This window comes from Channa argus, chromosome 6 (genome assembly GCF_033026475.1).
Source record: "Channa argus isolate prfri chromosome 6, Channa argus male v1.0, whole genome shotgun sequence".
Lineage (NCBI taxonomy): Eukaryota > Metazoa > Chordata > Actinopteri > Anabantiformes > Channidae > Channa > Channa argus.
The window spans coordinates 15,140,704-15,284,882 of record NC_090202.1 but is presented as its reverse complement, the minus strand read 5'-3'; the positions used below and the strand labels follow the sequence as shown (position 1 = coordinate 15,284,882).

General features: G+C 38.4%; 2 protein-coding genes across 5 annotated transcripts; both read right to left on the bottom strand.

The window, feature by feature from the left end:
- Nucleotides 1-37,442: 37,442 nt before the first annotated feature.
- On the bottom strand, nt 37,443-103,320 carry LOC137128993 (sucrase-isomaltase, intestinal-like). Of its 2 annotated transcripts, none has more exons than XM_067507742.1 (48): nt 103,169-103,320; nt 97,945-98,071; nt 96,975-97,060; nt 96,672-96,792; nt 94,466-94,575; nt 94,032-94,183; nt 91,844-92,015; nt 91,307-91,406; nt 90,485-90,597; nt 90,159-90,284; nt 88,057-88,188; nt 87,452-87,571; nt 84,756-84,869; nt 84,152-84,236; nt 82,607-82,724; nt 79,706-79,877; nt 78,044-78,160; nt 75,393-75,547; nt 74,979-75,063; nt 71,349-71,405; nt 68,925-69,049; nt 68,545-68,633; nt 68,217-68,266; nt 67,652-67,828; nt 65,374-65,523; nt 65,078-65,284; nt 64,793-64,947; nt 64,018-64,186; nt 61,209-61,305; nt 60,095-60,207; nt 59,665-59,790; nt 58,383-58,511; nt 56,059-56,175; nt 55,867-55,929; nt 55,593-55,709; nt 55,409-55,499; nt 55,132-55,270; nt 54,340-54,473; nt 54,172-54,206; nt 53,442-53,558; nt 47,466-47,614; nt 46,629-46,713; nt 46,407-46,463; nt 45,478-45,602; nt 44,958-45,046; nt 43,244-43,293; nt 40,710-40,880; nt 37,443-37,666 (listed from the first exon to the last, which is right to left on the bottom strand). In XM_067507742.1, exons 2-48 carry the CDS (start codon nt 98,069-98,071, stop codon nt 37,589-37,591), a joined length of 5,466 nt encoding a protein of 1,821 aa, XP_067363843.1. In that variant the 5' UTR covers nt 103,169-103,320; the 3' UTR covers nt 37,443-37,588. The 2 variants fall into 2 exon arrangements, with proteins under 2 accessions (XP_067363843.1, XP_067363842.1); XM_067507741.1 differs by lacking the exon at nt 103,169-103,320 and adding an exon at nt 99,502-99,656.
- A 19,999-nt stretch (nt 103,321-123,319) lies between these two features.
- Nucleotides 123,320-132,242, bottom strand: slitrk3a (SLIT and NTRK-like family, member 3a). Of its 3 annotated transcripts, none has more exons than XM_067507931.1 (3): nt 131,306-132,241; nt 130,491-130,578; nt 123,320-129,057 (listed from the first exon to the last, which is right to left on the bottom strand). In XM_067507931.1, exon 3 carries the CDS (start codon nt 128,997-128,999, stop codon nt 126,285-126,287), a length of 2,715 nt encoding a protein of 904 aa, XP_067364032.1. In that variant the 5' UTR covers nt 129,000-129,057; nt 130,491-130,578; nt 131,306-132,241; the 3' UTR covers nt 123,320-126,284. The 3 variants fall into 3 exon arrangements, with proteins under 3 accessions (XP_067364032.1, XP_067364033.1, XP_067364031.1); XM_067507932.1 differs by lacking the exon at nt 131,306-132,241 and adding an exon at nt 130,788-131,288; XM_067507930.1 differs by lacking the exon at nt 130,491-130,578 and having other exon boundaries at nt 131,306-132,242.
- Between the last annotated feature and the right edge of the window lie 11,937 nt (nt 132,243-144,179).

Sequence of the window (144,179 nt, the reverse complement as noted above, 5' to 3'; positions counted from 1 at the left end):
TATCACTTATTTCACTCAACAGATCAAATACCAGCGTTATTTTGCATAATGTGTTCTATCACACATTATCAGTGATAACACATGTGCCTAGTTAAAGAGAACTTTGTCTTAGAATTGTCTTAGAAAGCAAAGTGTTAAAAATTATAAAAAGCAATGAAACCCATTGCATTTTCTCTTAATTTACATGGATTCCTAACTTTTCTGGAAGTAGGGTTTGTACACAGTTGTTGTTATATGTTGAGGCTGATTTCACAGTTTTGCCATAAATAAATCCATACATTTGCAGTCTTGGTTACCCCGTTTGGCTTTACTTTGTCACATTTCTGAACCTTTAACGATCAAATTAAGAATAAAAGCAACTTCAAAGGAATTATGCAACTGGTAAGTAATCTGTAAATCTCCAAGGGAATCATTACATTTTGCAAGTATTCATCAGTCTATCTATCTTAATTTTTTTTTTTTTTTGTCCTTCCAAAATGATGAAAGTGAGGAAATTAAAAAAAAAACAAAAAGTAGTAGGACAAATTTGCATTTCTCTCTCAAGTTTACTGCACAGTAGCACAGTGTGTACCTAGGACTTTACCACCCTACCCTACTATCCCCTCTGACAACTCTATTACAGCACAATCAGGGGTGGGGGATACATGAATGGAAGGAATCCCACTAAGCTGAGATGGCAAATAGTAATTCTACAGAGCAAATTGAACTTAGAATCCAATTCCATAGACAGATTTGATGTGTTTCTCAAAAGTGCTGCAGAAATTAACTACTAGAGAACAGGATTTCATATGAGGAAAGAGAAAGTATTGTATGTGCAAATAATCAATTGTTTTCATACAAATAAGCTATAAAGTATGTAACATTGTATGTGTACCTTGTTTACTTGATATTTGCAAGAAATTCTTGCCAGGCAACAGCAGTTTCTGTATTTCTGTATAATGCATACAAACACATAAAGGTGGAATAATTTTGTTTTCAGGAACATTCCTCTTTTTTGCAATTAATTGTTGTTAAATTTTCACTGCTTGGAAGAGATTGATCAATAAAGTTTTGAGAAGATATTCACTTTATCAAGAATAAATCACATTTTCACAATAGTTTCATGAGAAAAGGTAAAAAAACATTTTATTTCAACTTAATGAATATATATATATGTATATATATATATATATATATATATATATATACATATATATGCACATCCAGTTTTGCCCTTTGGCCTGGCCTGTTGTGCACAGAGATTCCTCCTGATTTTGATGGTGGGATCTTCAAAGTCACAGATTGGTGAACCTCTGCCCATCTTTTCATTCGAGAGGCTCTTCCTCTTTGAAATGCTCCTTTTATATCCAGTCATGTTTGTGACCTGTTGCCAATTAACCTAATTAGTTGTCAAATGCTCCTCCATTTGTTTTTGATTTGCAGTAATTACTTAGATGTGTTGCTGCCTTCATATTCATATCCATGAAATGGTAAAGTGTCTCAGTTTCAACATCTTGTATCTTTTTTTTATATATATATATACCTGTGTGTGTGTGTGTGTGTGTGTGTGTGTGTGTGTGTATTTCATTTTCCTGTTGAAATGTTGGCTTGTATGTCACAGTAGCAGTCAATTATTCTCTACATAATACACATTTTTTAATCACATTTTCATTGCATCACAAGAAGATGCCTGAGAAATTATTATAATTATTATTCTATACCATTTTAGTCATGTTAACCAGTGGAACTATGCATATTTATCAATATAGGGATTGTCTGCTTTTTGACAACTGCTACTCTTTATACTCTGTGTCTGTGGTCAGTTCAGGCACCACACTCTCCACCACACATCACTCTCTCCCTCCACTGCAAAGCCAGTTAGGTGAGCGCGTTTTTAAAAACAAAGGAAAAAAATGATTATTTTCATATGCCCACTAAGAAAATAACACTTTGTGTCTTTGTATTATCTATTTATTGTCTGTACTGGGAGGAAACTGAAGACCTGGTTGAAAATCAGCTGGGGATTCAAAACTGGGGGACTGGTTGGGACGTTCCCAGACCTTCAGTTATCTGTCTTGTTTTGTCTTGGCTGTAGGACTTTAAGAGCCCTTTACAGTGTTTGGTTGCATTCATCCTGAGTGATCCCGACACCACTGCTGAAAAGTCCCCATTGGAAGAATAAGCTAAGTGACATTAGCAGATGTGAAGTATTTGAGAGAGTATGTGAATACAAACAGAAACAGGAATGGAGGGTTGTAGCCTTGTGCTTATTAAATGTAAACTGACCACTCATTGAACTGTGAAATCAATAATAGGCTACCACTGTTACACATTTGTTAAGAGTTTTTTTTATTTGGCCGCATTACCTCAGTGAGACATCAGCTGCACCAGTGCAATCTCCACTCTCCTCTGCTTCCTCTGAACTGTATTCTCCACTTGTACAGTCGATTGACCCTCTTGCTGATTGAATTTAATAAAAAAAATGTTGAATAAATGTCATCTATACTTTCTAGCTCTTGTGTTGTGTTATACTATGGATATAGTTTTTTTTTTTTTTTTTTCCCTTAGCTGTGTTTAATTGCTAATTGGCTGGCTCTTGATAAACTGCATCATTAGACTCCACCCTCTTTTACTGTGAATGCAGCCACTTACTATTTTGCAGTGTGTGTATTGTATGTGCATTTGCGGATGTGTGCATGCATGAGTGGCTTAGTATGAACAATTATTGCTTTTTCCCTTATTTGCATTTGGAGCTTACATTCAATTATTTGTCCATTGTTTTTGACTAATGAATTGGTTAAAAGCAAAGTGCCCTCTTCACAAGTCAATTAAATTATTTCAAAGGCACAGTAATTATTAATACTACCTCAGGTGAGTATGTCATACAAAATACAGTCACTGTTACTTGTGTGCGTTTGTGTGTGTATGGTCAGAATAATGGCCATTGCAGCTTCCGGGCATGCTAATAAGTAAATTCAATTTCCTTTAATCTAAAAGTGCTCAAGCTGCAAGTTTGGTCACAAGTTAAGGTCACAGGAAAGTTGTTTGTGTATTTCTTAAGTCTCCCAAATGCTAGTTGTGCACCGAGAAGAACAGATGCTGTGGGAAAGCAGGGCTCACTGTTGGTGACAATGATGTTTAAGTAACTGTTTGGCTGTCACGTATATGCTTTCAAACACATGCACATGTAGTGTATGCGCATGCACATATGCACTACCTCTATACAAAGCCACTTTGCATACATTTTTCTTACCCTTGCTGGTGGAGCAAGAGCAGGGCATTTGTGTGTTTGTATGTAGAATATGTAGAGTAGAATTACTTTTTCCCTTGGTGAGTACATACTTTTTGCCCTTGCGAGCGTGGCAGAGAAATGTGGCTGAAAATGGCTCGATTGAATCAGGGAGAAGGTAGTTGAAGTTTTGCACTGTGGTGCCATATGAAGCTAATGGTACAGGATGCCAAGGTTTGAACTTGCCATTCTGGAGTCACAACCTAAGAGCCTAATTCCAACTTCTTCCAAGTCCTCCTGATAGAAGAGGTAAATGCAACTTTGACAGGCTGTTCTGTAACTATTTCTTCCTTTCTTTCATCCTGGTAATGCTGACAGCCATTTCAACACAATTTTATACCACTGGTGCCTCTGAGGAAACTGCTTTGTTAATTGCAAGATTTTTTAGAAATAATATTCATCCATCCATTTATTCATGGTATTTCAAATGTAACCTTTAAATGAAAGCTAGTCACGGGTATGTAATATTGAACTGTAATATGTTTCGTATTCGACGACCTGATTATTCATAACCGTGTACCTGTGCAAGTGTGTCTGATACTATCTCTGTCACCTCCATTCAAATTTCCCTCATGCTTCCTTGCAAAAGTGCTCATGCTCTGAAAGCCTAAACTTATGGTCAAAAAGCTCAAATTCACTCTCGTATAGTACCTTCTACCAGTTGACTTCAGATTGTCCCACATACCTATTGGCCGATGCTAGCTGACCTTGAATGTAATTGTTGTTTGACTAGTGAAAAGACTGAGCAACATTTGTTGTCTCTCCCTTCTTAGCTACTGAAGCTTGTAATTATTTCAGAGTTTTCAGAGTGACCTCTCTAACTAGTCTCCTTCTTGCACTGTAATTCAGTTTTTTGAGGATGGACTGCTCTATGAAGATTTAAGCCTCTACTGTATATCCCTTCCATGTCCTTCAGATAAAATATCCTGCACTTCAAGACATATTCAGTGACTAGGAAATCCCATTGTCTTCATTCACTGATACATATCTGCTTGTTCACCAGTGACTGGACATTCCAAATCCAGCTATGTTTATCAGTCCCTTCCAGAAATGTGTGGTGTCATAATCGCAACAATAAAGGACAGTCTGTGTGATGTTGCAATTTAAAAACAACAAAAAGATCATAACATGCAAAAAACATGCGTGCAGGGAAACAATTATTTTGGAAAAGCTGTTGCAAAATCAATTTTAGGCCATAACTATCACACAAAGTAGTGCTGGAGGGAGCGGAACCTGAAATACATTCACTTCTTAAACCATCTAGCTGCACCAGTAATGATTTAGATAACTTGCATGAAAACAAGCAAATACTTAAAAATCGTTTTTGAATAAATTCACACTACACATTGAAATAAAACAGCTTTGCTACAGTTGCTACGTTTCAAGGATGCCACATTAAATCAAACTTCATACAATTGGGTAAACAAGTAAAGGAGCGATTGCTTTTCATAGTGACTATAGGAAAGAGTATATGTTCTAATTCCTTGCATTAAATATTTTACAGTGCAGGCCTTCAGTGAAATTAAGAAATAAATGTTTCCGTTTTACAGTTGAATAATTTTAAGAATTATTAAAATATAAAATGCTTTCTTCCTATATAATTTTCTACAACATACACAGAGAAACAATCTCAATGTGAATCTGATTACAATTTTGACAAACACTCATTAACCTTTAAATGAGTATTTCACCAGCAAAATGTCACAGAAACAGAAACAAATTGATGCTCTGTCACCATTTTAATGCTGCTGCTGTTATAGAATTGAAACTAAAAGTACCCATCATGTTCATATATTTTGTGGCACAGCAGCTCACTTGCTCACAAGGCCCTCAGTATTTCAACTGAGCTTAGAGAGGCAATTTTGACAGCTGTAATTGCAGGAGCAGAACAACTGGATCTGGAGTCTTGGTGGTGTTTTAGTAAGAGTGATGACTACACAACAACAATTTTTACAAAACTCTTTCAATTAAGTAATCCTTATTTGACCATGCCATTTTTAGTGGATTGGCTGTGAAAATGGCAATGCGGTTTACTTGGTTGAATTGTGCACCACATTTGGATCACAAGTTTTGTATCAACAATGACTTTGGTGATTCTTTAATCGGCTAGTCATACAGCTTTTCTCTCTTTTTCACCTGGGGATAAAAATGGCCTGGACAATAGTCATTGCTCCATAGACCCATCTCATTTTGTTTTAACTCGTGACTATAGGCCCTTTATTTCTTATTCCCTTTATTTCATCACCAAATGTTATAGACCCCAGTGCAGATCTTTTGTAGGATGTTCCTCTGACCACATTTAAATAGTGTGTTGTTGTGCTAGATTTCACTTATACCCCCTAAACATCTATTCTTGGACACGCATGCTGCAGGAGTTGACATTAACACCCACCAACCTGCCAAATGTAGGTGGATTTCATCGGTTGCGTGTAACACAGTCACTCCCACTAGCCACTCAAGTGGGAGGAATTTAATTAATTAAAAATCATTTTTCAATTGTAGTATTAGAAGCCATCTGAAATAATTGCAGTGTGACGCCATGACACAACTCCCATGAGCATGAGTGTGTGTTCTATCAGTGTATGCGTACTTTAAGGAGTGGGCACTCCCTATTTTCTTCTTGTAACTGGAATGTGCACCTGCAGGTCTGCAGGTGAGGTACATTCACTTCAAAGTGTGGGTCAATTATGTTTCATCAGAAAGTGGCTATATGCGAGGTGTCCCCTTCAACCACACACACACTCTACCTTACCAATTACGGGATGTGTGACAGCGAACAACCGAAGGGGGTCTCTTTTCTAAGTGGCTATTAACCACTAGCCACAGTTGCTGGTGAGCAAAAGAATGATTGTCAACCCTTGAATGCATGTACTGTGCTTTTGAAAAAGAAAGAGCCAAGAGACACGGCTTCTTTCCTTAGCAGTTACAAATACATATTCAGTAAATAATGGGGCATAGTAGTGCTGCTTGGTACGAGAAATGACTGATAGATGTTTTATATAATTAATATACTGCTTGGGGCAAAGAGCTAGAAAGACCAAAAGCAGCCCCATCCCAGTGGCCAAGACCCTGATGAACTCTGCCAACAACAAGTCTTCCACATGAAACAATAATAATTAGGGATGGGTACCAGATTGTTGTTACCTTCTTTGTACATATTTGAGTTGTGGTGTTTGCCTGTTGGTGTTTGTGTGTATGTGCGTGTGTGTGGTTGCATTTTGTCGTGGGTGTGTTTGCCTCTGAGGATATAAATCAATGTGTCACATAATTGCTTGAGTGACCTTTGCTGATAAGAAACGGTAGCCTTTTGAAATCTCTATCTGTCTATGTCACTTTGACCATCTTCACCTCTCAGCCACTGCTCTCCCTCTGTCACATGCTCTCACATAATTATACTCACATGCACTGAAATTCTTGCCTTGCATTGATTTGCTTATTGTTAAACCATGCACAAATTAATTCAGATTCTACACCCTAATCCAATCACTTATTCAAAATGTGTGTTTTTATTAAATGACAGGGCTGACAGATAGGCCAACTGAAGAGATTATCCATTGATCTACCTACACATACTGTATCATAAATCGAATTAAACTCAAACGAGGGTTGAATTGTATTTCTCATAAGGTTTGTTTCTTTGTTTTGTTTTGTTTTTTGATTTGATCATTTGAACAAACAGCAATTTCGATTGGTCAGGCATATCTCATAATTATAGTTTGAGTTCTGTGATAGAGCAGAAGCTGCATTTTCTCTGTAAAGCTACAGTTGAACTCGTTTTACTCATTAGGGTATATTGTTATTTAAATAACTATCTTTCTCCTGGAACAATTTACATAAGTCTGTTATATCTTACAGATCTATTTATTTTTTCTAAGGTTTTAAACAGGATGTGTAATTTATTTAAAAAGCTAAAAAAAACACACAGACAGGCAGCACAGGGACAGACGAGGTAATCCCTGATACTAAAATTGTTCTGTGTCGTTTGATCACTGCTAGCACCTTCTTTGATGTCAGTAAGTTCATATGGAGATGCCCCTTTAATTTATTATTTTTTTTAAACTTCTGTTTAGACAAATGGGCTTCACTCTCCTCATTTTGAAGGCCCTTTAATCATTCAAACACTTTCACTGTTGCAGACCCCAAAATAAACTGGTTGTAATCAAAAAGACAGAACTCAAAATATCAAAATGTCTACTTAGACTCAGTTAGAGCCCCTTGCTTCTTTTTTCATAAACCTTTTTTAAAATGTTTTTTTCCTCATTGGTTGATCATCTTGATGCTTCCCTTGATTCAAGTTTTATACCCTCTGTACATATCGTTGGGTGGAAGTCTCACTCTAACTCATTCTCCCATCTGCCAACATATCTAAATCCTTCTCTATAGCTCCCTCTCTCCTGACGGTCGTCTTCAAGTTTTTTCTTCTTTTCTTCTTGTGTTTGACGGCTTTGTCATTTACAGCAGTGTGCTGTGTTAAATCTCTCCCCTGCTGTGGCAGGAGCCTGTGGAGAAGGAAGGGAAAGGGGTGGGGTGTGGGGGTGTGGGGGGTGGGGGGGTGGTGAAATGAACAGTGGAGTGATTTGTCATTCCAGGTAGTTGCTCCTTGGGAAAGTGTAATAGCCAATGGCTCTTTAAAGTGTCTCCCATCTGTCATGAATGTTCACTGCAGATGGACACATACAACAGCTCAGTGCCTGACTGGGGTGCAGCTGAGTGTCAAAGATCGAGGCAGCGTTCGAGCATGTGAAGGATGATGCAAGTCAGCTGTTGTTTGTGCACATGTGCAGTTTATGTGTGTTTGTCTATGTGTGACAGTGGGTATGTTTAGTTGCACGATAACAATGTTGGATGTATATTTATGGTTTCACAGTGTTGTGTGCCTGTGTGTGTGTGTGTGTGTGTGTGTGTGTGTGTGTGTGTTCTTACATCTATTTAATGTAATGGCTAAATGTTGGAGGCTGGTCACAGTAAGCTATATTACAGTAAATAGAAACAAGGGTTGCTTAATAATATTGTCACCTTGCTCTGCACTCAAGCTGAGAACATTGTTCCACGGCTCTGCTGTCACTCACACTGCTCGCTCTGCTTTTCTGTCTTACATGTAATGATTTCCTCCCTCTCTACCCTTTCCTCATATTGTTACTTTCCCTGGCTTGCTCTTTCACTTTCTTTAACTCATTCTCTTGTATGTCACTTCATGTGATTTCCCTCTTCATTGCAGACCTTATCTGTCTGTCTTTTTGTGCCTACAGCCTAGTTTTCATTGCAGCTTAAAAAGACACCACTGCTGTAGTTGTCGAATAATGTGTATCATTTTGCTAGAAGGAGCGCATAAAATTCCGTGACTTTTTGGAAAAGAGCAGTGGGAAATTATTGGAAAATGCTGAAAATGGCTTGAGTGGTGTTCCTCAATCTAACTGCAAAATGAGAGCCAAAGAAAATCATGCTATTGCCTGTTTTTCTCTGTTTCTGTAATACCAGAACACTTTACCTCTGGCTAGAGATTTGCTACAATTCAACATACTCATTCATACTAATTTATGTGTGGACCACTTTAAAAGTCCACTTATTCCAATGACTATTGTAGAAAGCCGGAACGTAGAATACATGGGCTGAGAGGCGAGGTGAACAGGGCTAACACACATAGAGAAAGTAACAGCTAACGGGAAATTAGTTTTCAATTTTTCCTTTTCACACTTTAATGCAAGCTGATCCTGGATAGCTAACAGATTCTTGCTCAAGGGCACTCCAGTAGAGAGGCTCCTTGCAGTCACAATTGCCTGAAGTTTAGACCCTTTAGTTAGAGAAAGTAATTGCATGGCAATAGCCTTGGATTCATTTTGTGCAGATCTAAATAAGATATTCAGCTGCAAGACAAATAGCATCTAGGGGGCGCTTTCTCAACATATTCAGCATTGAAATCATTCTTAGGTCTGTGTTCTACATCATTCCAGGTCTTTTTTACATGATATACAAGTTACTGAATTATCGGTTGTCTGCAAAAGATGATTTAATATTCCTATACTTCATTTAACACCACAAGTTACAGTACTCTGGGTTGTGTACAGGTTTGCTGCAAATAATTCATAAGGTCTCATTGTAATAGGTGTAAATATTTTATGTGCATAAAAGATGCGGGAAAAAAAAGGAAAGATGCAGGAAAACAGTAATTGATAGCCAGTAACACGACCTGCTTTCTGCAGGTCTTGCTTTCTCACTAATAACATCAATACCTTACACCTGTGTAGAGATATTTACTCCAAGAATGTTCTCTAAATGTAGTCTTTTAGCTACTTCAGGACAGTTTTGTATTTTGCTGGTAGTGTGTCATAGTAGTTGAGTGGTGCTGCTAAGAAGGGGGTTTAAGAGGTGAATATTGAGACCAAACATCGTATTTCAGCAGTCATGCCTTCTTTATTTAAATTTTAAATTTTCATCGCTGTCTTTATGAAATGAAATGATTTCTTAATGATTTTTGAACCAGGCTTTCTCCATTAATATGAGGCCCCGGAACAGTCTAACAACACAATATGATCCTTATATATCATAAGGTATATAAAGAATACAAAGTATTTACAAAAATATGTCTTATCAGTCTCTTTTAAGTTGTCAGACAAAACTTCAAATCCTCCTAAAGCATAAAAATGAAAAGTACATTAACAAGTAACTTTGGATCCCAGGGTTTTTTACAAAGAAAGCCTAGATGTCCATTGATTTCTTCCTAGTGAGTTTCAAATGCCAATCAATGAAGCGTAAGTGATTTGACGTACAATTTCTTTTGTTGATTCTTTTTTTTTTGTTTCTGATGGCTCCTGTTTGCTGATAGTGAACATATTGAAATTTGCATCTAAGACATTAACCATAATCATGTGTCTTACAGTATTTATGACTGTGTATATGTGTTGGTGTATCTATTTATCAATCCATCCTCCACTTTAGTGCTAGGAAAACCATGTGATGTACTATATTAAACTTTCTTGAATAAAAGAAAAACAAATAAAAGATAGAGGGAAATTTCAGTTGTCAATTACATATGAAGACTGACATATGTAATATGTGATCCAGTGATGTGTGAGCTAGTTGTTGTAGATTAAATTCTGCCATATAACAACTACTGCCTTCTCTAAAATAGTGTGGGTTTGTCCTTTCCTCAAGCTTTACATAAGTAGTAGAATGGCTCAGATGCCCTTCCTTTACTATCACACTGCCACTACAATACAACAGCCAATTTTTAGCTTCTGCTCCTGCAAGCCCCTGAAGTAAATCCAAAAGAAAGGACACTATTTATCTTGTCCCGGCATCTCTGCACTGGCTCCCCTTAAGCTATAGAATTTAATCTAAAAGTTTAGCATTTATACTGAGTTAACAGTTAATTAGTATACATTTACAGTCTAATTCAATCAAGTGCAGCAGCTTTGCACTAAATCTACCCTGGTGGAGTTTATCGTACTCACTGTTGTTGAAACTCTCGGGGTGGTGTCACTTTAAATCCTTGATCATTTTTGAAGCCATATAAGTATTTTACAGCCTTATCCTAACTTTCTCCTTACTGTATAACTTTCTCCAACACAGAATATACCCTATATTTCTTGCAAAAATGTAAGCATGAAATTTCCAGCTTTTTTTAATTAAATTTATTCTAACAATTATTACTTTGGAGAACCTTTAGAGTTGTCTACCTTTATTAGATGTAAATAGAAAACAAATTGGCATTTAAAAAAATTAAATCTGCTGAGTAGTTATAAAAACACAAGTTTGTAGATTGTAAATTCCGTAATAATACTATTAATTTTAATTCTACATACAATGTATCATTAATTTATATTTAAATAACAATTATTTTGAGCATTAAAAGTAAAAAGGCTTCTTTCTTATAGCAAGCTCAAACACTGATTAAAAACTCACTTGTTGGCTTGGCTTTATTTTCAGTGTTGTTACCATGAACTTAAAAATAATGTACAAGTATACAGCATTAAAATTTAACTATGAAAGAGATTGGTACATAATACAATTTCATTAAGTCCTAAACATGAAAAGCAATATAGAAAGTTTAAATAGAAGTTCAAGTAGAAAGCATGAAGTTATGAAAGTAATTCCTGTGCACTGGTCTCAATGGTCTCAATGCAAACGCTCAATGGTCACATTTTATAATTGTGTGACATTAGTAGTCCTTTTATAGACTGCGAACCTGTCCAGGGTGTACCCCAGCCTCTTCCTCAATGACAACTGGAATAGGCTCCAAAACCCCTTCGACCCTCAACAAGACAAGTGGTTTGAATATTGGATGAATGAATGGATGGATGGATGAATAGAATTGGACCTCAGGGTGCAAAGTGGGACAGTGGTTAGCATTTTTGCCACATAGGAAGAAACTTCTGGGTTTGAAATCATTGCCATTTCTGTGTGAACTTTGTATGTTCTCCTTGTGCCTTACATAGGTTTCCTCCAAGAACTCCAGCTTCCCCTCACAGTAATTGCTACTCGTGTATGAGTTGTTCTCTGTGAGCTAAAAATTTTAATTTTAATGAGTGTCATACCAAAAACAGTATATACAGCCTACTTATTTACACAGTTTAATAAAAAAAAAAAAAAAAAAAAAAAAAACTTAATATAAATAAATATAGCCTAAGTGCTAGAGTCTAATGTGAGTTGCAGGTGACAACGGACATCAACAACTACTTTTACACAGGCTACATGTGTTTGCAGCTGCCTCTCTTTCTCTTCCTTCTGATATTTATGCTGTGCACATAAAGCTCTTTTTATTTATGGAGCAACATAATAAAAATCCCCTGATCACAGGGGGTCTTAGTATTAGACAAATAAAACTTCAAAGAACAGCAAAACTTAGTTTCACCGTGCCATTACTTATTTGATAAAAATGAGGCCAAAAAGAAAAATAACCATCTGGCCAATATTAATTCCCTCCTACTGCTTCCATAGGATTTAAGTGGGGAAATTGCAGCCAGGTGTGCGCCATGTTTTTCGCAGTTTGCTGGTCTGGAGCATCCAGTTGTGTGTTAACATAATGTCAAGATGGAAAAACACAAGCAGTAGTTGCTGCACAACAACCTGGAAAGGGCTATAAAAATATTTCCAACAATTTGAGTTCAACATTCTACAGTGAGAAAGATTATTCAAAATACAAAACTGTCCTAAAAACTGGAAAGCATTCAAGACAGTTGCCAGTCTTCCGAGGATTGGATGTTGCAGCAGTTTCACCCTAAGGTCAGATCATCCAATGTTAAGAGATATACAAAATAACCCCAGAGCTGCATCTCAGACCCTACAGGCTGAGAAGACTGAACATGCATGTTTGTTTGCAAGGGTTGCCAGGAGAAAGGCTTCATCTACAGTACAATTGCTGAACAATTATTGAATAAATGTTTACTGTTGGTATGGCCAAAGTCCAGACCTCTCCACCAGTGACAGCTGGGGTAGGCCCCAGCCGAACCTGCGACCCTACACAGGATACGCGGTTACAGATAATGAATGACTAAAGTCTGTGCATTAGAAAATGAAAAAAAAAAACAACCTTAATGAACTGAAACAATGTTGTAAATAAGAATGAGGCAAAATTCCTCCACTTAACCAGATTGATAAAGTCATACAGGAAAGTATCAGACCTTAAGTTATTGCTGCTAAAGAAAAACCTACAAAAAAGTATTTGGATGTGAATGTGAGTATTTATTACTTAATAATATTTTTTAAGAGAGGGCAGCTTTCAGCAGGTATTGTCACTTCATGAGTCAATGTATAAAAGTATGATTTGTTGTTTTCCTTTTAGGCTACAGTTCTTTTCTAAGTCAAGTGTATTGATCCCTGGCAGATGTAGTAGCTGTGACTCAGAAAATTATATTTTAACTTTTTCCTTTATTGGGGTTAAGACTCTGGTGGTCTTTCCCCAGTCAAACATATTGATTTGTTCTTAAATGCAGCTTTAACCTTCATTTCACATTTTACTAACCTATTTTTCCAATCTATTGTTTTTGGGTTATGTTGGTTTTTCTCAGCTATATTTTCCCAAATTGCTTTTCCTTAGGTATCAGTGTCCATTTATATGTTCCCCTTAATTTGCTTGACTCCCTTATTAATATTTTATACAGTATCCATGCTTGTTCCGCTTTCCTCACATAGCTTCAAATGAGCAGTAGTATCCTCTGCATATCACCACCTTCAAAACTGCAATTAAACTGAATTAAAGTATCTGGGGCCGGCCTGACATTTTTACTCAAAATTAATCTTTAACATGCTTCCTCAGGAAAATAGAAAGGTTTGTGAAAATTACTTGTGATGACACACCTCCATTTTGTTCTCAAATTAGGAGTTGCACAACTTGAGTAAGATCAAAAGAGGCCTTAAAGCAGAGAGGAAAGAAGAAATGCGATAGAAGAAATGAAAGAAGAAAATGAGCAAGAAGGGGGAGAGGGAAATTGAGCGATGAGGGAGCAAAAGCAAAGAAATGAAAGGGTGCCACCTGCCACTAAATCTTAGAAACATACATGGAGCCACACTACCTACATACACCCACATAGGAACACATTATTCAAACACACACAACCACAGACACATACACGCCACCTGTCTGGGCATTTGGGGAACTATTTAGGCAAGTTGAGCAACGGTCTGTCACACTCATCTCCAGCGTAAACAAGAGCAGTTCCTGATGGTTACAGGTCTGTTGGCATAGAGCTCTGAAGAGTTTGTGGGTGTGATCATTTGTTTTGGAAGCATTTGTACTTGCGTGTGACTGTGTGTGATTGAATCATGCAAAGAGATGCAAACAGAGAACAGGAGAAGGAGAGAGTGAGAGAAAAAAGGGGAACATGAATAAACGAGCGGCATGAGTCTGCCCATGACAGGTGGCTAATGAGACTGAGGGACACTCAGGCCTCTGCCCTATTTCACACACACTCAGACACGCATGTGCCTGAAACACATGACTACACATCCACCAGCTATTAAGTATGGACTCTCTGGATCTCTGACATGGATTTGATATGGATTTGCAGTCGCTCTTCACACAGAGGCATTTTAAACACAGACACACAAATCAATCCCCAGCATTCATACAAAAATCAATTGGCTAAGTTGGTTTTCCACCATTTCGGCTTCACCCTCTTTCTGACTCTCTGTCACACTCACAAAGAATGACAAGCACATGCACATACACATCTGTCCAAAGTCCCAATAGAGATTGTAAAGGAAACCAGGAAGCCAAACTGCAGCCAAGCGTAAACAGTCAATATGGAGAAAGGTTTTCCAAACAAAACTTGCTTCCTCATATGCACTAATGCAAGGGTTTGTTCTATTTTTACTCTTCTTTTACTTGATAAGAGCACTGGTAATACACAATTTGTTTAACAAAAGCTACAGTTCACCTTGGGTGAAAACTAACAGTGAGGGCAATAAGAAGCACATTTTAACCTGATGAGCAGGGTGCAACCCCCCCAATTAAATATCTCTCTAGCAGAAATAATGTTTCAGTTTATCTCCAACTCACCTTTACCCTACAATAACTTCCCATTCTTACTTTTTCTGAAAGTCACCTAGAGTTTTTTTTTTAAACAAATTAAACCTAATAAAGTCAGGCCACAAATTCTTTCTTGCACTTGCGTTTATCTAATACATGTAATGTATCAAAGAGAAAAAAGGTACAAAGAGCTTAAAAGATACACAGAACCTGAAGGAAAACTAATGAAGATAAATACAACAGAAAGACGAATGGATTATTGTTATTGTTTACATTGATCTGTGAGCCTCAGGTTGCTAAAAGCAATGACTAACTCTCTGATTTATTCCTAAACAGACATGCACCTCCCTTTATCCCTCTTGTCATCTCCTTCGACCTAACCCCATAGTCATCTACAACCCATTTCTACCTGTTCTCCTCTCCTTCCACCCAAAGCGCCATTAGTGTGATCCTGGCATCAGTTACACCGAAATACAGTTGAGGGGCAGATGGGAGGTGAGAGGGAGGAGGGAGTGAGTGAGAGATGTTAGCAAAGTTGCGGAGATTTATATGTACAAAAGTTTCTATCTGCAGTGATTTGTCTTGTTGTATACTGAGCTTCAAGGAGAAGCAGAATAACCGCCTGACTTGCAGTGAGCTATTGTGTTGAATGTGTGTAGCTGTCTCCTAAAGAAAAAGTTTTGGGGAGTGTCTGCTTCTATCAGTTTGTGGGATCATGTGATGTGTTGCTTGGGAGGGAGTGTGCATTGGTATGTGAGTCAATTGCTATAGTACGCTTGTGTGTGTGTTTTAGATAAAGAAGAATTGAAGCAGTGTTTGTGTGTGCTCCTGTGCATGTTAGTGAAACTATCGAGGTGGTAGATGGCAAGTGACCTGCGAGGTCAGTACAGCATCCACAGCTCTCATAACCCATTACACCTCCACCAAAACTACAAAATCAATAACTGTGTCTTATGTGTCCCTCCCTATGTGTATAGTGTATGTGTGCGTGTGTGCAGAGATGTGGGTGGGAGTCTGTGTGTGTTCACCCAATTCAACCTATCCATGTTTGTTACTCGTGAGTAAAAGCTTTGTTACCCTGCTCAGGTACAGGAATGTGACAGTGTACAGGGAGAACCAGACGTACAATCTAATAACTAATAATCATTAATAAATAATTCAGTGCTCAGTGTGATTGTATTAGAGTTGTTTTTCCCAATTTGAAGTGACGGTGGTCTTTCAGTCAAGAAATCCAAAACTCAGTGGCAGGTGGCAGTGTTCAGGCCAAGAAGAAGGAGTTTCTCTATTAGCCTCTGGGGGATGATTGTGTTGAACACTGAGCTAAAATCAATGCACAGGATTCTGGCAAATGTGTAATAGAACTCAAGTGTACATAAAGTCAGTATAATTTAGCCTTTTTGTTCCAGTGACATTAGAAACTGTTGGTCATGTGTGTGTATAGATGTGTGTTGGGCTTGGGTATTCAAAGCTGGTTGTTGAACCTTTTTGAATATATATCACTTACATTTTCCTGTATTCGTTTTGATACGTCGCTATTTATGTATTTGTTTGTTTGTCTTTCTTTTGTCTCTTTTGTAAAGCCCTTTGAAATTTTTGATCTAGAAATGTGCCGTGATGTAGATATGAACTTTACGTACTACACACAAAAACACAACATTGGCTCATGCAGGGACAGAAACCCCTACAGCAGCCCCTAGGCATGGATGCCTACACAAACACACACTCAGACACACACATTCACACACACATGCATCTACAAAAAAACAAAACCTCAACAAACACACACACACACACACACACACACACATTATTTCTGCTGTTCTGTTCTGTTAAAATACTCAAGAGGTTGTTGGGACAATGGAGAACTGTGCTTTGCTGAAACAGCTTGTTGTCTGGCTCTTTCCTTGTGGAGTTTCCTTGTTCTTTGTCTGTTTTCTACTTTGCTTAAACATCTCATATTCTCTGTCCAACCAGTGTCAAACAGAAGCCAACCTACTTTTTTTCTACTTTGTTTGACAGTGCATATAGTTTAGCAACAATTCAGCGCTGCCATACCACAGAAAAACAAGCTTGTAGGTTGTGACTGACTCCACATTTTCTCTGAATATTTTGGCTTTTTAATGATGTTCACATAGATTTGCATTGCATTTGCTAAAAGAGGAATATGTCCTTATTGTTCTAGACATCATTCCTCTCTTGCTGTCTGTTCTCTTTTTCCCAGTAGTGCTAGCCTAAATGATTTCCTGGCCACGCTAAACACCAAACATGCAACAGTTGTTTTCCATACTAGATGAAGAAAGGAAAAAAGGTAGTAGATTTGCAGCTATCATCCAGTTACTGACAAAGCAACAGTAACTTGCATTCAAAATAGATTTAATGTTAATCTGGAAACCTTGAGTACAAACAAACACTTACAGATCTTGTTTCTATGAATGAACCTGTCACAAGATGACTTATTTTGCACACAGACCATTTTATGAGTTTATTTAAGTTTTAATTGTTTTTGGATTATCCAGCAAGTGGTCTTTCTTTGTCTCTGACTTGTTTCCTGTGCAGACTCTTTGACATTCTGAGTGTTTCTTGTTTTCTATACTTTTCATACTGTATTCTCTAGTGCTTTTCTTCTCTTCACCCAGAGCAAATTTTATTCTCTTTTACTTACTTCCTCTTCTAGTTCAACTTTGGACTTCCCCTCACATGGAGAATTTGCAACCACAATGCAGAAAACTTGGATATCTATTCAAACATCACGGCCAACAAAATACACACGCATACACACACACTCACAAAGAGGTATTGGATTCCATTTTAACAAGTGGAATCAACAAGGTTATTTTCAGTCACTGCTCCTCTGAAGATGTGTTAACAACGGGGCAGATTCTAAGTTAACAAGGAGGTGTTATCTGCCTTGAGCTCTGCCAACATAATCTCGTTCATGATTCACAGTCAAACAAACACAGAGCCCCCATCAGTCACTATGGCGGCCAAAAAGTGTGTAACTGAAGCAGAGTTCCATGGCTGCTGCTTTACCACCTAAATGTTTCATCTTGAGAAAACATGTTTACCAATCAAGAAAAGAACAAAACTCTGCTTGAGTTTCAGAGTTAATTTGGAAAGTACATCACACTGCCTAGATCACTAAATGTCCCCATGTAAATTTAATAAGACACACACAAGACAGTATTTTCATACATGGCTTTTGAAGTAGCCACCGTGGACCACAGTAACGAACCACACAACAGGGGCTCAAAATCCTATATACACACACAACCATACACAAATAAGTACAGCACCCCTGCCAACCTCAATAGAGCCAACAATACACACAAAGTCTGCATTTAACAAACCACACCCTGGTGGCTTTGTTCTGAGCGACTGCTTTAATCTTTAATGTACTTTGGTTGCTGGTGGCTGCTGATGTTTGGGCCTTTAGATTGCCTCAGACTGTACTGTTGTCACACTACAGAGGTCAGTCCAATAACTTACCTCCCCTGGGCTGAAATACACAAACCACATCCGGCCAATTACACACACTGACACACAAACACACAGGCATGGACACATACTTTGACGCGCATACAGTTGTGCACCCGTGCGCTCACCCAGAAAAAAACCCAACTCCCACTGACACACACACATACACATTCAGTTTTATTCTTGCATTATCTCTATTCATTTTAGTGTCTAATGTACTCTCTTTTTAGTTCACATCAATTAGCGATGCTTTGTTTAAGTGTTGAACCTGACCTTTTACAGTGAAATTGGACATTATGAAGAAAACTCTAGAAGGCTTGTCTGTGATCTGTCTCTACGGCCAGGCTGTGACCGGTCTCACAGCTTTAGTGAGACATAATGCATTTGTTAATTTTTACAGTCATGCATCTTTTTCTTGAATCCATGAAGAATAAAACACATCTATACATTCACACAGCAGAATGCCATGCAGTTATTATATTAACACCCTAATCTATAAAGGTAACAAGACAGCAATCAGGAGACACCGTACACGTAAGGTCAGAAGATACACAAAAGATAAAAGTTCTCTTTAATAATGATAGAAAAGAAAACTTACAGCTCAGATGTTGTTGGATGACTATTGAAGGTATAGTAGCAAACTCATGTACTCATAGCAGGCTTTCACCATTAATGGCCATGTCTCCTTACACAGAGAACTAAACTTAATACCAATGGATTACTAGACTTTGTTTGTACCGTAGATAAAGACAAGCACAAAATCATAGGCCCAGTTTAATGCCATTGGGTTGGAGTCTGCATCTCAGGTTGTGTAGGGCTTTATCAGCCAGGTCATGCTTATTCCAAAGGTGACACTCAGTGGCAACATGAAAGTAAATGTAGAGGAACAGCTTGGCATTTCAGCAGAAGTTGTGTGAGTCATATAAGGGATATCTCATGAAGCCCAATATTTACCTCCATCTTCATGATCTGCAATATCCTGGGATAATGCTGTGGTTCTAGCTGTTTACCGGGGGACAAACTGTTAGGTAACACGTGTTTTATTTATGATGTATCGAAGATACAGTAAATGGATAATAATGGATTGATTAAACTGTAGCATATGATAAAGAACCCATGATACACATGACTTAAAAACAACATTGATGTTTAATCTAGACACAGAATAACACAGTTTACTGGAACTTTGTGCTGTGTTGCGGCGCTAGAAGCAACCTAGAGTTAACCTCAACTTCAGCAATGGGTTGTAAGCACATGCATGTTTGGTGATATTAAATGTTGTCAGCAAAGCTAATGTACTAGCTCAAACTAACCGTGACTTTGGGGAAACAGTGAGGTAGGAATTTTAATGTGACAATCGGCCTTTAAAATCCAAAGGAATAAGTGGTGGTTCCAATGCAGTGGCCCACACACTGCAATTTGAGGAGATTGCTGGAGAAAAGCCCACCACTGCCACAAATAAAGTCTGGCCAGTCCTAAGAAGCAATACAGTGTTGCTAAGCGAGGCACACAAAAGAGCAGCTTCATACACATCAGACAAAGCCATTTTAAGTTTTATTGTCATCTGCTGTTAGTGAATGAAAGTGTACAAAGAATGGGTTTGGCAGTTTTATGGGCAGCTCCCGCAGGATTGAATAGGCTCTGATTGGCTGCTCACATACATAGATATTTTCACAGCTTCAGTCCACAGAAGTCAAGCTTAAAAAAGACTGTTAGTCGCACTAGCCCGTGTGAAACAGAGCAGGGTCCCACAGTATATTATATATATAATATATACTCCTGTTGTATGGATATTGCCACTGTTGTGACTCTTTATCTTGTATTGTTTTTGCTTCGTACACCTTTTGCAACTCAATCATTTGTATAGGCTTACTCGATAAATGTAGTTTAACAAGTGCATAATTGCAATAGAAAGGCAATACAGTGGTGGAGTGGTTAGTATTTCGACTCACAACTACAAGGTCCCTGGTTCGATTTCCCGGACGTCTGTGTGGAGTTTGCATGTTCTCTCATGCTCGTGTGGGTTTCCTCCAGGTATTCCAGTTTCCTCCCACGGTCCCAAAAAATGCATGTTAGGTATGTTAGGTGTGAAGGGTTGTAAGTGTATGGCTCTCTGCATTGGCCCTGAGATAGACTGGTGAACTGTCCAGGGTGTGCCTGCCTCCTGCTCAATGACAGCTAGGATCGGCTCCAGCCCCCCAGCGACTCTAAACATGATAAGGGGTTACAGATAATGGATGAATGGATGATGGCAATAAAATGTTGAGAGGATGACACAGTTCCCTCAACAAAAAGCAAATGGGGTTGTTCCATAATCTCTCACTTTGGCCACTTTGTTAGCAACCATTAGAGACACAAGCTGGGTATTGATATGTACGGATAGATTGTATGACATAGAATAAAATGTGAACCCAAAGACTTAATTTCAATGATTTAACCCCCCACTTCCACTCCAAAAAAAATAATTCTGCTCCCGTCAGCACAACTGCTACTGATAATTCAGCCCATTATTATTCCCAAGGCTTCACTGCTGATCTTGATCAATATTCTTTAGTTCTTGTTGAATTTGACTGTCTACTTTCTTTACCATTGATTTCTAAATTAGACAAACCTGCATGGAATTAACTGGGCATGCACCCAGTCTGCCAAAATATACACACTACGGTGGATCGGTGCAACCCAGTGTACATTTGCCATCTAGTGCAGGAAAAAGGGAGCCAGCGCAGACATGTACGCACAGTGGAAAGAAAAGAAAAAACACTAATAAATTACAAACTTTATCATAATCTTTATGTTTTGAAAGAAAATGTATAAACATTTAATTTGGAAAAAAATCATTGAGACACTAAACTACATCCACAGGTTTCTCTGTTAAATCACCAAATCGAATGTGTAACAACTGAGGTTCTTGTGATGAAAATGGTTATGCAGGCCTGTCTCCTAGACGTTCTTTCATCTACACCAGAATATTAGCATATTAGCATATATTAGCATATATATATATATATATATATATATATATATATATATATTTATGAAATGCTTTTTCTAGTTTAAAAACGTGTTCAGCTATTGTCACGTTGAAAAACAAAACTATAACCAATGGCTGCTAGTTTCACATTAGTCTTTTGCTCTATTTGCACAAATACTGATGGTTTAAAATGTGTAAGCATATCGGTTTTGTCAGGCTTAAGCACTACAGATGTTGGGGTTTGTTAAAAAAAAGTACGTCTTTAATGTCTTTAATGTGTCAGTAGCAGTTTCAAAACATACAAATTGAAGTTACTTGTGCTCCTCCTGTCTGATTTCATTCATTGTCAGCTACTTTTAAAATTAGCCAAAACCAAAATATTGAATTCTGTATTGTGTTACACCTGGCCTTTTTTTACTAACAGACATTTTACCTGTAATGTGCAGTATCTCACATTTTAGTCAAATACATGTTGCCTGCCATTAGATTTGTTAGCTGATTTGAAAGCCTATGGCAGCAGATGCAGGTTGCACCAAACAACGTGAGCTGACACATGGAGCATACAGACTGACTAAGCAGTGAAATTCAACTGATGCATGGTGAATTGCAAATGGCATCAACCAATGCATTTTACAGAGTAGTGAACATTTACTTGGCACAGGCTCTATCTGTCCCCCTTGATTTTTCTCAGAGATAGTTCCACGCAGCTACAGCTTGGTAATTCATTACATCAAATGTCAGATTTGATCTGTTGAATATTTTTGCTAAAATTTAGCAGTAGTATGTCCTATTTTTTTGAAATGATTGGCATAATTTATCATTTAAGAGCATCCCACAGCAGCACATGTATAATAGTAGGCTATTTTACCCATAGTTGCTAACAGGTTGGGACTATTATGTAAGGAGCTGACTTACTTATTATTTTTATTTGTATTCGTATTACTATTATTTTATTATTATTATTATTATTATTATTATTATTATTATTATTATTATTATTATTATTATTATTATTATTATTATTATTATTTAGGTAATGTTGAATTTACGTCCATAACATCTTTGACAAAATTGAAAAGGAAAAAAAAAATGTCTGGTCGCTGTCCATGGTAGAAATACCTCAAACTCCACTTGCTGATAATGTCAATGCTTATCATGAATTGTGAAACTTTGTTGAGTTATAAATTCCTACTTTTATTCACTGAGGTGGAGTTGTTCCATATGTATTAAGATTGAATGTGTTTGTTATCTCTTCCTTTCAAAACTTTATTCAGCTTTTTTCCGTATGAAATCACCCTAAACAAGGAATTTCCATCTGTTTGATGTGTACGCTTCTCCCTGTCTCCCTCCCACTTCTTGCATCTCCTTTCCATATTAACAGAGATTCTCTTCTCCAGTCTACCTATCTGTGTAGTGATCTATTCCCATGGGAAAGCATGGTGCCTCAACACCTTGCATTTTCAAAGTTAAATATAGTGCTCTTCAGCAAACGAAAGGTTATCCAATTAAAAGTAATTGCCTGCAAAGAGGAGTAGATACACTTTCCTTCTAGCAAAATAAATAAATAAATAATGACAACAAGTAGCCGATGGTGTCTATTATTGCATTTTTCAGCATGATGTCCCCTCAATCTAAATTCCCCCTAGTCCTTCCCCACCGCTCTTTTGTCATATTTTAGCATAAAAATCCACACATCAAATGATTTTAACTTTTAATTTGGAGAAATTCATGATAATATGAAACAGGACAAGATGAGAAAGGAGACTGTCAGACACTTGGAAAGTGTTCTCTGGAAAATACTGAATATAAAACAAAACACACAAAAGAAATAGGCTGAGTATTTAACATTTGGCCCAGAGTGGTTCAAAACATTTCGGCACGGTGGTCAACTGTGCATAGACAACAGTCACCACAATATCATAATCTGCCGTTTACTAAGTGTGCACTAATTACACCTAAACTGGAAATTTACATTAGTATATACAACCAATTCACATGTCCACTGAGCTAATACAGGTAACTCACCTGTGCAAAACATATTTATTACAAGGATGCAGTGTTCATACCATGCTATAGCTCACATGCTCTTGACCTTTTTCTTCGTATTAGCACAGAAACACATCCTTTAAACAGCCTCTGCTGCTTTCACTGGCACAAACAATACACAAAACCAAATGTAAAATGGCTATTAATTTTGACATGGCCACTTCTGATATGCAATAAATGCTGTGAAATTGTTGTAACACCTCGCGTGCCACAGTAGTAATGACTGTGCAATTGCTTTATTATGTAGTTCACCTTGCTTGGTGCTTGTTGCACTTGCTTTCAGTGTATATTTAACATGTCATTGCTTTTCATTTTTCAGTGGACAACTTTGTATGATTTTATATCTTTAATCTAACCCTGACTTTGCTTTGTTATATTGTCATGGCCTTGTAAATGTGGCACATGAATCAACAGAAACAATAGAAGATGAGGGCACTCTAGCACACACATGCACGTTCTCAGTCATAGTTACTCAGTTTTTTTTTTCTTTCCCTCTGTGACACACAGAGTTAATCGAAACAGCACTTGAGTGGTCTTTAGACACACTAAATCAATAGAAATCTAAAATTTTTGTCATCACTATACAGCTGCCACACAGAAAAAGTGCATGTCAGGAGTAGGAATACACTACAGGATGGAGACAGAGAAGACGCATCGAGACACAGCTCATAAACGAGAAGTCAGCAAGAGCCATAGACACCTCACAGGATAAAGTATGCAAAAGGAAAACACGGTTTGAAATGTTTGTGTCTGAAGAGCTGCAAACAATTGAAAGAAACACAAAAATGACAGACCCATCCACAATGACAACAAGCTACAATAAGAAAACAACATGGCAACAGAATAAAAGAATAGCAATGCTGTCTGCTGTCTTGTTGCCAAAAGTGGGGCAGTTATTGCCTCTACTTTGCCTCCACCTTTCTGTTTCTCTCTCTTGCCTCCTCCCTCTTGCCCATATTCCCTCTCTTTGTCTTGCTTCTTTACATACGTTTCAACTGTGATTCTGTCTTTCTTCTATTTTCCACATCTTCTTCTCATTCATTCATTCTCTTCTTTTTCCGTTTGTCTAACCCACTTTTGAACCCTGTTTTAAACTCTTTCACTTTGTTTCCATCTTTCCTCGCCGTCAATCATCTCTCCTTTTCCTCCCCACTGTTTCTTCCCCAATCCCTCACGCCTTTTGCATTATTCAGATGTGGATTTTTTTCTTCCTTATTCCCTTCCATCACCAACATGAGCTTTCTATAGGAGACCATAAAAAGTAAATTGACAGTCCAAGTTTGCCATTTATCTTGATTTGCTGTCAAACATCTGAGTAATGGCTATTCAGAATGAGGGAGTGGCATTGATGGGACTGGGGAGGGCAGATGAAAGGGAAGAGATTCATAGGGTTAAAGAGTCAGAAGACATCCCATCTTTATCTCTCTCCACCAGATGCCTGTCTTTTGGCTCGTGAGCCTTTTAACTAGGTGAATTGCAGTGTCACCATAGCATTGGAAAGAAGTGTGTGTGTATATACATGAGGTATGAGCATGAGTTTTACATTGGGCATATGAGTGTTTCCCCCCTCATGAAGTGGCATTGTGAAAAGGTTGGAAAAGTCATCATCTCTCAGAGATTATTCCCTTTTTACTCAGACTATCTTTGAGGGAGAAACTGTTTCAAACAAGCTTGGATTGGCAGAGCTCGAAGGGGACTGTCTTGACCTGAAATAACCGCCTCACTGAAATAGCGCATACCGGTTACAAAAGCTGCAATGTACACGCCACACACAGACACATGTACAGAAACTGGTGCACACCTTGCCACTTCAGCACCACAGCCAGTGACAGCCTCGGTGATACAGTCAATGCCAAGAGAAGAGCTTAACTCCCAGCACCTTGGACAGTGCTCACTCAAAAGCTTACAGGGCAAGTGCACGTTTGTGTGTATGTGTGAGAACAAGCCCTTTTCCTATAAGCTGCTGTGACAGGCATGTTTCAGAAAAAAAGTGCTTTATCCAACTATACATGGTGTACTGCCAGTACATTGTGGCTCGCTCCATAGGGCTGATAAGGCTACTGGCTGATGTGAAATTGTGGCATGTGACATTGTGGGTGATGACATTTTAGCTCAGGGCCCTTTTTTGGAACAGCAAGATATTTACCAGTTGGCCTTCGGTTTTCTTTCTTACAAAATAACTGCTCAAGGAGTGTTTGCTGTAGTGGTAATCCACACTTACCGTTACCACGGGAACTGTGGTGGTTGCCAGATCAACCCGGACTGCAACTTTAAGAAATTACAATTTTAATGTTGTTCTCACTATCAGTCCAGGTAGGCTCATTATTTCTCCTATTTGTACTGTATAATGTATGCTGGCTCCTGCTTTGGCTACTTTACATCCACTCCCACGTGCAATTAGGGACATGCACCAGCTTTCCTCTCATATAAACCACATCCACAAGCATAGCCACATTTTAAATGAGACCACATGGGCAACTTGCATTGTGACCCCTCATAATTAATACACACAATCAGTATGTCATCTTGTTGCTAATATGTGGTCCCTGGCAGTACAGCTTTTGGTTCAGTCTAAACAACAAACACAGACAAATGCAGTACGCACACACCAGCCTATCTCACTTAGATTAGAAGTGCAGCAACATATGCTCATACTTCTTGTCACATAAACACTAATAGACAATCGTTTGCCACCAGTTTTTCACCCTGCAGCTAATTAATGCCTCATATAGCAACACACTATCCATTGACTCTAAAACATTTGAACTGAGTTTGCCCGATTCCCATGCTCCATTTGCACTAACAAACATCAAGAACGTTGAGCAGATGGTAAAATCATGGTGAGTAATATTAACACCAGACATGTGAACAAAGCAAAATAGGCTTTGATGTCATAAATATGACAGATATGCCAAATCTTGAGTCAAAGACATAAAATAGTCATTATATTTCCATTATAACACTGATCCGTGGTGCTTCAAGCACAAGGACACAGGAAGGAGAAAGAAGAAAGTTTCCAAATTGCTTATCAATGGCTGCGTGGCATTCGTGGTTAAACCAATTTAAATACAGTATTTTATTTAATTCTATGTGTACGTCTATTTTTATCTACTGTACACAGGCCTTAAGTCATTTTTCATTTTTCTAAAACTTTTTTTTTTCAATTAAGTATGAAGCTTCTTATTATCAGGCACCATTAGAAACAAAGTGAATGTTATTCTAAAAGGGGAAGACAACAAGTTATATGAGAAGGATTAAAGTGACCATGTAATTCTTTTTTAATCATAAAGTCATAAAATAATTATAGGATAAGGTTTTATGGTTTAGACGAGGCCTATGAATATAGTTCACACAATCCTCCAAATTGCTTCCAATTATAACCTTATAGTACAATATTGTCTGATATATATATATATATATATATATATATATATATATATATATATATACACTGTATCTACTATACACTTATATGAATACATCTAGTGGAGTTTTCTTCATCTGACAGTTTTTCCTTCAGTGTAATTTTGTTGCCCCTTGTCATTGTCCATCCCCTTTTACAGAAACAGCCTCATGCACTCTTTGTCCCATTCTCTCTGTTTTGTTCTTTCTGTTTCATCTTCTTTCGCCTCCCTCCTCTCTCCCCAGCTGTCTGCAGCATTATGCTAACACATTTAAAGGCAGGCTCCTGCTGTGCAGAGTAATCCTTCAGTGAAGCTGCACTCGCTTAATGTGTCTGCGGGTTCTGAGCTTCCTCCCAAACCGATCTATCTCTCGGATGACACAAGCCCCAAGGTTAAACCAGGGTCACACACAGTCCGCGCACACACACACACACACACACACACACACACACACACTTACATTTACATGCAAAAGCAGTAGTTTACAGACACCAGCACACACATATTAAGAACGTTATTATTACATGTTATCATTATTTTCATTAACTGGGGATTTGTCTCTCATGATGCTAAAAACCTGTTTAACTGCCATTGCTGTTTGTTATAAAAGTGAGAAAATCACCAATGACCGATGCATGTACAAACAGCCATAAATAGAAACATAGCCATGTGCCAAATGCATGACAAACCATGCATGAAATCATGTGCACAGGCCTAATCATACAGCCCTCCATCAGTCAAATCCATGGACAGTGGGTTCAGAAAAGAATCACCCATGTTGAAACTTTTCATCTTTCTATACATATGTAGCATTTAGCCTATGTTTAGCTGCTGAAGCTTGAAACTGTTTCAGTGATTCTTTTGTCTTTATGATGTAGAATTTGGCCAGGATACTGACTCACCAGTAACTGGACCTTTCAAATACAGGTTTATTTACACTGCAGTCCTTCTAACAAATTTAATTCACTGAGATGATCTTTTCTCAACTAATTCTTGAATTCTTGTCAAAAAAGCCACATTTAATCAATCACGATACAATGATAGAAATACAGGTGAAAACTTTCAAGAGGGTATGATTATTGTCTAAACCCAGTTAGACAACACTAAGCAGTCAAACCTCTAACATCGTCTGACATCGCCACTGGTTCAGCATTGTCTAGAATAACTCAATGGCATTACGTTCTCTCTTATTAAGATTAGATTTTATGTTTTATTTTAAAGAGTATTTCATTTAATTTACAATTAGCAACTAAATATATTGAATGAATGATTGTTAATGTTAAAAATTATAAACAGAAAACATTTAATTCATTGAACATGTGAGCTCTTTACCGAAGTTCACAAAGTCTGTGCTCCAAACTCTACAACAAACATGTATTCCACTTTGCTGATCTGTGGCATACCAGTCACTATTTGGGAAGGATTTGGTTGTCATCCCCATCCAAGTCATCAGGGCTATTTTTTTCATCAGATTCTGAGACAGAGGGGGTTTATGTGGTGAGGATGTTATTGGACTGACTGTTGGAGGGAATGGAGGTGTAGGACAGCAGATCCAGCAGGGGTTCAGTTCCAAGAATAGCAGTAATGGCAAAGCTGAACACAAAGAGAAAAGAAGGCCCCTTACAAGCTTTGTAGAATTGATAATTGGCAGAGTGTGAAAGTTCTCTTGTCATTACTAACTTTGCTGTAAACAGAATATTTCCATCAGTCTTTGTTGAATGTAAAGTTACATCATGGTATGTTAACTGTTGGGGGACATGTTCTCCACTTTGTGAGGGATGTGACAGGCTCCTATCATGGTTACAGTTCGTTTTCTGCATACATTTACAGCAGGTTTGTTCGGTCAAAAAGTTGTTTAAACTGTTCAACTTTGATGGAGAAGGGAAGAGATGATCCTTTAGTTTTGTGTGCTGTGTCCCTGCTGAGTCACGGCAGAAAGTCAACACACAGCCCCCACTTAAACATCTAAAAGTCATGGGGGTCCTCACAACATGGCACTTCACATTCTCTGCTGACCAAATTGGATACTCTTCTGTGCTTTTAAGGTGCATAGAACATTAAAAATGAACTAATTTTGGCATGATCACATCAGCCAAGGAAAAATACGTCTCAGAAAAGAACGTCTCTCTGCATCTTTTGAAGTTGGGCGAAGACTATTAGGTTTCAAGTTACTTCATGAGTTCTTGGAACCATGAAGCCTGAATTTGTGTTTCAGAGCTTAGAACATTATGTCTTTGCTTGAAGCTTGTTCTTCTTTCACAAGTCTTTTCCTACACATCCTTAAGTGCATCTGATTAAACTTTGGTGGTCTATTTTTGCATACTGTACCTACACACAATTTTGTGTGTGTGAACTCGTCTGTTTCTGGCTTTTTGTGTCGACTTATGTGAGAATAAGCATATGTGTCCACAGTGCAGCTGCTGTCTTTGCTTACAGTGTGTTCCTCCTGTTATAACTCAGTGTGGAATTTTGAATCAGAGCTAAGCAGGTGTCACTCTTGGTACAGACAGATGGGAGACCTCATGCTGAAACCAAAATCCTATTCTCTCATCTATTTCCCTCTCCCTTTCTCTGATCCCCTCTCTCTTTGCATTTTTGTCATTTTTATCCTTGCATCAGTATCGTCTGGCGTTTTACCATTTTGTATAAACTAGGAGGGGTTTCCCTAAAATTAAAACACCTAACAATGCAATATATTGGTATGGATTTTTAAAGTGATCAGAAAGTTGTCCAGTTGACACAGTATGAGATTAGCTACAGTTACACTACAGTCCCATTTATGTGGATTATGAATGACATATGTATGCAATATAAGTAGGGAAAGACACAATGCTTCAGTATTTAATATGAGAGAATAATATGAGAATGTCATGATGTAGTTGTTTTGCCCCAGTCGCTTATACATTACATCCATCTGACTGATGCACAGTAGTAAAATATGTTTTCAGATCCTTTAAAGAAGGTATGAAGATAACGAGGTTTACAACTTGTACTATAGATTTTCGATCACTTGAGGGTGACACACATGCTGGAATTTTATCTACTACTTTGAAATATTGATACGTTAGCATACATTGACCTCTTTGCACTTCAGATGAAATAGAAATCAATAATGTAAAAAAAAAAGCATTTGTAATTATTTGGAGTCTTTCTGGCCACTTGAAGAATGTAGGTCCAATAATTACTGATTTTTCACTCTTTTTCACTCTCCAGACATTTCTTGCTGGTTGGAAAACAGAGTACAGTGGATTTGTCGGATTTGTTTTACTGAATACAGCTGTCTTGTGTAGCTAGAAACAAGGGTGATCAGTAGTTCATTTTGCATGAATGAATGACAATAGCTGTAAGACAAATGCAGCTGAGTGAAACTTTTTCTTCCTTTCTACCTCTTTCAGACACAGATATTGGCTTGTTATTTTATATTGTCTTCTATTTCAATTTTTTCTTTAATTTAATTTGATCCCTACAAGTATTCATAATGTTACAGTGTACTTGATTTCTAAAAAAAAAAAACTTTTTTTTTTCTTCTCTTTCTAAGCTCTGTCTCCTCTCCACCTGATGAGGCCAGCCCCTCTATGGCGATGAGACCGACAGAGGGTGATTAAAGTAAGTCTCATCTGGTGGGAAAACTGACCTCAATCAGAACTATTCTACCACGGGGATGCTCACCTCCTCTCTTTTTCCCTTCATCCGTGCTACTCAGTATATTCCTGAGTCTCATCCACCATCTTTAAATCTCAGTGACCTGCTCCCTCCCCATGTCAGTGCTTCCCCGCTCTCATCTTCTCTCTCTCCCTTTATACTTTCATTTCTCTTCTTCCCCTATCCAGCCTCAGTGATCACTCTCAATTTGTCATCACTGACTGCATTGTTCTGTGATGGTAATCTGTTCCTCTGAGGAAGTTTGCTGTCATCAGCTTTGTGCAAGAAACCTTGCATTTAAAGTAAAAAATTTTTTCGTCAAAGTTCTCCGATTATCTTGGGTCAGGATTGTCTAAATTTTGTGTGAAGATTAAGCATTTTACACAATAATTACACAAATAATTGCTGACTCTGTATATGTCAGAAATTCTACTGCAGTTTCTTTCCTATAATACTGTTGAAGGAGTTAAAGCCTCACTGTAGCCTCACTCTGTATGGACAGAAAATGGGTTGAGATGCAAACGACCCCTGGTATTACTGTATATGGTTGAAGGAAAGAAAGATTTCAGGGCAGAGTACTACTCCATCTAATTTGCAGTACCTGATGCCTGAACATTATTCCCTGTGTAGCCTGTACCTACTGGGTATGTTTCTTTTAGTGTTGTGATGAAGTTTGTTTTTATGTACATTTTTATTTAAATTGCAGAACAAAGAAAATCCCCTTTAGGTGCTATTGTTAACAGTCAAATGTATGTTATGTTTATTCCATAATGTTGGTCACTATATTATTCAATGTGCTTCATTTTCAATAATGTGTAAAAGGACCTAAACAGTAGTTTTAAAAATAAACAATTTATGTTTATTTTATTTAGTTATTTTTTTGGTCTGGTTCTAAGGACAAATAACAGGTCACTATGAAAATAAGGACACAAGTGACGTTTTAGGGAACCTTTTGGGGATTTTGCTGTAATTTGTATCTTGTGCACTTGTGTTCTTAAGTGTCAAAGAGATGAGCTTAGGGATAATATCACTTCCTCTATCAGAGTGACAAGCTGAATACGGGCTGGTAAGTGTTCACACTTACAGAATGTACATGTGCCATAAACACACAATTGATATTTAGCATCGTATATGCATTTGTTCATTGTATCCGTGGATAGAAAACTGAGGAGAGCAATCCCAGTAAGTCCTTTATAAATGTCAGATAGGCAAAGTGTGTTGTCATAGCAACATTTATCCACAAACTAAATAAAACACATTCCTGTTTTAGCTTTCCAATTACTACCATGCATCATGACGGCAACGCTTGTGCTACATTCTTCACTTGGTGCTGAAAATGTAACTTGTCATTCCAACAAAGATTCGTTAGCCCATGTCCACACAAGCATGTGATGCGCGTGAGTAGATCATATAGGTGTTATTTTCTGGGTGTGATATTAGTTTAAAGGGAGGATAGAAGTGGTTGCTTCAATTCCCTTGTTTCTATTGTGGTGTGAGAGCTCAAAAGACGAAAAAAAAAGAAAAGTAAGCAAATAGAAAATAAACAGTGAGTTTAAAAAACGCCGTCTCTGTGCAAATAACAAGCAGGGATTATTCTTTCTTCCGTTGGTCTTTTTTCTTGTCCCCATTTTATCAGCTGACAGCTACAGGGAGCACCTGTCACATGTATGTTTTTATATTTATATGCGCCTCAAAATTGTAATTTAGGATTTTAGGGCTGCAATATTGATCCTTCTATATATTCCAATCTATAATTGGGCTGATCTTAGTTACAGTCTGGGGCAGTATGTATTTAGTATAAATGCACATACAGCACCATTGATGATGTTACTGACATTGATTTGAATCCTCAGTTTGCTGGTGATCACACATGGATTTGATTTGTGGCATTATGCGTACGATGTGGAGTATTGAATTACATGGCCACCAGAGGCATTTGACTAGCTCTATTGAACCGGAAGTGATGCAATCACACTGGCCCCATTTCCAGTGATATTTAAATCTTTTTCTGCATGGCTGCTCTGACCAATTGGCAAATCGCTCTTCCTCCATGCATGCGCTGCTTTTGATTTGATTTGTAAGGAACGTTTGTCTGAATTTGTAAGTGTGTGGGTGTACTGTTGTGCCATTTGATGTGATTTGCAAAGATGTGTGCGTGTGGCCATCCTTTGGTGCTTAATCCACAATCTGCTGTCCGACAGGAAGAAATGTCTTTTGTGTCAAATGCTCAATCCAGGAAATACATATAATTTATTTCTCAATTTTCATTCTCTTTTTCAGCAAAGACAACAACATCAAAACATCAAAACATTTGATCCAATGGTCTCTTGTCTGCCCATCATTAACCATTAGGCCTGTCCCTGCAATTACATTTCAATCTTAAATATTTCTCTTTTAACAAGTGAAGTAGTTAAAAAGAAACAAAGTGCTTATATTTACTTAATACGAAATTATTGGGTCACTTTTTGATCTAATTGCAATTAAAGGCCAGTGCTAAAAGACATTTTGCATAGCTTATTTGAAAATGTTTCTTTTCTTTGTTCGCTTCTTGTTTTTTTTCTAAGGAAGGTCATATTTCTGTCTATTACACTTCCTCACGACAGTCATTGTCATATTATGACTGCCGAGGATTATTAAACGCTAGAGCCACTATCCAGGATAAAACAACATCCATGAAATCATCAAGAAGATGGGCCCCAAGTGCTGACGTGCTTTGTGAATATCTCAGGCAGCAGAAATCAGATGGCAAGAGAAAAGAGACCAGGAACGCTGATGGAAGGACGAACCCCTACACTGAATGTACCACCGGCAGATAAAAGAAGTGGCTGATATCAAAAATTGCCTTTACAAGTTAAACTGAAAGACAGCACAGCAGGCACCGCAGGATGATGCTGTAAGTATAACATCAGTAAAAGCCAGGTTCTACCGTACTAAGCAGGACTCCAGGTGCAGGCTGTGCAAAGATGTCCCTGAGACAATCCAGCACGTAACAGTGGGGTGCAAGATGCTAGCAGAGAGGGCATACATGGACAGGGCATACATGGAACACCATAACCAAGTGGCTGGATCCCACAGGATCGTAGCTTGGTCATTGTCTTTGTTTTGCTCTTTTTCCCATTTATAAATCAGGGGACGCACTTGGCAAATTAAGTTGAGTGATAAGAAAGAAGGAAAAACAATGGAGGTGTTAATATGCTATCAGCTTTTCTGTACAAGGAGGGAGAAGTAGCAAATCAATCTGACGATATTAATTTATAATGCTTGAGGAAGAGGCAAAATACACTACAGTATGTCTTCTTCAAGGGGATGCTGACAAAAAGGATTAAATAAACTAATTAGATGGCATCAATACAAAAATGGCAGACAAATTCACCAAGTAATGTAAATAAAATATCAAATATTTCTCAGATTTTTTTCCTTTCTGCAGCCTTAGTGACTTAACTTTGATCTGCCTCTTCTGAATTCTCTAGTGATTTATTTTTCCATTGTCTCAGGTTTTTTGTCAAGATTATTAATACGTTCTTGGTCTGGGTCATAAACCAATGGTGTATAATGGAGGATAGAATCTTAATTAGCACAATAGGATCTCCGTTGACAGATTAGTGTGACTTCCTGGTGTCTACCATGGTCTTAAATGCAAATTTTATAACTGGAGCAAGGTGTCCAACACTAAAATGCCTCATGTATCACGGTTTATATCAAGACGGACCCGAGTGAAGAGGGAGGTGAGAGGGAGTAAATTAAGAAACAAATTTATTGTAAAGAAAAACTCTGGGATTAACAAAACTCACTCCTAAGAGGTGGATATGGAAACACATGGCAGGTAGCAAACGCTGAACAAGAATGCTAAACACAGACTATAAACCCAACTGAACACAAGGGAAACTAACTAAGAAAACAGGACGCAAAAACAGACCAAACAATGACGACAGAAGCGATACACCGTAAACCTAAATTAACGCTAGAGAAATAACTAGGGAACAAAATAAGACATGGACCAAATCTTGATTACTAACAGAGAAACAAAATTAACTCCCGATAGAAGACCGGGGAGACAAAATGGAAAGAAACACCAAACCTCAGACCAAATTTGCAGGGAAACCAGATCATAGGAGACAGGATTACACAGGTCAAGTGAATAACAAGTTCAGCATGTAGACCAGGAGTGAACCGAGGATCTAGCAGCAAACTGCAGGAAAAGCTGGACCTAAATAGTGAGGGGAACAGGTGTAAACAATAATGACTTATAACCAAAGGTAAAGCTTATGAAAAGGGCTGGGACAGGAAGGTGGAGAAAAGGCTACAAAAAATCCAACACAGGAAGTGGAACTGAGGGCCAGATTGTGACATCATGACAAACAGGTAAAAGTTTGAAATGGTTCACATGTGAGAGCATGTGCAGTCTAGTCAGGCAGGGGACTACTAGTCTGTTGACACAGTTGCTGTGCTAAAGAAATTACATTCTAACATTAAAAAGGGGTTTTCTGTTTGTGAGTCAATGGCTGTGTGCTAAAATCACATTTAACTGACATTTTGGACCCTGACCAACTGTTGTCACATTGCGTCATCACTTACAGCTGTTTTAGCTGTGCTGAGGTATTTTCCTTATCTCTAAAAAGGGGAGGATTTCAGAAACAGCCCAACGACCCTTTTCACAGCATTTTTATTTACAATATTTAAAGTAAGACTGCGAAAGAGAGTTGTTAGTGATGAGATATGACGGGAGAGCAATTACTTATTTAGAATTTTTTTATCTCTAATGACTCATTTGAAGTGTTTTCAAAACAAAATAAATATTGAATGGTAAAAGTATGCGTGTGGTATCACGCACACCGTTGTTTTTACTACTTGCACAGAACCAATTATCACCAAGTACATGCGTCAGTCAATATCTGTAACTATTAAAAAGTGACTTTAATTTTGCAAAGTCCATAAAAGTAATACTCACAAAAGTATATCAACAGCATATTAGGCGCACATGCTCATGCACGCACATACACACATCAGTCAAGTCTGACAGTCTTTGAAGTCGTCAAAGTGTTTTCTGTCTGTCTCTCATGTTGTTTTATCTTTATTTTATCTGTGACACACTTGTATCTGCCAGTCACCCCAGTAACAAAGACACTTTGTTACTGCAACTCATTTAAAAGCATGCTGTCTGGCAAGATGGCTTCTTTTTTAGAAAGTCAAATAAAGAGCACATTGATCTATGGACAATAACAAATAAGTTAGACTTTCTGCGACAACATTATTTCAATATGTGTGGAAAAGATGCACAGACTGAGAAAAAGAAGAAGAAGAAGAGCTCTGAAATCACGTGAAAATAGGATTGTACCATTTAATAAAAACTGGACATTGTGCATATACTAGTACATTTTCTTCAGATACATAGAAATAATGTTTTCCCCATCGGTGTGACCATTGCTGCATGAACTCAAACTGGAGCAGTTCAGTGCCACTAACCTGTACCAACTGGTTACTGTTGACAAGCTCCTATACAGAGTCACTGTTTGACACTACACCACAATATATTAAAGAAACCACTCAGAAGTTTGGGGGTTCAAAAGATTTGTTCATGTAGAAAAATAAAGCTTTAGTGCTTGGTGCTTGTGCATTCATTTAATAGAATTTTGTTGTTGGGTGAATTAATACTAATGTTTTATACATGCTTTACACATGCACACACATATAGGACAATGCACTGCATGGAACCAGTCCTAGCACCTAGATAATTCAATGCTTTATTCATGAATACAGAATTCAAATAAATCAAATTTCAAAAGTTTTTTTTATTTTTTTTTTTGGAAAAGCTTGATAAACACATCTAAGCACAAATAAATGTGTGATCCCATTGATTCCTAAGAAGAAAGACAGATTTGCCCACCCTGTAGTGTTCTCTGATGATTATAATGTCAGGGGGCATTTGTGATAAAGTTTTTTCTTCCAGCAAGTTTAGACATGTAATATTAGTTTTATAATAAAGCAAAAAAAAAAAAAAACACCTATGTGGAAGAGATGATAAAAGCCCTGTCTTTCTCTTCTCTTCCACTGCCAGCATTATGAGTTCAGCAAGAATCCAGGAGGACTGTCTAGTCAGATCACCAACTCAATTAGTCCCACTGGCACTCGTGGGTGGCTGGGTTTGTTTTGGAAATCAAAACAGAACTTTTCTTTTCAAAATCACATATTACCTGAGGACAGGGGCCAGATTGAATCATCACATATCAAAACTTTTTTGGACACTATTACAGAACCTCACACACCCCCTATTCTGCAATAACCCTCCCTGTACATTCCTTTCAGTAGGGGTCCGATTAGAGTGGAAATCAATTTAAGGTGCCCATGGCTAAAATGATGTTGTTATGTTTACTGCAGGATGCATAATGGATGACTGTATCATCGTAAATGGGGAAGTAATGCACAGGTAGAGATTGCTGAAGGTGAGAGCTGTAATTAGAGTTTTGTTCCTGGCATGCCCATATATGTGATGCATGCCCATGTGCAGCAGCAGAATCACAAACAGCAGTTGCATTAACAGTAGCTAATATTCTAACATTCATTTAGGAATAAAATTAATATATCCACCGTCTCCATTCTCACTAAATTGGTGACTGCTACGGTGTTGTAAAATTATAATAATTCACAGCAACACGGATCAATTAAAGTATTTTTAATAATTAAAAACAGAAATGTTAGGACCTGGGTTTCTTTCCTCTATTCATTTGTTCTTTTATTTTACTATAAACAACTCTTTGCACATTGTGCACAACTGTTGGTTGCCTACCCATGCTTTTGTGTGGTGAGGTGCAAAGAAATTTCATAAAGTCACTCAGTCTGCAGGTAATCTACTGTGGATACAAATTAATCTAAAATCTATTTCGTCCAATATTAAACTGATTATTTGTCAGTTAAACTGAAAACAATATATTTACCTGTTCAATTTACCTGTTCAAAACAAAGTAAAACAGTAACAAAGACAAAAAAACAAAGACAATAATAAAATATAAATAGTAGGCAAATTGATTTTTTTGGTTGATGAGATCTAGTTCAAAATTTTAGATGATAACACGCAAAAATCAGAAGAGCTGTACTGTTACTGTAACATTTGGGTTTTTCCCCAAAAAGCTGTGAACTGTAAACAGTTTGAAATAAATAAATCAGGACAACAAATGATGTGTAGCTTAATTTTTAATCTGTAGTCTTATACTGTGGGTATTCAAAAACAGAACAGTTAGAGTTCACTGAGCTGATTTACCATTCAAAAAACATTTTGTACAGGTCAATTAATACATTTTCAGTAAAACACACAAAAGCGCTCAAAAACCAGTCGTCCATGTTATGGTAAAAGGCTGATCCACAAACACAGACCTTGGCGTAGCATCAATGATGAGCTCCTACAGATAGAAGAAGAGACGGGACTTGTTAGGAACTTGTTTTTGTTTAAACGATTTACACAGATTCTTTATTTTCAGTTGTGTAATGACCCTCAGACCGCAGTGCTGAATGTGTAAAAGTTTCCATTTTCTCCTTTGGTTTGTCTTATTAGAACCTAATGTTTACAGTAGAAGAGTTTTGAAAAGTTGCTAGAAGTAGGCTACAGAGGGGTGCAACTCCCTTGTGACCTTGTATGACCAAACTGTTCAAATAACAGAAATCCAAATACACTTCTTTTGGACCTTGGAGAGAGCAGTGCTCCATTGTCATTCTTGGACGTGAGGTAAATTGAAGAAACTACATTTCAGGTATATAACATTTCTAACACAATTTAAAATCTTGTGAGTGAATCCAGTTTTGCATAAGCAAGTATAGATATTACAGTAGGAACAGACTTGTATATATGCTGAATAAAATGTCTTGTCCCATACGAGATAGAAACCGCTCTCCCTCCTCAGTCTATTTAAATGACACAGTGCCAGCTGCTTACCGCTTCTTTCAACTTGTTACCCTAGCAGACAATACTTAAGGAGATGAATGGAGTGTCTCGCACTGAAAAACTACTTATTACAATGCACATAGTGTGTCATCCTTATTCCCTCTCTCCTTCCTCTCTGCCCCCCCACTCATCTTTCATTCTCTCTGTTTATCTCTTTCAACTCTCTCCATCTGTTTTCTGTGATGCATTCTTCCTCTCTCCACCTCAGTCTGTCTGTCCTTCCCTACTTCCCGAAGATGGACTGTCTTTTCATTACTCTCAACCCATCCTTGCACTTCAAGCGTGCACGCACATGCACACACACACACACACACACACACACACACACACACACACAACTCTTTCATTTTGACTTTCTTAATTTTTTTTCCTTCACTTCTTGTGTCTTGTCCATCTTCTCCAAGAACAGTATAAATCTAAGGCTTTGTTGGACTGTGTGTGTGTGTGTGTGTGTGTGTGTGTGTTTGTGTGTGAGAGAGAGATTATTTGTGGAGCTGCTGTAGCTATCATTTTCATTCTGTGATAAGCACACTGTGTACTACTGTACACAACCTCAGCAGGAATATTTTTTCACAGGCCAAATGAGGTGAGGGAACACATTCTTTATCTTTTTAAACTTGGCCTTTCCATTTTCTTCTACCCCAAGCTCTTGTAATATTACTCCTTCATATCACAAACCCCACATCCTACTAACATATCTAAGTATCACTAAAATAAGTGTAGCTTCAATGTTCTTCTTCAGTTATACCTTGGGATACTTATGCCTACTGTCTCTTAAACGAGAAAGACTGTCCCTCAACTGAAGAACCTCAGCTCAAGCACTGTTTTGATAAGTGTCCTTGGCTCTATCCGAACCTTAAGTAAACTGGGCATTTCTTAAAAAATTAAACATGACAATATTCTTGATTGTCTTTAAGTCATGATGAACTTCTTCCTTGAAGACCACTGAAACTAGAAATAGTACTTCAAATTCTTTACTCAAAATGAAATACAAAGTAAGTGAACTGGAATATACAGCAGTACAAGTACTCCACAAAGGAAAGTGTGTTTTTTTATTCACAGTCTTGTGTTTGGGTTGGAGTTGATAACGTAAATGCCAGTTCCAGATATGTTTGACAAACTGTCAATGGCAAGAATTAAGGAAAATATTTTTTTGTAATAGTAAGGAGACTTGTGTAGAAACAAATAGCAGTGGAAGTGGTTTTAAAACTTTATGTACTCACAGCTATTTGATCTATAATAACATGAGCAAGTTATTAGTTTGTTATAGTCTTTATAAGAATCTACATCAGAAATAAGATAAAGCTGTTAAGTAAATGTGGTGGAATAAAAAGTACAATATTTACTTTAGTTTAGTTTAAAAATAAAAGTACCAGTAAAATAATAAGTACCAGTAAAATACAAGTAGAAATAAATAATATTTGAGTAAAGTAATTGAATGTATGTACTTAATTACTTACAACCTATGAGTGTGGCTTTGTGTACACATGATTTTCGATCTCGTTTCTCTCTGCTCAACCATGGGAGCAGATGTTGGAGACAGCAGGAGGAACAGCAATCATTTTACATGAGTGGCTTTAAAATCACTGTCCTGAGTCAAGTCTTCAGACTGTGTTCATTACAAAACAACTGTGTCAGGGGGAATGCAGAGTTGATTACAGCTTTTAGATGACAAAGTGCAGCACAGCAGGGGTTGGGTTGTCAACCTGCCTTTTTTTTTTTTTTTTGTAGTGACAGTGTTTGACTGGCAGGGAAATGCTCAATCAACTTGAAAGCCAAGGTGTGTTTATGCAATGCGTGCATGTAATGATGAAAGAGACTCACTGAGCTATGATATTAATGCACAAACTGACTATTAAATGCAATGACACTGATTATATGCATGCCAGACAGTGATTAATATGTTTATCTTGAGGTTATTAGAGCAGAAATGTTGCTGCACGCTTGTGTATTAGTTAATATTGTTCTGTGACCATTAAAGCTTTCCATATTTCATAGCAGATACCTCAGTATTTTCAGTATTTATGGCCTTAAGAACAAAAAACCAAAGTGAAAAGCATTGTTATTGAGGTAAATGTTTCATTGTGGCTTTAAAGCTCCAGTATGATGAAGTTTGTATAATAGGAAATTTAATAAAGCTCATAGATAAACAAATAATAAATAGCTTATACCATAAATTAACAGTCAGTTTCCATTTGCAACTATGTGTACAAAAATAACCCTCATTTGCCAGAATGTGGCATTTCATTTTTGTTAAGAGCTTTTGTGGTCATAGACCATTTCCTGTACTTGATGGAGTCTGCGGAACTATGTTTATCATGGTGAAGCAGTGCACAACGACAAAAAAGCATTAGAAGAACGTAATTTAAAATCTTAGGAAGAGGACAGCACTAACTGCGCCTTTTAATTTAATACAGATACACATTTTAATAACAACATTCATTATATCATGAATAATTTTATTCTGAAAACGGTAATAAAAAAAACCCAAAAAATCTACTGACCTGATTTTCAGGTTTGTAGTTGAAGGTCAGTGGGTATCCTGCTCCATTTGCATCTAATAGCATCACCTGGGTGATCCCCACATTTCCTGTGCCCCAAACTTTCACCTCACCCAGAATTAGACGGTCAGCAGAGGCCAGGCCGGTCTGCCTGACCTGACTGGTCAGGTTGTTCTGGAAGAGAGCGAAGATGGAAGGATGATTCAAAGAGGACCAGATAGTTTTTACAAATGAGATATGTACAATACAAAAAAAAAACAAATCTGTTTTTTACTCAAATAATATCTACTGTATTTAAACATGAGTTCCCCTATTCATGTATTTGTTTTACAGTAGTGTAGAGAGGTTCTCATTTGTGTAACACGCCTGATTTTGAACTTACCTTGTTGCCTGTACAATTGAGGCTGAAAATGTGCTGGATTGAGCTGAACCATGGAGTTCTGCATTTCTTTACATCCTGTTTTATTCTAGGTTCATGGCGTTATTGAGTGAGATGTGATGTTTCAGTATCCTTTTCTAAAACCATTAGTTTGATACTCACTGTATTATCATTTCTGCTCTATGCCATGGCTTTAGACGCTGTCTAAATAGTTTTAAATGTGTGATTTTTATCATGCTCAAAACATGCCTTCCTGGCCTAACACACACACACGTAATCAATTAAGCAAAGTACTGACAGTCCCTTAGTAACTGAGGGCGAGTAACATGGCCTTGCTTTGTAAAAAATGGCCCCACTCCAAAGGTCCAAAACTCATATGGCCCTAAAAGAGCACACAAACACACAAAGAACATCCACATTCAGAGAGCCGTCCAAAATGGCATACGATCTGCTAATCTGCCAGGCAGCACTGGCTTCATTGCCCAACTTACCCTCATCTTCTCACATCTGCCTGTTCACACATACACCCACATGCGCGTACACACAGACACACACAGACATGCACACACACATTTACGTTCTCTTTTGCTCTCTCTCGCCCTTTGGCTGTCAGACAGTGGGCCTGTGTTATTGCTGTGTGAAATTGCTTTGGAATGAGCCTGATGGTAGGCAGAGGACAGTCACAGATGTTTGGCTAGGGTGGCTGTATGTGTGTATGTGTATACTATAGATGTGTGTATATACTGCATGTATGTTTGTGTGCTACTTAACGTGTGTCTCTGAGTAATTCGGTGCCATTGCCTGGCTAAGAAGATAATGGGACTGAGCTAGTCAGTGATTAGGGAGTTTTTTGTCATGTCTGACTCACAATGTGGTCAAACTGTGGCCTGGTACACACTGGCTTCTACCTGAACTAAGCCATTTTACTTCTGCACACTAAACACAAACTTTTTGTGCCAACGTAATGTCAGCAAAAATAGTTTTTTCAAGCCCAATATTCGTTGTCCTGCTTTGTGTATCTATTTCTTAATTGGTAATGTCCTGTCATTGATGGTGGGAGGTAAACTGTTGGTATTCATATTACCCACCTTTCTGATGTTGCACTTTAGTGTATCCATCTTAGGGGATTGCTTGCCATGCCTTCATGTGTTTTTGCTTAAAATAGATTATTCAAAGTACAATGTGTGTTGCCTTGCCTTAGATTTTAGACCAGATTTTAGACGAGTTTTAATCACTGGAAGCAGTCATATGATACACATTTAACTTTGTACTAGGGCAAACTGGCAAGTGCAACATTCACAGAAGGGAATTTTTGTGTCATTTTAGAATCAGTATTTGTGCTTTTGCCAAGTAAAACCAGTAGAGTGCTCTCTCTCTGTGTGTGTGTGTGTGTGTGTGTGTGTGTGTGTGTGTGTGTGTGTGTGTGTGTGTGTGTGTGTGTGTGTGTGCCTGAGCAGGCTGAAATATAAGTGCAATTTCGTGCCAAAATAAGTACCAGAAATGTATTGTGATCTGTATAAATACAACCACAGCTGCACCACTCCAACCACCTCTGTGCAATCATGTTAGTTTTGAGCCACAGAAACACTAAACAGGTGCGTTCACAACAAAAGCCTTGCACCTGTTGAAAATATCATGATCAGGGCTGCTAGCTTGGTGATGTTTCAAAGGTCTCAGACTGCACTGTCACACTCTGATTTCTATTAAATTAAACTCTATTAATTGATTCAACAAAATTCACAAAAGACTATTTTCCCCTTTTAAAATTATATAAAAACACTGTAATGTCATCATGATACGCAAGACTGCAAAATGTTACATCAAAGATGTGTATTGTCAATGATTTTCTATAAATTTTAATAAAACTAAATAAAATATCATATTCAGGCTGTTGTTTGACAAAAGGTGTCAAAAGTTTTAAACAACAAAAGTTTTTGTCAGATAAAAGTATGAAAAGCTAAATTCAAATTACCATTCCAGAAATAGACTTGAATTCAGTGTTAATGGTTTCCAACAGTTACCCTTTGACATCCAACACTATACCACGCACCTGTTACATGGTTAACTGTGGGGTTATTGTCCCTTCTCACTGCATTAACAATATTAATAAACCAAAAAAAAAAAAAAGGCAAGTAATGTAGTTGGCCTTTTAACTCACCGAGTTTGCTTCTAAGAGGATTTCCAGATATTCTTTATTCCCAATCGTGTCTGAGGGGAAAAATTGCATGGATGTGACTATTCATTCATTCATCGATCAGCTGATACAGTTCATATTTGTTTGACAGACTGGAAGACATTGGATGAGTTAACACTCATTAACAGACTCATCCTGGCAATGACTCATAACACAATACTATGTGAACCTATTCCTGAGAGATTAAACGAGCAATAAAAGAATTTGGGCTGCAAGGAAAGCAGCAAATTGACTAGCTGTGCTGCTTAACCGTAAGAATAATTGATTAGTTGCACAACTGAGTGAACACGTGACTGGTTGAATGAAAGACAGAATGGCTGATGAATAAGTGACTAATGTACAGGTGAGTCAGTTCGACAAACAGCGGAGTGAAAAGCAAACTCCCAAGTGAAACTTAAACAAGCAGAACTAAGAAAAAAAAAGCAGATAATATACTGTAGATAAGCAGGCAGTATAAGGAGAGGCAAAGCAAATAAGAACGACAGGGAGGTTACACTGCAGACAGACAGGGAGACGCTGACTAGAGGAGCGAGGGAGCAGATAAAAGAGGAGTGATGGAGAGCATATCTCCAGGCAGCGACACGGGGAATTACTGTAATAGTTTCTGTCACTCCCTTTCTCTGTCATCCCTCTTTCTCTCTCTGTATCTCTCCCTCTCTTCTTTGTCCCAACACAAACACGCCTTTCAAAGAGGAGTGCATCTTGTCTCCAAAGCACTTCAGAAGCTGATTCTGTTCGTCTATCAGTGCGAATGCGTATGTGTGTGTGAACAAGTGAGAAAGTGGAGAGAGACTGAGCTGCAGCTGACTGTTGGAAAAAATCCATGAAGAAATTCACATTAAAAAAAGACAACCCATGTGCTTTCTCATACTGTACACAACTTTAACATATACTCGGGTTAAAGCATTCTTTTTATGTTTTGTAAAGTTGCATAAAGAAATAATCTACTTCTATTTCCACATCCACTGGATTTTTGGCTGCAAGAACAATAATCTATTTTTATACTAGAGAAACCAGCTGAATGCTAATACCAAGCATAAATGCAATGCTGATCATCTACCATGTAACATGCAAAAGTTGTCTAATTAGAAATAAACTCATGTAAAACTACAGCCGAGTCAAGAATACCATTATTTTTGCAGGCATTTGTTAATAAACCTGAGAATTGGACACACTAAAAGTATGTCTTCATGAAGTCATTGGAGGAAGAGTTGGGGAATTGTCAACTTTATTAGTACTAATAATTAGGCGTAAAGGCCAGGGGTCACTTGTAGTGCAGTGTGAATTTACTTATACTGAGTAACCTAAAAATTAAAAACATTATGGATTAAGTCATGACATAAAAATAATTGCCTGCTGCCAGTATTTGTAATTATTTATAGTTTAAAGTTAGGAGATGGACAGAAATGTGAACTGTCATGCTCTAAATGGTTGTTGAGGCATTTCAGTCTGTGGCAAAGGGATGAACTGTCAAACACATTTACCATGAAAACCACAGCATCATACTTGCATTGGACATGTGAGTTTTACCCATCTGTCCATCCTAATTTTTTATATTCTAAAAATCAAGGTACAAGCTCACTCCAGCTAAAGTGACAGTGTACCCATTACAAGTGAATCCAGAATATATGTCACGCTAGTCTGTGTGCAGAAATGTTGAGGGTGACCTTTTGCTTACCTATTCCCTCTCCATCGTCCCAGAAAAAGGATCCCTGGGCAGTTCTGCTGTCACTCAGGGCAACAATCAGTCCTAAAGGATTCTTCCGACTTAAACAAAAAGAGGTAGAGGGGATTAAAGCACATTGCTTAAGGATGCCATCTATTCATACCTGCTGCTGAGGACAACTACATTAACATTCATTCTGGGGGACTGGGTGGGGGATGGGGGATATCCACCTGATCTCACTGCTGCTGGACACTCTGTACTCACTGCCTGTTTCTTTAACACACACTAATGGTCATACACGGTATTCAGTTTGATGATGTTAGTCATACATGAAGACTTGCTGTACAGATGACAATATTTGATGCTCAAACACTGCAGCATAATACTGTATGGACCCTGACCCAGCTCTGTCTGCACAATCACTGAGCAAAACAGACAGAGAACACACAAACTTCACATTGAACACAAAGGAATCTGACCTGTAGCTGTATGCTGTCATGACGTGTCAGTCAAGTGACAAGTGTGCACTTACCTGTAAGCTGTAGTATTTCCTGGTTTCTGCCAGGGTAAGATATATCCTCCTCTGACATGAAGGTTTATATGGTCTAGGGGTGCTGGCATATTAAGCATTCGGCTGCGCACTCCAATGTCTTTGGCCTGTTGAAAGTAGTAAGAGTTACCTGCTACACTACGTATATACTTTACTAGTTAATTCAACTTCGGTTCATTTAATTCAACAGTTCCATTTGTAAGTATTTGGCATTTTGTGTGATAGTATTTCACAAGCCATCCAGTGAAATATGTGGCATCTTTAACATTTTAGTAATTTATTAGACACCAAAAAATTCTGTTCTTTTAGCGTTGCTCTACTAAAATACTTTGTCCTCGGTTCTTTTCTGTAACAGCTTGCACCTCTCTCTGTGCTAAGGGGACAAGTTAAATGGACGCAACCACTCCTTTCCACCATCCCATGCCCCTCAATTAAACTGTTGTTTTTCATGTTTTGTTTGGTTTTATGATGGTGTCTAACAGATGGGGAGTCCCCTAGCTAAAAAGAGACAGACTGATTGGATGGCTGTTTTTGTCATTAAGACGCCTTCTGTAGTTGTTGAGCTGCAACTCCTTAATTATGTTGTCAAAGATTTATCTTGTCAATATTGTCATTTAGGTTTTTCATGTAGTTGTGGTTTTACTCTTTTGTTTTTTTATGTTTTTTTCTCTGCATTTTCTTCTGTGAAGATTTGGGCATAGAAAATCTAATTCAGCACATGGAATTCTTTGCGAAGATGTTGTTTTATATGTTAGGGACATTATTAAAATGCACGTATAAGCCAGTCAATGCTAGCTAGTAGTGTTGCACTAGGTATGTGTTGGAAGATATTTTACAGAATTCCTGTGGCGATTTAATTCAACAGTTTGTGTTTTATAATTGTTGTTGGGTTGATATAGATGTGGGCTTACCGTGTAGAAATTGTACCACCGTGCATCTGGAATATAGCCTTCCACATTCCTGGCTCCCTGTTAAACACAAAGTCAGTTACCAACAGAGAAATGCAGGCCCTAAGAGAGCAGTCAACTGTCCATAAATGTGTAAAAAGTCAAATCTTATTTATGCAGAATGATGATAAAAGTGCAAAACAACTGTAATAAAAGGTGTGTCTGAGTGTATGTGTGTATATACACCTGTTCAAGGACAGGGGTGATAAGTAAAGCAGGGCCCCAGAGGAATTGCTTGTCGATATCCCATGTAATTTTGTCATTCACAAACCTGTGACCAACCAGCACAAAATGCATTAAAACCCAAGTGAAAAAAATATTAATAAAACAGTGTCCTGTGTCCTTAGCCCATACGATGTTCACATACTCATTCAGAATTCAGTAATTTAAAGATGCAAGCCCCACCCGACCCACCCTGCTAGCTCCTTAAATACCACATTTGACTTCTTAAGAGTTTCTCAAAATACATATACAGTATATATGTTTTTTCTCATAAAAAGGGTTCCATACATTTAACTGGAGGGTGCAAAGTGTAGCCAGCTAAAGTTGGCCTCCACACAGTCTCACTGGATCTGAAATGCCTTGCTCGAGAAAAAAAATGTTCTTAACTTGTCATATTATTAAAATGTCACAAATTTGTTTATCTTACCTTACTGTAAAAATTATGTATATGTAAATAAAATCTTGCCCCTATTTAACATAAAATCTGTAGCTAATAAAGGATGCCATGGTGGTAATATATTCTAAGCAGTAAAAAAATTGTTGGGCTTTAAAACACAGCAAAAATGTGTTAAAGCACAGAAATGAAAGCGCTGCCTAAATTGGTTTTTAGTCCAGCAATGACTAGATGTGATATTGTGCAAACTAATCAGAAGCAATGTTGTATAAAATCAGGTTATCTTACCAGCAAACAGTAAAAGATCCAAGCTGGAAGCAACTAAATAATTTGATTAAGTGATTAAATGTAATGCTACAGCCATGACATTAGCAGAAAGAATAGGACTCTTGTGTGTCTGTGCTTACTCATGCAAGAGTGGTCGGATTACTGTGCTTCCTTTGGTGTGAGCCTCAAACATCAGTGTGTACAGATAGGGCAGGAGAGTGTAACGGATGTTCAGGACGTCCCGGGATGCATTACTGAAGGTGGCATTCCAAGAAACAGGATCTTGTCTCTAAGAAACAAAAAGAAAAAAGTTAAATATCAAAATTCCGAAAACAAAATTAATAATGATATAGAATCGGTCTGTGAAAAGCATGTACATACGTGCACAGTATTCAGTGATTATTTACATATAGCTAGAGACAAGTGTTCAACGCTTGAGTAAGCAGATTCACAGTTTCTGTTTGAATAGATACTGTACATTAAAGCTCTTGCTATGGTTCATTTCTCTCAGTTACAAGTGCAGATATGCACTGACATGCAGAGAAAAGACAGCAGAATATATAAATGTATTACTTTCAGATGCGACTCTAAAATAAATGTACTTTTACACAGAGCTGTGATTTTCTTATCTTGTCAATGTGTTTACAGTACTGACATGTTCCTATTTGGGTTTCACAACATGCTGAAAATGACTAACTTCAGGCATGAACATAGACTGACAGTGACACTTGCTATTTTGAGGCATGCCACAAACACTTAAATAGCCTGTGTGTCTTTATCCTGACAAATGATGGCCAAACTACTGTGTCACACAGCGCACCGACATTGCTTCATTTTAATTGGCTACAAGTGTGTCGTCCCCTTCAGAGACAAGGACAGAAAAAGAGGACACGATGCACTGTCATTTTGTAGATATGGGCCAATCTAAATGTATTAGCTCATTTTCTGGAACTGTAGTAAGGACAATAACCTGTCCAGTCGAGCTGACACACACACACACACACACACACACACACACACACACAGAGGATCATGAAGAGTCACAGCTGAAGCGTGTCATCACCATATGCTTCTCCCTATGATACTGTGTGTATGTGTCTTGGTGCACACTGCATTTGCATAGATACAGATTAACGGTGTGTTCATGTCCTATGGCAAAGTGTCAATGTGTTTGTTTGTATCTTTCAATTTAAGGAAAAAAAATCATATCGTAAGATATAATTAGAAAAATCCTAACAGAGAGCAGCAAAATGGCATTTTCTTCTCAGCTGCAGTTTAGCTGGGTCAGATTTGATAATACTTAATAAGTGTAGCCCAGTGGTTACTAAGTCCAGGTGTAACAGCACATGATAAAGAACATTCCTGTTATCTTATGTCCCTAGGGCGTTTATCATTTCTTTTCTGAGGAAGTTTACAAAATTGTAATTATCTGGAAACCCAGGAGTTCTACTACCTGCCTCCCTTTTCTGTAATCCTATCCCCGGTAATTTATCATGCAAAGATGTGTGTGTTTGTGTGTAAGAAAGCAAATCAAAAAGGCTGAGAAGTACATCGGAATGAGTGAGTATGAGCTTGTTCAGATTTTACAATTAAAAGGAGGCCATACGCTTTAGATGCAGACACGGTTGAGGTTCACAGGACACAGTAGATCCTGAACCAGATTCAGATAATTCAGACCACAATCTTGGTCAAGATTTAGGTTCAAAACATTGCTCTGTTTTTCCTTTATTGTTAGGACAATTAGCAGGTTTTTGCTGTAATAAAACATGGCCCTCATGTAGCATTAGATCAAGACACTTTACCCAGCTTTGTGTTTTGTGCCTTACAAACTGAGTTTACCCTCTCAACTCTCGGGTTACAACTTGTCAAATTAATCAGTTAATCAATAGATGGTAAATAAATTGTAATAAATGTTGTTAATTGCAACTTTAGATTAAATACCACTATAATAACGTTACATAAACACTGATTAGTGGTGCAAAGTACAGTAATGCAATTTACTTTATTAAAATGTTTAACGTTGATCCAGTCATTACAAAGGAGAAACAATCTCCACCAAGAAAATCTTGCCAAAACTTTTTCTATTTTCAACATTCAGTCACACAAATCTTGCATGACAGTTATACCACTGTCTGCTGGGCCCTCAAGGTAACCTTTTCATCTGTGGAAAACCAGAGGAGTCCTGGATGATGATGATGATGAAGAGTCACGAACAGGACACAGGGAGTGCTCGAGATTGAGAAGCAGACAGAGAATCCATCTTCTGATCTAACTTAATTTATGGCCACATTTACAGCGGCAAATGTATTGTGGCACACAGTGATTACGGACAGATATGTATGTGTGTTTGCACACGTACACGCGCAAGAAAAATGAGGTCATCTGGCTTTGTCAGCCCTTGTAGTTTTTTTTTTTTCTTGATTTTATCTCTCTACAATCTACTCCCTCACCTCATCTCATAAACCTTTGAGTTGCTGTTTTGCATTGCAGAGCTTGCACCAGTAACAGAAAATATTTTTATGCTAACAATAATATGTCCCTTTGGGTGAACAACAAAACACACAAATATATCTACACTGCTCAAACAAGGAAAATGGATCTGGTTTAATTAATTTTGCAATGTTTTGATATGACTGTGGACACTGCAGTGTATTGATGGTGCAGTGAAATTATCTCAAGGTCAACACTGAAAGTTGTCTTAGGGCAAAGAGACACCAGGCATGATGGAGCTTTGGGAATGACTCTGCAAAAACTCTCCTCTCTCTCTCTCGCTCTCTCTCCACTGTCTCTGACCTTGTGTGCCCTCCGGGCTGGTTTGTGGTGTTAATACTTTGTTGTCATATGCCTTGTTAAGCAGACTGGAGGTTATAGTCACGATCTGTCTAATGATTGGGGTTTTTATTTGGCTGACTGATAAAAAAATACAGATTTTACAATAGACTACATAAAGAGTCGACCCCGATTCCCTCTTATCTCATCTCCTAGTCCTGGTTTGTGTATTTCTGTTATTGCCAAGCACCCTTCTCTCCCTCCAGGTATTTCGAAATTGGTCAAATGTTTATTTTCCTTGTCGCAGCTCTCACATTCTTATCTCTACCCTGTATCACCACCAAGCGTTCATTTATGAGCTCTTTTTTCAAATTTACTAGCTTGGATATTTGTTCAAACTGGAGAGAGCATTTTGTTGTTTGTGCTACTAAATTTGACAAGCCATATTCCATAAGGCAAGGCAACTGTAGCAATGTATACAAGTGAAGATTACAGACTATTATCAGTTTTTTTTTATGATATATCATCACTTAAAGATATGCTTGTAAAATCTAATGCAACAACAGCTCAGCCAGAAAATCTACCTTTACAAAATAGTAAAAATGTTCAGTTTTACTTAATACAGTCAAAGTCAAAGACTGTTGAGGTTGTAGTTTTGATTGGCCCTAAACCCCTTAACATTTACAAACGTGAAACTATTAAAAACTAATTTCAATATAATGCAGTGCATTGCAACACACTAAAACAACCTCAAATTCATAATGTTAATATAGAAATTGTGGCAGATCTGTGGTGTTGTATCATATTAAATTGTGTAGGTTTGCTAACAAAAAAGAATTTACTTTTATAGAATGATGCCTGGACACTGGACACCACAAGCATTACGTAATTATGTTTGGTATTAACTAGAAAGTTAAGTCTTATGCAGTTTTACCTAGATCTATAGTAATAACTCCAAAACTATATAAATATAAAATTAATTTGGATTAATTTAATTTGCTTTATCAAACCTTTTGTGTAAATGTTCCACAGTTATTCAACCAGTTTATTCTTGATCCCTCTTTGTCTCTCTGACATTATCGCTTCCTCTAAAACTGTCATTTTGTGCCGCCCTCTACTGCCGTGCGCAAGCTTTTTTCTGTCAATTTTCTCCATGTTTAAACACCCATTTGCAAGCCATTATTAAATGATTGGAATCATGGGGTGTATGTGTGTGGAGTGGAGGTTAGGTGGTGTGCAGTGGTGCTCAGATCACCTTGAGAATTCAATTATATCCCCATTGCATGCCGTTAAAAAGCACAGGCACCCACCCACACACACACAAAAACACACACACACACACACACACACAGACATACACACAACTTTGTCCTGTCTAGTATTGCAGACTCCAGTGCAGAGAAATTTCGCCCAGTGGGATCGATCTCCGGACGGCGTTATTGGATTTCTCAGATGTGTTCCAACGCTCTTAAAGGTCATGGCTAGAATGAATGCCACCGACACTACACCGCCAAACAGGTCTATTTTTTAATGTGTATAGGTGTGTATGTCAGATGCAGATTAAGTGACAGACGAAGAGAAAGCAATTTAGTTTGTATTTTTAGCAAGCGATTTTTGCAAACAAACAATAGTTTTCTAAAAGATTTTTTGTACAACTATATTTGTATAGTAAGAGCTGATGCAAGCTAAAGCAGATTTGTCTTTCAAAGCTTCTCTTCCCGTTTCTTCTCCTTTTGTGAAGTCGTAAAAAGAACATACTAACTTAAAAACAACTATACTGTGGTGTCAAAGTCAAATGATGACAAATTTGAGCAGATTGTTAACCATATTTTAAGTTTGTTTTTAAAAGTGCTGCATGAACTAGAAGCTTTCTCATCACTGAGTACATATAGTGGTCGTGGTACACATACATGTTCACTTCCATATGATGCACTCTGTTTTGTAGGACATGAATGAACCTGCAAGTTTTGTCCATGGCACAGTAGGAGGGCAATGTCTTGGTAACATATGTTCTATGCATTTAACTCATGCCCCCGGGGAGCAGTGGGCAGCCACAGGTGGCACCTGAGGAGCTACCGCTGACTGTCTTGCTCAAAGACACATGTGACAGATGCCCTGGGACGGGCTAAAGTTCTACCCATTGAGCCACCAGGTGGCTTAGCTTAGCAACTTTACTAGATTTTTACAAAAACCTTGGGTTTACTGTTTGGGGTCTATTCATTGAGAGCACGGTACACTGGTTCACAAAACGCAAACAATTTCAGTAATTCTTACTCAAAAGAATTGTATTACCTAAACAGTCTTAGTATTCATTTCTTAGGAGATTGTCTTCACATTGGCTTTATTACTTAAACTAACTTAAATTCTTTACGTTTTCAATTTGTCTTCCTGATCCTGATTGAAGTTTTTTGAATAAACAAACTGATATGGCTGATTAAACTAAGTTTTAAGAAAACGTTTTTGTACTTTGAAAAATAAATTCATGATGGAAACATTTTGTGTTTTTATTGTATGATAAATAGTTGATTTTCAAAATAATATTAAAAATGCAAACTATGATGAAGAGTAGTGCTGCCAGTGCCTGCCCCCAGCTCAGATTTTTAGAAGTTAGCACTGTTACTTTGCTATATTGACTTTCGTACAAAATGGCTCCAACAGCTGCAGCTGTAAGTTTTTCATATGTGTGCATACATGTATATGTATACATGCGTATGCAGTTTTCCAGCATGCAAGGTCAGATATGGCCTTATAAGCGTGAAATTAGACAAAAAGAACTGAACTATTTTAGTAAATCTTTTAACATGTTTCTTAACAGGTTAAATCTAAAGTAATTCTGAGATAGGATTGAAAGGTAAATGCAATCTTTGTTCTTTTAATGTAAAAAAAAAAAAACGATTTCTACCATATTAGATTTCAATAGTTTAAACATTTAACATATCTGAGTGGTTAAAGGAGAGTGGATGACTGATCTGCTTTTAAACCGAGGTTGCCTCGTGGTAAGTGGTAGAAAAAAAATCTTTAGCCTGCAGCCATTATAGTGTGCGGTTTCTGTGATCTGAAGACCTACAGAAGGAGAACTGTTCTGAGATGTGTACCCGCAGGCATTTTCCTGGGACATGGGGTTAATATTTGGTGAGAATTCTCTGGAAATAACAGGATTTATCTTTACAGTGTTAAAGCATGCCTCTTCACAGTAAACATTTTGGGTTGCAAGCATATAACTTAGTCTATTTAACTTGAATACCCAAAATAAGTGCAAAATTAAATATTTTCATGTGGGAACCTGATTTAAAGTGAGTGTACAGCCCAGTACATCTCTATTATTTTCCTGTTTTGATTTCACTCACCGGGCTGCCCTTGCCATTGTGGTTGCGTGAGTATGGATAGAAGGCACCCAGCTGCATCCAGCGAAGACACATTTCATACTCAGCTGTATTAAAGAAACCACATATATCTGCACCAGTCTGAAAGAGATGGACAACACAGCATGAGTGAGTATGTCTGTGCGTGAGGACACAGAGACAGATAGAAGAAAAAAAATATGGGCATCAAAATGCAGGTGTGACTGCAAAGAGGACCTTCCCACCACAGGAACTAGGGTCATACTATTTTTATTGCAAGCATCATGTTTCTGAAGTGTCCTTGGTTAAGTCACTGCCACAGTAACAGATGTGTGTCTGACCCTGCGGCTGGCTGGTGGAGTGCAAATAGTTTTCCATATAGAGATCAATAAGGTGTCAAATAAGTATTATTGGACACAGTGAAATAAGAGATGAGAGGTAGCTACCAAGCAGCTCAGACAGAAAAAGCCAAAATGCATTAAAAAATGTTTGTCTTCAATAAGATTAGTTGGTTAATAAGAAGTTTGTATAGGTCGTGATGGAGTAACGCAAGGCCTCTTAGTTAAGTGGGTCTTGTAATGACATACTTCACATTGTATCTTAAGATGTCCTTTGATCAAAAGGTCTAGAAAAACCAAATAACATCACTCAGACTGCTGAAATCTACTTAGAAAGGACAAGGTCACATCAATAAGATTATGTCTTTTTGAAACCAACATCAGATGATGATACTTACATAAGAGATGCCAAATAGACTGAACTCCATCATGCCTGTAAAACAAGGGAAAATGAGCACATAGACTCTTTTTATTTCATGTTGCAGTTTGTGAGCACTCAACAAGCAAGACTGTTACTCATGGAAACATCTTTATTGCAAACTGCACTTTAAATTAAACACTTATACCTATGATGGATTTGAATAGTTGGTCCCATCTTGAAAAATTGTCTCCCAGCCAATGCCCAGCCCATTTTCCACTAGAGGGATATGTGGACCTGGTCACCACTACACCTCTTTTTCCTGTTACCTTCAGCAGGGCACTGCACAGAGAAGAAAGACTTAGGTGTGTGCAATACACAAAATAATACCAGATATGCAGAGTAAATAAATATAACACAATGTAGAACGAAATGCTTTCATTTTATACATTATAAAATTGGTATAAATTTGAAGCAAATGGACAGAAACTATTTAATTTTGATAGTCAAATTCAGCCCATCACTACAATGAAACAGTTCCTAAGCTAAAGTGCCTGAGCTCAAGGCTCAGTGATGCAGAGGGTCCCCAGTTTCTTCTGTAGACAACTCTGCAATCTGGCCTCCCTCTGGTGATAAGAGAATGTTAGCACAAGGATCGATGAAAAACTATAACTATACACTACATTATCAAACAATAAATATGGCAACAAAAGCAAAGGACTGTTGAGCAGCTAGAATCCTAATTCAGACAACAATGGGAAAACATTCCTCTACTAAACTCCAGCAACTTTTCTCCCAAACTCCTATATATTTAAAGACAGCCATTAAAGAAGAGAGGATGCTACACAATGGTAAACATCACCCTGTTCCAACGTTTTTGAGATGCGTTGCTGCCATCCAGTTCAAAATGAGCTAATATTTTCCATTAAATGGTAAAATTGGGAAACAATTTACATGTCGATACCCAGCTTATTACAGGAATGTGAATATATTCACTTACTCATAGGTGGGCTTGGTGTGGGACCAGCCATAGAGGTTATGGACATCATAGTGTCTGACTGTCTTTCCATTGCTGAGTATCTGCTCACTGTTCATGCACAAGGTCTTATGGTTTAAGCCGAGGTGTTTGGACTCCAGGGCTTTTGGGAAGACACACAACCACACATACACACAGAAAGATGCAGAACTCTTTAAAGACACACTCTGGATGGTAATAATACAGCACAATACCATAAATACAACACAAGGATAACAAAAAATTGATTTTTATGTCTTACGTGGCATGTACGGTGGGTTCTCTAGAAGTGGATTACCAAGACATTGCCCTCCTACTGTGCCATGGACAAAACTTGCAGGTTCATTCATGTCCTACAAAACAGAGTGCATCATATGGAAGTGAAATTAAACTCAGGCTGGATAAGAGTGGAAAGGACATTATTTCTGTCTTTTAGATGGTCTCACAATCCAGATGCCATCAAACTTGGTGGTGTTCTCATAGAAATCCTGGATTTCCCGATGCCACCAAGCTGCTGTTGTATTACGGAAGAAGTCTGGGAATGCAGTGAAAGACCTGTAGAGCTACAAATGGAACAGTCAAATAATCAGTCAGTCAAACACTTTTTTTTTTTTACAATATATAGACATACAGTTGCATGGAGAAGTTTGCATATTTTGAAATGGTAAAAAAAAAAAAAACAAAGATTAATGTTTGAGGTAAAGATAAGTAATACTGTACCTTTACTTGGGTATCCCAGTCCAGAGATTCATTGACTGTGATATTGGGGTAATCTGGCCATACCTGCGAAAAACAGTACAACAAATTATTAAATAAATGTGAAGAACATGCAAACTAATACCCTTTTTTCAGTTTGTCACACATACTTGTGCATTTCTTTTTTTTTAAAAGTGTTTAACTAGTCTCTCTTACCTTCCCCCACACTATGTCTTCACTGAGGGCTTTGGGCCATTTAATAAAGACATCTGCTTCTTTGCCTCTTACAAATGCAGGGTAATAATTTGTCTCATTGGCTGAGATAGCTGGGTCCTGGAATTGAACACACATTGAACACTCTTGTAGTAGAGAGTGACGAGGAATTCTCTAAACTTTACATAAGCCAAGCCAACTTTATTTATAAAGACGGGCCAAAGTGCCTAATAATTACAATAGTAAAGCTAAAAAATGTACAAATAAAAAGTATAAAAGAATTAAAAGAATAAAATAAATAATAATATAAATAAATAATAAAAATATTGCAATCACAATGAAATAGTACAATCAACTACTTATACTAAGTCTAAAGGCAAAGTGGTTAACAATTAAAGTAGCAATCCAAAAAAAAAAAAAACAATTAAAGGAATAAAATAAAATAAAAAAAACTGAGTTTTCAGAAGAACGGACAGGGAAGAGTGAGAGACTCCAAGATACAGAGAATTACAGTAATCTAGCCCAGTTGTGACAAAAGCATGGATTACTGTCTCGCAGTACTTTTTTGACAAATATGATTTAACTTTTGCCAATTGTCTTAAGGGCTGGCTTTTACCACTGCACTCACATCCATCTCTGTCTTTTTTTTTTTATTTAAATGGAGGAACTTAAGAGCCATCCAGGCAAAAAGCAGAGGCCCAGGAATTGAGCCCTGCAGAAAGCTGTAGAAGAGAGGATCAGAAGAGGACTGGACATTATCAATTTGTAGGCAAAATGTCCTTTCTGCCAAGTATGACCTAAATCACTCCATAGCAGTGCCACAGATGTGCCACTGCGTCAAAAGCAGAAGTTATGTCCCTTAGCACCAAAAACACATAGTCCTGAGCATCTGTATGGCTGGATGTCATTAAAAACCCTCCGCAGTGCCGATTCTGTGCTGTGAAGCGATTTAAAGCCAGACTGGAAAACCCCAAGAATGCTATTTACCTCTAGAAAGTCCCTCAACTGGACATATACAATTTTCTCCAGAATTTCTGAGAAAAAGAAAGTTTAGGAATGGGCCTATATTTTGGAGAACACAAAGGGATCCAGCCCTGGCTTTTTAATCAGTGGCTGCGGCGTAGCATGTTTGCAGTTTCCTGCGAGGAAACTCAAGGCATTGCAGCTGTTAATAACACCAAGAACAGAAGGTTCAGAGTAGTGATAACCTCTTTGAAAAAAATCAAGGTGGAACAGCATCCATGGGGGAACCTGAGGGCTTCAAATGTCAAACAGTATCATATAAAAAAGACAAAGTCACAGGGTCAAACTGGTAAAACATTCCGGGACACAACACAGAAACTAATGGGTCAGAAGCAGGTGGTGATATGAGAGCCCTCACATTATTCACCTTATTTACAAAGTATAATAAACTTAAGAAAGTTTTCATATGCTTCCAGGGAAGGTTCCACACATGCAGTCCTCAGGGCATTAAGAACAACATCTATGGTATTGAACAGAACACGAGGCTTGTGACAGTTTGACAAGATGATGTTTGACAGGTGTTCCCTTTTTGCCTCTTTTACAATATCCTGATAACGACGCCAGCAGTCCTTTAAAATTTTGAATGACACCTGCAGCTTGTCCTTTTCCCACTTTTGTTCAGCTTTTCAACACTCACATCTGAAATCGCGAGTTGTGTGAGCTTTAACGTCAGGCTGGATTTTTATGGAGCCACAGCATCTAGTGCTGTTTGGCAGGTGGAATGAAACCAGAACATAGCGCCAGTGAACGGGTTAATAGTACAGATGCACCAAGCAAGGGTGCGAGGGTGTCACAGGGCAGCGTAATGTCAAATAATGCAGGCATATGGTCAGAAAACACTGCATCACAAATCACAAATCACAAATCCACAGACAGACCATAAGTTAAAACCAGGTCAGGTGTATGTCCATGGTCTTGCTTGGATTTCAAAACGTGCAGACGAAAATTAAAAGATCCGATAAGGCTTAAAATGTCATTGGACATTGTTTTGTTTGGACCCACGCCTGTACATTAAAATCTCCAAAAGTAAGGTCTCAATCATACTAAGGCATGATTTCAGCCAAAAACTTAGAAAATCCATTAAGAAAGTATTGTATTGTATTACATGACAGATAACTGTGCAATGCCCAGGTTGAGAGCGACCCAATTCAAATAAGTCAAGTTCAAGGCTGGAAAAAGAGAACGATAGAGATGGCTGGCTACATTTATATACAGATTTATAAACAGTGGCTATATATTAATTTAAAATATGCATAAAATGCATCGTTTAACTGTGTCCTTGGCTTATGATATAGTGTTATTACCAGAATAAAGATGAATCTCATGCCGTCTCTTCTCATATCGTTAACCAAGGAAGAAAGGTTTTTAAACTTTGGGTCCAGGACAAAGTCCAGCTGACGATCCATGTAGTCAATGTCTGCATACTGCACATCCTATAGAAAAAGTTATTCAAGTTAAACTGATTTTGTTTTATAGCTGTACAAATCGAGAGCAGAATTTTAAAAAACATATAGCCCTAATTTAAACAAGAAAACCTTTTGCTTTTGACCATCAGAATGACCATATCACAGTAAAAGACACATTTCACTTGATGGCTTGGGAAGCTTTTTGCTGCAACTCTATGTTATTATGCTCTATGTATAGTTAAAATGTGAATGAATCAATCAATCATTGTTGTGAAAAGGAAAATAATTACTTACATTTATTTGAAAAATTCATGGCAGGAAAACAACAATTGCATATTCAACTCTAATAATGTCAAATGCCTGCTAATAATTATGGACATCTGGTAAGTTACTCTTAACATATGGAATGTAACACATGAGCTATGAGAGAAGTGAGGCTTTCATTTCCTTATTGCCTGATCCCTTCCAGTGAGAACAAAACTTTATCTGCAATGGCTGCCTGGTGTGTTTGTTACAGTCTAGTTGCTTAGTCTTTAAAGTTAGCTGACGTGTAGCCTTTGTACGTTGCTGCATTTTGTGCTTCTTTCATTCCAGTTAATGATGCAGGCTTCTTTTTGGCTGGCGTCAGCTGCTCTCCAGTTAAAGCTTTGTAAAAACATATTCTGTAGATCAGAAGTTTTAGGTTCTGTTCTGCATAGTTAGACATCTCGTAATAGTTATACAGAATGCTGTCACAGAATGTTTGATTTTTTTTACGCAAACTGTAAATGTGTAGATCCTGTGAAACCTGCAATTTAAATTTCAAATTAAAGTATTAACTGAAGTTAAAAAAACATTTTTTTGTTACTTTCAAACATTATAGATAATATCATGTCTACTTCAAGTACAGTGAAGAAAAAAAAAATTAAAAGCTGGATTATGTTGCCCATACAATATATGTTTGGACAAAATACCTTTATCTAATTTTAAATAGGAAAATAAAAGTTGTGGTTTGATTGTTTAAAATATTGTCTATCACAACTGTAATTAATATTCTACTACTGTTGATGGGAAGCTGCAAACAGCATTTAATTGTATTAAGTCAGAGCTTAGTGATCTTAAGCTGTCATTAAATGCAGACAAAACTAAACTTGTTTATTTCAAATAGAAAAACTAAAATCTCAAATTTCTTTGAACTTACATAGGGTATACCAGCCGCCCTCATGTCATTGTATAGTTCTTTTATCTCATTGTCACTGGCGTAACCGTAACGACAGAGCTGGAACCCAAGGGACCAATAGGCAGGTAGAACAGGCCGTCCAATCAGCTGTTAAGAAGACAAACAAACAAGGAAGTCAAACGCTTCAGCACAGATAAAAGTTCTTTTGGAGGAAAACAGGACAGTGTCCACCAAGTGTGTGTGTGTGTGTGTGTGTGTGTGTCTGTGTGTGATTGGCTAAATGAAGGAGCGCTATGAAGCGGAGAACTCCCAGCTGCTGCTGTCCATCAACAACAGCCCAGGGCCAGACACAAAACACACACGCGCACGCACAGATACTTAGGCACAGAAACACACAGATGAGTGCACACGGTTACACTCACAAACAAACCAGAAGTCCAAGAAGACTTACCGCAGTGTACTCCTGCACCACCATCTCAGGCGTAGGTCCCAGGACCATGTAGAAATCTAGGATTCCCCCCAGAGTTCGGTATGTCAAAGCTGGAGTAGGCTGGAAAGTTACATCTGGACATTAAGCAAATAAGACTATAAATATTACGTTATACATGTGTTTACGTGTCTGTGTTGACTTAATCTGTGTTACACATATTCTTTTTAGCACTTAAGCTACTGTCTGTACAGTCTTATAATTTCTAATTATTAATTATTATTGTTATTATGGACAGGTGCAATGGACACCTCCTCTGACACAGAGTCACTGAACAATGCTGGCAGCATCATTGAGATATTCCCTATTTAAAGCTTTTCATAAAGATTCACCATTGTAGCCAATCAGAGAAGGTCAAACCATGAGCATCACACGGCAAAATAATAGAGTACCTTGTGTGATTCTATGAAACACCACCGGCTTTGACTTAGTATTTATTTTATATATCATTTTTTTATATCCATGCCCTTGGTGGATTGATTTTAAGTTTCATGCTACAGCTTGCTTGATTCCAAAAAGGGTTAAAGCTTTGAAAACAGGAATACAGCAAGTAATGCAATGATGAAAGAACAACAAATACTTTAACTAAAATATTTTACTCTACACTACGACACTTTCTCAAGAAAAAAAAAATCAGAAAAATGTAAACCAAATAGTTTTGAGATTTAAGAGCAGGAATGTTTTTTCACTTCTTATCATAAAGACGGTTGAATTTCATTTGACAAATTGCAAAATGCTTGGGTATAAAAGTTGGTGTGTATGTGTGATCCATGTTCATTTATCTAAGCTTTGCGAGGAGTGTGTTTATGTTCTCTACACCTATGTGTGTACCGTAATGAAAATCAGAGGAAGCGCTCATTGCACTCTTTTGGTTTTATGCAAAACTACTTAGAAAACATGGAGGATAGCCTCATTCATTCAAACATAATATTGCTCAATGTTTATTTAATTGAGTGTGAGTGTGTTTGGTTGCATTTGTATAGTGTGGATGCACTCTTCCTGGAAATGCATGTGTATCTACAAGCATCTGTTTGACATTGTGTATGTGTATGTATTCATGTGTGTGTGTTTTCCTTACCCATGGCATTACTATTAAGCAGCAGCACACCATGAGCATCTGCAGTGTTCTCAAGGCCCATGTAGAAGGGATGCACTCCATAGCAATTCATCTTGTCCTGTAGCAGAGGGACGGGGAGCGACTTTCAAAGGGGAAGTGTGACAACTTTGCACATTTGTTAAAGAATTGGCCTTTTCTGTTGTTTGTACTAATGTGTGCTTGTGCATTAATTTGTTTATTCATGAGCATTTTTCTTTACAGCTGACAGAGCATTTCTTATTGTACCTATGGGTTTTTTTGGCTATGACAACAACACTGTTACAAGAGGCTTGCTCTCAGTGCTGTCAACATTCAACCATTTACCCCGAAGGAGGCAAAAATGTTCCTACAACTATTCATAATGCAAATGAATGCGCACTGTCTGAAACATTTGTTTACAGGCAGACTTCCACCTAATGTTGCTCCAAGTCTCAGAGAATTTAGATGAAGTTTGGAAACTGCCCAGAATTGGAAGACACCAACAGAGAGGTTATTTTGGGATTTGTGTTGCTGCTGAGCACTATACCAATATCAGGATGTCCTAAACAAAGCTTAGGTTAACTCTGAAATTATTAACAGAGTGTTTGGTACTTAACTATCAGGATTCCTACTTATCTCGTGTGCTTTTGCCCCCGAAGGCAGCCTGCATCCCGCATGCACATACAGTAAGCACAATGAGTAATTATGTCGAGGTAACAATACATTGTTCTTGTGGGAGTAAGTGTGGACTACTGAGCTGGTGCAATTGTTACTTTTCACCATTGTGACAATGCAACTACAGAGGGCAACAACGAACAAATATAAATGTGGTGGGATAAAAGAAATCTGCCTCTTTTAGATGTCACTGTCCTACAATGGAAACTTATGAGCATGTCACACTCCATCAGCCTCCTTCACTTCCGGCACGTAAGAAGTTGGTAAATTGTGATATAATGGCTCTGTGGACTGGCTCTATCTCCTTTTTTGCGTGGATGTCTTCTTGCTATTTGTTGAAACACACACACCATGTGTTTGTTCGATGGCACAAAACCCAGTTAATGATTAAGGATGCAACCTCCACACTACAAGATAGAGACCAAAGATGCTCCCTCTACTTTCTACCTTGAAACATGTTTCTATCTGTCATGATCTGACCTTCAGTTCCACTTCCTCCCTAGGACTTTTATTTTGTAGTCCCATTAACATGCTTCCTGCCTCATGTTAATTCATTAGCCTGATTGTTTTCACCTGTTCCCAGTCCATTTATACCCAGCTCCCCCCACAGTCTCCTGGCAGATCCTCTGTCTAACTCCCGGACAGTGCACCTTGCTCCCTGGTTTGCTTGACATCTGTTTTTTGGATTCCTGGTTCTTGTTTTTGAACTCTGTTTCCTGTCCCCCTGCCCGAGGTTTGGTTTGTTCTGTTTTTGATTCGGTTTAGTTACCTCTGCCATTTATCCTCGTGTTTAAAAGTTTGCTACCTGTCGGTTTTTTGTGTCCTCCTCTCAGGAGCAAATTTATGTTAACCCTTTAGCTTCTGATTAATAAACCAGTTTATCTGTTAACTCCCTCTCACCGTCTCTTCACTTGGGTCCGTCCTTATAAAAAACTGTGACACTATCATGTTGCCGGAGTTTGATATCCTTGTGGATAACAAAACGTCTGCAAACATTTTGATAAAAAAACAACAACAAAAAAGACCTGAGCAGTATTGTTCTTATACAAGATAGCTGTATGTTAACTTAGGCCAACCAAACACTGTGCTTTGGTCCTTCTACAATGACATATGTCAGATGATCATTTGATAAAGGGGGTTAATCAGGTGGTTGTTTGTAATACACAATCGTACAATAGTTACACACATGCATACTAACCAATAACAGCTTTGGATTTACCCAAATGCCATGAAAACAATTTGTATTAACCAGCAAATATTGAAAGCATTGACAGTGACTTAGCCTTTCACCATGACTGACGGACAAAGTACTAAAACTGATTTCCAAAAAACTTAGCTTAGTCTAGATGTAATATTTATAGGAGTTTTCTGTTTTTTGCTCACAGTGCTACCATGTCATTGCATATTTCATACTCCATACTGTTGCTTCATCTTCTTTTAGTCTCATCTGTGGTAATTGGTTGTCATATAAGACGCGTTGTCTTATAAATCAAAAAGACAAAGATTGTGTTATTCTATCTATATTTTATATATTATTTCCTAATTTTTCAAGAGCAATCCCTTTTTCTTCCTTTTTTACCACGTGAACTTTAATTCCCTTACTCTCCGATGGACCTCATAACATTTGTCTGAACCCTGTGGAGCTGCCTTGACAGCTCAGCAATTAGGCTTGATAATGCTGATGCAGGTGTAACCCTCATCGTGTCTGGCCTTGACCCTGGTTGCAAAAACATGATGACACTCTAAACCTGCCGTTCACGCAACAAAGTGACATGAACGAGAGAAAGACAAGTTTACATAATGTGCAGGAAGGTTGTTTACAAGTCACCTCTGCAGTCTCCAGAGAGCGTGATGTTAAAGTCATTCAGTGCAGGGGGCTTTGATACATAGGCCATTACAAGCATCATATTAGTTTTGATGGAGCATGGCAATTGAAAAAAGGAAAAGGAAAACAACAAGCACTCAAAACAATAATTTAGTTAAAATGTCAGAATTTGTTCATGGAAACATTACCTGCCAAACAATCCTATGGTGTGGTAGAAAACTACTATTAAGTATGATAAACGTGTACCGTACTAATGATTTCTTTTCACATTTGCAGATATGTGTAAAGAATATACTTCAGTGTGATACTTACACCAGGTGGTTGGTCCTTAGAGAACATACCCCAGGTGTGATAGTTAAGGTCGTGTTTATAGTTGCGGTGCTCTGTTTCTCCGAAGCCATAGACAAACTCTGATGACAGTCGAGTAGACACTTGCATGAACATGTCTGAGAAGGTAAAACCTGGCACAGAGGAGTCCCAACTGAAAAAAATGACAGAGGATTAAATCAGTGAGAGGGTTATTCATAATATGTTTGACACAAATACCCATAATAACTCATAGTAACTGCAGACATCCCTTCAACTTGTTTCATAAATTTTATTTAGTAAAATTTCACCTGACACTAAAAAACACGAAAGGCTTAACTACAGAACAATGTCGTAATGCTTTGAAAAGTCACTCAACTGCTCCATGTGACATTATCACGACCACTGAACAAGAGGAAACTACTTTGGGTGCTGAGTAACTTTTTTCCTATGCACTGGGTGTATAATACCAGAAAGCTGACTCAGCACAGTTACTTAAATTATACTAGCATCTTGCCTAGAAACAGTTCTATATTTTATCTAAAGTCTTATTCTATTGCTTGTCCTAATCTTGTATTTGAGCTTTAAAAGTGCAACACTGTAAAATCTGTCCAGTGACAAGAGATAAAAACTAGCTTTTGACTAACTCTGACACATTTACAACATATATGTTCATTAACGTGTGGAGTCGCTGATAAAAAAGTAAATTTACAAGTTTATTTAATCAACTCCTTATAGGAGTTGATTGTCCTAAACAATTAGGCAGCAATATCTTGCTCACATCTTGGTTCCTGTGCTTTTCCTTATGACTTGGATGCCAAATGGGTTCTTGGTAATAAGCACTTTGTAAAGCCTCTTGTTCTCATCAGTCTCAGGAGCGTCAGGAACATTCAGCGGCACTGGAACCTCATAACGCTCTGTGGTCGGGTCCCAAATCTGGACGGGGTGGAGATGTTAGAACAATAGCTTGTGTGTGGGTTAATGAAAAAGCGATAAAAAAAGAAAAGATAAACCTTTTATGCAAAGGAATCTGCCACTGCTAGCATGAGGAATAAAAAACAAACACCTTGAACTGCAGCATGTCACTGGTGTGGTAATGGATCATAACACAGAGTGTGTTAATGTCTGGTGAATCTGGGCGACCACTGCTCCTGTATTTCATGTTCCGAGTGATATTAACTATCATGCCTGAGTTGGTTTCTTCTGTGGTCGTGACGGTGTAGCCATAGTCTTTAGGGTAAAAGCACCAAGGAACATGAGGAATGTTGCTTTTCTAAGAACAGAGAGAAAATAATGTTTTTTTTAGAACATAGAAATATTGTGCACAAGTGCCCCGGGAACATTGCACGTATCACTCCTCACCTCCCAGATACAGCCTCTGTCCTTGCACTTAGTCTCATTTGCATTTTCCTCTGGATAGCAGTCAAAACGCTGGTAGTCTTCTTGCGCAGTTTCCCACTTCACAAGGTAGGTCTCTCCAAGGGTCAGGGATAGGCTGTGCAAGAACAGAACCTGTGTATTTGATGAAACGGAAAAAGGAAGGACAGCCAGGAAAATTATTTATCCAAGGAAGCCAGTCTGGGGACATCCATCCCAAGTAATCTCAAAGTGAACAATCTCTTTCTCCAAATAAGCTCAGACATGCTACCTTCAAACAGGTTGTGGGCATGACGTTACAGTCTGGATGCTCTCAATTACAACACAGCTGTTAACTTCCTTCACTGTTTCTTCATCTTCTACACTGTTTCTTTTACGTCTGCTGCGATATAGGAGTTATTCTTACTACACATCTCTGGGAGCCCTTTTTACTCTAGTCACAACAATTACCGTCTGATGCATTGTCACCTGGTGAGCAAACGTCAGGGATCTTCAACAGTCTTTTCTCTGTGCGTGTATCTGTGTGTGTGTTTTAGAATTATGCTTCATTAGCCCTGTTATGTAAAATGCAACATACAGGAAATACATGCACACAATAAGTGCATGAGTGCAACCATGAGTGCAAAGAGACTGCAATAGCAAGAATAGGCAGAGGAAACTACAAAGTATAAGGAAATTAAAGAGAGATAGAGGGAAGGGATTAAGACTGCAATGGGACTGAGCACTACACTATAAACAGCATAGACATCAACAAGACTGTATAGGCTATATTATGCAGAAAATTGTTACAAAGGCAATTACGTAAAAGAAAAAAAAAAGAAAACACAGTGATCCAATGTGACTCATAAATTGCAAAGAGCTGTTTTATTTGAGTGTATATGGAATTAATGATGTTTGGTGTCTGTGAGCTATATTCAAGGCCCAGTCTGACTGCACATACAAAGACTGATGGACATGACAATTTAGGGTTTAGGCGTAACAGCACATTTACCCTTCACCCCCAAGAAATGATTACCACTCAGAGTCATTTGATAAATGGTTTCTTGTGTGTGTGACCAGAGAGACCTTGAGGTTCTACACAAGCCCAGCTGCAGTACTACCACCCACAAATGACCACATGTGTGCACACAAATATACACAACCACACAAAGCAGGTAGTATAGTCTTACTTAACAGGACCTCTTGACACTTTACACACCCTCTTGCCTTTTTTTCTGTATGAGTACTGACTCATTGCTCTTAGTCATTCTTTTTCACCATTTCTCAATTTCTTCTCACGCATCCACACGAAGCTTCTTATGATCCTCACTTCATGTAAATTGTTATCATTTCTTACACTTACAGAGACTTACCTTGAAACATACAGTAACTGATTCATTCCTGGTTCTATGGAAACAAATGGCCACTGCAGAACTCATCCAACCTACATCTGTGATCCAACAGTACTGCAACTTTTATTCATGCAGTGCGTCACACTAGTACCCAAACAAAGATTAGATGTAACCATTTTTCAAGTAATAATATACTAGTAATTCTAAGTAAAGCTATGATAGTTTTTGTTTTCATCCAGCAGACACAGAGCAGCGTTATTATTTTTCAGGAGTAATGTTTCAGCTACTAAGTGCTCAATTTTGTCACTAGTGCTAACTTTGTCTGTCTGCTGTTTGGTCCGCGACAGTCAGGGTTCAGCGTAGAGTCAGTTTATCACAGCTTTTCACTGAAACAACGCCGTAAGAAAGGAGGGACTGAAAATTACATCAGTGAAGCAAAACAATAAGATAGCAAAGGCTAAATTGCTTTGTGCAGCTCAAGGCAACTGCAGAATCAAATGACATTCTTCTGTGGGTTGACAAGTGAAATTGTTCATGTTAGGCCATTCATATAAAAATTATGATTAGTGCAACTTTCAAGAAATATGACTCATCATGCTGTATTCTGACAGACATAAAAAAAATGTTAGAGGGGGCCCTCCACTAATTGAAGGTTGGCTGTCTGAGCCCCCTCTCTTCAAGTCATAGTGTCCATGGGGAAGACACTAAACCCTGAACAAGCACCTGACATGATACCTAGCTGCATTGCCTTGAATGTCCCCACAGGGATCAATAAAGTAACAGCACAGAAAGCCTACTAAATTATTTTTTACCAATGATTTTTTCTACCTAACCACAATAATACAAAAAGTGAAACATATTCTTTGTTCATTTTCCATTAAAATTTGTACACCAGAAAAATTCACATGTGCAAACACACAAAAAATATTAACCTTTTTGTTTCCATCATACTGTATGTTAGCGCCGGGCAGTGTGGAATTTCCAAGGGTTCCATTAGTGACAGAGACTGAAATGGGAGCATAGGGTACCCCAATAATAGTGATGTTCTCAAACTTAAGGTTGTTTGGGTCCTTGTAGCCAGCATGGGTCACTTGCATTGTCAGTTGTCCCTAAAAGGCAGAGGACACACAATAATATGCCTGCTGTATATATCACTTAAAGTGACCTGTTTAAAAAACTTAAAAGGTTAATGGTCATTACTCAATCTGCAATCTGTGGTGCAGTATACATTTTGTTTTTATAAAAATACTAGAAGATTTTAATCATGTAATGTACCAAACAGCTTATAGACTCCCCAAACTCATGTTCATTAGTCAAACTGCTGTCCCAATTGGTTTTCTGTCTGTAGTCAGAAAAACAGTCAGAAAGCTTTGGCACTTTAACATTAAGCATGCATGGTGTTCGGACTGGGGAAGTCACCAGTCTCTGGTGGTTTTGAACTTTGAACCTGAGGGAATATGTCTGAAAATTGTTTAGATGCGTATGAAGGGAACTTACATTGAGAACAGAGAAAGTGTAGTGGATATATTTGCCGTTTTCCACTGTTTCTGTAAAAAGAGAGAGAGCAGATGTTTGTCACAGGTATTTGACAGTCACATCCTAGTGAAACTGACCTTTATTTGTAAGTGTGTGATCTGATTGACAATGTTTGAACAATGACACTGACTCATGATTCACTGTGTTTAAGATACAGGCTTCAACTTAACACTTATAAAAGAATGCCTGTGTGAGTGGCAATAAGAAGATGCAGATGATCCTGTCTGACACTCGTCAGCACATGTGCACAATGCACAAAGAAAAGAGGAAATGAGAAAAGCAACAATACCTCTAGAATCTCCATCATCCCAAAATAGCTCCCCAGCTGCCTGGTTGTTGTCATCAAGAGCAACGATCAAACCCATGGGGTTACGGCGACTAAAGAAATAACCAGAAACACGCACAAAGGAACAAATACTATATGCATGTGTAAAAACAATTCAATTAATCAAACTTTAGCTAAAACCACCTGTTCAAAAAGGTGCACATGAATTACAATAACAAAGGGAAAAGAAAGATTAATTTAGATGATTAATAATGTAGGTGTATTTTTTGTATCTATTTACACACCAGTTTCACCTGAAACAGTGTCATAAGTGTCATTGATTTTTGCAATATTTAAAAATTATTTAAGTTCAAATCTGTGTGTGTGTGTGCGTGTGTCTGTACCTGTATGTGGTAGTGACATCAGGTCTCTGAGTAGGAAGGACTGCACCGCCTCTGATGTGTAAACCAAGCTTGTCAGCTGGTAGGTACATCTGAACCACCTTTCTGCGGTCTGCCAGCAGTTCCATCTGATTGACAGGACAACAGAATATATTAACTTGCCTAAATTCCCCTGTGAGTTGCTCCGCGGGCAAGGCAACCTCCATGATGCCCCATCAGCAGTAGGCCAGTGGTTATAATGTTCTACTGGTTTTGTACAGTATTTTCCAAAATACTGAATGTGATTAACATTAAATTACCATCTCTAAAACACAGCTTGACTCTAGGTCTCTTTAAAACTGAAGAAGAAATGTGGAAAAATGTGTGTTTGCCATTTGTGCAAATGGATCAGTTATTAGTCTGATGCAATGCTTAAGACAGAGTACTAATGGGTCCAAAACTACGTGGCAGATAAACACAGTAAAAGGAGCATACTATACAAACTCCTGCAACAGCAAAGCAAACCCACAGATATTAAAAATGCCTTTTCGCCCTTTCAGCAATAAATTCCACTCTTCAAAATTGTAGATACTTAACCTGATTGCATAAGTTGTTGCATAAAGTTTCATTGCATAAGCTTACAAAATTAGTCAAAAAGTATTCAAAAAATGCGTTTTTTCTGCTTTATCTTTCACATGTATCCTCAGCGGTACCTAGTCATAGAAACTGCCCTGGCTTTATGTGGCCAGCTCTTAAGTTGTTTGATCCAGAATCTCCACAAAACTTCACTATGGACTCCACTGGGAAAGCTTTGTAGCGAAAAAAAATGGCCATTTGAATTTTATATGTAAATCCATGAGTGAAAGCTAAAAGAGGTAAATGATTTTCTATTTTTTAAGTTGTTACTGGAGTGACCCTTAAATTGGAAAATACCACGGCCTCTTAACGTTTTACCACATAACTATCTAGAAATATAGAATCCACTGAGTCACTTCAGGATAGAATGGGAATTACTTATTTTGGACATGATAATAATGTATGAGTGTGCTGTTCTGGTGCCATTTACTTAGGAAAAGCATACATGCATAATTTCTCTACATCTTTCTCTCATGCTCTCTGTGTCTCTCCACTCATTTCTCTCAGGGCCCAGATAGAGCACAGTTAATTTCTGTTCCCTTGAGGACTGAATCCTCAGACCAGCCTAAAACAATTTAAAACTCTCTTCTCTCCTCCTTCTCTCATTCTACTTCTACCTACTTCCTCTCCACGTCCTGTTTTTCTCTCTTGTGGTGCTCTAATTCTTTTCTTATCCCATTTTTCTCCATCCCCACTGTGTGTGTGTGTGTGTGTGTGTGTGTGTGTGTGTGTTTGTGTGTGTGCGTAACATTTTATGCAGTACAGTAGAGTTTGGGCGTGCGTGTGGGCAGAAGTTAGTGGAGCGTCTATAAGCAATTTCAGATCTTATCACCCCCTCATTGTCTGCCTTAAGGAGGTCTTCTCTAGCCTTGTCTTCTCTTTTTCTCCTTATTCCTTGTTGCCAACTCTCTTCTCACTCCTCTTCATACTGTAGTTATTGTCAACCCCTTTTTTCTCCTCAACTGTTTTATATTTTATGTCCTCAATCTTTTCCCTATTTTCTGTTTGTTCAAGTCCCATTTCCTCACTGTTTTCCCTCCTTCATCCATTTGGTTTTCCCATTTTTTATTTCCTTTGTAACTTGTTTTTCGTGGTCATTTTTGCTACATCAGTACGTCCACATCCTTCCATCCTCCTACCCAGATAATCACAGGGGACCAACTGGGACAAGGGCCCAACAGCAAGACAGCCAATCTAATCGTTCATCTGATCAGCGGGTACTTTACATTGCCGCTGTGACACCCAAATAAGGTCCCAAGGGAACTCAGCACCTCTTTTATCTCTCTGTCAGGAAGATAGTCTCTCTCTTTCCTCTTTTCTGTCCCTTCTTTCACTCTATCTTTGTCCTCGCTCTAGCTCGGTCTTATCGCTCTCGTCTCTCAGACTCAAACAAAGAACTTAAGGCAAAGACTTGTGAAGACTTGTGTTCAGTTTAACAATGTAACATAATACTGATAAGCCCCTTTGAAATATTTGTGGTTTTGATTGAACACATGCATTCTTATACAATATCCTTAAATTAAATCCCATTTAGCCAGTTGTTATCATACGTCCATCATATATATGATACTTAAGTTTCTAAAGACAGCATCAAAGAGCTTTCAAGTGGCTTTGATTTAGAATGCATTATTTTTAAATTACCTTTTTTCATAAAGTAGAAAGTATGCAAAATATCTTAGCAACAGTTTCAACTGAAAGAGAAATGGCTTCCTGTAAACAACATTATTGATAATTTCTCTTTGGATGTGAGGAATTGATGTGCTTTATAGGAAATTATCAAAAAATGTTAAAATAGGCCGAACATATTCTTACCGTCTCATAGTCATACCACACAGCATCTGGTATATATGCCTCCACACTGTCCACTCCCTGTAGAAAACAAGAACAAAATATTTTTTCATTTTTTTAAATCTTTCAATAGTACAGCCAATGATTTGTGGAGTAGACATCAAAGGGCGTCATGTCTTGTGTGAAAGCATGCCTGTGTTTGATTTGTGTTTGCAGTCAGTAACACTTGTTTCAGCTTTCTGCACCCATCCTGACACTTTAATCTTACAAGGCTAAACATGAGAAGAAAGCAATACACCACAAAGGAAGCATGGATACTTCCTGATGCTATAGATCACTACAACTTAATAATAAATAAGAAGAAGATAAAATGTTCCCATCAAGGAAAGTTATTTTAAAACCTCCTATCATCTGATAGAAAGTTTCCACAAAGACCCTGTGACATTTCTGTCTACAGGGCTATGATGCAACAGATGATGGAAAAGACGGCAACAAGAGACAAGTGATAGATGACAGCTTTAGATGGCTTAAGGTGGTGGACAGACAGGAACAATCAATAGAAGAGCGCCAAGCCTTTGATAGCATTGTCACTTCTCTGCTCTTTCTGACAGGGCAGAACAGAAGGAGGGCAAGAGATAAACACAAAGAGCACAGTCAAAGAAAGAGTGTACTACAGGTCTTTCTCGGAAAATAAATAAATAAATAATTATGAAATTCACTTTGTCTGTGTTGTAGGCTGAGGCTGTCTGTCAAAATGGCAAGAGCAACTCACTCTGTCTTCCGCAACATGTCCTATTGTGTGGCGTTCTAAGGCCTGTCATTAGAAGTATGAGGGGAGGGTGAGAGGAGGATGGGAAACAATAACCAGGTGAGAGAATAGATGATCAATCAGAGGCAAAAAGAACAAACTTGAAAAGCGCACATACCAAACACTAAAGATCAATATATATTAGACATAAATATTGCTTTAATGAACTGGCTTTAGTGTCCTCGTTAGGGGCCATGTTAATGGTTTTAGCCAGATCAACTGTCAAAAGCACTGCACAGTCTGTGGGATGGTAGACCGGGGAAATGGATGCTCCCCCTACACCTCGTTTTCTGGTGTCTGATTTGCTCACTGTGCCTCTCACTCACCCTGCTAACTAATAGTAAGGGACGGCAGGACTTAGCATTGCTGCTAACTGTGATTGAGAGAGACAAGGCATGGGTGTCTGTATCCCCATTTAGAGTACTGAAGCTCTGTTAGCCATAAGGTAAGATTTGATCAGGTGGGCTAAAGATTCATGCTGGCAGAATGATCAGATGGTAGCTGAGGTAGATGAGAGCGGAAGGAAGAGTGGGTGAAGAGAGATGGGATGAAATCAAACGGGATCACAAGGGTGAGTTGACAGCAGCTGATTAAGAGAATGCAGATGAGAAAAGGAAGCCAATGTTTGATGAAAGGATAAGCTAAAGAGAAAATGGGCAAGATGAGGTAGAGTGGAAGACCAGAGGGGATGACAGAGAGAGAGTGCATGAGTTCACCCAAGTTTATCACAGAGATCAAGGTTAACGCATCCACTGATCTGAATGATAGAGCAAGAGCATCATTAGAAAAAGGGAGAGGTAAGCCGACAAAGTGATAAATAGAGAGAGACAGAGATGAGAACAATGAAAAAAGAAAGAGCTGGTGTGATGTGAATGATTGGTAAAGATCAGACTGTGACCTCTCTCAGGTAGCTGATACTATCTCTTCGTTTGGCCGTTCGCATCCTGATGTATTTGTAACAGAGTGAGAGCTCTCTTCACCTGCCCTCTTCCTGGCTTGAACCATAGCACTGCAGCTCACTGACACCATAAGCATTATTATTAAATGTAATTACATTTTATTTGAACTCTTCATAAACTCAAATTATACAGAATAATTACATGTTCATTGTAACTGTCAGCACTGTAATTGAGAACTTACCAATGCCTGTTTAAAGTGTTTCTTGAAAGTAAACATGATGGATGAGAAATTAACACTGTGTACATCTGAATTTAATGGAACAACTCCTCTGCAACTTATTCTGCATATTCAACCACATCTTATGCGTCTTATGGAAACAAACCATCTCAAGTTGTGTAATGCCTCTAAAGCTTACGTCAATGTGCTACGCTTGGCTGCTATGTTACTTTTCAACAGCAGATAAAGGTCAGCTATAATTGGTTATATTATGCCACCTATTTGATATTTTCTGCCATGAATGTCAGCAAGCTCTAGAGGAGGGTAGGTTCAGTATGGGGTCTTGTCAGTATTGATCAAGCAGCGTGGTTCTTCATCTTTAGTGTTCTCCTTGGGTTTAGTTTAATGCAAACTCTGGAAATGTGAACAAATATATTTCAGAATTTCTCTAACTCAGTGGATGATATGTTGGATAAATAGATTATATAGCTGAACTCCCTCTGGGAGAGAAAAAATATCTTCCATTATTATTTTCCATTCCAACTGTATTTGTGCAATTATATGCTATGGTTTCAAACATATATGTCCTGTCGAGATGTCAGTATGTGCCATGATGCATTAAGTGTGAACTGCAGGGTTGAATGCATCCATGCACACCCAGTTTTTCGGACCAGTGCAATGTGGCAGGCGTTTGATCTAATTCCTGAATAAGTTTGTCTAATGGACTGTAAACTCATCCATGGCATTTCTGCACCATCACAAGCAAGGTCATAATTTTCCTCCATGGAGATTCATTTCTATTGCAGTCATTTCACTCTATTCAATTATCAGGGCACTTTGATGCAGGACACATTGCTTTTAAAGAGAAAGAAAATGAATGGTTTCTCATAATTGATGCCAGCCTCTAACACACCCACTGATAATGGATTTATTTTTATCCTCCTATGTTTCCAGAGCTTTGCCTCTGGCCTTGAAAGGACCAAAAGTAGGGTCACTTTTGATTGCTATTCCTTATTCTAATTTATGTTTCTAATTCACAAAAATAACAACCTGCACAATCACCATATGCCCCCTCTCTTTCTTTCCCTTCAGGACAGCTCAAACCCTGATGCACTGAAAGCATAAACCCACCACATTTTGTCTTAGGCTTAAACTTTTCCCCAATCACACTGATTGAAGTAACTTTATCCCCCAGCCCCCCATGAATCCAATTCACTTTCCACTATTTCGTAATTCACAAGAGGCCATGCTAAATTGCTTATTAATCAGGCCACTTTGACACGACCGCAATCACTGCATATGCACACATACACATGCACTTACAAGTATGCACATTTACACATACACTCAGGCACACACAAATACACAAACACATAGACAAACACACACATACACACTTCTATCTACACTTCTAATCTGCTAGTAATGAGGTCAGTGCTCTCATTAGAGCTTAGAGAAAAGAGGGAGGATGTGAAAGAGAGAAGAAGAAGACATGGGAGGACGGGAGGGCAACAAAGAAAATCCCATGTCATGTTTTCCCAGTGGAGGTCAGGGTATGTGTGAGTAACTGATCATCTCATCTGAATCAAATGCAAGACACACTGTTCCATCTAGATATGATACACTTTTTGAACATAAAGACAAATCCATATTCATATATGTGTGTGTGTGTACGTGCATGTGTGTTTGTGCTCTTCAGTGTTTTGTTTGTTGTTTGTGTGTTGGCTGACCGGGTCCAGTACAGGTGTGATAAGCAGGTGTTTTCCCCAGAGGAACTGGCGATCCACAGTCCAGCTGGCACTGTCAGAGTAGAACCTTGGGAGGTACAATGAACAGTATACAATCAATATATTATAAATTAGATCTTATGAACATTTAAGCAAAATAATATATATATATATATATATATATATATATATATATATATATATATATATATATATATATATATATATATATATATATATATATATATATATATTAGTTTAAGGGCATCTGGCATAAAAGCTCATGCCAAATCAATGTGCGGAACATGTATCACTCTGGTGACCCCTGAAGGGACAAACTGAAAGCTGATGATCTCTAATACATATATATAACATAAATATTTCCCGGACTGGACAGTAATACATTGAATGACTTACTCATGCATGACAGGACGTACAACAGTTTCTCCTGTGGTGTGGGCTTTGTAGAAGAGTGTGTACAGGTATGGCAGAAGTGTATAACGTATCATCAAGTAGCGCTTAGAGGTCTCCACCAGCATTGAGTCAGGGCCAAATGCGGCTGGATCCTGGGGCTGCAGACAGAAGGATGAATTTAGAGGATCGGTTGGTAAACGAGAATGAAAGAGGAGGAAAATAAAGACTTTTTTTAAATTTACAAGCTAAAAGAGAGAAAGATGGTTTGAAACAGTGAACTAATCTGACAGAGGGAAGGAAGAAAATTGAGAAATAATGAGGGAAACAGAAACACAGACCTGAAGAGGAAAAAGAAGAGGGATGAGAAAAAAATTAAGAAGAAATGGAGGAACAAACCTATTTTTAACATTAGTTTATCAATTAATTTATTTAATGAATAAGTGGACATTAACCTATTTAATGTGATTAAATGGAAATTAACTTAATTTAAGACTAATAGCAGAGTTTGCATAAGTGAACTAAAATGAAGTAAATGGAAAAAGTGTGAGAAACAAGTATGATCTAATTTCTATGATAGTGGAGAGTGAGAGGGTGATTAGCTGTTAACAGGCCATGCTTCTCTCATCTGGCTAATCATTTATGCCCTCGGCACCTCTGAGACTGTGATGAAAATGCTGTGTGTGTGTGTGTGCACGCGTGTGTATATGTGTGTGTGCATGTGTGTGTCTGTTTTTGGACTGGCCTGCATGGCCATGTGATGAGGGCCATGATTAGGGCAAAGCAAAGGTCACACATTAGCTGTCTCGTTTAGTGGAAATTGTACTTCAAATTCATCATCATCATGTCCCTTTCCTCCAGCAAATCCACCCCCCACCCTTTAACACACACACACACACAATTTCATACTAACCCCCCTTTCCCTACCTCAATGCTGTGCTATTTTTGCAGCAGTGATGAGCATGGAAATGTCACATGAAGAATATTGTGAGAGCATCAATTTTCACGCTATTCAGTGCTGGAAACAGACTTTTCTTCCCAGTTATTTGTGTTCCTCTACAATAATAGCTCAGTATGTAACGTCAATATAAACACTTTTCTAGGCTCAGTGGGTTCTTTTCCTCTGTCTGTCTGTCACATTAAAGGGCGACTTTACAAATTTTCAACTTGCTTTGTACGGCTTTAGTTTAGTGTGTAAATGTACATGCTTTTAAACTTCCTTCGAACAGAAAACTCCTCCAGATGACATCAACCCGAGGGGTTTTTCATCATTAGTTGTTCAGATGATGTCATCTGGGGGAGCTCTGGAAAAGCAGATTGACAATGATCACAACCTCCATAGTATGAGCAACAAGATGGCATAATCTGAACTGAAGGTTGCTTTCAAGTGATGTCAAGTGGAGGCATTTTTCTGCCAGAACTAGAGCTATATTTTAAAACAGGGAAGTCAGAGGTAAGTTTAATGGCATTTATGTGCATGTACTACCCAAACTAGAACAAAAAGAAGCAAGTTCAAAATCATTGAAGGTGTCCTTAATATCTCAGATCTGGATTATGACATTCAAAATGATAATGTGCTTGTCCTCTTTACAACCCAAATTTACAACCTGTTTATTTCATCGTTAATTCTATAGAATCTGGTCTGTGGAATTAACATACATACTTTACCTGCCCATCCAGTGATTACCCAACTATAGTTTAGCAGCTGTAACTAGTGAAGCTTTGGACGTCTCTGGATGTTTGGGGCTGTACTGAAAGTGATGAGTTATGCAAGGAATGGATTAAATTTTGTGTTTGTGGCTCTAATATTAGATTACGTTTGTGTTACATTGGGAGTTGATGGGCCTCCATTAAAAAAGCCTTTTTGGCACAAGCAAAACACAAATCCTCCAGTAGTGTTTGGGGGTCTGAACCACAGATCAGCTGGGACTCCTGATGCTACAAGCTACCCTTTATTTCGCGGTGTGTAAGCTGTCCTGTATGATGACACTGGCAGTATGTTATGTTGCCAGTCAACATGCTGGTACATGAAACTACACAACTTAATAGTCATTCACAGTAGTATGTTGTCACTCCAAAAGTAACACAAATGCAGAAACTAGATATCACATACTACCATACACATCCAAGCGGCCATAATCCAAGATCGAACACAACCCATTTAAAGGTTTGTCAAGGGGCCAATTGGAATTGGCACTACTTTGGCTGTGTATTCTGTGTCTTCATGTGGCACATCATACTGTAGTAATTCAACATAACATTAACATAATCTTTTAATAAACTCTAAAATCTCAACCTCTTTCATGAGTGTCTAGTGCTGGATTTGAGCATTTTTTTTCTGCTTCAGATGTTTCAATACCCACAGCAGCTATAACGATTTTCAACAGCTGACAATTCTGAGTGTTAAACCCAAAATCAGATGTCCCACTGCTCCCATTTTCTAACACAGTTGTATATGTGCTGGTGTGATGCCAGTCTCCATAGATACTGAAAGACGTTTCTATTCTTAACCACTTGGAGTTTATAGTACTGATACAGTGTTATGAAATGAAGGGTATGCCCTGCAGCCCTTTAGACCAAACAATAGTTATGTGATACATGAATCACAAACTGACAGTCCAATATACAAACTGTAGAACAAAATGCCTTTACAGTACCTTGTAGCCCTGAGCATTGTGGTTCCGGCTGAAGGGATAGAAAGCCCCCACCTGCATCCAGCGGCGACATAACTCTTCAGTAGTGTTGTCAAAGAATCCACAGATGTCAGCTCCGATCTGAAACGCAGAGGAAAGGCAATTTGACATTTAGCCAGAACCTACAGTATTCCACCAGTGTCCTAAATATAACATGTTGTACATTTCAATCTTATAGTTGGCATGCCATTTGACAGACTGAAAAAGAGTTTTTTTTAGTTTCTAGTATAGGACATTGTGGGCTGAAAATGAAATGGTTAATAAATGGTTAATAAATGTCTAACCAGGATGTGAGTCAACAAGTGATCATGAAGTCAACAAATCTCCTGCACAAGTAAAATAGTGTCACCAGTGTGATAACTGGCCACATATTAGTCTTTTAAAATGTCTTTCCTGATGATGTCTGTTTAATTCAGTCCGGATATATTGGCAGACAGTAGATGCGAGCAGTGATCTTTATTTACATTAATTGCACAGTGTCCAAGAACGAGCCTTCAGTCAAAGGCCAGTCCACAGAGACTGCTTTCTTTCTATTGTTTACTACTGGCCACATTTTACAGCAGACTCAATGGGAGGGAATCGATCCAAATCCCATTTCTCCCACTCTGTCTCTTTCTCTCTCTTTGTGTGTGTGTGTTTGTTACTGAAGAACTTAAAAACTGCTTGACATAGTCCTGCCAGGATGTAGTTGGCATCTATAAGGCTGCCTGATGTGCACAGCTGGAGGAGTCCATGCGTGTGTTTGTGAGTGCATTTGACTCCCTGTTGTTTTCTTACCACTGTTTGCAGAGTGCACAGATAGGAAGATAGACACATGCAAGCATGCATTCCAGTTGGGTACTGATTAGCAGTGCATTTTCTAGAGTCTGTGGTGTTTTTTTGAGCGATGGTAGAAAAAGATGCTCTTGTGTCTTAATGCCAAACAGTAAGTCGAGTGGAAAAACAACACGAGTAACTTTCCATAGGTGGTAGTACTGTCAAGTTCTAAAAGAAACATTGCTGACCTCAGGCAGAAAGTTCAAGATGGGAAGAAGGTTCACCTTTTAACATGACAATGACCCAAAACACACAGTTAAATAGACCATAGTGGGGTAAAGGAGATAAAGGTGAATGTCCTCGCTTGGCCTAGTCATTCGGTGCAGAAAAACTGCAGTTCATCAGCCTTTGATCTTTGAAAGTTAGGGTGCTTGGTGTCTTGACGTCACTTTTTCAAAAAGAACTACAAAATTGACTTTCTTTTACAAAAACATTATTAAGCCATCTCTTTAAAATTATTTTACAAGGTTTTTAATGTAAGTCCTTAACTCCTCTACTCAAATGGCTATTGGCTTTGATAGTTATTGCTGAAGTTAATTAAACAGCCGAAGGAGGGATTGGGCACAAACACACGTTTGTTCTTACAACACCGTAAGTAAAAGGAGTTGATGTGGGGTCTTAACAGTCACAGACCATGGCTGTGTTTGTTTTAGCTGTGTAAATAGATAACTCCAGTCATTTTCCAAATACAGCTAAGTGAAAAGTTCTTTCAATCTCTTGGTCAGGGCAAGGAAATAAGATTTTTCCTTTTTTTTTTTAAGTCAAACAGTACAAACAGTGTTTGCCCTTCTGTGAATGTTTGCTACTCACATAGGGAATACCAAAGATCCCAAACTCTAGCATGCCAGGAATAGCCCATTTTATGTCGTTCCAGTTGGCAGCATTGTCCCCCAGCCAGTGACCCGAATATTTTCCCACACCTGGAAAGGAGGAGCGGGTCAACATCAGGGTACGATTTTCTCCATACACACGCTGCAGAGCTCTGTTGGACAGAGGGGACCCAGCAGGGAGGGATGCAGAACAAGCAAAGGGGAGGGAGAGAGAGACAAAGACAGAGTTCATGAAGATGAAAAGGACATGGACAGAGACAGAGAGTGAGTCACAGCACAAGAGAGAAACATCAAACACACACAAACACATTAGTGCTTTTCACTGTCAATAGTTGGTCAATGACAAATTTTTATTATACAAAAACTGTCATTCTGTTGCAAAACCAAGAGCAACAGAAAGCCCCAACAACCTAAAGTCTGAAATGTATGTTTCACTGTACAGTAAGTAAAAGCTGTACAGTATATGAATGTGAAAAGCTATTTTTTTTTGTACATCTGGGTTTATCAATGGAAAGTGTTGTAGCGATTAGCAACCTTTACAATGTCACTTTTATTAAAAAAAAAACTGCTTCATAATAAAACCATTGAGAAGGAATTGCTTCAGCCTCTGCAGACACTGTACTCAGCAATGTTGAGACTACATTCAGAAAAAAAGTAACACTTGAAAGGTTACGGTGGCATTTTATTCAAATGCAATGCCTTTTTTATTGGCAACTGAGGTACATTTGAAATCTCATGGGAGCGATGAATCAGCATAAAATACCTGCAGAATATCCTGATAAATGGAGAAAAAAAAGGTGAAGGGATACTTACTAGACTGACATAGGATCTATAATTTATGGAGTTTAATGTTACTGATATTGTGACAATTGAATATTCTGCTCAGGCATCATCTTTGCTACTTTTTGACTTTTAACCTCAATATATGATATATCTCTGCATCAAAGGATGCGCATTGCATTTGTTTGGCTCCATGAAATCGTCTTTTCTGTCGGCCAAAACCCATTAGTGCAGGTATATAGTGCTTCCTTGGTGTAATTTTCCATACCATCACCATTAGTGCATATTAGAATTCTGGAAACTGACGCCAACTTTAGCCTTTTGTGAAATGAGTAGCTCTGAGTTTGGAGACTATAGTACTACTGTACTAAGATAAATATGACTGCAGCCCTTATACCTCTGTGACATTTAAGTGGCCTGTGTTTTGTGCAGCACTTGCTCATGTGCCAGAATTCCATGAACTGACTATGCTAATTATTCTGTTTAGATTTTGAAGGATAAATGTAGTGCTGCAGCTGTTGATTATTTGAGTATTCTCTCAATTTCTGTCAACAAATACAGGTGGCAATGGCCACCACGCCAAGCTTTTTTTGCAGAACAATTTCACGGCAGATGAATGAACTAATTATTGAAGCTTACCAAAGTGTGCACCTCTCCTAAAGACACACAACGATCCCGGAACAGTTGGACAGTCACAGCAACTTATTAAAGTCAAAGAAATGGAGCTGCAACCTATATTAGGTTGTACAGAGTGAGACAGTGTCTGTGCCGTGATGTTCAAAACATCAACTGAAGGAGTGCTCTGTGACATTTGGTAACCCAATAAAACGCCTGACTATCAGACATGCACAAAGCCGCTCAGCGTTTCACAAACTGCCACATTTGGTTTTCTGCTGTTATTTTCCTGAGCAAAACTTAACTACCTTAGAGACTAACATGATATTTATAAACTTTAAATAACATACATTTACATACATAATGTTAAAGGACACCTTCACTAATTTTCAATATGCTTCTTTTGGTTCTAGTTTGGGTAGTAGATGTACATAAATATCATTAAACTTCCCTATATCAAAATATTTCTCTACTTGCAGCTGAAAAATGCCTCCAGATGAAATCATTTGGAAGAACCTTCAGTTAATATTACGTTGTCTGGTTGCTTGACCCTTTGTCTTTCTCTCTGGCCTGTCTCTCTCTTTCTCCATTTTGCTTTCTGTGGGCTCACTTTATGCCACAGTAATCACCATCCGCAAAAAATAACAGTGAACTGTTTTTAATTGTATGGATTAAACAAAGCTTTGTTGCAAATAATTTGCATTGATAAATTTTAGTAATTGAGTTTCTCGAGGATTCGTTTTAGCCCTAGACAAATGCGCTCTGCTGACCCTCTTCTGTCTTTTGTTTGTTTGCACTGTTGGGATAAAAACAGATTAGTATCATTTGTATTATACTGTTACAGGGGAAAGGCAAACATTATAGTTTATAGATATAATGAGCCAAATGTTTGTGGTCAACCTAGCATGTGTACAATCCACTAACATTACTGTATGTCCATACTCTTACCCTATATGGATAATGAAACCAACTTTTGAGTATCCTGCATATATCTATAAATAAAGCATACAGCATGTTAAGTAAACTTTAACCTACTGAATGTTTCAATAATTTTCATTTGTTACTGATTATATGTTATACCAACAATAATGTCCCTGTGTGGCTTTGTGTAACTAATGGGTCTTTAAATTATTTGAGTACCAAGCCCAGATGAGAAATCCATTCACTCACCCTGGGAACTCATTCATTAAAACATCTCTGCACTTGAAATTGGTCTGCAAGTGTCACAAGTTATGATTTAACATAAATCATTTGTCACTGGACTGGAGTCAAATGTTTGAATGTCATCTCCATACAGTAATTCTGTTGCACAGCCATTTCTCAATAACCTTTTTGATTCTTCAACACTTAAAGATGTTAAAGATTGTGGGTTTTGACATTATTCTGCCAGTGTGTCAGTGCCCTGAAGTAGTGGCAGTAAGTTGGCCCTTGAACTGTAGCACAACCTGGCTAAACTCCATCTGTCATTGATTGTGAATGAACTCACTTCTCAGTAGCCAGCACCATAGAGTAGCCATACAGACTGTGGACATCATAATGGTTCCCCCAGGCTTGCTTAGCATCCATGCACAGGGTCTTACTGTACATCACCTCATCTAGAATCTCTGGGGGGAGAAAAAGTTGAAAAAGGTAAAAGATGGGGTAAGGTGATAGGAGGCATGGAACGAATACAAAATATTAAGTTGCAGGAAAAGGGGTGTGATGAAGGGGAAAAGAAAGGACACAGAGAACAAGAGGGACATTGATAGATACTGCAATAGGAAGTGGGGAACAGTGAGGAAATGAGAGACAGAAAGAGCAATGGAGGAAAAGGATGACTAAGGAGAAGCACAATAAAAAGGTGGCATCGGGGGAGCATGTCTTTTCCAGTTATGATCATCCTCTCTGGGACACAGTTTAAATAAAAGACCCAGCAGAAGAGTCATTTTGAACATACTTCTCCAGGGACCTGCTATTTTAAATGAGTTTTCCTCTGGAACTGAACTTAACTTATGAGCTTATTGTGGTTACCTTATCAACTTGTACACAAAATTTGGGGCTACAGGCTGCATGTCTGTGACCTCCTCTGTAATTTCACCCTTTGTAATGTGATAACCTACTGCAAACTGAAGTGCAGTTTTCTCATCATCTTTACCCCTAAAAAAGAGATAACTAGTCTGTTTTTCTTTTGTCCAGGTTGCTTTGTGTGTGGTCACACTTTTGATCATGTGTGAGGGAGGACAGCAGCAACAATGAGCCACCATAGATTGCATGAATGAGCTGCAGAGGGCAGACTTGACTAGTCATTTGTTTGTCCGGGTAAACTGATCTCTTTTGTTTTAGTTTAAGTTAAATTGAAATTGACCATTTAGTTAAATTACTATTTTTTTCAAATACACAGAGTTTGTAACATAGTGACTGTGGCACAGGAGGTAGAGCAGTTGCCCACCAATTCCCATATAGTTGCTGGTTTGATCCCTGGCTCCTCCGGTCACATGTTGAAGTGTCCACAAGACATTTAGTTGATCACTGTGAGTGTTGGCCAGCTGCATAGCAGTGTGCGTGTGTGTGGTTGTAAGTGCAAATGGGTGAATAACAAGCAGTGTAAAGCCCTTTTTAGGGCCAATAGGTAGAAGAGTGCTATATCAGTGCAGACCATTTACTATTTAATACCAAATATTAGACTTAATCAAATAATTTTACTTAAATTTTGAAGTAGATTAACCTACATACATTTATTTTTACTATTTTTGTATGTTTTCTGGTAGTTTGTATATTTGGGCTGGGGAATATGCACAATTGTCAGTAATATTTGCAATTCCTTGTTAACGAAGCAAAAAAATGTGTTTATTGTATTAGATCTTAATACTGTCCAATATTTCACCTTTTCTCCAAAGAATGCAGCTCTAGTCTGATAAGGTCTCTAGTCCTATTAACAATGCCTGTTAAGAAGGCTATGAAACTCAAATTCTAGATGTAAAAACTGTATTAGAAAGCAAGTAGTTATTACAACTATGACAACACAGAAAACACAGAAAACCGTGTCTCTTACTTGGAGTGTAGGGAGGGTAGTTGAGATTGTTATCGGCACAACCCTTGTTTGACCCTTTCTTGAAATTAGCCACCTCATTCATGTCCTGCAAATGCATCAGACAACACTGTTTACAAAAACATTATGCGATTATATGTTTAAACTAGTTTACTGGTAACTTATTTTGTTTTATGTGTGTATAGGTGTGTGTGATGAATCCAGTAGACATCTATAAAACAAAAGAGCTGAAAAGAAAGTTTATTCACACCAAACACTTTTCCCCCCATCATAGACATTATTAAAATAACCTGGGGTGATGTTTCATGTCTGAAGTAAGATGGGGAATTGTGTGTTGCGGCAAACAGCCTAAATAATGAGTGAGCCAAATCCACATTTTCAGTTGAGGAATCATTAACAATATAATATGAATTTCAGTCTGTTTTTTTTAATGTCAGCCAGTGTTTGGTGCTCTCTATTGGCCTCGGTTTTCAACTCACAAGTAATAGCCAATGAAAACAAAAATTAGAGTTTATTGCCTGTGTGTGTGTGTGTGTGTGTGTGTGTGTTAGTAAACAACTAATCATTGAGTACACAGCTTTATTTTATGTATTTAAAATTGACTTACAATCCAGAGGGCATCATGTTTGACCTCCCTTGAGAATCGCTCATACTCATCAACCCACCAGTCGATGCAGCTTTGGCTGGTGTAGTCTGGAAATACTGTCTCTCCTGGCCACACCTGACAAGTAGAGAATATGTGTTCAAAATAGTTTTTTCAATAAATCTCTGAGAAACATTGCCTGACATCACTGTTTGAGTTTCTCTACTGAAAGTATTCGTTCTGGTGTTTTGTTGGCAAAGCACAATACTTTGACAGGTTACCATTAAATAATTCCATTGTATTTACTCTTTTATTTGAAGTGTAAAAGCATCTGCAACGTATCTTGAAATTGACTACACAATACTGCACATCTAGACAACATAATGGAACACGATCAGCTAAGAGGGTGTGGGTGTACAGGCTATGCAGAAGCAAAAACTAGGTCTATGTAAATGCCAGAGTAATAGCCTAGAGAAGTGGAAATGACCAAAAAAGACTGAGGGAACAACACAGAGAAGTAAGGGAGAAATAATGGGAGAGAGATGGCAAAGGAGTAGAGGAAGAGAATGGGAGAGGAAAAATCGATAATGCAATAGAAATCTCTAGATGTGACTGTGAGTTAGAAGTCGTCCTAAATGACATATATTGAAAAAAAATATATTAATCCAAAGAGAAGGGCGACAATTCTCCAAGCATGTGCGTGCATGTGCATGTGCATGTGCATGTGCAGAGAGGGAGAGAGAGAGAGAGAGAGAGCATTTCTAAGTATAAACACTTCTGTAGAGCACATTCTCAAGGTTGCTCCACTCCAGCTATCTTTTACCTTCACACCCACTGCCAATTGCAGCCCAGTTGCAAAGACATGAATCATGCTTACACGATGTTCATTCATGTGCACACACCCACCCACCCACCCACACACAGATTTATAGACAGATGTTTTTGGCAGGTGGTCAAAAGTCCAAGGTCAGAGCTTATTGAAAGTGCCTCACAGTTACCATCATTCTTTTTTTTTTGCTTCACCATTTCGTTCGTCCTTTTACTCTAGATTTTTTTTTCTCTCTGTCATCTCCAGCTGCTTACTAATACTGACACACCAGTAAACCCTTCTGACAAATCTGCTGGCATTTGTAGCTGCATATCTCACTCTATCTTTCTGACTGTCTACTTTATATGCTGTTCTGTCAATCTGCCTGTCTCTGTCATTACCTGTCTGTCTCCTTTCTTTTACCTGTCCTTAACTGTACCTCTGCTCATCTCTGCTCCAAAGTGTCTACCTTCCATCTTGTCTCTCTCTTTTTTTGTTTACCTGGTAATCTTTTTGTCTCATGTCTCTTGCTATGCATGACTTCCTGTGTACCAGCCTGTCAGTCTACCACTCAGCAAAACAGCCAGTCTGTGTCTCTCTACCTTTCCCTCTAATCTATTATTTGTGTCTGTCTTTCTGTCTATGCAGATCACTTTCTTGTCAACTCTACCTTTAAACTCACATACAACCTTTTTCTTCGCCCTACTGCTTCTGTTTACTCCCCTCCATTTTTGACTCTGTAATAGAAATAGTTTTTGTATGAGTGAGGTCCCTATATGGTTTACTCACACAATAAAAAACACAGGTCACCATGAAAGGCTTTTATCGTTATCTTAGGGAGCAATTAGCCGTCCTAAAAGAAAATAAAGATCAGCCTGTTGCTGTATTTCCTTTATCACTGACACAGCAACCACAAAGGTTATTTTGCTACGACCCCACTCTTTTCATAAGCAGGACAACTACAATTATATGGAAATAAACTAGAATCAATTACGATCACACACATGCATGGGCAGGCATACAGCACATACAGCCAAGAATAACTTCTCATTTTGACAAATTGATAGAGCACATATAGATATACACAGATATTGACTTTTTTCTCTCTCCCACATGTTTGCATATGTAATCTGTGATGCAGTGATGCAGAACATATTAAGATTCAACACTAATGCAAAATCAATGCATATGTTTGACCTGTTATAAACAGCATGAAAAAGCGATTAGCACAAGAACTGGGCCTAATCATGTGCTTAATCAAAAAGCATCACAGTAGAAGCATGGGAGCAACAGACTTTTACTCACACCTCCACCCCTCTCTGGAGGGGAGAGCATTTTAAACACACTCTCCGTGGGGAAAAGGATCAAAAATAAAACATAAAAGAGGCTTGAACTTCCATTAGGGGATAATATGTTGTTATGGAGACTGTGATAAACCACACACACACACACACACACACACACACACACACATGCGTTTTTGTATTGCATTGATTGCACAAACACAGACTGTGCTATAAAACCAATATAAAGTTGAATCGTCAGATATTCAACTTTGTGTAATGGTGTTGAAACATAATAAGTGAATCTACACATACAAACAATTTTTAAATGTTCGTGTAAAGCCTGACATAATACCATGAGAGTTACAGATGAAGGCTAAACTGTTCCGTGACAGTTTTCATCATTCTGAAAAAGACTGATCTGAGCTCTGGCTGGGGATGATGCCACTCTGGTAGAGCATAGTTCTGGTCTAGTATAACCACTGGTCAGAGACTTCTGAACTTCTAGCCACTGCTACCTGTTGGTGCTGACCCCCAAATAATTTGACGCACGCACATACACACACACACACGTATAAGTATATCATTTTATCACTATACATACTGCAGACCTCTCAAATGCAGCTCACCTCTCCTATCAGAGGGGTTTTCCCATCTGATTCAGTGACCCAGGCATTTTTCTCCGTCCCACGGTCATAGGAGCCATATGAATTATTCCCAACCAGCTTACTGGTGGCTATTGCAGGATCCTAGGAACATGAAAGAAAACAAATGCTATTATGAAAACTGAAAATTAGTGCATGTCATTGCTGTTTTTATGATAGTTTGGATAGAGTTTTAATATAAATTATTGTTGGTGGGTTCGTTACTGTTGCTGACTTATAAATAAACAGCAACTAAGTTTTAAGTAACACACAACATATCTATGCAATTATTTATCTTTTTTTTTTTTTGAAGTCTTACTGGATAAACTGAACATAGCTGGAGCCAGTGATTTGACCTGGAGTTTAATTTAAAAACTGTTAATCTGTTGTCAACCTTGATTACAGCCGAAATAAATTGACTCAACATCGCCGCACCAATATTTCACCTGTAGTACAAGAATTATAACAATCTCAGAAATGCACAGTAACTTGCCAGCAGCTGTTTTGTTGTTGGAGGCTGGAATGTGCAAAGTTGTTTGTCGTCTGATCAATCAAATGCATAAATAAGTTTCACAAAAGCTTTTTCTTACCAGGATGAGGATGTATTTCTGTCCCTTCTCATGGAGGTAGTCAGCAAACTGAGGAAGCTCCCTGAACTTGACTTTGTCATAGGTGAAATCTTTCTTATCCTCCATGTAGTCTATGTCAGTGTACTGAATGTCCTACATGGGGAGAAGAACATCTGTATGGGCACCTCATGTACATGTGATGTACAGGTGTTCAATGGATAATTTGAACAATTTATTCAGACATGTTATCTGATGTTAGATAAGATATTCATACCTTAATTGGAAATGCTAAAAGTCTGGCATGGCCTCCATGTATTAAAATCTGATTTGCGTTTTCAATGAGTGTAATAAATTCAACATGACTCTTAATCCCTCTTCAATGTACCCACTCATGATTCTGTCTGTGCATAACTTGGACACAAACACGCAAGATTCAGCATCCTCAGCATGACTTGAACTGAACCTCTTTAACGCAGTACATCTTGGCTAATGTGCTGCTAAAACCTTGGGATGACAATGGAAATGTTAACACATTCTTCACTTTTTTTTGCCAGGGTGTGACTTTATTCTTGCTCTGTGCCTGTCTGTTGTCTGCCAAAACCTACTTCATATCGATAGAGCAGATGGTTTGAAAGGCTCTGCCAGTTTCTTCCTCTAATGGTAATCAGCTCCAGACATATTAGGGAGAATGTGATAATGCCCTCTGTGGTCTATCTAATGGTTATCAAATATGTCCCTGAGTATAGCAGGAGAGGAAGCAGCTGCATCCTAATGTCTTTGGATATGAAAGAGAGATTGGAGATTATCAGGGTGAAAAATTCAGATGGGTTTGAAATTTGTTTGTATCTGATATTAGACAAGACAGAGTTCAGACTGAGCCTGATTGGTGCCATGATTGCCAAGTTGTGATACAGTTTTATGGGGGCATATAAAGATTGGGATTTTGAGTTTACCTCAGTAATTAAGAAGTGAAAAGTACATCAAACATCAGGGCTCTGGCTGGAAAAGATTTCTTACACTTACTGTCGGCAAGCTCAGACTAAGATAAGCAGTCAGTCTCATTCCCAAGAAAATGTCAACCAGAACTGGTATTTATCAAGTGTCTCAGAATGGAAGAGGTGTTGGAGTAGTTTTAACATTCAGATCAGGATAAATGAGATAATGAAAGGAACTTGGTCGATTGATCTTTGATCAGCGCTAACATTCAGTGACACTTGAAAAATAGTGGTCCTGGGATTGAACCTATAGAGCCCAGCAGACTCTCCATTATTTGACAGAAAGCTGGATTACCCCGTCTAAGCTAAAGGCCATCCCTATCACTCTGACTGTCTGTCGAACTCCTGCTTCAACCTTCATATCACGTCTCCACAGATAGTGTAGTGGTTAAGGCGTTTGCTTCTGGAACCACATAGTAGTGCATGAGTGAATAAAAATTAACAAGGAGTGCACGAGGTGATGTATGGATTTCTGTCACTTTCCTTTCCTTCCTTTCCCCCTACACAGATGGTATGTTGGACTAGCACTGTATGATTTTACACTCTAGGTCTTAAAATTTATGAACATTTATGAATTCAAAAACCTGACACTACTTTGGCCTAAATTTGCATTTGCATTGCAAGACCTCTGACTGCTTTAGAAAATCCAAACCAATAGCAAGAAAAACAGGTCACATGATTTTTTCCAGACTGTAAGTGATTGATAATAATATTATGCTTCTGATACTGTGGATGGATTTTGTCACATTATTTCAGTGCCATATGAACCAAAGAATTTACAGCTGCCCCTTATACCCAGTCTGATATGAGGTTATTGCACATTTATATTGTAATGATAAGGTGACATATGATTTACAACGTGGAGCTGAGGCACGGACTGTTGAAGTGTCATTTATATTTCTGAAATTCATCACGTGTCCTAATATAATACAGGAGAAAGTTAAAGAAACCTGGAATATGATAGAATGTTATTGTGTATGAATTTTACACACTAATGTCAGGGTAGAAATATCCTCGATAGCAATTTTTTCAGAAAGGGAGACCTACCTCAAACATATTTCAGAACATCCTAAAAAAAAATCAACAAAGAATGTCAATCATGCAGGCAGCCAACTACTCAGATCTTACATATGGGATGCCCACAGCACGGTTCCTCTCCACTGTTTTCTTGACCTCACTCAAGCTGCCGTAGTCCCACCGAGAAAGCTGGAAACCCAGGGACCAGTAGGAAGGAATCACAGGCTTGCCAATGAGCTGGGCAGAAGGATGGCGCATATTGTTAATGGATTTGCCCCACCGAGGCAACATGCAGTTAAGTTGCTTAGTACACCTGCCTCTGCATATTTAACACACACACACACACACACACACACACACACACACACACACACACACACACACACACACACACACACACACACACACACACACAAACACAAACACAAAAGCCTCACTTCAAGGAACTCCTGCACCACTTGTTCTGGTGTGTCTCCAAAGAGAATGTAAAAATCGAGGATTCCTCCAATTGTCCTGTAGGTCACAGCTGGAGCAGGCTGCAGAGTCACCTCTGAACAAAAGACAAATGTAGACATGCTGTGAACTAATACTTTTCTTTTTTTACCTGTACCCTGCCTCCCGCCCACTTTGAACCGGGATCAGCTCTAAACCCCCTAGGACCCTCTTAAATGTCACTGGGTCTAGCTGATGAATGGATGCTCTGTCAAACAGCAGGTTTACCTCTGTTTTGTGAAATTCTATCATCCACATTATGAACAGACACACATCATCAATATATCAGTCAAGACAACCCACGAGAGACAAAAAAGTTATAAGAAGACTATAGACATGAGCAAAAGAAACATGTCAGTGGGCATTCCCATTGCTTTCAGTCATTGCCTTCATAGTGTAAAACTGCCATGCAATATTCTCTTTGATTTGTCAGCACAACTTTTGATTGAGGCAACAGCAGACCCATTTGTGTTAGAGGAACTGCATCTAACTGATGGTTCATGTGCCCTTGAAACATTTGAAAATGGTTCTCTTTTCTAAATGTTTATGCACATGCATATTATGTTTATGACCTTTTTTTTGTTAGGGCTACATGTTATTTTCCACCCTGTGTATCCATTCTTTTTTAATTAAAAAAATAATAATTCACAGAGATACATTTTAAGAATGTTTGCTTGTGTGTCACCCATCTCCCTCACTGTCTGTGAGCTTGCGCATGCATGCGTTCATGTGTGTTGACTTATAAGCACGCTGTATGCGCTCCTTACCCATGGCATTGCTGTTCATGAGGAAGACTCCGAATGACTTTCCGCTCTCATCTTCTAGACAGAGGAAGAAGGGATAGTGTCCATAGAGGTTATGTGTTCCCTACAGAGAAAGAGAGACAGGGCTGAAGGGGAGGACTTATTAAACCTATGCACATGGTGTGTTTTTTTCTTTTCTTTGGTTAACTCAGTTGCGGTTTGAAATAAAGTATAGTAACACGGTGGTGTGTCATGTTGTTTTTGTCTGAGTACTTACAAGTTGTAAATCAAATTAATATCAGTTTGTTTGTTTGTCTCTTTGTTTGTTTAGGGAATCATTTGTGTTAGAGAGAGCATATGTTGTCCTTACTAGTTTGACCCATTTGTTACTTTCTACATTTTTATTGCTTATATGATTTAACTTGGTCAATGTGGGTGACTGCAGGTAAAGTTACGTTTGTTAACATTTCCCTGGCCAAAGGCCCTTTGCCCCTCTGGTTTAGTGTGCTTAAGTATGTGTGTGTGTGCGTGCATGTGCGTGCATGTGTGCATTTTACTTACCCCATTAGGAAAAGCATCTCTAGTGAAGATTGGCCAGGTTTTCCAATTCATGTCATGACGATAGTGTTGGTGCACATGCTCTCCCAAACCATAAATATTACTAGATGGTAGCTTAGCAGAGAGCTGCAGGTACTGATCTGCAAACACTAGTGGAGCCATTGTTGTGTCAAACCTGAATGAGGGAATAAAAAGACAGAACCTGTTACCACTGGAAGGTCAGAAACCAGACTGATGTGAGAGAGAGCAAAGATATGTGAAAAAAAGAAAGAAAGAAATAGGGAGAGACAGAACAGGTAAGACAATGTGAGAGACAAAAGGTAGAGAAAGTGAGATGAAGCAAGAGGAGAGAGTTGTGGAGAGGCAAAAGCAGGGAGAAGACAGACCATCGCATCAGGCTTTAATAACCCCTTTGGGTAGCATTTCTTTAGCCTTCAAAACAAGACATGCACTTGTGTTGAGATACTAACTCTAAACAAGCAACTTACAGGTGAAAAAGCAAAGATGAAGAGACAAAATACACAAGCAAAATGCTGTAAATGCAGTAAATTTGACTCTGTACTGAATAGTAACTATAACAAAGGGGCAAATAGACTGAATTAAAGATTGATTGCATTTCTCTTTAAAATATAACATTGTAAAACATTCAGATTCAATATGATGACTGTGAGGAGGTACATACAGTTTATATTTAGTCAGTGTCGATTCACAGATTTCTTTTTCTATGAGAACAACACAGATGAATGGAGTATCACTATACTCACTTCATCTGTTGATAAAACCACTGATACCAATGCGATTAATGCTGTAATAAACAGTTAATGATGATGGGGTAATTTTCATGGAATGAAAGGTAAATATATAACCCTTGGTATAATTTAACTTTATGGACCTTTTAGTGGCCTTGTGTTGTCACGATATTGTTAATATAATTTTAATGTTGTCTATAAAAGATCTGTGAAAGCAGCTATGAAATGAAATTGAAGTGGAATAAAAAAAATTAAGAAAGAAAACTGAGGATGTGTTGTACCATCACTTCTTTCTTTCAATGTGTGAATCATAAAAGCTTAACTAATAAATGAACATGTATTTAAAAACACTGAAATTTAAAACTTTCATTGGATCTACTGCCAGCAGGCTCATTTAATGAAAATAGTCTTATTCATACAATAAATATCATATTGTAGGTTAAGGCTAGTCAAGACTTGGGGTTTAGTGATTCTGTAGGTAAAGCTTTATGGCTGTTGTAGCAGAGAGTTAAATTTACTTTACAATGAGTATAATGCAGAGAATCAAAATTAGAACTTTCTTGAAATTAAAGAAAAAAAAGTTTGTTGAAAATGTGGTAATGTGTCAAAATACACCACATAACACACTGATAACTCACATACCAAGTAGCCTCATAAAGATGGATGAGTTATGAGAGTCCAAGACTAAGTAGGTTCTAATGGCTAGCAGATATTCATCACAGCAATATTGTTGCTTCTGGTTAAAGGTCAGTGCAGTGTGGAGAAAAGCTTGCAGGTCCAAATGTGCAAACACACAACTGCAAAGCTAAGTAACATTGAATGACTTTAAAACCTATTCAGATTGTATTCACTTAGGACTTGCATGGTGGCTTGTCTGAGGTTATAAGTGTAAAGCAGTATCAGTTTTCAGTTTTATTTTTGTTCCTTTCCGTGTTTAATTCAACTTCTGTCCAATCGTATATAGGTAGCTTACTGTATATCCAGGCCCATAGTTTCAGATTACCTGTTAACAGCAGGAAATCGAGCTGGTGCGGCACATGCTTAAGATCGTCACGTGCTATAATGATGCAAAGTACTGATGTGGTCGATAACTTTTTGTTTTCATTGTGTAAACTTACTGAGGATATTTAGCATTGCAGTAAAAACAAAGACTACAATAAATGTTAAAGTTTGCTGCAGTTTGGTCATGTCTGGGTAATTATATGGCATCCTAGTAGTAATTAATATGATTTATAGCTGTATGTCTTCCATTAACAATATCTGAGCCACATGAATATACACAATGAGATGCATGTCTGAATGCACATGGTGAGTTTACTGTACACAGTCTGTGCTGTATGTCCCCTCACATTTACTCATTGTTCATGTGACAAACAGACCATAATAATCCCCTCTCCCTTAACACAAACATAACGCATAACGAACACACGGTGAGCACTCACACGACTTTTTTGTTCTCCTTCCTGCGAACAATAAGGCCAAAGGGTTTCTGTGTGATCTCCAGTGTGTCGCTGATGGGGCTGGATGGGTCACTGCTGAGGCTGCTGACGTGCTCATGGGGGACTTCAAATCTCTGACTGTGGGGATCAAAGATCTAAGGGGATCAGAGAAAAAATGTGAAGACAGCATGAGTGTGGCCTCATATCTCACAATCAGTTTGTACTCTGTTGTGTGTATCACTACTTAGGTCCTCCTTTGTTCTGTACACTATACATCTTAAATGCACTTTGATAAATATTGCTTTTGGAATTAATTAGACTAGATGAGATATATATCAGAGTTTCCTCTGTCGCTGTAAATGTGAATGTGTTTGCATATGCGAGTGTGGGTTTTTGTGCAAGCAAAAAAAGGTTTTAAACAGAGAGGCAGTCAGTACCTTAAATCTGAGTCGATTATTTGACTGCATTTCTGCGTGAAATGACAGGTCTTGTATATCAGCTCCAAATAAAGAAGGTGAGGGCATTCTCTTCAGTTGTGCTTTCATTTCTGTAAAATTTAACAGAAATAGAGAGAGTCCAGTTTATAATACAGCATTACTGAAAATTTAACTACATAACTCCCAAAATCAGACTTACATTGTAATGCTACTTTTTTGTTGTTGTTGTTTGATTTTTGGCCATTTTAGGAATTACACAGGGGGAATCCACATGAAATACAGTACGTCCCTTTTTTATTTACACACATTGCATCAAACACAAAGCTACAGTTTAAAACTTTAGCAAAATCTTTTAGAATTATTTAATATAAGTATGCTCTAAACCATACCTTAATGTGGAGCAGTGCAGCCTACTGCAGTAGTGCAGAGATATTCTCTCTGGAACTGTAGCGTGACACTAGCCCTTCTAACCAAAAACTAAATGCACACGAGTTCAGGTGCTAGTCATGATCAAGTGCGACAAAAATAAAAAAAATATGGCCTCAATTTATTCCACCAATGTTTTGTCCATAAATGCTCTTCTTCAAAGCAAGTGAGTCCTTTCAACCAATGAAAGGTGGCCAGCGTCATTGTTGGGACCTCACAGCTGTCACTTACTGCTCTACAGGCCTACATCTCAAAGTGCCCATAGGTTTCAAACATCCATGTGACTGACTTACAAGCTAGCAGCTCCCAGTTACAGCATTAGCACCTTTATCACTGTATGTAATTTCATAACAGCTAATTAACTGCTCAAAAAAAGTTAGGAATGTTCAACTTACGGGTGAAATTTCAGAATGCACCTAAAAATCACTAAAACCTTTACAGGCAAACTTAATTTCCCCTTCTCTAAACTTTTGAATGCACATGTCCAACTATTAATATACTGTTCTCTAACAAGGTGATTAACCACAAAAATCACAATGTAATTTGTGGATCACGTCTGATCCATTAATCAACCACTAAATGTTCTGATTCAGTGACAGTTTGTTTTTAAACATTCTTCTCATCATGCTGTTTTTTTTGCACATTTTGACATCATGAGACCGAGATGATTCTAACAATTGACAAGTTACTGAGACATTGACATTTTTTGTTGTGTTATACCCACCACTGTTGTTAGTTTTTGTTTCAATAAATTGTTTGAGATGAAGAACTTACTATAGCATGCTTTTACTTAGATGCTCTACTTTCACAAACTAAAATTTCTAATATCCCTAACTTTTTGTGAGTAGTGTATCTGTAGGGCTGTGTGGGGCGCAGTGTATTAATTTTTAGTGTCTTGCTACTGCCATGCTGGTTTGTAAAAGTTGGATAGTGCAGCATTGAGTAAGTACTGTATTTTTAGCTGATGAGTTGTGGAGATAGTGAATAGTAAAAGGAATAGTTTGGCACTGTGGGAAGTACACATTAGCTTTTTTTGCTGAGACAGTAATGAGAAGATTGATATCACTACTGTTTGCAAAGATGAAGCTACTATTAGATAAGATAAGATGAACCGTTATTAGTTCCAGTGTGGGGAAATGTAGCAGGAAGTTAGTTTATCTTACTGTAAAGACATAATGAGAATGTTTATTGGATATTATGTGTAGGACCATTTCTTGGCTTATGAACTCTAGTTGGCTATCAGCCTTATGTCAATGATGGTCATAATGTGAAAAAAACAACAACAACAAAGCAGTACAAACCTATCTGTATAAAAATAATTTGACCAAATTTCTGGATTTTTATCCACGAGCCTGTAGGCGTGATTAGTTTATTTTGTGACATTCAGACTCTAGAGAAAATAATATAATGAGCTGTACACCCACTTCAGCAGTGGATTAGTCAACACAAGCTGCCTGATCATGACAAACATCTTTTCATAATATGACAAGTCTCTGCTCTATACAACCCTGATTAAACTGCAACAATACCATGCTGCATGTCCAGTGTTTTGTTACAGTAAAAAAAAAGAAAAAAAAAAAGAAACAATAAATCATTATAAAAATAATAAACAGGCTGGAAGGTTAGATATGTTGTCTAGTCTACCATAGATGTTTTGGGTAAGGTAAGAGAAAATGAAAAAGTGATGTGAAGATGAAAGACAGTCAGTAAGACAGAGAATTTGAAAATAAACTACATGGAAAACCAACACTTTTAACAGCTGGGGAGTGTTGGGATTTACCATAAAGATTTGAGCGCTCTTCTGATTCCACTGTGTATCCATGGTTAGTTGAGAAATAACACCAGGGAATATTTCTTTCATCCAGTGGCCCCCAGCAACACCCACGTTGTTCACATTGTAGCTGTTTAGGTGAGATGGTTGATGGAAGTACATCATTTTAGGTACATTCATATTGCAATTGCTGTTAGTATCAACCAGTCTTTATGAAATTAATGCTATAAATTCTTCTGGCTTCTTCCCAACATCTGTTCTCAGGAAAAAACAAAATTACTTTGGATTTTTGGAAATGATAGTGACCCATACCTTTGAGGCCCCAGCATCAGGAAAACAGTCTACTCTTTCACTCTGTGGGATGTTGGGACACTGAGGAACAAATGCTCCTATTGTTTCTGCAGAAAAATGAAATGTTAACATTAGCACTAAAAGAAAAAAATCTAACCAAAATACTTATAATCCAATGACTTAATAATTAGAATAATTTGAATATTTATTAGTAAAAAATGCACAATTCTGTTAAAGTCAGATTAGGTGATGAACAGGTCATTGGGGCTTGCAAAATAATAATAACAATTTCTATTTTTGTTATTATTATTGTGTACAACCCATATATAGTGTTTGACTCAACCTTTTAGGTATGCTAGACATGATTTAAGGGGGATTTGTTTTGTGTGTTTAATGTTATGCATTTTGCTTGACTTATTACTGCAATTCCAACACACTATTAGTTAACTGGCATGAAACTAAAGTGAAACTTGTCTAGCAGGCAGCTTGCACAAAATAATTCTTAATTCAGGTGAGAAGATGACAGCATATCTCATCCCCGCAGATTATACTGAGTACCCAGGAGGCTAGTTGGCCAGTTAAGAAGATACAGCATGTAAAACTGAAAACTCTGGAGTTGCCAGAAGTCATGTTTGTCTTCATTTATTTTAGTACAGGCCAGCTAACATTTTTAACTTCTACCAGTATCCAAAAACATCAGATGTACAAATACAGTAATATTTAGTTTTGATTTGTTTTCTCACATTGTGCAGCTGCCAAACTTAAAAAAACACATGTTGACAATGTTTTGCCACTGTGGTATCATGTATTTTATTCATCAAAAATATAATGCGTAAATCATATTAAGCTTATATCTTTCAGTTGTGTTTGTGGGATTTAGGACTGTACAAACACAGAACAGACAAGATGAAAGTTTAGAGCATTTTTTGAAATTATTCTTTTGAATTTGAAAAGTTTAAATTATCATCTATATTCAAGTGTTTTCACCTACCATTTTTGGCAATGACCCCAGGTTCTCCGGTGACAAAAACAACTATAAAAGCGATGGCTACCACTGTCATCAATCCGAACATGACCATCAGGCTCACCTCCAAGCCGGAGAACCGCTTTTTTCCCATCTAACACACAGAAACATATGCATGCTTACTTATAGAGACTTGTACTCACAAGGCCAACATCATTAGCACTCATTAATGGCACCAAGTATAGTAAAACAAAGGTATGTAAGGTCTCAAAAGCCTCTCTGCTAAATGAGGCCCATTGGCACACACACACACAGTTTTACTTGCATTAACCTTGGTCTCAAAATCTTTCTTTGACATTGTAAAAGACAGATCATCTGCCAGTGTAATTTTTTCATACGACTACTATTTATGGAAAACAGCGAAACTTTGAGGGGGAGGAAAAAACTACAAACTGCACGACAGGTTAAGTCTTTGCAAAGGCACCCGTCGTATCACTCAAGCAATTAGGCTTCACTCCATTGTACTCTTAGGGCCAAAAAAAGAAAAAAATAATAACATGGTGAATGTCTGTGTGTGTATGGGTATGTATCTGTTTGGGTGAATGAGAGGCTTATAGCTATCCTGTTTAATGTGGTGTGAAGAGCAGCCGAGGGCAAAAAGGGAGACAGAAAGCCAAAAGCGTGCATGCCCCAGTGTGTTTTGAATCAGCTACACATTGTATGCAGGAACTAAACAGTACCTGCAAGCACGCAACATAACACCGAGACACACAAATGCAAAAAAAGACACAAACTTTAAAACTACTATTTTAGCTTATCTCTTCTTCTATTAAATGTCTTAAAATAGCTCTACCCATAGGAGCATATGGTTTTACTTCTCCCACTACAGACACATTCTGATGTATGTATGTACACACACTTACCAACAAATTGGCCACTTGCTAGTTTGTAAGATTATCTGTCATGAACTTGTAACTGTAGTTCAGTGGCTACTTGAGATATACGACACTGAGTGACATAAAAGCTAATGTTTGCCACAGTTTAAAACTGGCATTAAGCATGTCCTTTTGTGCAGTGTACATCTGCACCCATCAGTATTCAAAGCCCTCCATCGACATCTGTTCCTCAGCATTGCAATTTACAGTAAATTATTTACTCTGTGGCAAAAAAGCAACACATAAAAAACATTATCATTAAGAAACTTGGTCACCGTCTGTCCAGAGTAATGTGGAGAGAACTGCATAATTTAAACATCTGCAAGCCACAAAAGCTTGGAAAATAAAACTGGCAGATGATCTGTTTAATGAAACTCCATATAACAAGAAGAATTTTCAATGCGGTAGTTTTTATTTATTCATCATTGTCATACACTGCTGTTGTAGTTATTAAAAATGAACCCCACCATCATTACAGTAGTAATCTATCATCCAGGATTACATTGTAAATCATGCAGTATCAACAACAAATACTATAATCTATATTGTAGAGAAGGTTTGCTTGCTATAGGGATAATAACTTTATTATAAGATAAAGCTTATTAGTTTTTGAGTTGAAAAGCTACAAAGCTTGCAGCTGTAATCTTACCTCGGCTCTCTCCAATGGTCAGAGCAAAGTGCCTCTAAGTTCAAGTGAGATAGCACCTTATAATCCACAGGATATATTGTGGTCATAGGGGCTCACCACCTTTTTACTGCTTAGTGTGTGTGTGCCTTTTACAGTCTCTGCATGCAAACCCTGAAGCCATAAAACTGTCCGATAAACATCTACAGTGTGAGGAAACAACAGCAGCCTAAAATCCCTCTATCAGCTTGTTACAATCAACCCCACTATCAGGTTTGGTTCCACACTGTTTATGACTCTGCATGTGTTTGTGTGTATATGTGTGTGTGTATGTGGGGGTGCTTGTGTATGCATGCATGGTTATAAATTAACTAATTATTAATTTGTATTTTTGTTGTCCTATGTGAGCTGTGACTCAGCACAAGTGGTTTTTAATACACTGTTGCCACACTTTGGAGTCGTCGGCACACATACGCATACACGTGACACTCACATATCAGTAGAAACAACCTGTGAACAACTGATTATAAATCACTGGCAGAAAGATCCACTGTCATAACATAACCAAAAACCAAAATTGTCATGTCACATTTGATCACCGGCAAATTGTTCTCTACCCAGTTCTGTGTGGGGGATTTGTATGAAACTATTCAGCCGTCACTGTGATCCACTTAGCTGCACAGTACAGCAAACTTTATTGTCAAATTTATAGTTTGACATTTTGCTAAATACATCTATATGCTTTCTTGTCAAGATTTAAAAGAGGACATTAACTTACATGTTTGCACTATATATGTATGTACCCAGGTGGAACGGTGAGGTTACAGGGAGCACAGGTGAATAAGGTGCAGGACTTTAAGTACTTAGGGTCAACGGTTCAGAGCAAAGGAGAATGTGGAAAAGAGGTGAAGAGGCGAGTGCAGGCAGGTTGGAACGGGTGGAGAAAAGTGTCAGGTGTGTTGTGTGATAAAAGAGAATCAGCGAGAATGAAAGGAAAGGTGTTCAAGATGGTGCTGAGACCAGCGATGTTGTTCGGCTTAGAGACAGTGGCACTTAAGAAAAGACAGGAGGCAAAGCTGGAGGTAGCAGAGCTTAAGATGTTGAGGTTCTCTTTGGGAGTGACGAAGATGGACAGGATCAGGAATGAGGACATCAGAGGGACAGCTCATGCTTGAGGTTTTGGAGATAAAGTCAGAGAGGCCAGATTGAGGTGGTTTGGACATGTTCAGAGGAGAAACTGTGAATATATCAGTAGAAGGATGCTGAGGTTGGAGCTGCCTGGCAGGAGGTCTAGAGGAAAACCAAAGAGGAGATTTATTGATGTAGTGAAAGAGGACATGAAGTTAGTTGGTGTGAGTGAAGAGGATGCAGGGTTAGATGGAGGCACATGATTTGCTGTGGCGACCCCTGAAAGGGAACAGTCGAAAGGAAAAAGAAGTATATTTATATCTATATAGTTATAGATATAGATATATATAAAGCTGGAACTTTGGTTTTGGAATGAATTTTGAGAAAAATTAATTAATAAATAAAAATTTATTATTATGATTATGATTAATCATAATAATAAATAAGCATTGTAAAAATGTCAACCTATTTCTTTAATAGAATAAGGTAAAAACAATAACAGGGCCGTGCATGTAATCAGAGAACCAGAGTTGCTCTGTGTAACTAATGCTCATTTTTTTTAAACCATCTTTGTCTTGTAACCAAGATCGCCAGGCTCAGTGGGCTGAAGACAGATGACTGCACCCTCTGCTGTGACACTAACACAATGACACAATCATCACTGTGTAGCAGGACAGCGCCTATTATGAACAACACTCACCTCCACTCTTGTCATCCAACATGTGAGAGTCATTGGGAGCCAAAGAAAACCAGAGCAGGCAGTTGGCTTTCTGCCGTGAAACAAATAGTTCCACTGTTTGCCTCTAAAAACGAAGATTAAATTTGACAGGATGCAGCCTCCCTTTGTTCGGTGTGGGGGTGAAAGTTGTGCCGTGAACAGGAAGTTTTCTGGGCTTGGTGTGCAAACACACAGAGCTGAGATTATCTGTGGTCTGTGCCACTGGCAACAAATCTTCCAACCTAAACAACACTGTCCCTATCCTTTCATGTGACCCACAGAAGGGTTTATTGAAAGAGGGTCCCAATGACAGCAGGTGTCTGTTGCACCCCTTTGACATTTTGACAGTTCTGCAAATATAGCAGTTTGGTTGGGTTTTAAAAGTGTCATGGTTTGACTTAAAATCATTGCCCTCTAAACACTGCATGATGTATGTCACATATCATGTGGTCCTGGATGTGTCATATGTGTCATCATCCATGCTGGTTAAATACCCACAACAGAAAGTTGTTTCATAGTAAAATCAAACGTTCGTCTCCTGTCAGAAAATTATTGCTTTGTCGACCTGTAGAATTGTGATTTACAGCAGAACAGTCTACCACTGGCTATGCATCATTTAAATGCAGAGATGTACAAAATCCATAAGGTTTCTTTGTCAGGTTTAAGTTAGACCAAACTAGTTGTGCTTTAAATTTCTCCATGTCTCCAAAACGCCATAGATAACAATAGTATACAGTAAACTGTGTGTGGTTATGCATGGTGATGTAGGGGGCTAAAGTAAGCCCTTTTCTAATCATTCTGCTCACTACTCAGTCTCTCTCCCCTTACAAATCCAATTCCAGTCTGCCACTACCAATTTCAGGTACTCTCCCTCTAGAATGCAGTGCCAGCCAATTTCAATAGAACAAACTGAAATTGGCAATTCACTCCCCTGTATTGATCCAGTCACTTTAAAACTAGGCACTCAACACTGAGAGCTGCCAACCAACCAAGCTCATATACTGTATATGTGTGTTTCTTTGCATGAAAATATGACAAGGGACACTCAGCAGCACCTTAGAGAACCAGTGTCTGGGTTGTCTACCGAATACCAGACATAACCAAACCGTTTTACCCATACATTTTTCCAGTATGTTGATATATAACCTTTTGCTTAGCTTTGAGTAGGCAAAAAAAAGTTTTGGAACATATGTACTGCTATTGATATTTTGATCTGCATTTTATTACTTTTGCAATATTTTATCACCTTTCACATTCTGATTTTGTAACTGCAATCTTGGAGCATAATAAAACACTCTCAAGGTCTCAATATAATAAATGTGTTTATACTGATTTTTAAACGATATCAGCTCTCACTAAATTATTCTCTCCAGGGCCAGGTGCCAGGTCTATTAATAATTGACCACATGAAGTTATAGCAAATGTTGACTCAGGAAGACTACTGTTCTAACACACGCTCTCACTCTAGAGACTGCTATTTATTTTCACATAATCAGTAAAGTCATTTCAATTTATTAACTTTGCACTTATCTAAACAAAACTCTACAAATGTGACAAAATAACATGGCTGCCCTTGCTTGTTTATAAAGTTTGACTGTACATGTCATCATGTCTACACAAATATTACTTCTCAGGTGCTAAATAAATGCGTACAAATTACTTGAATATTTTCTTCAAATACATACTGCCAAGTTATTTTTTAGCAGTAACCAAAGTTAGAGGGTGTTTCGTTTAATTAGAGTTACCCTCTGGTGTTCTCTCAAGAGTGAGTGTGGCAGCTATTTTCGTGTAAAGGTCCCATCAAAATATTGATTTCAGTTCAGAAGACTAATGTTGTCAACTTACACGCAGTAGGTCAATTCATTTGTCCTTGTCCCCTCTGGACTCTGATTCGCATAGTTCCTTACGATTAGTAACATACACACAAATTTTAATCCTGTTGTTTGATGGGGTCTGTAACTGGTTAGCACCGCCTCTTGCGGGGGTTCCACTTGGCACAGTAAAAGTCCATCCTGGTCATGTGGAAATATTAAAAAGAACCAATGATTTTTTTTTTTCACCATTCTCACCATTCTGAATCTACAATAGACAAGAAAGCTTTAAAACTTACTCAGTTAACAGAACTCTTAATTTTTAAAAGTGACATTTTTAACTGCTAGAAGTAGCTCTTCATTAGCTGCATAGCAGAATGTGTATTGTTGTTTAATTCAGATTCATTTTGTACATTTTTATTTTTAATATCATTAAAAGTAACAAAAATAGTCAAGGAAAGTATAAAAATGTTATCGTCAAAAACTAAAAATTACATTGGTGCAATAGTTTGCATCCCCCTTGACAAATAAGTCAAAATTAACTTTAATTAATTTCTAATAAAGAATATTTATAATAGCTAAATGCGAATTTAATATTATGCTGACAGAAAAAAGGGTTTGTTTTAGTCATTTTGAGAATTAATAAAAAGGGGATGCAAACATTTGCCCCTAACTGTATGTTCTGTTGTTAACCTAATAGGGGGATTTAATTACAGTCCATGCAAACATGCTACTGTACACTCAGACAGAACCACAACTAATTAACCTGGCTTTTACATGTGGGATTGAAAACCTTTTAGTGGAATGTGTGGCTGGTAGAGGAGAGTGTGGGTGAAACCAAGTGGAAAACTTTCAAAACACAGTTTTGCTGATTATTTTTTATATTGCCCACAAACTCATTAGAGTTGATACACAAGATATGCTAATGTTATTTCTCCATTACTCTTCCAAAAGCAAAGGTCTTTATTTTGTTAAGTAATTTTCTGTGAGTCATAGTAGCCCACCTGCATTCACACTGTCTTTTAGTGAGAAAATGTGTGTACTCCACAGTGGTAATTAAGTCATTTTAAGTTAAGCTCTTCTATTGTTTTGTATATGTGAGCATACATACTGTATACTATGCTGTATTTTCAGTGACTTGCAGCTTAAACTAAATGTATCAATACTTTACACGCCTGGATTCTGATGCAGATGTTATTCTGTACCCCTTTTTCATTGTTTTCCATGATACAGTACTTCCACAATTACATAAATGTGTCCGTATTCTCTGTAATAATGCTCACACTCGACTTAAGTCAACTGTGAAAAAAATGTCAATTTAAACTTGGCCAGCATTATCATTGCATTGCATTTGCAGTGAAATATTGTGTATTAATTTAATCTTTTAAACAGAAATTGAATGTAGAAATATATATTTTTAATTATTCGGGTCACTAATTTATGCATTTATTGGCATTTGAAGCATATTAAAGTCTGCTGGGACTCCCACTACATCAGCTTTTACCCAGAGTGCAGTATCTGTTGAGGATATATTATTGCTTAGTATGGTAACAGGATAACCCTTTTCTTGCAAAGTCAAACCCTTGCCACAGGAAAGAGTTTTTTGTTGGAAAAATGATTACCATTGCTTTTTGCCTCATAGAAATCAAGCACACAAAATGGTGACATAACAATGAACTGCCCAAGTTGACACAGTCATTCAACCTTCTAGGTGACAAAGAATTACTCTGTGGTGTTGCAGTTGTTCTCAATGTGTGACTGTGTTATGCATGTGTCTGTAGTCGTTATATCACAAGTGGCTGCACAAGCTATAATACGCAGGTGGCTTATCTACTGTAAGTGTTCTCATTATGCAGTTTTCCTTATAAGCATGGCACAGATGTTACATCCCAATGGGGGGAAAAGCATAGTAAATGAAGAGAAAACTGCATATGCACAACTTTAACCACACACACATCCCAGCTTCTGCTGCATCCTTCCTAAGGGAAATGTTTTCCATCCCTGCTGCTACACTCTGCATGTTTTGACAGGAATAGACTCACACTCCCACATGCACATGGGTGCGTGCACACACACTCTGTTCTGTTATAATGAGTATGGTAACTGTCACTGTTAAGCCTTGATAGCTACTTTAAATGCGCTCTGTGCTAGATGCAGTAATGATTAACTACTATTTATGTGTGTTTGTGTGTTGTTTCTGTTAAGTGCAAAGCACACCACTTGCTACAGTTCTGCATTACCTATCAATAGATGGTCAAAGCATTAATATTTCTATTAGATATCCCTCTCACAATTCAGTGAACTTCTGAACTCTAGAAGGCCTGGAGTTCAGTGGAGTTGTAAAATATTACACAGAAAACTTGCTCTCCTTTCATCTGTCGAGGTCTCAAATTTACTACTGCTTCTGTGCTGTGCATGGTCCATGGAGTATAAATATTTCATTATTTCACATCTGTGTGCACAGAGAAGAGGCAAGCATTCTTCTCTCTCTCTCTATGTATGTAGGTATGCGCACTTAAAAGGTTCTGTAGTTCTCGGAGACCCCCTTTCTTCATGCCTTACTTTCAGTTTGTATTGCAAATACGACAAAAATTCTGTTTATCCTGAACTAAATGTGCTTATTTTAGCAAATAAATGTTATGTTATGAAAGCAAAACTCAGTTATCCAGAAATAACCTCTGCATTAGTATAGTCCCTTATTTTTCCCCTACAGCCCACTCTTTTGAAACACAACATGCATTCCAGTCATTTAGAAAAATGGCTACAGAAGCCATAATCAAATCCACAACAACCTTTTGTTAAACACTGCATGACTTTAAGTAAAGTAAGGTAAACTGACCTTTTTTTTGGAGGTTGGAAAACCTGATGTGGGAAGATGCTAAAAGCCAGTGCACAGTTATAAAAACTAAAGAAATTGCAACTTTATTTATATAGTTCCGATTCACAGGAAAATGACCTCAAGGCACATCACATATCATATCAAGACCATAAAAGTGTATAGAGAAAACCAAACAAATCCCCTTGAGCCAGCACTAAGGTAATGGTGCAGAGGAAAAACTCCCTTTAACAGTCGAAACCTCCAACAGAACCAGGCTCAAGGTGGACGGACGTCTCCCTCGACGGTTCGGTTGAGTGGAGAGAGAGAAGAATAAAAGAGCAACAAGAGGCAACAACATGCAACAACGAAACATTTAGCAGCTTGGTGGGACCAGTAACTTGAAACCCAAAGCTCCAAATCCAGGCATACCTGCTGAAAGGTACAGAGAGAGCAAGACAGAGAGGGAGAAGCACAACTACGGAAGAAAAAAGACACAAGGTTAATGTCATGCAGTGGTGACATGTAAATGCATGGAGAAGAGCGAAGGTGAGAGGTGGAGAGGAAGAGCTCAGCGCAATTGGATTACATTTTCTATTAGCATAATGATGGTATTTTGCTATTACTGAACATACCTTAAAATGTTCTCAGAAAACCTATTTATTTTCAACCAAAATATCCCAGCAGTCCACGTCTACAGTTGCATAATTGAAATCTTAGTCAACTGTAAGATTTATCGAAAAGGAAAGATTTAAGCATAGTCTTGAAAGTAGAGAGGGTGTCTGCCTCTCCAATGTGAACTTGGCAGCGTAAGGATCAGGCTCCCATTCTCTTGGAAATTCTAGGAGCCACACATGGACCTAGACTCTGAGATTGAAGAATATTGGGATAATACAATACTATGCCTTTTTTTTTTGTATATGACTGATCTTGGCCATCGAGGGCTTTGTACTGTATGTAAGGAGGAAGGTTTCAAATTCTGCTCTGGATTTTCAGCCTGTTCTCATTCCTGATGTGTCAAAAAGCCTTTGTACAGTCCCCCCTGTGCTAAATGCTGAAGCTTACTTTACCCGTTCGTACCGGTGATTGACGCTTGTAGCTTTCAGTGTAGTTCATTTGAAACCCTGACCCTCTAATATTTGATACCTCAATTATTGACATAAAATAAGATTGGGTGTATGGGGGCGTTGATGGTACAACAAGACACTTTTCCATGGGTTTGACTCTAGTGCGAGATGTCTAGTGTGAGATGAAGTTTGTTTGCCTAATCCTGACCATTTGTAGTTCTTTTTGAGCATATAAAGTCGTTCCTGTGGCATCATAAGTGGATGCTCCTGGAGCTTCAAATACTGAAGCCAAAGTGCACCTGCAGCATCAGTTGTTCTAACTAACATTTCAGTGCATGGAAGATTCATTAACGTGAACAAATTGGAATCTGTCTCATAGATAAGACTTAAACTAACGTAGTGCATTTGTTTTATTCCTAATAAGATATGTCGCTCTCTGTAATAAAATATTGTGGTCAATAGTCAAACGCAGCTCTAAATTCTAACGGGATGAATATAGAGATGGGGCTATTGTCTGAAGCTAATAAAACACTTTCACCAGAGCAGCTTCTGTACTATGAACTCTTCAATCTTCAGTCATTCCTGTGCAGGTTGTCACATAATTGAACAGCGGTGTCCTGTTAGGCTTATGAAAAGTGAGTCATGCTGCTAAATTTCTCATAATCTAGAGAGATTTGATTGTGCATGCTGGTAGCCTGTTAGTAGGACAGTAGTCAAGACAAGATATGTCTTATGCCTGCATGAGGAGTGGGGTAGCACATTAAGGAAGTTAGAGTCTGATCTTTTAGATGTTAAAGAGGGCAAGCATGCCTGGGAGTCCATGATGACTTTATAGGGACAATCACTGATAATCCCAAGTTAATGCAGATTCTGTGTTGTGTACATTGTCTGGAAGGGAAGGCCAGAACTTCTGTTTTGGAGAAGAATTGACATTTTATAATGTTGTTAAATTGTCAGACTTTCAGTTGCAGCCCTGCAGAATACTACAGCTGTACTGTCATGTCTCTGCCTGCCAAGAGCTCCCAAAAAGGAAAAGATAAAAGAAAAACTCAAGAAAATAGCCTAACATTTTTAAAAGTAGCTGAGACAAAATGTTCCAGGTTCTATAGACTATATGTCTGATTGGAATTCCATCTGTTAAATGAAATCTATTTTCAATCTGTTGAAATGTGATTTCGATCTACAAAATATTGTGTTTTAGACTTGTTAATTAACTTTAACTTGGCATTTAGAAGTATCCCACAGTCGTTCTGGTAATTTTATAGTTTTGAAGATGCATGATTATGTGGAATTATCTGCAAAATATATTTCTTGTGAAGCCATAATATGAACTCTTCCTTTACAATTATTTCAGCACTCAAAACTTCTGTCCATGAAAAAAAGAAATTTGAGACATACAGTAATTGTAAAACAAAATAGTAACATATTATATTTAAAAACAAACAACCAAACAAAAAGTCAAAAAATTGATTTAACGCCTAATATTACCATGACAATCACGTGCATGATGGATGTACAGTATGTCAACGTCCGACAGCAGCTGCATACAATATTATGAACTGGGCGACAAATGCTCGGCACACAGTTGGAACTGGAGATGTCAGACCTAACTACTGAAAGACCCCCTATAAGAATCCACATAGATCCTCTTTAGAAACCACATTTCTTTGGACTCTTTTTAGAAACCAAAATGATGCGAAACATTTATTTCTTTGAGACTGTATGTTAAATATCTATGCTTTATGTTAACAGATAAATCTTACAATTTACTCCCTTTTGAAGAAAAGTATCTACATTTATAAATCTAAATCTAAATGTAAACATTTGGAATATAGTAAAATTAGATGGGGCCTAATTACAAAGCATTAAATTAATCCTAAACCACTAAACACAGTACCATTCATAACGAAAATATTTTATGATCATTAGAAGTCCAAAAATACTCACCACCCTTCAAGAGTCTAGATTGATAAACATATTTATTTGCACTGTGTGTTAATCAGATATTCACTACTTTCCAACAGATGTCCAAAAAATATCAATGTTTTAATAAATAACTTTTTAAATTGGTATATGTGGAAACATTCCTAAGGAATCCCTTTTATATAAACACTTACTCAGCAATCTCTGGAAATCTCAGCACTTGGCAGCCTGGCATACTCTATATACCTGATAATTCTCAAAGGCATTTCCCCATTCCCCATTTTCCCCAATGTGTTACTAGTAAAGCTTTTCTGCCCAACACTGTTTAACAATAATATACCATCATATGCCAGAAATGAGACTTTATACAACTGACTGACAGAATTTAGAAGCATATTTCCAATATGACATCCGACATTATAGAACCTAGCATTGAGTAGGATTCAAGGATATGGATTCTGGGTGACCTCATTTCTTTGTCTATAAATTATTAGGGCAAATATGTTGTTTTACTTGTCAGCCCTGCTGGGAAAATGTTTCTTAGTGAACTGGAAATCATAAAAATCATTAAAATACCTATAATCATTAAACAACAGTATAACAAATTAGAAGTGTCAGTAGTTGCAGTAGAAGACCCCAAACTAATAAAAAATGTTAATAACACATCTTTAAGTTATGTATCATTAGTGGTTCAAGCTGCATGAATTCAACATCAGGCTGCATGAAGTTGGACTCCAGAAAACACCTTTGTATAAAAAAGTGCTGGTGGTCAATCTTTGTGATGTTAGAATAGAGAATATTGCAGCAATCAGTAGGTTATGTTACACTGTTAGGTGTTATAACAGAGCGTGATACTGGACAGAGACCTGCATTAACACCTAGAGACAGTGACAGGAGGGAGAGAAATGTTCCCACAGAAATGTGGAGGCTGCTGTGAAGAAATATGAAAAATGAATCTTATTTTACAGTAACTGTACTTTTTTCTTCATTCCTTTTAGCATTTTTGTTACTTCTGATGATAGAAGAACATTTGTACTGGCTGAATCCATCCATTCATCCATCCATTATCTTTAGCACTAGTGCTGGGGGGGGATTCTATGCCAGCAGTCATGAGTGAAAGGTGGGGTACACTGTGGACAGGTTGCCAGTGTATCCGAGGGCCAACACAGAGAGACATACACAGACAAACAGAGACACAGAGAGACAAACAAATGCAGTTTAGTTTACCCTAACCTGCATGTCTTTGGACTGTGGGAGAAAACTGGTTTACTCGGAGAAAGCCAATGAAGGCACAGAGAAAGACCACAGCCTACACGTAGATTAGAACTGTGAATCTTTTAGCTGTGAGGCATAAGTGCCAATCACTTAACCGCCATGCTGCCATACTACATCAATTATTATTATATTAGGTTTAGGGTTAATTTTGCATCACTTTCAATGCTATTTCAGTGTAAGGTGATGTTTATTAGGTCATGGTGGGTGGTGGAGTTGAGCTGGAGAGCATAATGCCGTTGTTCTAATGTTTTGGCCGCCCTATTTAAAATGATTGAAGGACCACCTCCAGTATGGCTCCAACACTGTGACCTCAATAAAACCACATATTAGAATGATCACCTTTTTAAGAGCTCCACCTTAAAAACTGAGAAATTATAACCTGAGACATTATAAACACTGTTGCTTTGATTTAATTGTATGTCTGTCTACAATTAAAATAACAGAGAGGCAGTTTGCTCTGATGTGATGTCTGATTACACTGCACCACAGCAGAGTCCAATAAATAATAAATGTTTCTGTCAAAAAAACACAAAAACAAAAAGTTTACGTAATAAAAACGTGTTGGTCAAACATTAATTAAAAGAACAAATTGATATGGAATTTTAGTGCCACAAAATGTAGTCAGCATTCTAACTGAATTAACGTCCTCATTTAAAGTTCAAATTGATGTTTTTTGTTTTTTGTTTTTTATTCATTTTTTATTTATTTGTCTCTTCTCTCTCCCACTCATCAGGCTGGGAGTCAGGCTGTACGGGTAGCAACAACGAATCTCTTCGTTGCCATGGCAACTCAGAGCTAGTGAACTTTTGTCAGGTGCCAAAAGCTTGCTGCAGTAGAATAGTGTGTGCGTGCGTGTGCGTGCGTGTGTGTGTGTGTGTGTGTGTGTGTGTGTGTGCATACTCTTGTATGGCCAGTGCTGTGAAGATCAGTTTGAATGTTATAACATGGGACTGAGGACATTTAGACAAATTAAGGACAGTCTGCACTTTCCTAGGGTTTGGGGTTAGGATACTGAGGAAAGAGATGCTTTATGTAAGTAAATGTGCCTATAAAAGCAGCATGTGTATATAAGGGTGCATGCCTGCATATGGTACCACAGTGAGTGTGAGGGTTAGCTGGAGAGGAAGAAAACAGTGTGCTTATCTTTGAGAAAGACTGTAAATCCCCCTTCTGTCTGTCACTCTCAGTTCTCTCTTTCTCCTCCTTCCTCAGCTTCTTATCTTTCATTCAGAAACAGTCTTGTTGCAGACTTCTTCCTATCACTGAAAGTGTCTTTAAGCGACTCCTCATCTTCTGCTCTCACCTGCTCTCCTATCTCACTCTGTCTTTCCTTCTGAACACAAGGAAACAAGGTGTGAGAAGTTGGCATGCGTTCTTTTCTGTTTTTCTGCACCTACTCTCCTCCAACCCTGTTCTACGATATGCAGATTCTCAACTCTCAAAGAACAGGCTGTATTGATCTTTCCTGTCCTCTCTGCTCTGCTCACTTTCTGTCTCCCTCTGCTTCCTCAATCCATTATCTTCCCCTCGTTCTGCTCTTTTCTTCTCTTTCCTCCCTCCATCTCTAATGACCTCTTTGCTGATTCAGGGGCCATGAAGAGTTATGCTATATCACAATATTTTATTTATATCTGTAACAATAATTAGAAACACCCTTTAGTCACCAGTGAAAGTTAAACAGCACACAGTACAGCACTGCAGTAGAACATCAAAATGTCTTATGCTGCATTTCCTCCATGTGGAGTTCTCATCAATATATTGGAGTGAAATATGTCTGTGTGTGTGTGTGTTCATGTGCCTTAAACTAGGTGAATGACTTGTTGTTGCTCTGTGGCTCTGCCTGCCAACACAGAGGCCCTCTCTTCAACTTCACTTAATCAGTATTCAGCTCCTCTTCACATCACTGTCCCTGTGTTATAAATACATAGACACACACACACTCACTTACACACACAAATAAACACAAACACTTCATCAAAATTCTGTTCGTAGCTTCATCACTGTCCTTGTGGTATAAATATCATAAGCCCAGAAGGTGAGAACACAGAACTTGGACCGAGTCTAGAGTCTTAGACACAGGTGTACATGTGAGTGGACTCAATCATATTTAGATAAACTTTGTCCCCATTAGACATACACACACACATGTGCACAGACACCAGAGCTTTAGAGTCCAAATATGTGAACACACACACAAAAGTACACTCGCATTAGCTTGATAAATAAAGCAGTGCAAGCTCAGCAGCAGCCCTTTGCCATGTCAGGCTCTACTGATGTGTAGTTCAATCCTGGGGAGTGGTTCCACAAGATCAATTCAATCTTAGAACTACAAAACACACACACGCATGCACACATTCTGCTTTCCATAATTTCATTGGACAATACATTGACCCTAACCTTAACCATGCCCTAATTTCAAATACAAGTCAGAATAAAATGTGGGAAAATAAATCTGTCTTTTACTTGAAGGGACTTTCCTCTGTGTTTCAGTTAACTGTTAAAAATATCATTAAAAAATAATGCTGTCATTGTTACATTTTGAATAAAAGGGATGAAAGCATTTTTAATTTCTTTATTTATTAACAAATCAAAATTAGCTGGGGACAGAGATTAAATCTAAGGGGGGAAAATTGCAATAGTGTTGAAATGTTGGTTGTCATAACTATCCTGTCACCAAGTTATGCACATTTTATTACTAAGTGACTGGTAGGCACTCTTTTCTCAGTTAGCAAATATTACCTCCTCAACAACAAAGCCCTTGACTATAGAATTGAGAATAATATCATGCTCCTACACATACATGCAACCATTCAGGCATGAAGGTGAAGACAAAAGAGAACTATGAAAAAGAAAACCCAAAGCCTCTGTCAAAAAACACACACACACACACACACACACACACACACACAAAGGTAAAAGTATTTGATCTGTATGCGTCAATACTCTCTCACTGCACTAGATCACACTGAATAGAATTTGACAGAGAGACATCTGGAAGTCTGCGGCTTTTTCAACTGTAACGCTGTAATTTTACATTACAAATGCCAAATAAATACTGTATGTCTTTCTCAGGAGGTTCTGTGATCCACTGGTCGACGTAGTTTGTATTACTTCCCTTTGCTTGCCATAGATTGCCTACAGCTCATGGCTCCAACTTCAGTGTCAGTCCTCTCCAACCTCTTAAAAACCCTGGCTCAGTTTACTCACGCATGCTTGGGGATTTATTCATCCAGTTAAAAGTCCAAAAGGCAGAAAATGTGGGATATTTGTTTGTCCTAGACTTGTGCCCTCTCCACTCCAATGGAGGTGAGCAATATGTAAACACTTGGGCACAATTTCACTCTTGCATTAGAGCATGGGCTCAGATATGATGGGGCAAACTGAAGATAAAAGCTTAAATAGATGTTACACACTAAAGAGCTATTTTATCTTTCAGGTGTAAAAACACAGGCTCCTGTATCCCTGGATCCCTGGAGGTAATCAAAAAATGTTTCTGCTTAGAGTTTGACTCACTAAAGATCACTGCAACATCAATGTTCTATCAACAGCTCTTCAGTATTGCATGTAAAATTCTTCGCTGCTGAGACAACTACACTTACAGCTCGTGCATAACATTATGTGTCAAAGGGTTAATTGTGGAACATTACGTGAGAAGCTTTAGGTGGAATGCATTATTTTAAAGTAGGGTACAACGATGCACATAGTTAACTAGCATTTACATGAATGTAAATGTATCAGGTGCTATGCTAGAAAAAAATTCACTGCAAACATTTTAATTTGTTAGCTTTAGAAGAGACGGTAGGTTGAAGTTTTAATCTTGCAACAGAGCCACGTTGATTTACCCTATTTTAAGTCTTTCTGCAGAGCTGAACTAATCGTGTCCTGGCTGTAGTTGTATATTTAGCATTTAAACATGAGAGTTGTATGTATATGTAACTAGTGAGTAAATACTTTATGTCTGATACATATTCCCAACACCTTGGTTCCCTACGAGTCCTGTGATTTCACTGAGGAATCCTTTGGTCACAGACTTGCTTCTGTGAAGTCAGTGAGGTCAAAATTTCAGCAGATGATTTCAGAAGCACAAAAGAAGAGACAGCAAAAAAAAAAAAAAAGATGTGAAGGAAAAAAAATGGCAATCAACCTCTTTTTTTCTTTTTCAAACACATTCACACACATGCATGTTATGTCTTTCGGTCGCTCTGTCTTTTACATCAACCTTCCTGTCAAACCTGTTGACCTGAGCTATCTATCAACGGTTCCATGAGATGGTAGGAGGGATAAGGATGTTAGGTGTTAGAAGAGAAAGAAGATAGTGAGTGAGAGACTCAGCTAGAGGGATATCACCTTCTATGTTATTTCTAAGATGCAACAACACAATATACTGAGTGAAGGAAATGTGGGGTTACGTGTGTCTTTAGGGGAAGTGAAATTGACTACAACTGAACTCTTGCCCCTCCCCCCGTTCCATTTCTTTTCACACTCAATGAAACTGATGCTAGCAAAACATTTTAAATGCATTAATTAAAGGAGAAGCAATCTGTCTCTCCGTAAATTCAGATGTCTTTTCTTATTAATATACAATGTAAAATAATTTGGTGTAATGACCATTTAAAAGGCTTAAAATTGTTCTGCATTTTGTCTTGAGTGCCAGACGAAAATACTGCCTGAAATCCTATTGATAGAAGGTACAAAACTGATTTACATTTTACAGCTCATCCTCCTTAGCTGCCTGTCCATCACCTGCTCAGCCCTTCTCTTCACTGCTCAGTCATTCTCAGAACCAAATTATTCATGGAGCCCAGACAATTACTCAGTCGAAGCAGTTAAGCATGCTCATACATCAGACATTTATAAATAGTTCCTACCCTTCACCTCGCCAGCTCTTCTCCTCCCCTCTCCACCCTTTCATTGCTTAGTCTGGGGTACAGAATTTCACTTATCTGCAGCATCTACATGGTTTATCTCCAATCTTCTCTTTTCCTTGCCTCACCATCTCTTCATTTGACCCTCTTCTCTCATTGGTTCCTTATCATACCCTGCCCTCGCCTCTTCAGGCAAGATGGAGAGAATATGAGGGAAGAAAAGACCAGGGTGCAAGAAGAGATGGAGGAAAGAAGAGTGACAGTGCTTCCAGGAAAGAGGGTAGGGGGCTTTCCTTCTCTCTGTTTTTTATCCAACTCTCTCTCCCCCTTTCATTCCCTCACTTGCACACACACATACACTGTGGGGGTCTCTGTTCCTCTGTCGAGTCTTGCTTCCCTAAGGAATCTCAGCTTCACTCATACACAGCTGAAATGTGCCTAGTGCTGCCTTCACTGCCCGACAATGGCTATACGTGCACACACACTCAAACACACATGGGCAGATGACTTGCATGCATGCCTGTCTACACAAAAACACTCCTGCAGGGAAACACTGACAGAAAATCTTGAACTATATACTACACTCTTGCGAGCAGAGCAAGACACGTAATACTCAAAAACCTTATTTGAAAAAACAGCACCCATACACCCATGCAGTGTGGTAAAGCAAACACGCCGCTTTTTTCCTGCCTGTGACCGTGAATCAGCATTCTTCCTGAATTATGGGGCCGCATTATGGATTCTCTCCACAACCCACATAGGCTCTGGATGTTGTTTAGAGAAACAAACACACAGAAACACAATTGCACACAGCTGCAGCAAGCACACCAACAGACATCAGTATTTAAATAGTAAATACAAACACTTAATGTCAGTTTTCCCATTTAGTGAGTCTGTTTTTACTCTACCACAGAAATTATACGATCGTTTTGCCGTGACAAGAAGAAACATATGCTCCTCCTACGTTCACACTTGCAGGCTGAGTTCTATAAATTCCAAACCTGATAATAACCTTTGCCTTAGTAAAATTAACACATCTACACTCCTGGTTAATTTTTTGTGTTAAAAAAATTGTATTTTGTGTAGTATCATAGATTTTGTGGTTTTATATGTGGTTACAGGCTTTTTAGAATACAGCATCTGGATAATGATTGCATATTCAGAAGCATGTCCAGGTGCTTGTAGGGCTAGGACGATAGGAACTATTAACAATAGTGTCAAAAGAAGATACCACCTTTTGTTTAACCCACCCATTTAACCCATGAAAAGCACAGAGCTGTCTATGGGTGAAAAACAAGCTATTGTGAAGCTGAGAGAAGATGGAAAATCACTCGGAGCCATGAGAAAGAAGCTGAGAAAGAAACGAACCACTGGTGTACTGAGTAACGGAGGTCGAACAGGCAGACCGAGGAAAACAACTGCAGTTGAGGGCAGAAACATTGTGAGAGCTGTAAAGAAAGACCCTAAAGCAAGTGTTAGTGACATCAGCAACAACCTCCAGAGGGCAGGAGTGATGGTATCACAATCTACTGTTCGCAGAAGACTTCATAAACAAACATACAAAGCCTGCACCACAGCATGGAAACCACACATTATGAAGAGGAATACGAAGGCCAGGCTGGAATTTGCCAAAAAAGTACAAAGATAAGCCTCAAACATTCTGAGATGAGACAAAGATTAAGCTTTGCCAAAGTGATGTTAAGGCTAAAGTTTGGAGAAAGAAAGAATCTGATCATGATCCCAAATATATAAGCTCATCTGTAAAACACAGTGGAGATAATGTCATGGCTTGGGCTTGCCTGGCTTCTTCTGAGACGGGCTCATTTATCTTCATTGATGATGTAACACATGATGGCTTAGACGTCTACAGAAACATTTTGTCTGCCAGTTTCTGAAAAATGTGAGTAAAAAATGTAAAAAATTTTAGGGTTAAACAAAAGGTGGTTCCTTCTAAGTTGTGTTTTCAATCCAGATGTAAATACTTAAAAAAAAGCTAAAATGTTGGATCTCTTGTCTCATATTCATCTTTAGATGTCAAACCCAAATGTTTTCAGTCTACAGCAAAAATAAAGGAATTGGCCTCACTGTTCCAATACTTTTAGAGGGGAGTGTATATTATACTTTACTTATCTTATTTAGGTTTCTGTTGCCTGTGATCCAAGACTATTATGACAAAAGCAAACTCTCTTATTTTAGGTTACTTTCACGTACAGTGTGATGTCCACTGACACGTATAAAAATTAATTTAGTAAATGATAAACTACATAATTCCTCATGTCATAAGTCTTTGCAGCTGTTTGACAGTAATAAAAGTGGTCAGTATTGCTATACTTATATCCTAAATAAATGTTTAGGCTGTGTGTGTAAGTGTATGTGTGTGTGAGTGTGAGTGTGTGGGTGGGTGAGTGCTGATCCTCTAAAAGCAGTCAGGCCTTAATTAAACTAACTCCTGAATTGTTGAGTTAATGCTAACAATGCAAGTGATCTCTGCTCATTAGGGCAAAAAAAACTCCCCACAAATCTGTCTCTCTTTCTGCTGCAGATGTAGTCACAGAGCACTCTCACTAACGCAACAACAGATCCACATCATTACACACACTGCACACACACACTCACACAGCGATGTACACATACAATGTATGTGGAGACACAGGTCACATCATTACGCTTCCTAACCAAGCAAAAATGTTTGGCTAACATCATTTGAGTGAGAACACTTAGACAGTGTCTGTCTAAGTGGGTGAGGACAACAAACTGCTCTCACACACAAATACATGGACACACACCTTTAGACTGTGTGTGAAAGGTAGCATCCAGCATGTTATCTAAAGCCTTGCCTAATAACCACACAATGCAACACAAAATCAACACACCCAAAGAAGTCAGTGATTAAACCGTCAAACTAAACAACTTTATAAAAACTACAAGTAGTTTTCGTAGTAGTTGCAACTAGAAATGGTCCTATTTTTTTTATTATTAACAGTTAAGTAACAAACAATATCCAGATAACAAAATCAAAATAGGAATATGAGTTTAAAGCTTTAAAGAATGGCTGTATTTCTCAAGGTATGTCACATTTCTTCTTGCAATTATATGCAAATGACCTTAACGTCTAAAATTATTTCCCATCTTAAGTCATAAACGTGGGCCTAACATCCCTCCGAAATTCTTTTACTGTAGTCTGAGTAAGTGCACCTCTGTCCTCATCCTCTGTTTCCTTCCACATATGTCTTAAATCCCTCCTCACTCCCCCTTCTTCCACTTGCTTCCTTCTGCTCCACTTGCCCTCTCTCTGTTCTACCACCATGGCCAGCGGCTAATGGAAGTCAAGCTGATTGACCAAACACACACACACACACGCATGCATGAACATAGGTGGTACACATTGTTAGTCATACAAATCCAATTTCACAAGAAAAGTGTAAGTCAGTATTTTTCAAAAAATCCTGCTTTTTTCTTCTCTGTGTGCAAGCAAATAGCCATATAATTTATTAACGTGCATAATCGTGGATAAAACATAATTTATATATCTTACATTTGGATTAGTAACATGTTAACCTTGCTAAAGAAGGAATAATTTATTTTACTTGCAAATGTAAAAACACACAAACCCTCTGAGCAGCCAATAAGTGCCAACATAAAGATTGACTAGTCTGCACAGACAGAGCAGAAAAAGACCCGACCTTCTCCCTTCATCTGTACTTCCTCTCTCTCTCTCGTAATGGTCGCTTTTGGAGGCACCACCTCTGCTTCCCTCTTATTTCTTTTCCTTTTCATTTTCAATTCCAATCACTCGTATTTGTAGAGCGTGCTGGCACAGCAGTGTGCATTTCACTAATCAGGGGTGGTTTTATTGGCATAAACCTAACACATGCTTTGATGCTTTTATTTTTAAATCAGCAGCAAGATCCTGCTTTAACTGAGTTCACGTATACCAAAAATTTCTAGATTTGCATCATCATTAAGCCCCATGAAAGCAGTTTTTTGTTTTGGTAAGAAGCATTATATACACTTTAAACAACTTGACACATCAGCTCTACCAGCCACCAGCAGGTGGCCTTGGCCAACTAAAGCATTCACCATCTGAGTAGTGCAGCTGAATACCAAACCACTACACACAGGCACAAAAGAGGCACCAGTTTCCTTTTTCAATTAAAACCACAAATAATTTGGTCTCAATTTAGATCTCAAAAGGATTTTTTTGTTAAACAGATTTAATTTTCACTGAAAAGAAAAAAGAAAAAAAAAATCAAAGTGCACAAGGGTCTAAATGATTAAATCTGCATTTTCAGTATATTTTTTCTTTATATGGTTAAAGGACCTATTGGTACAGCCCATAAGAGCCTTAACTGTAATTGTCTGCCTGTGGCAGCATTAGTGATCATCCTCACGGTTACAATAATAACCAGATGAAAAAAAGAAAGAGAAACATGCAGTTGAGACTTAATTTTTCATATAGCTATGTCACCTAAGTTCCTCATTTGCACTCATTGTGATTCTCATAGCTGCTAGAGGTCACTTAAATCTAAAGCAGGTTATTTTTTGAGGGGCGCAGCCTCATTTTTTTTTTCAGCAACACAACAACTTCATATAAGACAAATAGAAGTGTTACACAGCCAGTGCCTTGAATGTACAAAACAAACACAGCAGTTGACTTATTCTTTCTCTACTCAGCTACCAGTCTCTTATTTCAACCAGTTTGGCCCATTCCCCCGGGTCACTTGTAGATGTGATGGTTCACTCTCTAAAAAGCAATGCACCTGGTAAACACACACAGACAGATGGATACACATACACCCTCATCTATGGAGACTAATCACACAAGCAGTTGTACTATATCAGCCAAAGCACAGAAAACATGACTGAACACTCCTCAGTGGAATATTACACAATTGAGTGCTACACTGGGTGAGGGGGGTACACACTGGATACTATCTCAGGACCAACAAAGACAGACATACAGTACACGGTCAATCATTCACACCTAAAGGCAATTTATAGTCACCAAGTAACCCAACATGCATCTGACTATGGACTGTGGGAGGAAACTGGAGCACCCAGAGGAAACCACAGCAACGGGAGAACATGCACACTCCACACAGAAGGGCTGCAGCTGGCCAAGGACTCGAACCGGTAACCTCGTAGCTGTGAGGCGGTAGCACTAATTACAAAACAATACAATATACACAATGATTGACTTGTTAACATTACCAGTGTCATCTAATTTTTAATGCTGACTTGGAAAAAGAATTGCAGAGGTCTCTGTATGCTGAAGTCAACAAGAAGAGTCCTTAGGAAATTCACTAAAGGCCATTCTTAAACTCAAAGTAGGCCCCTCACTGCAGAACAAAGACAGACATGGGCTATTCAGAACACCAGCTAGGGACACTGTGCTCCATATTTTATATAAAATAAAATTGTGCCTCCTATTCTCCCCTTCCCTTCCCTGCAATGAGTGATAACGACACAGATTGCTAATCTTTCTTACATACTGAAGCTGTAGCACACTGCTGAGCAGCACAAATGACTGCAGCTTTTCCCAAACTTGCAGTATTTTCAGACAAGAGAGAGGGCCAGATTCTCAGGGGGCCCACAATTCACTAGGCAAACAATGCGAATGCAGAGCTTTAACGTGTACACGGCAGAAGAAGTAGCAGAGGTTTGAGAATCACCCTCTTTCAAACACACACAGTCTCTCTCTCTCTCTCTCTCTCTCTCTCTCTCTCTTATAACTTACTGGGTCAGACGAGCTCCTGCACTGCAGCACAGTTGAGTGATGTGTTAAAGGATTTTTTTTTCATGATCTCAGGACTATGGAAATTGTACCAATTGGAGAGGTTCAATATTCTCTTTTGGTGCTTTCTATAACATATCAGTGGTTGTATAGGATATATTATCTCCATCATGCAAATACTTCTAATAGCATTTTAATACCAGCTGTAGCAAATTTTTAAAATGACAGTTAGTTCTTTTCCTGTTACTGTCACAGTCCAAATAAGCCAATTGCTTATAGCAACATAAGGAAATGTGCCGCAAAAAACTGCAGTCTCTGTCTTTGCACTGATAAATACGCAACACTTTATCACAAAGAAAACCAGAAGTTAATTGAACAATCAGCATAATCACAAAAACTTAAATATGCTCCTACATAAATACACACACCCAAGAGAGCCTTCACCATATTAACACCACTCACAAACACACACGCATACACAAAAAGTGGAACGTAGCTATTTGTATGTAGCACCTGCAGTATACTGCAACTTCAGCACCATGGTCGAAGACAGATTGGCTTTTTCAGCAAACTGGAGATAATTCCCTGTTTCCAAATGGAAAAAGCATATCTTACACTCACACATACACACACACGTACACACACACACACACAAAATGCAAAGTATAAGTGACCACAGTCCTTTTTTAGTCCTTCTTCTTTAGTCCTTCATAACATGCTCTCTCTTCTTCGGTCTTTCTGTTTTGTTAATTGGACAATTACTGGTACTTTTAGGGACAAAGGAGCAAAAGGAATCCCTGCTTCCTCTAAGTGGCACATCCAGACAACCGACAAGTCTGTGTTCTCTCACCCTTCCCTAAGCCGCTCTGTGCTCTCCCTCCCATCAATAGTGCTCTCAAACTGATCCTCACATTTTGTTATTTCTCTAGCTAGTCATTATGTGCCACCATTCCAAATCATGCCTTCCTTAATTAAGACTCTCAAATACCAATCAGCAAACAAACAGAGATAGAGCATAGATAGACATGTCTGATCTGTTTGCCTTTGCACACACTCTGACAACTGAGAACAACCGTTTTCCACTATGCAGTGCAGACAATAATTCCCCAAACAACAACCATTGGCATAATAATATCCTAACAAACAATGCCGGAGGAGAAGAAGAACATACAACATCACGCCGTACATTAAACCGCATCCCCTTGGGGCCAACTACATTTCTTTTCCTGCAATCAACACAGTCAAATCCAGGTTACCACCTTCACTCAACACAAAAATACCCACTGATGTTTACTGACAGAAAATGAGTAAAGCGAATTTTAAGCCGGTGTCAGAGCCTACAGAAGCTTTTTTAAAAGGCTTATGGTATCTCATATCTCTTCAACAAGTTAATTTGAAACAGTTATGTCATGGTTAAAGTTTACATCATTCAACTGATATAGAATTATGTGTCATTACGTGTGTGTTAATAAGCATGCACTGCTTTAATGTTCTAATAAGAGTATGAGATGAATGCCTTCGGGAAAGAAAAAAAAATTGTAAAAATTTACGATTCAACTAAACCCCAAAGAGAGCAAAACCGACTCTGGAGAAAAGTCGTACAGAAAATTTACTGCAAGTTACAGCCAGTGTGTTGTTGCAGTTCGCATAACTTGATCATCAACTTTGATAAATCTAGCACAAAAATTATGTTAATAAGGTCTCGGAGATGCATGACACAGCTAATTAAAGTATGTGGGTTTTGTTCAGATATACCAAGTGAGAACAGAGAGTGATGTGGCAGACATCACAAGTGCACAGAAATCAGAAGAAGATTAAAATTATTTCAATGTAAATAAATATTAACAGAGCAAGATGGACATCAACATAAATGGCTTTTTTAAGGTAACCAAGTGTTTGAACTTTGGTGAAATGGTTATAACCAACATTTAGGTTGTTGGACCACACAGACCTAAGCGTAAAGAAAACCACCACCAGCCAGTCAACCTGGTAAAAGAACAAAATAGGTCACAAAACAAAGTCAGCATCGGACTAATAGGACACACATAAGTATACATTCGAGGGAGAGAAAAACCATAAAAAGGAAGTTATAATGATAGAGACACAGAAAGCCAAGGACAAAAAGAAAGACGCACACGCAAGTCTTGCCAACATGCAAACCTCAGGAGAATTGTTGAAGGAAAGGTTAACTCTTCTGTGAAATTCAAATATCCCTGACATAATAGAGACTGATTCATTTGAGCAGTTCATGTTTACATTTCACACAAAGGGAAACATTTGTCCCACCTTTATCTCCAATGGTTGCCTTTATCTTACATTCCACTCAAGTATGAAATCACTTGAAGATATTAGTACAGGATAACAGGAGGATTTATTGGGACAAAACTACTCAGCATGGTATAACTGGACAAAGCCCAGCACTCATTTGTAAAATATCATTGTGGGTGGGTGACGGGGGGGAAGAGAATAAATGGGTGCCAAAATATGGGACTACAGCAACATCATCAATGATCCCAAAACTTTTATTTATTTGTTCATTTTGGGGTGGGGTGATGGTGAAGGTTGGGGTCGGGGTTAACAATGTAATGCATTTTATTTTTAATCAAAGTAAGTGCACACTAAAATGCTGACTAGAGTCTAACCTCTTGGTCAGGGGAAAGGAAGGATTTGTGTGTGTATATGCATGTAACTCTATGTGTGCAAGAGATAAAGTTTAAAAGAAAAGAGCAGACGAATGAGGTGGGGCAGCAGAACATGGGGGTACAGCAGTATGAAACATTCTGAGTAAAAAACAAAAATAAAAAGATTGACAAAATGCTATCATGCTTACAAAGGCTTTATATGAAGGTGACTTTTACTCATTTGAGCAACAATAATTGTCTACAAAATGAAACAATGCATACAACATAAGGTAAAATGTCCCATATTATGTCGGCTCATAGACTGGATCATTGATGATCTCTACTGGAGACGATGATCTATTCTAGCTAAGGACCTTCCCATTCAACAGGGAAGCATGTGGTTTGCTACATATCTTCCACTTAGTGTACGTTGACACATATGAGAAACTAACACCCAATTTCAATTGGAAAATAACCACTCCTAGTAAACCTATTAAAACAAGAACAAATTGCATATCAAGCCCATTTTAAAACAGAAAAAAAATTTGCCCTTCTGTTCATAAATATTCACAAATTTGTAGACATCAAGATTGCATCATAATTTCCCCAAATTAAAACTGATGAAATGTACTGTAACACCACATTTACTGCTTCAACTTTGTTTTTATATACTATGGTCCCAAAACTTGATTAGCCTAAAAAAGAGAAATATCAAATATTTAGCATAGCTAAATGATATAGCATAGCAGGAAGTTAAGCAAATTGATGGTGGTTGAGGAGAAGACCATCAAAAATGAATTTACTGCTCAAACTTGCACAAAATGTAAGTTAACATTCCTGAGCAAAAATAAGCTTAATACGTAAGCTTCTCATTCAGTTCTTTCAAGATTAAATAATAATAATAACAATAATAATATTAATAATATTAATAATAATAGCTAATATATACCATTTTCTAAATAACTGGTTGAAATAAAGCAAAAAGCCTATAATGATTTTTAAAATAAACCACATTGAATGTTACCTAAGGGGGAAATAAAATGTGCATTACATTAAGACTGCATTCAATTTTACCAAATGAGTCAGAATGCCTTTCATTGCCCCCCAGTGGAATCAACCCGTACTGCTACTTTAGAGGGAGTCAGAAATTAGGTGCGCAGATTCAAAGAGCTATTTCTAATCACGGTTTCCCTCACCCTTTCAATTACAGTTTGTTAGCCTACATCAGCAATACCTCTTTTGATAATGAAAATCACAGCGTGCTTCGCTAATTTGGTATATCCTCTCTTATCATCCACTTTAAAACTATCAGCATTCGCTTGACTTGTTCTGCCATTGGATATTCTCTGTGCTCTACCTTTAGTTTACATCCAACTAGGAGCAGTATTGTAGCAGAAACTATAACATCCAGCTGGTTAAGATCATTTGACAAACTGCTTATTGAAAAAGTATTGTAGTTTAATATAGGATTATAGGAAAATTATTTTGTATCGTATAGGAAAAAGTAGAAGAGAAAATGGCTCTTTATCATTTTGTTTCCTTTAACTTCTATTAATTAGTTTCTAATCTGAAAATAACATGGATCTGAACTGAATTTTAAAGAGTTTTCCCTTCAGTGCATTAGCACTTGGTTGGTTTTCTTCCGTGTCAAGCAGCATTATCCCTTGGTGGCTGACCACAGCTTCAACATGCCATTATAAGCAAACACCATGTACACAGCCTGTCAACAGCAGTGCACACACAGGTTCCCGTGGCATCAACCCTTTCATCATTTGATTGAAGAGTTTGTTTTTATTAAGAAGGCTATACCAGACGCATAATCACTATACATTGATTTAACATTACCTTTACAATTAAAGTCTTCACTGAAATTACAGAATAAATATATGCACATTTTTCTTCAAATCTTTGTGAGAGAGAAAACATTAAAAGTGCCTCCTACAAAGCCGTTAGTGGGTGACGATGGGGAATCCAGAAGCAATGGGTGGTGGGGGAGTGGGGGTTGGGGTCTTAACAAAGTGCATGGAAATATCCAGAAAACCTTGAGCGTTGTCTCTATTAATATTCACAAATGTTTTACCATCCGTGCGTTGGCGCATCCTTTTTACAAGAAGCACCCTGATATAGACAGAAGTCCTCATTAATTGTAATAACCATATTAATAAGATATAAAAATTAAATATAACACTGAACTGTAAATGTGTTGCAGTATCTCTGTTCATAATGTGACACAATAGTTCTCAGTAATTCTCCTCGCCTCCTGCACTGAAGCGAGTACATGCAGCAAACTGCAGTTCATTTTAATATATATTCTCTCTTTCATCATCATTTCCTACAAACTTTATGTGCATTGCCTCCGGGTTTTTGTACATCCTAGTCAGGGGTAAAAGAGACCAAGAGAAGTGCCCCCTAAGTCAGGGAGACGTCCAGCTCCCGTGTGTCTTGTCATGGTAGTCATGGTAACTCCATAAAAAGGGGGTTTGATTGACAGATGTATTTTAGGATGTTTTGTATGTTTTATTTCCCGGTGCCCCTGCTGTTCCTCTTTTGCTCTCTTTTGGGCTTATAGAGATATTTATATATTATAAAAATAACGGCTGTTGACATTGCTGGCTACTCTGAAAAAAAAGGCACTTCATTGAAATATCTGAGAATGGCCTCACCTCCCAAGTGATTTTGGAGGGAAACATTGTAACTGTAATGTAATAATTTTATTTATATCATGCTGTTTTTTCAAGTCTTTTTTAATAATTTTTGTTTGGAAGGTGGCAATGTGAACATGTTTACTTGTTTTATTACTATATATACTTTTTTGATTTTTTTGTTTTTTTTCTCCATGGGCTAGAGATGTTAAAACCGGTAAGATTTTTCCAAGACTTCGAGGTAATCCGGCTTGGTTTGAAGTTTGGCCCTTAACTCGAGGTAATCGCTTTGGGACGTGTCAGAGTAGCAGCCTTTCCCCGTCGTGAAAAGCATTGTCTCCTTCAGCCGTGCATCCTGCTGCAAATCTGGGTACTGCATGCCAGGTGGGTGCGCATGCGCCACATGCATGTCCTTTAGTTTCGGTACTGTCCCATACAAACAGTCTACAAAGCCCACTGTCGGCGTGGGCCTCTGACTGTCAATGACCGTGTGGCAGAGCCCCCCATTCTCATGAAATCCCGCCATGTCAGCCGTAGTGTGGTTGACTGTGACGATCGTGTTGAGTTGAGAGTTAGAGACTGCCAGGGTCCACTCTCTCTCTTTCTCTAACAAGGTTCTGTAGTTACTGTTGCTACTGCTGCCATTGTCTTTCTTGTCTGAAAACTGCGCTCTGTCTTCTTCTGCTATCTCCCCCTCTCTAGGCTTATAGATGGGGTTGTTACACATCTGAGTCACAGGATGGGGGATGTAATCATAAACGTGGCCATGTGCGTGTGTGTGATTAGTGTGAGTGTGTGTGTGCATACTCGGAGTTGGCTTTTCCGGTGTGCCGGTGTTACCAGCACAGCTCTGCCTTGGTGGGTCCTCAAAAATCCTGCACTGCATCTGGATGCCTGTTAGATCTACCTCAGAACGTTTTCGGAAGGGCAACTTCTTCCTGCGTCGAAGAACAAAGGCGAAAAGCCCGGCAGCCACAAACACAGCTGAAATGAAGAGAATGAGTAGGCTGAGGATAAGGACAGACAGTGGGACGGCTCCTCTTCCACTCGCCTGACCCATGTCAGAGCTCCCTGTGGTGTGGTCATCCCTACCAGGCAAGGCTGGCGAGGGGCCTGATGAATACTTAAGCTCAGGACAGATAACCTCAACCTCCAGAGAACGCAGGTCTTTTCCAAAAGCAAACTCAGGTGTCTTGCAAATGACATCTCCAACCACGATGACAGAGGAGAGCTTTTCTAGCCACTGTTTGAGGGGGATGATATCACAGGAGCAGTCCCAGGGGTTTTGATGAAGGTCAATCTGGACAATTGAGGCCAGATGCTCCAGAACACCATGCAAAGGCAGGGAAACAAAGTAGTTGTTGCGGAGATTGAGGCGTGCAAGGTTGGTGCCAGCAAAGGCCTCACTGGGGAGGGAGCGTAGGAGATTATCATTGAGGAAAACCAGCTGGAGCTTTGGCATTAGGGAGAAGGTGTTAGGTTGTATCTCGCGTATGACATTATACTCAAAGTAAAGATAATTCAGCATCAGAAGCCCCCGAAACATCCCAGGAGTGAGTCTCTCAATGTCATTACCATTTAAATATAAACTTTTTAAGTTCGGGAGGTTGATAAAAGCGCCCTCTTGGACATAGGATATTCGATTATTCCCTAAATGCAGTAAATCCAAACTTGAGAAGTTCCAAAAATCAGAGCGGTAGATTTTTTGTATTAGGTTTCCACTGAGATATAGTTTCTTGGCGTTAAGGGGCCGTGGCAGCAGCTCAGAGATGTTATGAAAGCCTTTCTCTTTACAGTTCACTGTTAGCCCCAGGTCATTGATGTGAAGGTTGCAAATACATCCGGCTGGACAAATTATTGGAATGGGGGGTCTAGTTTGGTAGCCAGCAATGGGGGGCTGATTAACGCCTGGGTAGATGCTACGTGGGGTCGGGGGGTTCTTTGTGGTCCGAGGTCTTTTGGTAGGCTTAACAACTCTTTCCTTGTAATCCACAGAAGAGGCTGTGTTATGAAAGGAGGAGAGCATTGAGGAAGGTTTAGTAGGCCATGTATTCTCATTGCTGAATGGGACCTGGGGAATTCCCAGCTTGGCCTCAATCTCTGCATCGGAGAGCAGTGGACAGAGCTCAGTGCGCTTGATTTCCCGTAAGTCTTTCCCGTGTAGGTGGAACGGGTACTCACACGTGATCTCGCCCACCAAAGCAGTATAAGGAATCCTCTCCAGCCATGTTTTTAACTGGACAATCTCACACACACAGTTCCAGGGGTTCTCCTCCAGCTGGATTTCCATTAAGCTCCTCCCAATGTACTCCAGTGTACCCTTATATGGCAATGTCTTTAGTCTGTTTCCTCTCAGGTCCAGATGTGTGAGTGATACAGACCGAAAAAGATAATTTGGGAGGATGGGGATCAGATTGTCATTTAGTATGAGCACTCGTAATTTGTGAAGGTGTCTGAACGCACCACTCTCAATCCTTTTGATAACATTGTAGTCTGCCTGGAGATATTCTAAACTCTCCAATCCCAGAAAAGTGTCATTCCTGAAAACCTCTAGTTTGTTTTCATGTAGAAACAGCCGTTTGAGTATTCCTAAGCCATTGAACGCTCCAGCGTGAATATCTTGCAAGGCGTTATTACCCAGATTTATGGATATGGCATTGTTGAGATGGAGGAAGCTGTTAAAGTAAAGCTTCCTCATAGAGTTTCTCTGCAGGTTGAGCTTAAAGGGCCGACTCCATATCTGGGATATCTGGCTGACATTTGTAAATCCTTTACTGTCACAGTGGACGTGAAAGATGCCCTCCTTGACCTCGCAGTAGCAGGGTTCGAAGCAGGGCTCGTCGATCTCCTCTGAGTCCTCTAGTAGTGGGATCGGGGTGGTCCATCCTAAGGCTATGGTGCTCAGCAAGGTAACCCACAGCATCCTTGCTGACACCAAGGGGATGAAGTCTCGGCTCCAGGGACAGAGCCACTTCACAGCACTGCAACAGAAAATAGAAAACGGAAAGGGGATGGGGCTGGTGATTAGACACACACCCTCACAAAGTGCATTAAGTAAAGTTTGATGTGAGAGAGGCAGGAAGAGAGAAAATGAAGGGTGCATTAGTTTTAGTGGAAGGCAAGATGGCTTTGAAATAAATAGCAATGAATAATAGAATAATGTTGGAAACCATTTGGATGTTTCAATATTGCTGAATATTTCAAACAAAATAAAAGCCCAACAATCTTGGAAGAGTAATGTGATACCCGGAAGCATAAACAAATCTCTATAGTCAAGACACTTACCGTCACCATATAGTCGGTAATGTCATTTATTACAAAAGCAGATACGCTGATAAGGTCACAATAAATCACCTCAGAAATACGTATCGTCGTGAATAAGCAGAGGTGAGTGAGGTTAGTGCTGTGGAGAAACTGTCCCCATGCTATATGTATTACATAACAGGGACCTCAATCTCTATTTAAGTAAGAAAAGCGCGGTGAAAAGTCAAGGTGCTTAAAAAGTCGTGCAGATACGTATGTGACGAAAACAATATGAAGACGACTGAGCATCTATCTATATCAGCTTTACATTAAAAAAAAGGGGGGAATAAGAAAATGTACTGTCGACCATTCATTTTATTGGAATCTGTAATTTTCCAATAATAAAATCTTAAGCTGGCTTTCCCAACTGGGGAACGCCATTTGAGCATTAGAACGCACGGGTGAGAAGCGCTGTGAGCGAACCTGGAGCTCAATGTTGAGGGTGTTTCAGTAGCTCCGGCCTAAAAATAAATAATATTACATATAAAAAACTTCACATAATAATAACAATAATAATAATAATAATAATAGCTTTGAAAAAAAATGCTCCGGTCAAAGATCCAGTTCAGGATCAAGTTCAGGATCTCCGTGGTGTTAAATGTAAATCAGGCACTCACGTACACACATATGCACACAAACACACACATACATAGTATCTTCGCTGTAGGCTGTGACTTTTCACGCGCGCGCACATGCACGCACCTAGCACTGTCCGTTCAAACGAGGGTGCTGAAAATCCAGATGAGACGCGCTAAGAGCTCTAGTCGTAGCAGAGCCGCTCTCCATGGTGCTGAAAAAAAAAGCCCGGCGAGAGGATGGAGAAACCGGAGGCAAAAAACAATGTTGTAATCCCAAAAAAAGACTTGACAGGAAAAGCACCAAGTGGGAAAAAGGAACGATCCTTGAACACGATCTCCTCTCTGCAAAATTTAGTTTTCAGTTCCCTTTCCATGCCTGTTCATCCAAGATTTATTGAATCCGCTTCCATGATAGTGATCAGACATCGCAGATGTGATCTCAAAAAAAGTAATAATGACATTTAACGTAACTTAAAATAATTCGTGCCATATTATATTCCCTCGGGATGTATCAAATAGGACGGTATACGTACTTAGTTTTGCGGGATTCCAACTTCACATATCCTCCTGCGCTGTGTCCTGTTGTTGCCCTGTGCGTCCCGCTCACCGTCCGATGCCGGGCTGTGAAAAGGAGAACGGAAAATTGGAGTGACCGAGCCGTCAGAGAGGAACAGGAGGGGACGAAGAGAGAGAGAGAGAAAAAGAGAGACAGAGAGATTGGAAGAAAGAGAACGGGGCTTTGAGAAGGGGGAGAGGAAGAGATGCGCATGTGAATGAGCCACGGATTCACAACTAAGCTGGGGAGATTCTCCACAGCCGTCCGTACTTACATGAAATAAAGTGCTGTTCATCGCGTGTCAAGTGTCAGTTGCAAAACGACCTATTAAAAGGTTTAATTTATATTCCACTTAGTGAGAAACGATGCTCCTAAACTCCAGTCTTACCAAAAGGATCCACAATCATTCTAGTATTTACTGAATTTCCCCCCAAAAAACAACATTGCTGTCAATACGGCTGAGAGAGCAGGGCGCTTATTGAAATACATGCCAAGCATAATGCAGTAGCCTCTCGTCGTGACATTGGCTAAAAAGCGGTGAAAAAAGAACAAACGCCTATTGATCAGTGGAGTGGACCTCTACGATCCGTTATCCTCGAAATATGGAGAGCGCTTGTTGTCCTTTTTGAAGTCCGTGGCTATGCAGACACCAAAAAAAAAAAAAATAATAAAAAAAACACACTGAAACACACAAGCACACACACACAAACAGATGCACGCACACATACACACTTGCGGTCTTCAGCTTGAGATTTTGCTTATGATACTCTCATGCACAGCAAAACCGCTCACCTTAGTTTCTTACTGCAATTGGAAAGCATCGGGGACAAAAAGCCCACTAGTTTAAATCTTGTTAGGTCTCTCTCTTGCTGGTTCTCTGCTTCTCCCCCCTCTCTCTCTCCTTCTCTCAGTGGCTGAGGTAAAAGAAAGGAGAAATGAAGACGTGATGGGAATGCAATCTCTCCCACACTTGCTCTTCGTTGACTCTGACTCTACCCCTTTCCTTCTTTTTTTCTAAGCAGTTTGCTTAAAATGCAAGTCCTCCACTTGTGCTTGTTCGCTTGTTCTTCCTCCCCTCTCCTCCACCTCCTTGTCTTCCTCCTTCGCCGCCGCCGCCTTCCGGGCGAGCGCTCACAAACAGTGTGGCCGGGTGAGAGTGTTCTCCTCTCGGCTTTAGGGTTGTGTGTCTGTCCGGTGTAGCAATAGCAAGAGTCTGTTGATCATATCAGTGGTTGGGTCAGCTGCCGCTTCTTTCTTTCTTTCTTTCTTTCCTCAGATCTGCTTCCCTGTCGTGCGTCAGAGGGGTGAGGGACTGCGCGGGGGAGGTGGAGGGAGGGCGAAGGGGTAAGAGACGCAGAGGAGAGCGATCTGGCGGTGAGAGAAAGAGGAGGAGGGGAGGGAAAAGAGTGATGGGGACGCTTGCGCTATAGTTCTGGATGCTGTCGAGAGGAGGAGAGGAAACGAAGTGAAGGGAGCACAGCGTGAGGAGCGTTCAGGCTTTCGCAGCGGGGGCGCGCATCAACGCAAAAATAAATAAATAAATGGAGTTAGGGAGCGCGCCGCGTGGCGTGGGTGAGACTGCCAGACCTGTGGATGACAGTGCGGGCGCAAGACGACTCTGTCTCCCCGCATGATCTTCTTTTCTTTTTATCGCTGAGATTTATGCGATGATAATCACAATCAAGCCCAATCCTTTTTACTGTGGGTAATTTACTTGTCTGCAGTTGGGCGAGCGAAATGTGGAGTTGGCACCGCTCACCCTGCCAATACCTCCTTTCTCTGCTCTGGAGACGAAGAGGGCGGCTGCGACTATCTACAGCGAGCGGGGTGAGAAAGGGAAACACGGAGCGCTTCATCGTCCCCTTCCGTTTGTGTGCCTTCCCCCGCCTCGCCTCCAGCGGGCAACACAAGCCCGTGTTGTGAGCAGGAAGCAGTGCCAGAAGCTCACAAGCACGACTGAGAGACCGTCACGATATCCAGTTCTTGCAGCTCTCCAAGGAGGAGGTTGATTACAGTGGAAAGTTGAGATCTCTCCACAGTGTCTCTGGTTATAACACACAACCTGAAAAGTCGCCAATGTGAGTCATCATTAGAATAAACCCATAATATTAGACAGCTAGAATATGTCTCAATACACGTATTGTTTTGTATTTATTCAAGGAGAGTGACTTTATGGAGAAAGCGTCATTCTAGTTTTTTTTTTTTTTGCACATTTTTCAGAAAAGCGCATAAAAAGTGATAGTCAACTAGATGCCCATATTCTGAAATATTATATAGTTTCAGATTGGTTGACATATTGACTTTTCTATTCGCTTGTGTGCGTGCCTGTGTGTGTGTATCCACACTTAGACGCCACTGATCTTTAGGATTATTTCCAAAAGTATCCAGTTGTAGTATTAGAAGTGTAAATCTTTATCCCATCTGTAAACCGCATAGAGACTTACCACTTTACTGTCATAGGAGCTTAAAATAGGAGGAGGTTGTCCTCATCTGGACACGCAAGCAATACACACAAGTAAATAAATCTTCACTCTTGTTGCCATCATAAACATTGATTTTTCGAGGTCACATTGCTTTTAATAATTAAAATGTATGTCAGTGTCCCTCCATCAGAGCTCTACGGGCACTAAAAACACAAACAAAGATATAACCCGAATGAATACGTTTTTTATAAAGTGAATACATTTTTATAAAACACTAAAAACATTTAACCAGTCCCTAACACATAACAAATACACATGCTATAAGACATAGCCATACCATACCACACATGCCCAAACTTTGGATCAGAGCGTAGAGAAGAGTGTTTAGGAGAAGCTGGTGGCTGTAATACTGCCATTCTTCTTTATGAAAAGCCATCATTCACTCCTTCAACCTGTCAACTAATGTCAGACACACTGACATGGGCCACTGCAAACCTTTCATTCAACACAGTTTGGCCAGAGTCTGTCACTATGAAGCAGCAGTAACATATAGATCCCACTGTAATTCAGAGCGAATAGACCATTAGTTAGAATTTCCAACTGTTGTGATAGATCAGAAATGGGACATTGATGTGGTTGGGTTTGGGTTTGATAAATATCATGCCAAAAAAAAACGTGTGTTGCAAAAAGGCTCCGTAACTAAAATAACAAGAAATAAAAATGGAATAAGACGGAGGAAGCCACTTCCTACTCTTTGGAATGGAAATGGTGCAAAGACTGAAAGATGTTCAACTGTTTCACTTGAGGAAAATAAAAGTGAACAGAAAAGCACTGTCAAAATATTTAACTGAGATGTCTGGACATGGCAACAGGCTTTTAAAGTCAACTCAGTCATCAGTGACATTTTAAGGTCATCACTCCATGATGAAGGAACCTCAGTGACATCTCTGTCACCATGGAGAGCAGTGGGACCAGCGAGGGAGGAAATGGCTTTCAATATTGCTCAACCAGTGCCAAACCCTGGAATGAAAAGAGACATGAGATGCACCCATTCAGTAGCACAGGGAGGTCAGCCATTTATATAAGCTTACATCAAACTACTGCAACCTCTTTAGTCATCATAAATTTACAATATAATACATCCATGTCAAGAGGTCAATGTGTATACGCATATAATATTTTTAATAGCAATGGCAATGATAGAGGATCATCGCCATCACTGTAATTCAAAGCCTTAATCAGTTCTTCTGTAAGCGTTAAAAGTACGGGCATGCAGTATAGTCACATATTATGTTCAAGACTAACTTCTGATGAAATCACATTTTCTGCAACTCATGAATAAGTTCGCAGGTAAAAAACTTTTGTCTCTGTTCAAAACTTTGCCCCTCTTTTTGGCTGTCACAGTCTGAAACTTTCCGTTGCCCCTTCTGCCACCAAGTCCTTTGTGGACCGCAAATAACGGTGGAGGGTACGGTCAAATTATTCCCTGTTCGTCTGTCCATCTATCTGTCTGCCTGACTTCTCTCGGAGTCGGTACTTCTGAATGCTGGTCTGCCTTCCTTGCTGTCCACTTACATCCCTGCCTGGCTGCCTGCCAACCGGACCACCTGCCTGCCAGTCTCTCTACCTGATGTCTTGCGTATTTGGCTGACTGGCTGCCTGCTTCCATGTCTGTCTGTCTCAGTGCTGACGTACCTACCTGCCCAGTACTTGTCAATGTGGCTGCAAGTCTGACAGCATTCCTTTGTGCAGGCTTAAGGATTTGACTTGGTCTTAGTGGTCTTATGTTGCACACAGACAAAGAGAGTTTCCTGTTGCACAGCATAAAGGAAAAATAGTCTCAATTGGATGGATCATTGTTTGTTCTGTGTTCTTACAGCAGTAGATATTGTGAATTGAGTGTCATGTATTTCCTGCTTTGCTTGGTCTAATGAAAATGTGATGTATTCTAATAATCACATTCAGTCACTGGGGGGAAAAAACAAACCTAATTCTCTTTTTTCTAATAACTTTTATTAGTTTGACATCTGGCTGTGCATCTCTTGCAGTAGATCTGTTCACTCTCCCCTGAGCAAGGAACAGAACATGACTGTCCTGTTGTTTTTTTGTTTTTTTAACAAAGATTTTGTTTAAAGCCCAGAGAATGTTTACAGAACCCACTGAACCGAGAACCCACAGATATCAAGCTAAAATCGTATTATTTCCCAATGCTTAAAGAACAAGTCACATAATGACATTTAAAGGTGCAAATGTATTTTCTTTTTCAATGCAGCTAGATTTCAAAGGAAACAGAAAAACTATCTAATTTGAATTTTATTTATATATTTATTTGTATTTCACTGAATTACAGATTTCACTTTAAGGGAAAACTGCAAACTGTATAAAGTTCTGACTGACAGCCATAAGAAGCTATAGATAAGGTTATAATGAGCATTGTGTAGTAATGTGGAATCTGTGCTTGCATTTGCTTTGAACGTTTTCTTTGTAGTTCAGGGCCTGGCCTTGAAATTTCAATGTCTTTGCAAAGTGAGATTGTAGCCTGGCCTAGGCTTTGAGAAGAAGAGTGTCGGGGGAAAACTTTGACTTAGAGAACATTACTGAAAAGATTCTTTGAGAAGATCAATTTATATTGGTATTCAATTTTAACAATGTTTTTCTTTTTTTTTTTCTTTTTGCACCAATGAAGTTCATCCATTGAAGCCTAGAGAAAATTCGTAGTGGAAATTAAGACAAACCCCATGTGCCCTCTTTAATATCAAGCAATGTATTATAAGTTTCTATTGTAGAAGTAGATTCTCATAGGATTATTCAGTGCTAATATACTGGGCCATGGAATAAGTTTAATGTCACGCTGGGGTTTGCGTTGGTGATTGTTTTTATGAACTCTGCATGTGGGTGTAGCTGTGTGTGTGGTCACGTCCTAGTGTTTGCCCCAAGAATAGGAATAATGTTTAGGGAAAAAAGGATCCAAATATAAACACTCTCACACACACACACACACACACTATCTGACACTGTGAGAAAGTCGAAGTAGGACTCATTGTTTCATGACAACATTGGATTGTAAGGACAACATCACAGCATCTCTGATACCCTCACAGAGCTTCTCATTACAAAACTGTAATGAGATATTATGTGATTTTGTCACTGCTATTGTCTTTTCTGACATTGTTGCATTTTACAACAAAGGACATAGGTTTGTATTTTCCATGGCTTTTCTTGTGAGTGCTGTCAAGCCCAGAAACAACATAGTGTATTATGGTGACTGATCCACTTTTGCTGCTAAACCCAAACTAAAGTACTTGTGGATAAATATTGTGATTGGTAGACTGTCTAACTATTGCATTGATGTGACCTCCATAACCATGTTTTCCTCCTTGCTACATTAACGCCACACAATTTCCTTCATTCTAGCATTGGTACTGAACCATCTCACATGGACACAGTTTCTAGGGACACAGTGCTGCTGTACGAGAGGCCACAGCATTAACATTGACCTGTCTACTTTTTATTGTGTTTTCTCACTATGCCTCAAATGACAAGCTCAAGGACCTATGCCACAGTCTAAACCAGTGCATTGTTTAGCAGACATGTCATTTAAATATTTCACAGCCTAACAATACAAGACTAACTACATACAACAGCAGGTCTTTTAGACCAGAACATCTTGCACACATCTTCAATGACCCTAATCAGATCACTGACCTCAAAAGACAATTACCACTGATTATTGCTTGTGTGTGTGTCAGTTTGTGTTTGTATGCCTTTCATACATGCGTGTCTTGTTTATCTTCGAGTGGTCATGCTGGCTGAATTTTTGAGCTTGTGGCCAGATGGTGGCCTCGCCAAAAAAGCTTGTGTGGCATGTTGCTCTCTTTCTTTCTCTTCGTGTTACACACACAAACACAAAACATACATGGACAAATTTTACAAGCTTTCCGTCCAAGCCTTTATCTCTCTCTTCTTTCTTTAGCCCCAAACTGTCTGAGCAAAAATACCGACAACATGTCTGCTGAGAGACCTAATTCTCACACACTGCTCTCCCTGGAGAGCCAAAGAGGGAGCGTTAGAGAGTGAGAGGCTGAGAACATTAGTTGCTGCCTCAACGAGTTTTTTGGGGGGTAAATTACAATGGCAAAAGGAGAAACAGAATGATGGGGTGAAATCAGGAAAAAGAAGTCACACACATGGACGAAAGCAACAAGGGAGGAAGAGACTAATGTTTGAAATTTAGCCTTGTAAGCGGAAGTGCCAACCATCTCATCAGTGTGTGATTCCAATTCAGCTTTGCTCCGTCGCAAGAAAGCAGAGGAAAGTGAAACAATCAGGGGAAAAATGTAGGGAGAGGACAGAAACTTGTTCAATCCTGATGGAAGCTGGCACTGGAACTCAAGACTACACTATTTTGACTACGTTTTTGTTGTCTTTAATCTTGACTTTCCTTACAGGTACTTATACATTTTAATTTGCTGCTTTTAAACATATCAACTTACAAATGAACATACGCAGGCCAGAAGCAAGGTGCAGTAATGAACTGTGTTTAGTGGACAAGCTGCTCTACCTTGTTAACCACAACCACACCATCCTACAGTTTTTAATCTGACACAGAAGGACTCTCAATATGAGGCAGGAAACACTTTTATGCTGGACATTTGAAGATTGAATTAATTAATAGTCTTGTGTGGATAGTGCCTTAAACATATGCCCCAAGCAAATAAGCAAAACACTTTTCATACTCTATGGACTTTAGCTACATATTCTTCAACATGTGAAGTGTCAATTGTGTCTAATACTCAAAATGTAGAATATGAGAAGGGATAATAGTGAGAGAACCACTAAGCTGTAGTTTTCAAGTACTCTGGTTGTCCCTGTATAAATATGGATTAAATGGCTTAAATCCAGATAATTCAGAGCTTCAGTGGCCATTTACAGTGTCATAAAATCAAAGCGTGAGGTGGTAATTCTCTTTTGCACTTTATTTTGTGACACACTGATCAGATTGTCAGACTCAGTGTGATGTAAGGCAGTTCCCCAGCATCCCAGATTTTGATGGAAGGAATGAAACCAGAAACAGGATGAACTGGGTCATCTCTTTGACATTTCTGTGACAAGATTAGTTCGGGCTTTTGGCCAGTTTTTGTCAGTTTGACCAACATAACAAAGGCACCAGTGATTGCGATGAAAGCTGTGACCGCTATGGTAATCATTAGTCAAATAAATGTGTCATTTTAAAAATCATGACAGACAACAGTTGAGACTCCTTATATGTCAGAAACATGTAACATGAAAACCCTAAAGCCCCAGCTTATATAATGAATAACACTTGGTTTTGTCTAAATAGTGCAAAAATAATACAGTATTCAAATTTCTTGCAAGAGTTTTGTCGTCATATTTATGTTTTTGGTTCCCATTCAGTGTATTTGCCCTGTTAAGACCATGAATAGAGTTGTATACATCACCCTGAATGGCTTTGCCAGAAGTCTCGGCTTAGTCACTGTGCTGCAGGTCAAACTCTTACAGCCAGTGTCAAAGCTGCAAGGTGATGAAGTGAAGTACTGTTATTAAGTCAATAATCATAGACACAAGATGATAAACTTCTGAACAGTAAATTCAATTCTAAAACAACTTCTATCCCATTTAAATATGTTATGTGCTGAATATTGTTTCATTTGGGAGCATGTTTAGACTGAGCATTTGTTTATTGAAAACAAGGGATAAAAAGTAATAATTGTGAAACTGATGTGATATGTGAAAATGGAGTGATAACTTTCATAATTTTACAATTTCATGGAATATATAAACACAACATGTCACAGTGTATATGTTAACAAGGTGTCCATGTTGTCCACAGGACATAGTGTCATATAGTAAGTATATCTGATCTCTTATATAATAAACATCTGTTGAGTTCTGTTCGTACTCTCTTCTTCTTACTTTTTAGGGGCCCATTTATCCCTGATGTTAGATGAAAATGTGAGACAATTCCATTGTTTTCTTTCTTTTTTCTCTCTCTCCTACATTTTATGTGCAGCACAGTTCTTCAAAGAGAAATGAACCCAGATACAGAAAAACTGGGTCAACTCTCTGACCTCCATGTGGCAAGAGTAGCTTGGGGGTTTGGCCAGTTTTGAATGTCTGACTGAGGTGAAGAGGATATGCTGAAAAAGGGAGCTATAAACAGTGCTGCAATGTGTACCAACAACAGCAAAATGCTGCATAACCAGTAATTGATCTAAGATAAGATAGTTACACCTGTTTTTCTTTGGGGTCTCTCAGTCTAATCTGGAGACAGTATAAATGGGAAATACTGTTTTCCATTTAGAAAACTACACTGAAGAAAAAGTTAACAAAACCTTCTTTGTAAAGTAGGTCATGAAATGGTAGGGCAGTCAGAGGGTAGGGATGAGTAACTCCTTTAATGAACCAGGAAAGCACATAGACATTGAGGCCATGGGCATAGCAGGATGAGTGCTTGTGCATCCAGCAATAACACCACATCAGAATATATTCTATTAGACTACTTATGACCTGGTGTATGACAGAGGCTAGAGAGCTTTCATGTCCATCTTTGGCCTCCACTGCCACCAATCTGTCCAATCATCTGTCCAATGGGTGCTGATGTTGAAAGAGGCTATCATGTTCATCCTCCAATTGGTGCGACACATCGGTGGCCGTGCTTTCACACTGTGGAAATGCCCCTAGCTGTGAAGGAAAGTGTCAGCTGACAGATGTCACTTATTCTATGGTATGAGAAGGATGTGTGTATGAGTAGGAGATGCAGTTTATCCATGTGACTGCAGGTCCATCCACCTCAACACAAGTCTCGGTATGGAAACAATAACTGAATAGGTGTCATCAGTGTGTGAATATTTAAAAATTTAATCGCTTCACTAGTTCCAATGAATATAAGCCAACTACTTTAATTTGGGGTTTATAGCATGATGTGATATGATGGGTTTATATTGAGTTTATTGTATTTGATTCACAGACTACCCCGTTAAGGTTATAAAAGGATGCACAACAATAATTTCCGTGTAAAAACTGCAAAAGGTCAAATATTAAAAATCAGAGACATCCTCTGTAGCTGGGATCTTTGTTGTGATGTCTACACTGTCACTCTGTCGTAGCATATCAAATTACAAAGACATTCTGCTATTCCACGCTGGAGAGATTAAGTGACTTACAAGGGCAGATGTATGTCAGTGTTTGTGCCAGCATGTCTGTGTGGATGTTCAGATTTTTTTTTTCTTTTTTATGGTGTGTCCACAGAAAGCTATGAAAAAAGGCTGTTGGGAAAAAGAGGAATTTGTCTGTATCCTTACAAACGCTAACATCTGCATGGAAACATGTATTCTGATTTCACACTGTAATCAGAATATGATGGGGATTTAGCAGGAAACATAAGGATTTTTTTGTTATATGTATGTCATATATAAATAAACACCAACCATTAAAAATTCCTGTTTTGGCTCAGACATTAAGTGCTGTAGGAATGAATCCAAAACCTGCATATCAGTTAGCGTTTTTGCACTGCCCATTCCCCTGTACCTTGTCTAGGTTTGTGCTCACTAAGTAGGAAGATCCTCAAGAGTATCCATGTTTTTGATGTGTAGTAATTTTTTACAAATTAGACTTTATACTCTAAAATAAAAAATAAAAAAATAAAAAAATAAAAATAGTTTTTCAACATTGTGATGTGTTTCAATCAATTGTGTTGCATTAGAAAAAGACAAAAATCCAAGAACGGAGAGAATAAACACAGTGCTTACAGAAAAGAACATGTAATCATCACCAGCTGCTGCACTGTAATGGCAAGATTTAAAGGTACTTATTCTTTATCCATCAGCCCATGTGGAAACTGGGCACACAGACACATAAAAGTGCCGTATATTTGTAGCATGAGATGTTCAACTGCTCTGTCACTGCCCCGAGCAGCACTGAGCATCATTCCCTCATCTAACTGGACACGGGTGTACTCACCTGAGCCCACCCTGGCACCACCCTTAGCTCCAATCAAATTGTCACCACCACTGCCCAACAGGGAGTTTGGCCAGTGCAAATCATAAACTTGCACAATCTTGAAGTCCCCTTACTTTCTCCACAACACCCCTACCCCCTTTTTTGTATTTGTGACATTTACTCTAAATATGCACATCAGTGCACATCAAACCTGACACTATCTTTGTTTCTGTTGTGGTAAAACCATATTTTTATATTGCAGATAGCATTTGGTGTATGCACAACTTATGTGTACTTAGTACTACTTATTGTATATTTTATTGTAATGTCATTTGCATAAAAGAAAAATGATTAGCAGTCCCTTGTGGACTGTAAATGGAACACACTGTTACATGGCAGCCAGACACAGATATATGATCAGGATCTGAGTCATCAGGAAATGGTAGAATGCCATCGTGGCCATCAATTTAACACAATGTTATCGAAATATTGGTCACTACTGGCTAAACACACAATGACATTTGTTGACAAATCATCTTGTCTAGATGACATATGCTAAAAACAAAATTAAAGAAACTATCTTTATGCAGTTAAACATATAGTCCCGTTAAATTAAATATAAATGGACACTATATTTGTTACATGTCAACCAACCATGTACATACCATGTACTATATTGAATAACTGAATGGACAGTTCTCAGCTATTTGTGTATCTGATACAGTGACATTCTGATTAGCCATCTGAGTGAGACTAGTCCTTCTATTTCCTTGATACAATCTGGCTTCAGAGCTTTTTTTTTTTTTTCATTATCAATAGGAGTTCAAACATCTGAAAACAAGATATTTATAATAAACTTCTGTGTTGCAGCTGGCGGGTATATTCTTGAGAATAAGAATTTAGGGAGGTGATACTGGTAATAAGTGTTCCCACACTACCTTCATAATCCCTAAAGAATCCCCTGTATCCTTTAGATTAGGTGGCTGGTGAAATATACTGCCAATGTCATGGGCCTATAGTGTGTCATTACGTTCACAGAGTTCCTCACTCTAGATTTGAGAAAAGAACTGCGTCTTTATTCTGTGCACTGTTAATTTTGACTGGATGGGGTGAAGTTAGAGTAAAACAGAACGTATAGTGTTTGGTGAAACTATAGATGTGGAAAAAAATCAATATGTGGCGAATCTTTATGAATTTGGCCTCTGGAATCTATTTTAGCATTTGGTTCTCTGTCAGTATTATACTTCCGACAGTCATGAGAGCAAGTAATTGCTTTTCCATTCCGAGCACTCTCGCAGCCCATGCACTCTTGAACACAAGGCTAAAAACCTAATCTTCTGGGACTACAAAAGTAAATGACAATTTGAGCCCAACCACTTTGCCAGTAGATTGTCTGGATTATAGTTCTTTTTCTTCTTTGTTGCACTACTGTATGAGCCAAACAGACAGACAGAAATATGTACAAACTGACTGACAGATTGGATGACAGAATAAAATACTGATATGTTAGCTACAAGGAAACAGTGCAACTCCTGCTAGAGTAGCTTGTTGAGTAAATTGCTAAGAGAACAAAGCAACAAAAATGTAAGAACAAGATGTTAGGAAGAAGAAGACAAAAAAGTATGCACAGCAAAAATACCCTGGTAGTACATACACAAAGAGAATAGTAGGATCGGCTACTGTCTAATCAGAATCAATTGACTGTTGACAGCAACTAAACTGCTGACTGAGAAGAGACAGATTGGTAAAAGTAAATAGGCAGAATAATATGGGACAGAAAAAAGTCTTTATTTCTCCAGCGCCGATTAGCAGAACAGCTTCATGTACTCTCGCCTTCCTGCTCAAACAGATATACAGTCCTCTCTTTCACACACACAGACACACATCATTTATCCTAGATGAAAATTAGGGACGCATATTTTAGGAAGCAAAACATCAGCATTTTTGTCTTATATAATTGCCCCCATCGAGTCCTTCTACATTTTCCTATAAAATCCTTATAGTGCACCTCTAAATTAAACCAGCCCTTGTCCTAACCACTCTCTGTTTTTAACACATTTATTGCCTTTACCTATCATTGTCAGGTGTTTTCTGTAAGTTAGTTTCCCTTGTTGAAGCCCACAATACACAAAAATATTGTGTAATACATTTTTGAGTGCACATATAAACAGCTACTCATACATGCTACTAATATGCTCCTCATTATTTGCACATCTCATGCTGAGTGTTCTTTTTTTTCTCTCTCTGTTTGTAGCAGTTCCATATCATTTACATATTACAGTAGTCCCAGTGTTTTTGTCTGTGTACATAATGACACAGATGTATCATATATATTGTAAGTGTGTGACATGGGTGAGCAGTCAAACAATAAAGGTTGAAAATTTCTGTTTCTAATATGTGTAAATACTGAGGGCAAATATTTATAAAGAAGTTATAAAAAATACTGTATAGCCATTTTCAACTTTAACCAGAAGTAAATAAGGGAGTTTAAATATTTAATGCTCAGCCTTTTACTTAAAACATGTGAACTAAATTTCATATTCTATATGTATCTATTTTTAAACATGTTGACTGGTGTGTTGTAGTATGTTCTTGTCTTGTGAGAATCTGCAAATTCTTCCTTTTTCTTCCTTTTTATTTTACTCTGAATCTGATTGTGTTCATGAAATGTAGTCTTTGCAATCCACAACAGACTAGAATGAGGAGAAAATTAAGTTGCTTTCCAAGAAGACAAAAACAAATAGGAGCAAAGTATTTGCAACCTTTGCTACATAAACACATTTAAGCACACACACACATACACACACACACACACACTCTCTCTCTCACACACACACACACACACACACAAAACACCATACTGCTGAGACCAAAATAGCAAAGACAATATGACTCATACATGAGTATGAGAGTCTTGGTGTGGGTGTCATCTTAGCAAAAAGAGCTTGCAAAATCTCCCTGTACAATTTCACAGAACACATTAATGAACATAGCTATGCAGGTTTAGTGTTGACACCAGACAACAATATGTATTACACACTAATTATATGCTTGATTTTTATTAAACTGATTATAGCTCTTCATGTATAACTGAACAAAGATAGATATTTGACATAAAGTAGTCTTGAATGCTGGAGAGCTGATATGTGGACAATAATCCAATCCAAGTTCTGCAATAAACACATTTGCATTCTTTGATTAGCCTTTATTGATTCTTTGTTTTTTTTATTTTTGAGGTTAAAGTGGAGCAATCTAGTTAAGTTTTATGGAAACTGTGGAATGAG

Coding starts and splice junctions, on each gene's coding strand:
- LOC137128993 (XM_067507742.1), bottom strand. CDS start 98,071: ATGGGAAAAAAGCGGTTCTCCGGCTTGGAGGTGAGCCTGATGGTCATG. Junction 84,870..87,451: donor AAACCCCTCTGATAGGAGAG/GTGAGCTGCATT, acceptor TCTACTTGTCAG/GTGTGGCCAGGAGAGACAGT. Junction 64,187..64,792: donor AAAAGCACAGGAACCAAGAT/GTGAGCAAGATA, acceptor CATTTTTTTCAG/TTGGGACTCCTCTGTGCCAG.
- slitrk3a (XM_067507930.1), bottom strand. CDS start 131,334: ATGCTTTCCAATTGCAGTAAGAAACTAAG. Junction 129,058..131,305: donor AATTGCAGTAAGAAACTAAG/GTGAGCGGTTTT, acceptor TTTCTGTTGCAG/TGCTGTGAAGTGGCTCTGTC.